General features: G+C 45.7%; 1 protein-coding gene across 2 annotated transcripts; it reads left to right on the forward strand.

Moving 5' to 3' along the window:
- Positions 1–48,730: 48,730 nt before the first annotated feature.
- SLC1A3 (solute carrier family 1 member 3) lies at positions 48,731–121,470 on the forward strand. 2 transcript variants are annotated; one of them, XM_036310104.1, is made up of 11 exons: positions 48,755–48,877; positions 49,345–49,430; positions 50,455–50,727; positions 69,839–69,976; positions 105,663–105,867; positions 109,142–109,184; positions 112,190–112,482; positions 115,038–115,271; positions 115,814–116,008; positions 117,578–117,712; positions 119,234–121,470. In XM_036310104.1, exons 3-11 carry the CDS (start codon positions 50,547–50,549, stop codon positions 119,436–119,438), a joined length of 1,629 nt encoding a protein of 542 aa, XP_036165997.1. In that variant the 5' UTR covers positions 48,755–48,877; positions 49,345–49,430; positions 50,455–50,546; the 3' UTR covers positions 119,439–121,470. The 2 variants fall into 2 exon arrangements, with proteins under 2 accessions (XP_036165996.1, XP_036165997.1); XM_036310103.1 differs by lacking the exon at positions 49,345–49,430 and having other exon boundaries at positions 48,731–48,877.
- The last annotated feature ends 22,709 nt before the right edge of the window (positions 121,471–144,179 follow it).

Here is a 144,179-nt window from a genome sequence, read left to right on the forward strand (position 1 = left end):
CTTTCATTGTTCTTTCCCCAGGTTTGTTTTTTGGTTTTTTTGGATACTCAGGGTCTTTTGTGGTTTCATACAAATTTTAGATTTAGCTGTTCTAGTTCTGAGTAGAATACCATTGATATTTTAATAGGGATCGAATTGAATCTGTCTATTGCTTTAGGCAGTAAGGACATTTTAACAGTATTAATCCTTTCAAGCCATGAGCATAGTATATCCTTCCAAAGGCCGTTTTTAATTCTCTTTGTCAACCTGTTTCCTTGGTAAAACCCCTCATTTGGGAGCTACAGGTGGAAAGACTTGCCATAGGGAAAGGTCTCCTATGCTGAACAGGACAGCAATTGCTTCTCTTAGAACAGAAGATGTTTCTGTGGAAAGAATGATGCACCAGGGTTTTTCTAAACTAGATCTACCTTGTAGGGTACAAGGTCATTTTCCCTCTATCCTGAGCTCTTAGCTGAGATCCCTGTAATCAAAGACAGATTCACAAGAAAAAAAAAACATAAGTTTATTCACATATATACCTCATGCATTCGTGGGAGATACCCAGGGAAAATAAGTAAATCAAAGAGACGGCTTTAGAATTCCAGATTAAATACCATCTTAATACAGGAATGGGAGAGGGAATGTAAGCCTCTTAGGGGAAAGTAAATGAATTTGGGGAAAGGTGAATGGGCCCTTGGAAGAAGAGCTGAGAGGTATGAGAGTCTGTGACAAAGCTTGTCGGAGTGTGCTGTGGACTCCTCGTCTCAGCTCCTGTAATAAGAGCCCATCCTTCCTGGTTGATGGGACTCCCAAGGAGAGGATTTATGAAGACAGAGTTCCTTCTGGGGGATCTGCCTCCTGGCAAATAGGGGATATCAGAGAAAGCCTCTTCCTGCATGTCCTGCTCTTCAAATGCCTACAGTTTAAAGTAATCAATATTCTAAAGCAGCATGTTTTGGAGTGGGGTGTCCTGGACTCCTGCAGTCACATTTGGGGTGGCATGGTCTGCTGCCCTTCAGCCTTGAATCAGTTGTGAAACCTCAAGCAAGTCACTCTACTTCCCTGGAGCTCTGTTTCTCCATCTGCAAAACCAGGTTGCACTCTCGTGTTCAATGGGTAAGGTTCTATAATCAAAGATTCAATAATAAAACCCACTTCTGGTTGCTCTCTGGAACCCTGAACTCTTAGAAAAGGAGCCAGAATTCAGCAGAAAAAGAAAGTCCTCTAAGGAGAGCCGTTGTGCCTTGATTTGTTTTTGAAGCATTTCACCTTTTGTGTAATGTACTTGGCACATACCGACAACTGAAACAATCAACCTGAGCTACAAGGGGCCAAAATTGTAAGAGCAGAAATGATTTAATAAGAAACGCTTTTCTTGGGCCTGTGTCCAAAGAACTCCTCCAGTGATCAATCAGGCCGCCTTTTCAGACTCTTAGTAGAAGGAAAGAAACACTTACTGTGAATGCTTCATGCAGTACTCAATTACTATTATGAGGCCCTATTCATAATCTTAAAAGTTGATTGATATTGCATTGATTTATCTGGTCTTAGTTTCTTATAATAACATAAGCCAAGTATCATATAGCAAAGCATCACTTACCCAGCGTCATGGACGTTCTATCACTCAATGTTTTCAGTCGCACACCACAGAGCCAACTCAAGCTAGTTTGAGCTACAGAGGAATGTCATCCTCGAAGGATATCACTGTGGGAAGGATTTTTTACCTGTGACCTTGTGATCAGGGACATTATCCAAATTATACCACCAGCCTTCTGCTGCTGCTACCTGGGTAACCCAGTCAGTGGCACATCAGTCAACCTTCCCTTTTTTTAATTTATTTTTTCCAATTTTATTAAGATATAACATGGACATACCACATCTAAGCTGAAGGTAGACAACAATTTGACATAAGTATATACATATAGTAAAATGAGTGTCACAATAAACTTAGTTAACATTCATCACCCTCTGCTTCTCTTCTTTCCTTTTCAGAACCACTGTAATTACATTGGGTTCATCCAGATAATCTAGGCTAATCTCCCTACCTCAACGCCATCTGCAGTCTTAATCCCTCTTTACCATTTAAGGTAACATTCACAGGTTCTGAATATTTGCACAGGGGTGCTTTGGGGGATCTTTATTCTGTCTACCACATGTCCGCAGGCTCCCAAACCACTTGATCTAATGTACATAATAGTCCTCACCACCATCCCAGTCACTCTTAATTCCCTCCATATGATTTATCATTTTCTGAGATAATTCCCACCAATTTTTGGTCTGCCTCCCCTTAGGAGGTCATGAGGATGGGAGCCTTTTCCAGCTTATCACTAATGGGCCGAATGTTAGCTTAGCACATAACAGGGACTCCATAAGTATGGACTGAATGAATTAGAAATATGAGGTTTCCTTCAGTAATATTAAAATAATAATATCTAGCAAATAAGTACTTCATACACACCTTCTTATGTAAAATTCACAACCATTGTATTGCTTAAGTTTTAGAATCAGAGCTGGTGAGAGAAACCACACTCCTTAACTCACAAGTTGTAAAACTTTCAGCAGGTTACTTAACTCCCACTAAGCCTCAATTTCTTCATCAACAAAATTAGTGTGTAACAGTACTTACCTCCAAATTTTTATAAAGATCAAATGAGATGTGTAAAGTGCATGGCACAGTGCCTTACATAGCTCGCTACATTTTTTTTTTACCATTTTTTCCTTGCAGATGAGGAAACTCAGTGGTAGAAATGGGAATTTCATCCTTCTGTTTGACAAAAAACAACAACCTAAAGGCATTTTAGCTCCTGTTTGTCCACACTGTCCTGCTGGAATAGGGCCCAGAGTTGGGTCCCTGGAAGGGGGCACAGTTTGTCCCCAGAGCTGTAGGGATGATTCAACAAAATCTAAAAGTGTCTTTGGTTTGGATCAGTTTGTGGAAAATACTAAACATGTAGGGAGCTAATATAAGATAAAGGTCAGCAAAAAAGGGTGGAGGAAATATAACATTGGCAAACTGAGCTGTTACAATCCCAAGAAAACTCTACAAAACCAATTTGAGACAAGTACAGAGAGAGGCCTAGAGACATCAATGTGCTGAGGACAAAGTCCTTCACAGAAAGCTAGGCCTGCACCCAGGGCGGGGAGGAAGCTGAGAAGGGCACTAACGCAATGTAGACTCTGTTCCGGTCCAACCACCCCACCATCTGGACCATCATGCCCTTGGAAGTCACGCCACCCCCTGCAGACGGAACTTCCTCCCGGCCTATGGGATTCGGTCTCCTGCCTCAGTGTCTGTCTCATCCTGAGGCTCAGGGCCTCTCAGCCCCCAGAATCCTGACCATAATGGATGACAATCCTTTTCCAATAATAATTTCAATGTAAGAGCTTCCTGATATTTCGCATTAACAGTGCTTGGCTTATATTTTCCTTCAGGTGTTTATTGAGTGGCACCTCTCAAGCTAGACAACCTGGTGCCGGCTTAGAATACGCACAGACGAAGAGAAACGCATGTGTGCCCTCAAATATTAAATTCTGGAATAGGTACACCTTTTTATGGCTTGAGTCATGCAATGTTTTTCTTCTTACCGAGAAATCTGAAGCAGATACTGTCCACTGTGGCAGGAACATAAAAAGGGCTTTGGAAGAACCCCGGCTTCTTTTAGTAGACACCCGCCACGCCACTGCCTGGATAAAATTCCTCAGCCCCTTCCCTGTTGCATGCCTCTAATCCTTCTTTCTTCAACTGTATCAAAAGAACTGCACTTTTCAGCATCTCCACTCTACTCTTGGCATCACTTCTTTCTTTTCCTTTTATTTTTTGGTTGAAGAAAATTTCTGATACAAATGTGCATCGACTCTTTAAGAGTTTGAATAAAGATTCTTCTTCTCTAAAAGATGGCCAAGCTATGGCCCCTGAGGAACACCTTGTCTTATGTTTTGTGAAGTAAAAACAAAATAGGATATCATCACCCATGTCAAAGAAAAGTGGCAGATTTTCTAAAGGACTCACTCATTTGTTCATTCATTCAACAATGATCATGTGCCTCCATGCTCCATTTACTATTCCAGATACTGAACATAGTAGTGAGTACAGCAGACACCCAGTCCTGGCAGATGTAAAGTTTAAAATCTAGTTGGACAAATGGATATTGTGAAGAGAGCTTCCAAAAACACCATGAGAGCATGAAACAGTGAAATTAATCAACATAGATAATTCAGAATTTCAATTTCAAAAAGAAAAAAAATGCTGCCCGGTTTGTGTGGCTCAGTAGATGGGCGTCACCCCATGAACCAGAAGGTCCCAGATCTGCCTCCCGGTCAGGGCACATGCCCGGGTTGCAGGCTCGACTCCCAGTAGGGGGTGCGCAGGAGGCAGCCAATTAAAGTGAGTCTCTCACTGATTTCTCTCTCCCTCTCCTTTCCTCTCTAAAATCAATAAAAATATATTTTTTTAAATGCTGCATTTCCGAAGGACAACTTTGCAGCCAGAAACCATAGCAGTCCTATTAGAGGCATGAGTCAGAGGCTCTTCAGGGAATGAACTGCTTCTGGCAGGAAGCCTGTTCTGGAAGCAGGTCCAGTGCCATGCACAGCCTCACTCTTTGGGGCTATAACACGAAACCTGTCCCCAATCTCTCCCAACCCTTCCTAGCCATCCCTTCAGCTGCCATTCTAACTGAATGCGCATACACCTTTCTTTGTGCGACTGGGGAAAGGTGTGGTTAGCTGAAGGGTTGGATTTGCATCCACAGCCGCTGCACAGGGCTGGAGGAAGGTGCCGTGACACAGGCTTCCCCTGCAAAGGGTTGTGGGAGTCAGCCAGGGAGCCTGCTTTCAAGAGCAAACAAGCGGGAGGGAGAGGCACAGAGCCCTCTCTGAAGGCTTTCAGATTTGAAGACACAGAAAAGAAAGACAAGTATGAACATTTGCATGAGGTGAGTATCACGGTCACTGGTAGAAACATCAAGTTTGCCATTTAGTTTAGGAAAATCTGAAGCAGTATTTCTATTCTTCTTTCCTTACAGTTCTGAATTTTGTGCCAGCAAAGTGAAGGGCCCTAGTCCCCGACCCCAGCACCTCCCCAAACCTCCCACTCTGTGTTTATTTGTGAAAAGAATAGAAGTTGGCTGTCTCTAAGGACTCTTGACAGTAAGCAGTGCAATGGTCTCTAAATTACTTAAAACTTTTTTAAAATCTGGAAAAACATTTAACAAGCTGGCTGGTGGTTTCTGATGTGTTTCAAAATGAGAGGATTTAAAAAGAAGGCTGGCCCTCTCTGCTTCCTATTCAAGAAGGAACTCAAGATATCAAATCCCAAACCAGGGCCCCCGGAGCACTAAGATGAGGTCACTGCTGACCACATGAGTGGACCGCATCCAAGAAAAGTTTTTGAAGGTATCCCTTCTGGTGACTGCTGAACAGACTGTCCCCTGAGGTTGAAGCAAACACAGACTTTTTTAAAAAGAAAGAAAAGAAAACACTCGGGAAAAGCCACTGGGCATGGCACAGGGATGATAACATGCCTGCTGATGTCAGCCGCTGACCGCAGGCTCCAGGTCATATCTCGTTAACTAATTCCTACGCTTACCCCAGACTCCAGAACCTTCCATCGTGATGAAGATGCTGATGAATGTCATCTGAGTTGGCTTATCAGAAAAATGATATGAAAGCTTCCTTCCGCGTCATAAGAACCCAGGATTTGAAAATGTATATACATAATCAAACACTCCTAGGTCTCCATCCATCAGAATATTTCCTAAGTCACTTCCACTACCGATGCTCAGAAGCCTACAGTGTCTACACACACACACACTGGATATAAGTGCTTTATAAACAGCCGTTCTGAGATGAGCTTGTGCTGAACATAAAGTTCTGTTCATCAGAGGCCAGTTTCACGCTCTCCCACCAACGCATCTTGTTGGTGTTGACACCTGTGCCTGAACATGAACGTTCTCTGCTCCTCCCTACTTATTCTCAAGGTGAACTGGGGTCCGATCTTTTTCTTGAGGTCCTCTCTCCCACAAATGACAAACACTTTATTTCTACCCAGTGTTTCCTGGATACTTTACTGCAGCAGGGAGCTGGGAACCTCTGAGGCCCACGTAACACCAAGGTCATGGTGTCTGTGACCTAGCAACCCGTAGAAAGCCAGCTGCCTGAAGCCCTGTCCAGACTCCAGGGTCAGGAGAAAAGGAGGGTATTCACTTCCAAACTCTTCACTCATATCTAATATTCTCACCCCTCCCAGAATCTGTGGGACATAAGAGATCATTTACAAGGCTAGGGCCGCACAGGTGTCAGCAATCCAGATGATTCTACCACTGAATGAGGCGGTCTGTGAGTTCCCTCCCTTGCCCAGCCTCCCTGACCTGTCTTTGACAAGTTTCCATAGAGATGGTGATAATGTCCATCTTTCCACCTGGGTCTCCTTCTATGAGGGGTTTAACCTTGGTGACATCTTTTACACCAACATATATCCATGCTGTTACCTGATGTTACCTGATATATCCAAGCTTTTGTTCTCGCTCTTCCAATACTTGGAACCTCCTTGCCTCCTTTCCTACCTGGGGAAGGTCTCCTTAGCCTTTTCAAGTTTCAGCTCAAATGTAAAGCCTTTCTTCATCTTCTCTTTACTGAACTCTTAGACAATATTAACTATTCTTTCTGCCCTATACCCAAGGCATGTTATTCTTTACTTTGTTTTTAAATTAACAGGTGTGTATACAGTAGTCACCCCTTATTGTGGGGGATATGTTCCAGGATCTATAATGGATGCCTGAAACCACAGTCAGTACCCAACCCTATATATGCTGTGCTTTTCCCCATACACACATCCCTTCTCACTTAAAGGAAGCAGTTTACAGTTTCTCTTTGGCATATCTGAATTACTCTTGCCATGATTAAGTAAAATAAAAGTTACTTGTGTGCCGAGCCAGCTCAGCCAGATTCCATGAGCCTGAGAAGGGGCAGTGAAGGATTGAGAAAAGACAGACAAGAGAAGAAAGCTGGGTCTGGGTGGGATGCTGTCCTCTCTGATGCAGAGCTAGCGACCCGTGCCACAGCCTGTAAGCCGTCTCTATTTTATAGCCAGATTCCACAAGGCAAAGTAAGGGCATGGTTACAATGTTCTCGCGGGTTCCGAATCTACTCAATTACATGCACCTGATCAAGCTTTGTTTCCTTGCTGCACCTCCCACAGCCCACATCACTCAGCCACGTGGGACCACAGGTTCGGACCATAGGTTCAAGCTCAGCCTTTGTCCAAACACTGTAGCCGCTGTCCCACATACTTGAACACAAGCACTGTGGTACTGCAATAATTGTTCTGATAACCAAGACAGCTACTAGGTAACTAATGGGCTGGGGGATGTATATGGTGTGGAGATGCTGGAAAAAGGGGTGATTCACATCCTGGGCAGGATGGAGCAGGACTGTGTGAGATTTCATCACACCACTCAGAATGGCATGCAATTTACAATTTCTGAATTGTTGCCTGGCCAGCATGGCTCAGTGGTTGAGCATTGACCTATGAACCGGGAGATCATAGATCGATTCCCACTCAGGGCACATGCCCAGGTTATGGGCTCGATCCCCAGTGTGGGGCACGCTGGAGGCAGCAGATCAATGATTATCTCCCATCATTGATGTTTCTATCTCTCTCTCCCTCCCCCTTCCTCTCTGAAATCAATTTTAAAAAAATTTGTTTATAATTCTCTGAATTGTTACGTAAATGTACCACAGCTTTTTTATCCACTCATCTACTGATGATCATGTGGGCTGCTTCCAAATCCTGGCTACTGTAAATAATGCTGCAATGAACGTAGGGGTGGAGGGAGACGCCACTTGGGGTAGTGAACACATAATACAGTGTACAGATGATGTGTTGTATAACTGTGCACTTGAAACCTATATAACACTGTTGACCAGTGTCACCCCAATACATTTAATAAAAAGGAAAATAAAATAAATTTATGAATTGTTCATTTTTGGAATTTCCCATTTAATATGTTCAGACCAAGGTTGACCATGGCTAAGTAAAACCACACAAAGTGAAACCACGGCTAAGAGGGGGCTACTGTAGTCAAGTGCTTAGACATATGTCCTTCCCAGCCCCTGGCGGGGAAGGTCTGTCTCATGTAGCCTACAGAGCCCCGGTTTCTAGCCAAACACAGAGGACACGTTCCATTCATACGTGGGAATGAATGTGAACAGCCAAGAGGTTGTCGAAATGGACCCAGTGCCACACAGTCCCACGCAGTCCCACGCAGTCCCACAGTCCCCCACAGGTAGAGTCCAGCCTGGGGCAATACTCTGATGCTTCTGACGCTTACTAGTGAGCCCATATCAATAGGCTATTCTTCCTCTTAGCTCTGATAGTCAGTCACTCTGCTATGTTTACTCTGCAGGCCTGCTGCAGGCCCACTTCCCTGGCTTTATTTTTTATTTTTTTAACTCTGCACAAGCCTAAATATTTGCCTGCTCCCTCTGAGCCTCAGTTTCTTCATCTGAGCACCGCTGTACAGAGGAAAATGAGATGTGTATGTACTAGTAAAAAGTGTTTTGTATTGAAATATCAATAATGCAAACAAGCCCTGGCCGATTTGGCTCAGTGGATGGAGCGTCAGCCTGCGGACTGAGGGGTCCCAGGTTCGATTCCGGTCAAGGGCATGTGCCTTGGTTGCGGGGTGTGCAAGAGGCAGCTGATCGATGTTTCTCTCTCATCGATGTTCCTGACTCTCTATCCCTCTCCCTTCCTCTCTGTAAAAAAATCAATAATATATATTTTTTTAAAAAATAATGCAAACAAAAGAAACTTTAAGTGTGTATTTTAAAGTAAAATATATTTCCATACAGGCAGCCAGTCTCCCCAACAGGACCTCTAGAAAAAGCAACTGACTAGATAAGCTTGCTTGATGGGTATGGATTAATTTCAAAGCACAAATGTTTCGTCAATTGCCGTGACCACATGCCAACAGGTGATTGCATTTAAAGAACCACACAGGTTTTTAAAGAGTTTCTTAAAATGCTCTCATCACTGAAATCTCCAAGGGCAGATAAACATTTCAAAATCAACACACTGACCCAAACAGAGTAAAAACAGATCACAAAAACAACAACTCCTAGTAAATGTAACTATTAAATTTAGTTCTCAGTGTTCCTCTCTACACACAAACATCCTTATCATTGGTGGCAACATCTAACCAAGTCCAAATTTATACCAGGAAAAATAAGGCATTTTAAAACTCTACCTTCTTCAAGAAGACTTATACAAATGAAATGAGAATTGCATCCACTTGGTAAGTATATTCTCAACAAAACTTTCTGCCCTGAAATCACCAAAATTGAGAGAGCACATAACATAGGCAATAGTGCCAGTGTTCCCGTTGACTCTGTTGCCTGCGGTGTGGGCAAAATCTCTTAGCTTTTCTGTGTGATTGATATGTTCTTCTTTCCCAACATGGGGTATAAAATTGGGCTGTCTTTTTTAACATTCACATTAAACAACTATGCATCCTATTCCTCTCCTGTGAGAAAGTATGCCTCCACCTTCAGAATGTCTCACCTCCCACTCCAAGAGAGAAAAAACCAACGAGTCTGACTCACCCAAGGGGTTGGTCCTGGTTATTATCCTTGCGATGGAAGAAAGCTGGGAACTATGAGGAGTCCATCCACTGACAGGTGCCAGGATCTGTGGCGGTTGCTGCTGACGGAGTATCTGTGGAAAGCGGGTGGTTTGATAGTTAAGCCATAACACTTGCTCACTGTTGTGAAAACAGTGGTTACGTGTGACACCTGTGCTGACCAGCAATCGGTCCACTGAAGAAAAGGACCTGGATAACAATCCACAGCTATGCCACTAGTCTGGCAGGAGTTCCACAAGGTAGAACATGGAAAAATAGAAATGTTAAGGTCGGCAGTACTCAACTACACAGCAAGGGCACACCTGTCGGTTACCTGGCTTGTTCTACATGACTGTACACAGCTGTTTTGTGGAGGTATGTCATGGTGCCAGGAAGGCTGCATCGGGAAGAACCTGCAGCCTTGACCACATGCTGTGCTCCAAGCCAACCCTTTTCCTGACTTTGGTTCTTGTCCCTCATGGTGGCTGTCCCTACCCACCAGCTGACCCCCTCGATTTACCAGAGAAGTGGTCTGTTAACATTAATCTGTGAAACAGAAGGCACTGGAAGTCTCCATTATAATTCTCCTAGAAGACTCCTTGGATCTTTGCAACTTGCTCACTATTGCAACCCATACACACATCCTAACTGAGAAGGGTGTCTCTGTCAGAGTCCTGACAGCAAAGAGATGGCACACAGGTCACTTGAAAATAGTCAATAACGGGACTATTTGAAGTTGTATAGGCAAGAAAATGCAATACCATAAGAGTAATAGCGGCCTAAAGGGCAAGGAAATGGAGTAGACACCAGAACCTAAAGAAAGTCTCCGAATGAGAGGGCTACCCACCAGGAGCTGTGGCCTTTGGTAGAGAGACAGAGACACAAGCAATCCTCAGTGTCCCATTAAGAAAGAGCTGCAGGAATAAATGCCCCAACCTCACTCTTCTCCTGCCCTTCCACTTCCTGCTGGTTATACCCATCAGCCAAATGCCATAAGAAGCCAGAGGCTAGAGGCCTTGTTAAATGTATCCCTAGGTATTTTATGTATTTTGATGCTACTAAGTGAGGATAGAGCGGAGTGGAAAGGATGAAGAATAGCACTGAGGTGGGGCAGGGGAGAGATCCAGCCCCAAGAGCTAGGGGGAGAATGTCACATGTATCGGTGTCTTCATGGTGCTTTTGGGGACTGGTGCCAGTCTGTGAAATGCTTGTGGCTGAACTGCCATGAGCTAAGTACAGACGTGGGAGAGCATGCATTTGGAAGCCTTGAGACCAATTTGATGTTGCCACAACATTCAAGTACATAATCGTAGACTCCGCTCATTAAGTAGCAAAGAGAGCGGTTCAGGGCTGTTGACTCAGGAGTTGCACCGCATGTGGCAGGAGCTACATTCTCATGATGCACACATAGGCTCAGGCCAACACATGAGATATTTTAGATATGTGTGTCAACTGGTACCCAAATATTTATTTAAAATACTTAAAACGTTTTTATTTTTACAACTTATTATTCTATCATTTTAATTGTTAAATATAACACATATTTCCCCTAAATTAGGTAAACTAAGAAATAGTATCTGTTAACATTTTCATATCTGATGTTGGTTAAGTAGCTTGTATATTCTGCAGACAACGCTGGGAAAGTATTTTAAAACATCCATTTGAAGACTCTGGAGAGCAATCAAAAGCAACAGAAACTGGAGTAGTCAATCTTTGAAAGAAAATTATATTGGATAAAATATTTATATATAGGGTGTCCCCAAAAATGTACATACATACTTTGAATAATTATAAAGGCAGTGTTTATTAAAATACATTTCATTTTCAAAATTGAGCTGGTAGCTGTTAAAATATGTATACATTTTTGGGGCCACTCGATATACTGTTCGTTTGTCTAAGGGTACTCCCCAGTCCACACAAGCATAAGGCAACTAGACCTTAAGCAGAAAGTCCCCATCTTACTGGTTTGAGGTTTACTCAAAGTATGGCTTTGAAGAAAGCATCAATGAGTTTATTAATACATCAATAGACATTATCCAACATAAAAGGATAAAAAGATTGAAAGAAAATGAACAATACACTTATAATTAGAGTTCCAGCAGAAGAGAAAGAATAAGAGAGAAAAACTATTTGAAAAAATAGTAGCCAAACATTTTCCAAATTTTGTGAAAAACAACATACAGATCCAAAAATCTCAGCCAATCCCCAACAAAATAAATACAAAGAAAAATCACATGCAGGTACATCATAATCAAACAACTGGAAACCATAAACAAAAAGAAACTCTTGAAAACATTAGGAGAAAAGAGACATAAAACTCAAAGGAGAACAATGACATGGATGATAGTGAACTATTCATCAAAACAATAAAGATAATAATATCAGCTCTACACACGTTCTATCAAAAACTATATAATCATCTAGCCTCTGCAATAAGGCAAATAAAAGAAATAAAAGGCAAGAGATTAAAAAATAGAAATAAAACTAAAACCATCACCAATCACAGACATCATAAATGTTAAGTTGGAAATCCTTAGGAATTAATACAATTATAGAACTAACTAGAGGTCCAGTGCACGAGATTCGTGAATGGGGGGTAGCCCTCAGCACAGCCTCCACCCTCTTCAATCCAGGACCCCTCGGGGGATGTCTCACAATCCAAGACCGCTGGTTCCTAACTGCTCACCTGCCTGCCTGTCTGATCACCCCTAACTGCCTCTGCCTGGTGGCCTGATCGCCCTTAACTGGCCCCTCTGCCGGCCTGGTCGCCCCCAGTTGCCCCCCCTGCCAGCCTGGTTGCCCCTAACTGCCCCCCCTGCCAGCCTGGTCGCTCCCTAACTGCCCCCCTGCTGGCCTGATCACCCCATGCAGCCTGCTGTTCAGTCGTTTGGTCGTTCCTCACTAACCCCCCTGCCAGCCTTGTCGCCCCAGGCAGCCTGCTGGTGGTTACTGTTACTGTGACGGCATCCCAGACAATTTGCATATTCCTCTATTATTAGTATAGACAAGTGATTTTCTCAAAACCACAGGATAAAAAGTCAATATAAAAAATTATTATATAGCATTCTGATATACTAGCAGCAAACAATTGAAAAATAACATTTAAAAATAATTTAATTTACAATGGTATCAAAAAACATAAAATACCTAGGAATACATTTAACAAAAATGTACAAGGCCTCTACAGTCAAAACTACAAAATGCTAGGACAAAAATGAAAGGCTTAAGTAAATGCAAAGATATGCCATGTTCATGGATGAGAAAACTCAATACTGTTAAAATGTCAACTTTCCACAAATTGATAATTCCTGCAGTTATTTTTACAGACACTGACGAGATGATTCTAAATGTGTATGAGGGAGAAATGACCCTCAATTTCTATCTCACCATTCACAAAAACTAATTTTATGCAGATCACAGACCTAGCAATAAAAGCTAAAACTGTGAAGCATCCAGGAGGAGCCAGGAGAATATCTTCATGACCTGCATATGAAGTTCTAAAACAGGTCAAACTAAATTAAGGTGGTTTTAAAAAAAAAAAAATCAGAAATAAAAAGAAAACGTTGAGTATGCGTACAGTAAATCCTCACTTAACATTGTTGATAGGTTCTGTGACTTTAATAAATGGCATATAATGAAACCAGTTTTACCATAGGCTACTCGATATAAACAAGAGTTAAATTCCTAGGGCAGCTCATCGACATTTGAATGAAGCAGAGAATGAAACAACATTATTGGAGGACTTGCTGTATTGTAGGAGGGACTTAGGGAGTGCAAGGAACTTGCTGCAGTGACAGAAATGCTGTCTTGAAAGGGCTGTGTCACACAGGTATACCCATTTGAAAAGTCCCATCACACTGTACACTTAAGATTCTACAATTCACTATACACTGAGTGGCCAGATTATTATGACCACCCCATCAGTACTTCATTGGGCCACCTTTTGTCTCCAATACTGCGGCGATTATTCTTGGCATTGACTCCACGAGATGTTGAAAGGTGATGCGAGGAATCTGACACCATGCCTGATGAATAGCACTGTCCAGTTCTGTGAAATTTGCTGGTTGTGGAACCAGCTGCCTGAGGGCTCTTTTAACTTCGTCCCACAAATGCTCAATTGGATTGCGATCTGGTGATTATGGGGGCCACCTAAGCAAGGTAAAGTCTCCCTCACATTCTTGAAACCACTCCTGCACGATACGAGCACCGTGGCATGGCACATTGTCTTGTTGGAAGAAGCCATCTCCATTGGGATACGCCATCAACATGATAGGATGAACCTGATCAGCAACGATACTTAGGTATGTTGTGCTATTCAGACGTTGTTCCACATGAATTAAAGGGCCCAAATCATGCCAGGAAAACATGACCCAAACCAAAACACTGCCCCCACCAGCTTGAAGGGTTGTACTCACTCTGCCATCTGCATGATGCAACTGGAAACATGATTCATCGGACCACATGACTTTTTTCCAATGCTCGACTGTCCAATCCTTGTGTTCCTGTGCAAATTGGAGACTTTTTATCTTGGTAACTGCAGACAGCAAAGGTGTTCAAACAGGCCTTCGGCTTCCATATCCCATATGATGCTGTGTACGGCTAATTTGCCTACAAACGTCAGGTGGTCATAATAACCTGGCCACTCAGTGTATGTCATTTTTAACTAATGAAACTGCAAATATATGTTAAACTCTAGTAAGTTTGTTTTTCACAGTAGTATGATTGAACAATTGTGAAGCTACTTTCTGTATGTTGTAGGCATGGGCAAATGAGTAATTATCCTATTAATAAAAGCCTATGTGGTCATCACATTCTCACACCATGAGGCCGCAATGAGTGATCACCAGCAGGCTGTGTGCACAGCGGACGCACACGGTGGGCGGGGGCTTGACGCTGTGTGCACGGTGCAGAGGCAGGGCCCGTGGTGCAGAGGCGGGACCCCCAGCTCCGGCCTACCTCTTTGGGGCAATCCATCAAGGAGCCCCAGATGGGTGGGCGGGGCCTACCCCTTTGGGGCGATGGATCGCAGGGCTCCCACACTGTGAGAGGGCACAGGCCAGGCTGGGGGACCCCCCAACCCCTAGTGCATGAATTTCATGCACCAGGCCTCTAGTGTATTATAGAGGAGGCACTAGAATGTATCCTGTGGTGTTGGATTGAACTGGATATATCTGCATAATTCTTAGAGATAGAGAGAGCTTTGTTGTTTCTTTTTAAGAGCTACACATTTTATTTTTATTTTTTAATTTTAATTTATTTTTTAATCTTTATTGTTGACAATATTACATAAGTCCCCTTTTCCCCCCATTTTCCTCCTCTCGCCCACCCCTGCCCCTCATCCCAGGCCCTCACCACCCCATCGTCTGTGTCCAGGGGTTATGCAAATATGCATACAAGTTCATTGGTTGATCTCTTCCCACCCACCCTCCCCAAGCCTTCCTCTGAGGCTGGACAGAGAGAGAGCTTCCTATATGTACATGTGTGTATGAGTGTGAGTTAGCGCTACCACTAAGAAGGCCTACAAACAATGACACGTATGTAACAGCAAGCACACTTGGATCTTAGATCTTGGTTTATAAATACCTTTATTTACTAAAAAGCCAGGGTTGCTTAGAGAAAAGGCCGATTCCAGGCTTGGAGCAATAAGATTACAAGAGGATTCTGTAATATACCTCGTGATGAAAATTAAGGAAATGCTTAAAGAATAAGAGATCATATCAAAAGAACAAAGACCAGTTTGAAGGAATTTCCATCCGTCGATATTTAAGGCAAATGATAAAAATCAACTGATGTTAAATATAATGAGTAAACATTTGATTTACATAATCTCCAAGTAATTCTCACAAAATGTGTCTCCCCCTTTCAGGGGAGAGAGCTGGTGAACACACCTGCCAGCAGATCTAAGGCAACATCACTAATAGTGGGACAAACTGTACCCTGGGCCTGCAGTGTGATGCACTGAGAGGGGCCTATCACCTCACCCCTGCCGACAGGGCACGGCCTGAAATTAATCATCCCCCACGATGATTCCACAGAACAACTGCCTGTTCTCTTAAGAAATGTCAAGGTGAAGCGACACAGGAAAAACCGAGGAGCTCTTTCAGGTCGCAGGGACCAAAGGGACCTGGCAAGCACTGCTCCCTGTGCGGGCGGGACGGCCCTGAACATCACTGCGGAGAGAGGAATCTGCATATGAGCTACGGATTAGTCCTAGTGTCACAGGAACGGTACGTTTGCTGAACTTCACAGCCGTCTTTTCAGATAACCCCCACGACATGATTTAGTAGAAAAGGGACTGTGTTGTCTTGGACTCATGCTCAAATGGTCCAGAAAAAAAGAAAAACTGTTTATACATAAGCACATCGATCTGAGCGGGAGAAGGGAAAATGCTAAAGTAAATGAACCAAGGCAGTGCCCTCGGGCCGGCTCTGTCCCTGCTTCCAGGTTCGGACGGAACCGACCAGGGGCCCCGGCCTCCAGCCCCGACCGCGCCTGCGTCTGGTCCCGTCTCCGCCTGCAGAGCCACCTGGGAGAGCGGCCAACACGCGGGTTTCCTGCCTCCACGCGCGTTTCCTGCCTCCACGCCTCCTGCCCGACAACCACGAGCTCCCACGTGGGTCAGAATCACCCCGCCGACCCGACCCTGCGCCCCACACCCACCTCTCTCCGGGCTGCCATTGCCCCCCAGGACCGGGCTCTGCAGGGCGGGCCGCTTCCTCCCCTCGGAGGAGGAGGAGCTGGAAGGTTCTGGACGAAGGTTCTGCTCCTGGAGGCGCCAAGCAGCGCGTGGCCGGTTCCCTCCAGGACGCGTGGAACCTCGCCCGTGAGTGGGCGACGCTCGGCCGCCAGGGGGCCGCCCCGGCCTGGGAGGGAGCCGACCCGGGCCTCCTGGAGCTGCCGCCCTGGTTCCCCGCCGGCTGTGACTTCCGGGAGAACCACTTCCGGGGCAGGAGGTGACCCTCACCCAGAAGACGGGCCACACCTGCCTCCCCTCCGCAGGCGCCCCGGCTGGGTGGGCGAGCGTCTCCTCCAAAGGCGCCCCCCAAGCGGACCAGGCGCCTTCGGGGCCCAGAGGCCTACGCGGGCCCTCTGCACCCCCGGTGTCTGGTTCTTACCCGGGCTTCTCCCCGAAACGCCCGCCATTCTTCTAGCCACCCGAGCCCTCTCCCATGCATCGGGCCAAATGCAACAGTAAAGCTGTTTGCAGAAAAAAAACAAAAAATAAATACATAAAATAAAGTAAGTGGACCCAAAATGAAAACTGGTGAAGGAATATGGAGGCTTCTTACAAAATTCTTGAAACGTTTCTCTAAGTTTGAAATTGTATAAAAGTAAAAACTGAACACGAATGATTAAAATTATAAAATCTGTTAAATATGTATTAAGTGACCAACAAATCAGTGTCACTTTTCTGGAGAACTTGTAAATTATTTTATCAAAAATTATTTTCAAAAATAAAATTCTTCTTAAGTTAAAATGATAAATCTGAGTATTTTATGACAAAAGTTTTAAATCTTTATATAGTTATCTGAACATTAAAATAAAAGTTAATTATTCATGGCACATATTCAATTATTGAATAATTTTTATCTTTGTTTATAACACCACTAAGGGCCTGGTGCACAAAATTTATGCACTGGGGGGGGAGGAGGGTGTCCCTCAGCCCAGCCTGCACCCGCCTGTGCCCTCTCGCAGTCCAGGAGCCCTCCAGGGACGTGCAACTGATGGCTTAGGCCCACTCAGGCCTAAGCCGGCAGTCAGACATCTTTAGTGCTGCCATGGAGGTGGGAGAGGCTCCTGCCACCACCTTTGCGCTTGTCAACCATGAGCCCGGCTTCTGGCTGAGCAGCACTTCCCCTGTGGGAGCACACTGACCACCAGGGGGGCAGCTCCTGCGTTAAGCGTCTGCCCCCTGGTGGTCAGTGTGCATCATAGTGACCCGTCATTCCACCATTCGATCTATTTTCATATTAGCCTTTTATTATATAGGATGTCACTGGTGTTTTTGTGAAGAATTTTTAAAATATGAAATTATTATTTTTAATGTTCTCATAAAATTGCCCAAAATGTCTTCATTGTTGAATTATATGATTAATAAATTTGAAATTCATGACAGCTTCAATTGACCCTTTCTTTTGACCATAAGATTTTTATTCAAGAAATCACTTTCTCTCCAGAGGTGCTGGAGGCTCTGAGCAAAGTCTGCTACACAGAGCCTACCCCAAATTTTAATTTTTAAATTGAGATCTGGAAATTTTTCAACCCAAATACTTTTACAGGCATTTTTCTTTTACCCCAGAGTACTTTTTTCAACAAATATTTTTACGAGGTAAAATTTATTTTAAAAGTTGTCCTTTATAATTCTTCTAACTGTTTCATTAAATTTAGATTATGCAATATCACAGGCCTTCTCAATTTCAATCCATTCCAAAATGGAATATAAATGTATCAAATTAAAAATAAAATCTTTAGGGGGGAAAAGGAGACATATGTAAAATTTTAGACAATAAAAAAATAAAAATCTTTATCGAAAGTTTTTTTTCACATGTTGAGCTGTTTCACCATTTGAGTGCTCATTAATTTTGTTCACTTCTTCCCTTGCTTTTATATGGATAACTATCATTTAGCCAAAAATATTTATTTTTTATTTTTTTAATTGTTGAAAGTATTACAGATGTCTCCCATTTTCTCTCCCTTTACCCTCCTCTACCAACCCCTACCCACCTCCACCCCCAGGTCTTCACCACCCTGCTGTTCATGTCCATGGGCTATGTGCCATAAACTTTAAAAGCTAAAGAATTTGGTTGTTTCCTTTGTTGAATAATTTGACTGAATATTTCCAACTAACTTTTAACAAAATGCAATAAAAATGTAGAGGATTTATTTCCCATGGTTGGTGTTTAAGTTGATTTCCATATAATTCTTCAAAAAGCTCAAACATTTATAAGATTTAATTGATGATACAGACTAAGAGAAAGTACATGCTGTCATGCTAGAGTTTTTGTTTGCTTTTTAACATCAGCTTCACACATACACACACAAAATTATAATGCAGTTATTCTGTGTACATACAAAAATGTTTGCAATATTAAACCACCATCAGTTTCTATTTCAATTGATAAAAATACAGAAATTTGTTTGGAGGCAATTTGGAGTTGTATGTGCAACAAAATTAATTCTAAGTATATATAGGGTGTCCCCAAAAATTGTACATTCACTTTTTTTCTGAAATTTCAATTGATGTTTTTTTTCTTTTCAGATTTAAACTACTGGAAATAATAATTATTCAAAGTGTGTATACATTTTTGGGGACACCCCATATAATTCTGCTCCAGTTATGATTAGAACATAGTTTTTACCATGTATCCAGGCTCTGTCAAAATTTATATTCATAATATCATAACAGCAGCAAATAATTTCATCATCAATGTTGAGTTTTAACTGAATTTATCACAGTATTACAATGATGTCAGATGTTTCACCATCAACAGATGTTCTGAAAGCTTTACTTTGACTTCATGAATTGTCAGATGGAAAAAGAATTGAATCATTAACTGGAATTAACTTGACTGATTTCTTATTTGAAGTATCTGATGACCTTGACATAAAACTGGAATTATTTAACTCTTTGCAAAATTATTCTATTGCTAATGAAGGCAACACTATATATTGCTTGGGACATGCGCAAGAAATCTTGAAATGGAAAACGACTGAAATTAATTTAGAAGAACAGACACTCAATCTAAATGAAAAGTCACACTTCAAAGAGTGAAGTGTAAATGGTACCTTTCTACGGCTGCACATGTTGTTTCCTTTGGCCACAATCCTCTTAAAATAATGTTTAACTTTGAAGTAGATGCTGTTGCTTCTTTGGCAGATGTGTGTCTCTGCTTTTTATATGTTTAGTGATATCACTAAAACCTGGGATGTGAACAAACATTTGTGCAAGTTTTGTATTTGTTATCAACTTTCTTGAGAAAGGAACATTCGGGACCTTATTTTTTAGTAAATATGCTCTTTCAAGTCTTTGGCTTTACTTTGTTGCCGTAGCTTTGCTTTTGAGCTGTTGATGCTAAAAGTACTTGTTGCACAATTTTTAAGTAGCATTACCATTACTTTTTTCTGCATATCGATCTGTTCTCAGGCCTGATCAACCTTCAAATCCAACACCTAACCTGTAATTTCCTATGTTCACTAATGAACAGCCTCATGGCTTTGTGACTCTCTCTGTCCATGGTACATGCCTGGGCACCACTGGCTGGTTGACCAAGTGGCCAGCAGAGGCAGCCGCTTGTCAAAGACCAAAAGGAGTTAGCTCAAGTGAGATGCATTTCCTTTTAACAGCTAGCCCTCGGCATGCTATTCTTAAAAACGAGGGGTTAATAATACATTGCACCTGGAAACATTTGGGAAAGAGATATCCGTTATCATTAGTCCTCTTTTAGATGTAACCACATGTTAATGTAAAAACTGTCCACTGTGCATGTCTTACAATATGACCGTGGCAGATGCTAAAAGCACAAGGTAAAGGGTTACTACACTTATTATCTATGCTGCATAACAAATGTTCCTCATCTATAAAATGGGGGAAATAACAGATCTATGCATGAAGGTGTTTGTAAGAAATAAAAGAGTTAATACGTATAAACATGCCTGGATCAAGGGAACTGTTTTACCAGAATTAGATATAATTATTACGATTATTACTGCTTTCCAGGAAAAACAAAAACAACACTATGATCTCTTCAACAATTCCTCATTGTTGAAATAGTTAGAAACTAACATATTTCCAGACCCTTCACTGTCATGAGTGCTCTCCTAGTGTTATATCAGCCAATTCCTGCCCCTTTATGGTAGGATTTCTGCAGATAATACTTCCATTGCTGCAACCGCGGGAATTAGCTTTGATGGGGAGCCATGTTACATATTTGTTGGCTCACATTAAACTTAAATCTAAAAAAAAAGAAAGAAGTAAACCTAAGTGTATTTCACATAAACCCTTACTGAGCCATAGTTTCTCCATTTCAAACACAAACAGCTGGTTTTATGAAGGTACACTCAGAATTTTCCATCTATCTCTATTTTATCTAATCTTGTTAGTTTTAGTCCATAGCTCTATTTCTGTTTAGATCTTTTTGATCATCCAATTATTAGTTTTGGGTTCTTTGTCATCAAGAACATAGGTTTCACCAGAAACACCAATCAGAAAGGATATATGCACCCCTATGTTCATAGCAGCACAATTCACCATAGCTAGGATCTGGAAACAGCCTAAGTGCCCATCAGTAGATGAATGGATTAGAAAACTGTGGTACATCTACACGATGGAATACTATGCTGCTGTAAAAAGGAAGGAACTCTTACCATTTGCTACGGCATGGATGGAACTGGAGAGCATTATGCTAAGTGAAATAAGCCAGTCAATGAAAGATAAATACCACATGATCTCACTCATTCATGGATAATAGAGACCATTATAAACTTTTGAACAATAATAGATACAGAGGCAGAGCTGCCTCAAACAGATTGTCAAACTGCAGCGGGAAGGCCGGGGAGGAGTGGGGAGCAGGAGGGAGGGGGGTAAGAGATCAACCGAAGGACTTGTGTGCATGCATATAAGCATAACCAATGGACATAAGACACTGGGGGGTAGGGGAGGCTAGGGGACTGTCAAGGACGGGGCGGGGGGGGGGGGGGAAGGGCACATATGTAATACCCTTTGTAATACTTTAAGCAATTAAACAAATAAAAATAAAATAAAATGGGAATACAAAAAAAAAAAAAAAGAACATTGGTTTCAATTCAAATCGTTGTAGACTTAAATACCAGCTCTACCTTTTTATTAACTATACTAGAGGCCCAATGCACAAAATTCGTGCAAGGGACTTGGCCCCCGCTGCCATAGCGGCCACCTCGGTCCTCGCAGCCCCAGCTTCGTCCAGAAGGTTGTCCAGGAGGACATCTGGAAGGATGTCTGGTCTAATTAGTATACAGTGGGGCCTTGACTTACGAGTTTAATTCGTTCTGAGACCGAGCTCGTTAAGGAGCTCATTAAGGGGCTCATTAACTCAAATTACTCTATCAACTCAATGCAAAAAATCAGCCGAGAGACAGCTGGTATCTCAAAAAACTCGTTAGTTGGGACACTCATAAGTCAAGGCCCCACTGTATTACGCTTTTATTATTATAGATGGACTTGAGCAATTTCAACCTATGTCTCAGTTTTCTCATCTGTCAAATGAGAATAATAATATTTTTGCATCACAGGATTCTTGGGATGACTAAGTGCCAAAAAAGCTGGTATATCTCTCAATAGCTTATTTTGGAAATACAATACTGCTATAAATATACTATTACATTATAACATTAAGTATTTTATCATTTATTACAGTAATTAATAAAATATTATTATGGAACACTGCACCAGGATAAGGATGACAGCGGTGATGTCCTAATGGAGACCTTCTCCCAGGTGGGCATATGACTGTTTAACTACTGTGAATTGACCTTTCAACCAATTTCAAAACCCAACCAATAAGAAATAAGATTATTACGAGAGTCAACACAAATTTGGGTTGGCTTCTTATGCTCAGATCTTTCACATGTGATGTGTTATTTTTCGTGCCTTACTCCCATTTTATTCTCCAACTCTGTGTGTGTGTCCAAATCAGTGTATCCACCTCAAAAAGTAAGTTCCTGGGCAGAAAACGTGTCTTCCGTCCCCACCGTAAGCGCGCATAGAATGGGTGTTGGGGAAGCATTTGATGGGATGATCTTCCCGACAACAGTTACACGTATTGAATACCATCTGAGAGCCAGACGCTTCATCACAATGACAGCGGGCACATCCTCGTTCTTGCCATGTGCCAGGCCACCTTCTCAGTGCTTCACCTGAGTCAACGCATCTGATCCTGTAACAATCCTACCACTGACACTGCTATTCCCCCATTTTACAAACAAGGAAACTAAATTCCAGGAAGGTTCGGTTTTGTCCAAGGGGCAGAGCCGGGTCACAAGCCAGAGAAGGTGGCTCCAGAGTCCATGATTTCAGCATCTAGCCATGCTGCCCCTCTGTGGGCAGGAGCCTCGCAGTGCCTCCCCCAGGGGTCTCATCAGACGCCTCCGCTGCCCTGGGGCAGAAAGAAAGCTGCTGTGTGGACAGCAGGCACGTAAACACATCCCAAAACAACACATCGCAAGGACCGCAGATACCATTCCATTCAAAAACGCCACCTATTCTCCTCCACGCAGGAGCAGGCGCTCTCTACACAGGAGATGCCAGCCACTGCCCTGCTGTGTGGCAGACCCCTGTCCCGCCCTGGGGCCCTGGGAGAGAGAGTGCCCTAGACCAGCCTGCGTGTTCCCTCTCTCTGAGCCCACTTCTCTCTTCTAGGTGGTTTTCAAAGCACCTACACCAAAGGAGTCCCCTCTCTGTGTCTGGGTGGCAGGAGGGAGGGGTGCTGGGAGGGTCACCTTGATCTTGTACATGAGGCCTGAAGGCTGCCCAAAGCCCAGCACTTCTCTGGGCACTCTCTTCCCACTCTCCTCCGGCCCAGACCCAAACGCTGCGCAGCTGTCCCCGTCACCATCGTCCTGGCAACCCCTGCCTGGTTTCTCTTTCCCTTGCCCTACTTTATTTTCCAAGCCCTTTCAACACAGCTTTTCCCTTTGGAATATAGCAAGGAGGGACAGAAGTGGAGTGGTGGCAGCTCCTGGTCACATTCTCGCCAGGACGTGGTGGCCTGCACTCCAGAAGCGGTCACCCCCATCCCTAAACCCCATGCTGCCTGAGCGCCCACCCCCCACCCCGCCAGTACTAGGGCGGGTTGGACCCAATGTGGTCAGCTGACACTGTCCCCCTTCCCCTTTGCTCCATTTCCCTTCCTCAGAGAGCTTTCGCCGCGGCCACCACAGCTCCAGGCCCTGTTCCAGCAGCTGCTGCAGGACCGTACCCTCCTGCCAACCGGCCACAGCTCCCTGGCGAGTGCCAGAACCTTCCGTAAAAAGCCTCCTGGAGAAGCCTGTTCCTTATGATCCCAGCTCATATCCTCCTCCTTCCAGAACCACAGTAATGCTCTGGCAGAGCCACACCTCCCTACTCAGGACGGCACCTGTGCTCCCTCCGGGGGCATACAATGCACACCCTCAGGGGAGCAGCCTGAGGCTGAAAGACAAGTGGCTGGAGGGAGGGAGGGAGGGAGGAGGGACCACCTCCTTCAGTGTCTGAGAGCTACTCCAGCTCTTCCTGCATGATCCCCCGGCAAGTGTGACTTGGCTGTTTACTGACGCTCACAGCTATGAACCTGGCCCCTCCGTCTCCAAACCCAGCATTCTTTCCACCCAGCCAGAAAGAACACTTTCCGAGATCTCTTGGGAATCAGGACTCCTCCTGACTCTCCCACACACATTGTGGAAACACTCCCACCTCCCACAGTCCCAGTTACTATCATAGCTGCCTTTCTTCATGACTGTCTGGGAGGGTGAGGCCAATGTCTTGCTCCTCTTTATAGACAACTCCCCCTCTCCCATCTTGGAGGTTCTCAACACTATGTGCTTTAAGGATATATATTAAGACAGACAGGAGAGCGCTCATTAGTATTCAGGACCAGGCTCATACATAAAGGGGACCCGCTGCTAATATGACCCACCCACCCAGCACCATTGAAAACATAACAGCTATCCCCTTCTGTCGTTCCATGGGGTTCAGTAACAGCCTCTATTACAGCACTTGTCACAATATGGCAATACAACTTTTTGTCCTATTTCCCTTCTAGACTGTGATTTCATCAAGGATAGGAGGCCATGAAAAATATTAACATTAGCTAATAGCTAATGAGTGCTAAGCATATGCCAGGCACAAACTAAGAAAGACATAGATTATATAGATAGATATAGATATAGCTATAGATGATATAGATATAGATATAGATATAGATATAGATATAGATATAGATATATAGAGATATAGAGATATAGACATTTATATATAATTTTATGTATGTGTATTATATACAGAAATATATCATCTTATTTAGTCCTGACAGAAATCTTACGGAGGTACTATTTTTATTATCTCCATTTTATAGATGAAGATACTGAGGTTTACAAGGGTTAACTAACTTGCCCAAGTAAAAGCAGAGTGGGAAATTCTAGAAAAAAACTGTTTTTATTATAATGTCAGGTTTTTAAAATCAGGTGCACAATTTTATGTATTATATTATTCCAACTAGCTATTTTATTAAAAGGAAATACCATCCGGGTCATTGTCCGTGGCTAGCGGAAGTATGCATAGCTTTTGTTTTCTAAGGATGCTCAATATTTTTCAAGTGCTCTACACTGAATACATATTTCTATTGTTTATTTTGTTTATTTACTTAAAGACACAATAAAAGCTTTTGTACAAGTATTGCTCCTAGGACAATGGCAGATGCATCGCCAGAATTTTTTTAAAAAGAGAAAATACCTCAGATAAACCACATAGGAAAGTGAGAGAGGCTGAGCCATTCTGGCTGCCTGCACCCCAGTCTCGCCTCCTCAAAACTTCCTTCCCAAAATCTAGTTCAGGTCCTGCCTTCACCAGTAAGAACTACCCCAACTCGGGGACCTGGGATAAAAAAATAAACAGGAAAACTACACAAATAATGAGTAGTGTCATAAGTGGTAAATATGAAGATAAACATAAAGGCATTTCCTGCCCTAACCGGTTTGGCTCAGTGGATACAGCGTCAGCCTACAGACTGAAGGGTCCCAGGTTCGATTCCAGTCAAGGGCATGTACCTTGGTTGCAGGCACATCCCCAGTGGGGAGTGTGCAGGAGGCAGCTGATCGATGTTTCTCTCTCATCAACGTTTCTAACTCTCTATCCCTCTACCTCCCTCTCTGTAAAAAATCAATAAAATATATTTTTTTAAAAAGACATTTCCTTCTTAATATTTAGAGTTTTTAAATGATAGCTGACTTTTGAAACAAACCAAAAACAAAAAAAGGACTCTGAGGTTTATACCATATGGAGTAAAATCCATCACAATAATAAAATAAAGGAAGGGGGAAAGGAAGTATATTGCTATAAAGTTTTAAAATGGGAAGGAGTATAAAATCGACTTCCTACCTAACCTTCTTACCCTTATACTTTCTTATTCCATCAAATCCTAATGAACCCAGCCTTTGTCCTCATCATGAGTCCTAGTCCCTATGCTTCAACTCTACTAGCATTGCCTTCCAGCTCAGCAGGGCTCCAGGCCACAACATAGAACCATAGATACGACAGTGCTAAGGGTTGGACATTATCCATTGCAAAGCCTCCCTCTATAGATAAAGAAAGAGTTCAGGCTTCCCCTACCTTCCCTGAAATGAAGCTCTTTCTGTGGTCCTTCGCCTCCATGGCCAACGCTCTGCTTGCCTTGCCAAGCCCTGTGCTGTGCAAACATCTCCACGCAATTTCTCCATCTCTTTATGTTCATTGCTGCAGTGATTGCTTAAGAAATTAATTAATAACATCAAGAACCTCATTGATATTTTCTGCATCTAACCTCAGCCAAGATTTCAAACACTGCTTTGCATTCCTTTTGTTCATCTCTACTTAATTTCTTACTGGAATTCATAACTTCAGTCTCAGATGCGTACCTTTAGTTTTCCTGTATCTTCACATGCCCTCTGTCCTCCTGGGGTGAGCATCTGTAAAGTATTGTGCTCTGGCATTGGAACCATCCACACGCCTTTTTCATTGGGGATTCTCCCACTGTGGAAGGCAGACTTCGAAAATAGCCTCTGAAGTTCCTGGCTGCTGCTGCGCACACACCTTCTCCCAGATATTCAGACACTCACACTTGAACTCCCAGTTATTCAAACACCAATTTCAGATAAAATTAAATTCCTAAGTCAACTGACTTTAAATAGGGAGATTACCCAGGTGAGCCTGACCTACTCATGGTAACCCTTTAAATCGAGGTCTAGAGATCAGGGACAGAGAAAGGCCGAGACATTTAAATCACTAAGAGAGGTAATCAATGAGACAGTCTCTATCGCTGGCTTTGAAGATGGAGGGGCCACATAGCGAGGTATGCAGGCAGTCTCTAGTCTGAGTGGTGACGAGCTGAGAGCCAGCAAGGAAGCGAAGCCCTCAGTATTACCACCACAAGGGACTGGATTTTTCCACAACCACGTGAGTTTGGAAGAGGACGCCAAGCTCTAGGTGAGAGATCGGACTGACCAACACCTTGATCTGAGTCTTGTAAAACGCTAAGCAGAGAACCCAAGGCTTCTGACCTGCAGAACTCTGAGTGCTGTTTTAAGCCATTAAATTTGTGGTGGTTGGTTATGCAGCAGAAAAAAGCTATCCTATGGTTTGCCTTTGGATACAAGCAGAAAACAGTCCCCTGCAGGAATATGACTTTTTCCTAAGCGTTAACAATATCGTGGCTTTAAAAACGACAGGTCAGGCCCCAGTCACTCCCAGAGTATGGTGGCTTACACATGCCCACAAATTCTTGAACATTCCGCCCTCCCTGGAATACAGGCGGACCGCGGTGACTCACTTCTAACGAACTGAATGCAGTAGAAATGCCATATGTGGCTCCACAGTAAACAGCAGTACAGCCTCTCGTTGGCTTCCCCTCGGATGCCTGTTCTTGGAACCCAGGCACCGGGCTGTGAAGACCAGGCCACAGGGAGAGGAAACGTACCGGTGTCCTGGCCAACAGTCCCAGCTGAAGTCTCAGTCGATAGTCACCGGCAAGTACCAGACACGTGAGTTTTTGAGATGATTCCGATTCTAAGCCTTTGGCCATAACTGAATGAGAGCACCTGACTGATAATCTCTTCATTTAGCTCAGACAACCCTCTGAGCCAAGAGCAATAATAATAATAATAAATGACTGTGTGGGTCTGTTTTATGCCACAAAGTTTGAGACGGTTTGTCATGCAGCAATAGATGGGTTTATAGTCTACTGGAGAAGAGCAGCCATTAAGCAATCATCCAAAAACATAAATTCAATCATAAGGGTACCATGCAAATCTCTCCGCCCCTGGGTCACAAGACACTCCCCCATCCCGGCTCTTCTCCTTCCTTTTCCCAGCTTCCCTGTCTTTTTTTAATGGTGTCCCTGTCCTGACAAAAACCAAGATTGCTGAATTTGAGTCATTCTTGACCCATTTTCTTCATATCCAAACTCAATCAATGATCACATCTTGTGGATTCTATTCCCAAAGGTGCCTCCCCTCTGGCTGTGTCTTACTGACCCCACCACCGCCGAGGCCCAGTTCAAGCCCTCAAAATCTCATCCCCGGTTTAGCAAAATGACTTCCCCGATTGGTCATTCATCTCCTTACCAATTCAGCGCTGTCTTTTCCTCCCCTGCTTCAAAACAAAACAAAAAAACTGTGCTATCTCGCCAGTGGCTGAAACATACTGTCCAGGTATCTCAGGCCCTTCCTGGCCGCTGCTGACCCAGGCTCTGGCTTCCTTCCTACACGGTTCTGCTATTGCCGCTGCACTCGGAGAATCTGGACTCTCTGATGCCTCTGAGCTCTCTATCCCTCTACTGCAAATGCCTTTTTCCTACCCTATGTGTCCAGGAGTCCATCTTCTATGAACTGCCACGGCTCCTCTGGCAGTGGTTGCACTGGGCCTATGGCTAAGAAATAATGATAGCTGCTGCCGAGTTGGTTTGTGGCTCACTATTTCATACAGCACATGTTAGGAGTTTCAGCTGAGCTCATGGCCAGCTAGACCACCCTTCTAATACATCATATGAGTAAGTTCTGGAAGAAGGAATATAACCAGAAAGGTATGTGCCCTCTGGTTATATCCTTAAAGGAACAAGCATGCCCTCCCCTGGCCTTTTGTCTTTCTTGCTGGCGGGGACATGGTAAGGGCTAGAGCACTATCTTGGTTTTAGAGATGGAGCTACATGTTGAAAATGAACGAGAGTCTGACCTTTTACCTCTGGACAGAGAAAATGAGCTTCTATTATGCTTGGGCGACTGGATGTGGGGGTCTCTTTGCTACAGCAGCTTCGTCCAGACCCTATCTAACATCATAGCTAATCTTTCTATCGAGAGTTTGTTATGTGGAAGACATTGTAGTCACATCATTTGAACCTTACAATATTATGAGGAAGAGACTATGAGAGATGAGAAAACTGAAGCTCAGAAAGGCTCTGCAATTTGCCCATGGCTACACAGCTAGTAGGTAGTGAAGTTCGAACTCAAATGTTGTCACTTGATTTTAGAAACTGTACTTTTAATCACTACTTGTCCCTTTGCTTTGATCCACAGCCATAAGGCATAGTCAGACCTCACTGAGATTTGCTAAGTGTCCACATAAACACTTAGAAAAAAATGCATTGTATGTAGTGGATACTCAATATACGTTTGTTGAATGAATGATTGATGGGGTTTAGGGAAACAGTCTTTCTGAAAGTCCCTCACTATAATAATACGATACAGTTGTCTGTGGCTAGTTAGCAGTCCTGCATCCCGGTTTTACAGAGAACACTCTCCAAAGGGCTTATTACCAGACAGTTTTCTCTCTGACCATGTATCGCAGCACCTTTAGTCCGCGTCTGTATCCATTCTATACACAACCCACGGAGAGCCTCCGGGAGTATAGCAGGCAGTTGGGCGAAGCGGCCAGCCTGCTGCAGTCACCTGCATTTATTTACACAGCTGCTCTTCCCTGTGTCCAAGCAGAAGACTCTGGCCCAGAAATTAGAGAAGGAAATAAAATTAGGGGCCTTTTTGAAGACTGCTGTGCAGCATCCTGCATCCTGGGCTCTCAGCGGGCATGTGGGGTCCAGGGGCTTTCAAAGTCTTCCTTTGTGCTGTGTTAAGGGTCTTGGTACAAAGTGAGTAGTGCTGAGAGCTCGGGGCTGTGGGAGAGGTTATTCTAAAGCGCTCATGTCCTGCTGGGAGGGCTGAATGCGTTCCCTTCTTCAGGGCTCTTATCTGGAGTCCTTCGATAGAAAAGGAATAGAACAGAACGCTTGAACTGTTCTGGGGTTGCCGTCAGCCCTCTCCTGGGAAAACTTGTAGCAATAAACACAAATCAAGAGGAAACTAAAGAATGGTTTTTTTTAAAAGGGTCTTCAAACAGCCAGGCTTTATTTTTTCAAGTGGGGGGACTAAAAGCCGAAATCAGAGCCAACTTTCTTTCTAATTAAGTTCTACAGACCTCCCAAAGTACAGCCCAGATGCTGGGATGAGCATGAACGCGCTCTTCCGTGGAGTGTGCTTGAACTCGGTCGCACTCAAGATAGAGAATGACTCTTAAAACTAAAAAGGAAAACATAAAAACCATCACACAGAGACAGACAGAGACCATAAAAACTTGTTGTAATCTCATGACTTGCATTAGTTCTTCGGGGAGGTTATGCAATAAAGCTGGATTCCTTTTCATCAGTACACTCAAAGATTAATTCACTCTTCCCTTTTGATTGCAATAATGATGTACATTGAAGATTATTCTTTCTTTTCTATGAGCACCTACTGTATTAAAAGTCAGCACCGAACGACATAAACTGATGAACAAAAATAGATCCAGAGACACAGAAGCATCGAACAGACTGTCAAACCTCAGAGGGAAGGGAGGGCGGGAGGAGGGGGGTGGGGGTCAGGGGGAGATAAGAGATCAACCAAAAGACTTGTATCCATGCATATGAGCATGACCAATAACACAGACAATAGGGGGTGGGGGCAGGTGGGGAGAGTTCAATGGGGAAAAAATGAGACATGCAAAGCTTTCAATAGTAAAGGATTTTTTAAAAGTCAGCATTACTTTGTTTCAGAACATGTTCGAGAAGAATGCCCCTGCCCTGGAGTTCCCTGGGGCCCTGTGTCTCAGGGCTGAGGTGCGAGGGCTGGAGAGGTTAGATGGACCGACAACCTCGAGGAACATGTGGATTAGGAGGAGCTAGATGATATCCAAGAGGCATGTTTGACTGACTGGCGGTTGGTTTTCTGCAGCCAGATCTCATGGGCTAGAAGTAGAATGGATGTAGAGTAGCCGATTGTCCCTGGCCTCAAGGTCAAAAACTCAGGGAGGATGCTGGGTCTTTCTCCTCACCAATTTTAGGGTCCACAGCAATAATCCCATCAATACCATCACAGACATGAAAAACACCCTGTGTAGAGGGAACCATGCACGGTGTCACTTTGAGGTTAATTCATTTGCGGTGAGAGAGTCAGGCAGAGCCGAGCTACGTAATAGCTGCCAGGAAAGATGGATGATGCTGTCTTGAAATAAGCAGCATTGGAAAGAGTTGAACTCAGTGTCAGAATTTTAACTGGGAGCAGTTGAAGTTTGGGCTGAAGATTATTTATCTGTGAGTCTGTGTTAAGGATTATTTGTAAATCATTTTAGTGTAGGGAAAACACCAATGAAAAAAATGCATCTTTATGAGCTTTTTCGTGTTTACATTGGGTGAGAGAGTATACCATCATTAATGTCGGGGATTTGTTGAAGGCAAGATAGGCTTTGCATATGGAATGAACTGAGGTAGAAGATGAACATTATAGTGTCTCTTCTTAACATCTCTGTGTATTATGCCTCTCATCTTAAAAAGTGAAATAATAATTTAATCCTACCACCATCGAATCATCAGAAGGGAAAATCTGTTTCCTTTCCTATGAAGGGAAACTTCCAAGGGGTCTTTCCACCCCTCACTCACTCCTCTTCAACAGCAAAATTCCCTAATACATCCGTTCTATAAAACAGCATGGGGGCTCAAAAACATATTAGTACTTTTTCTCCCACTTTCTGAGTTCTTCTAGCTGGGCTACTCATCAAATTCACAGAGACAGATTAACAGGAGAAAATCAAGGTTTTCATACATGATTACAGGAATCCACATGGGCATGAAAATGCCAAAGGCAGCAAGGCAGCTTTGGGTTCAGAAGGCATTTTGCACGAAGGAGGAAAGGCAAGGTGGGACAGGGTAATCGTTTTCAGAAGTGAAAATGGGTGATTCACAGGTGGTTGAGGAAGAAGGGACCATACATGGCAAGAAAATTCTTACTAGTCAACTCAGAAACCATGGGACGCAGGGGGTATCTAGCCAACAGGTGCCTGCCTGAAGCCCTCTATTTCAAATTAGGCTCAGGCAGCATCCTAAAGTCTCCTTCCTGGAGCAGAGTTCTCTGTCTGAATCTCTTGGGCAGGAATAAAGAGAGGGTCAAAGGTTCTTTTTGAATCTTGTTTCTTAATAAACAACTTAAAATCCGTATCCCAAAAAGGCAGCTTCAGGGTGGCAAAACTTTGGTTCTCTTCAATAGCAAAAGCAAGCAAACAAAACCCTTAACAATTCAATAAACAGGCAAATGATATGAAATAGAAATAGCTCTTACAGGTAGGAAAAGATGCCCCATATAATTCATCAAAACAAACATGAAAATAACTCTACAATTACTTTTTTTTTTTTTTTTTTGCCTATCGCTATGGCAAAAATAAAACACCTACATAGAACAATACGTGGAGGAACCAGTGCTATCAATATATTATTGGCAGGAGTAAAGTGGATACATTCTCCACTGAGAAGAATTTGACCATTTCAGTTATAAGTGTGTATACTCTTTGACCCAGAAATTCCTCTTCTAGAATTGTATTCTACCAATATATTTGCATATGTGCAAAATATATAAGGCATTGCGCTGTGTTATAATAACTGCAGCACTGTTTATAATAGCAGGAAATTGAAAACCATGCTATTGCGCTCAATTAATATTTGACCAAGGAGGCAAGAACCTACAATGGATTCAAGACAGTCTCTTCAATAAATGGGGAAACTGGATACACGCAAAAAATAAAAATAAATAAAAAAAAAAAAAAAAAAGAAACTAGACCACCAACTTACACAATACACACAAGAATAAACTCAAAATGGATAAAAGACTTAAATGTAAGTCATGAAAACAGAAAAATCCTAAAGGAATCCATAGGCAGCAAAATCTCAGACATCTCTCATAGCAATATGTTTACAGATACATCTCCTAGGGCAAGGGAAACTAAGGAGAAAGTAAACAAGTGGGACTACTTCAAAATAAAAAGCTTCTGCACAACAAAAGAATCCACCCACAAAACGAAAAGGGACCCCACTCTGTGGGAGAACATATCTGGCAATGATACATCTGATAAATGTTAATATCCAAAATATATAAGGAATTCATACAACTTAACAAAAGGAAGACAAACAATCCAATTTAAAAATGGGCAAAGGACCTAAATAGACACTTCTCCAGAGTGGACATACAGATGGCCAAGAGACATATGAAAAAATGCTTAAAAGGCCCAGCCGGTGTGGCTAAGTGGTTGAGGGTCAACCTATGAATCAGGAAGTCATGATTCCTGGTCAGGCTTCATCCCCAGTGAGAGGCATGCAGGAAGCAGCTGATCAATAATTCTCTCTCATCATTGATGTTTCTATCTCTCTCCCCCTCTCTGAAATCAATAAAAAAATATATATGTATATATTTTTATGGCCAAAAATACTGTATTTTTAACAAAAATATATATTTTTAAATGCTCAGAGTCATTGATCATATGAGAGACGCAAATTAAAATGACAATGAGGTATTACTCACACCAGTCAGAATGGCTACCATCAACAAATCAAATGACAAGTCTGGTGAGGCTGCGGAGAAAAGGGAACCCTAGTGCGCTGCTGGTGGGAATGCAAACTGTGCAGCCATTATGGGAAACAGTAAGAAGTTTCCTCAAAAAATCAAATATGGAACTGCCATTTGACCCAGTGATCCCACTTCTAGGAATATATCAAAATCAGAAACACCAATCAGGAAGAATGTATGCACCCTTATGTTCACAGCAGCGCAATTTACAATAGCTACAGTCTGGAAACACCCCAAGTGCTCATCAGCAGATGAGTGAATAAAAAAAGCGGTGGCTCATTTACACCATGGGTTATTATGCAGCTGTAAAAAAGAAGGATCTCTTACCTTATGAGGCAGCATGGAGGGACCTGGAGAGTATTATGCTAATAAGCAAAATAAGCCAGTCAGAGAAAGACAAGTATCACATGATCTCACTCATATGTGGAATCTAATGAACATAATAAAATGATTAACAAAATAGAACCAGAGACATAGAAGCATGGAACAGACTGCAGAATCTCAGAAGGAAATCGGGGGAGGGTGGGAGGAGATCAACCAAAGAACTTGTGTATATGCATAACCCATGGACAGACAATAGGATGGAAAAGGACTGGGGTGGGGGTGGGACAGACTAGAAGGGGTCCATGGGAGAAAAAAAGGGACATGTGTAATACTTTCAACAATAAAGATTTAATTTGAAAAAATAAAATAAAAATCAATGAAAAAATATCCTCTCGTGAGGATTAATAAAGGATATTACATTACATTTAGATATTATGTATACTAGTAAAATGTAGATGTAAGTTTTGCTGCATTACAATTGAGAAAAATGTTACCAAAACCATGAATTATTTTGTTTTACAAAAATAAATGTTTTATTGCATTAAAATTGAGAAAAAATACTACTATAAAAAATAAAACTAAATATTCATTATTAGGGAAGTAATTAAATAAAATATGATAAATCTTATAAAAATATATGCTCTAGCCCTAACCGGTTTGACTCAGTGGATAGAGCGTTGGCCTGCGGACTCAAGGGTCCCAGGTTCGATTCCGGTCAAGGGCATGTACCTTGGTTGTGGGCACATACCCAGTAGGGAGTGTGCAGGAGGCAGCTGATCAATGTTTCTCTCTCATCGATGTTTCTAACTCTCTATCCTTCTCCCTTCCTCTCTGTAAAAAGTCAATAAAATATATAAAATATATATATACATATATAAGCTCTATGAGGAAAGGTATTTTTATTTGTTTTGTTCTCTGCTATATCAGAGCTTAGAAAAGTGCTTCACACATGGCATTTCAATAAGTATTTGTGGGCTATATCCATACAATAGAATTCCAAGTAGAAATAAAAGAGAATAAAGAACCTTTTAAATACAGATGTGAAATGATGTCCAAAATATATTAGGGAAAAATAGGCCGGTGAAAAACAATGTGTATTATATACTATTGTGTGTGTGAACAGTACATATATTTGCTTATATATATAAATATTTCTATTTTTGAATAGTCAACCTTTTGTTTACCATATTTCAGGAGGTTTGCGTCTTTAAATTTTGACCCATGTGAATGTATTCACTATTCAAAAGATAAGTATATAAAATTTAAACTATTAAAAAATAAAATATAGTTCACTATCTTGATTGTGGACATATATCAAAGCATCAAATTGTACTCTTTAAATATGAAGAATTTATTGTATATCAACTATACTTCAGTAAAGCTGCTTTAAAAATACGGTAAGCAAGGAAAACACTGACTATTCAATAAACGGTGTTGGAATATTTGGCTACCATTTTAGGAGGACAAATTAAAATTAGATCCTTACGTCACAGCAGACATGAAAACAATTCCAATTGGATTAAAGTGCTAAGTGAAAAATAAAACAAAACAAAACCCTATAAAAATGTTGGAAACCTCCAAACCTGTAAGAATTTTTATGAGTTTAATTGAGCCAAACTGATGACAATTGCCTGGAAGCAAAATCTCAAGGGGTGGAGAACATGCTCCAGAGAATGGCAGTTTGGCACCTTATTTTATACATTACATTCAAGGGAGGAGGCTGAAGGGGGTTATAGGAAATTCACTGGGGATAGAATATGGAGGCAGAAGAAAGCAAAGAGGGGAAATCTCTGGAATTGCATTAAAAAAACACACACACAAATAGACACTTCTTTTACATAGGTGGGGTTAGGATAGTTAACCGTCAACAATTAACCTGATAACAATAACAATGAGGGGCTCTGTGGGCTCCTGCTCTGTTGGGAGATTGTGCCCTGAGGGGTCTGGGAAAGGAAATTACCCTGACCTTTCAAAAAGGTATGTAGTCACAGATGCAAAATGACAGTAGACAGGCTCAAGTTACGGTAAAGAGTGACCTTTGTCAAGAAAGAGGCCTGCCCAGGAGGTGACCACCTGCCGTGACCTCCTCTTAGTTATGTTGCCAGTGGAAATGGGGTCTTTCCTTGGAGCCCCAAGAAAAGCACTCCTGGGGACCCACGCAGGGGAGGATGAGGTGTGGGGGTAAGGTTTCTTGAAGCTGGAGCAAACACAAGGGACTGTCCCCAGGTGCCTGGCGTCTGGGTCCCATCCACGGCCAGGTGGTTCAGTTCCAGCTGCTGTGGAAGAACTCCAGCCCTGTCTTCAGCAAGCTCCGGAAGGGCCAGGGCCCAGAACTTCTGTGCCATCGGTTCAGTCCACGCCAAAGCTGAGTCCGGTTCAGTCTCCGTTCCCTTCGGGCCAGTTTACCAGTCCCCCAGACTCTCGCTTGGAGCCTGCACTTGGGCCTGTGCTGCTGCTGGGGCCCGCGTGGCTGCTATGGGGAGAGAACAAGTGAAAAAAAACAGGGGAATGAGCACAGTTACCAAGAGAGAAGCCTCTGTTAAGCTTTGACTATATTACCCCAGGCTTTCAAATTGGCCGATCTCTTTTCCAATCCTTCTGCGGGTTTATGCTGGGCCCTCCCCCTAATTAATCCGGTCTCTTTCCCAGATTAGACTCCTCCCCTTATTGGTCTCCTACTTGGTTCCCACTGAGCATGCCTCAAAGCCAGCGGTTCTCAACCCTCTGGCCCTTTAAATACAGTTCCTCATGTTGTGACCCAACCATAACATTATTTTCGTTGCTACTTCATAACTGTCATGTTGCTACTGTTATGAATCATCATGTAAATATCTGATATACAGGATGGTCTTAGGCGACCCCGTGAAAGGGTCGTTCAACCGCCAAAGGGGTTGCGACCCACAGGTTGAGAACCGCTGCTCAAAGCAGAAAGTAAGCAAACCTCCGCCCCCCGCCCCCCCCCCCCCCAGTCCTTCCTCCCTACACGTGGGGGTGGGCAATGCTGCTATCCCCTGGAGTTTGTGAAGCTGTAGCTTCCGACCTAATTAGGCTTGGCCAGCTGTGCCCCCCTCTCTTTTATTAATGCCTACACGAACAGAAAGCTTCCATTGCAGACCATCCTATGTGGTTACTTTAGGACCTAAACTTGTAAGGCTGCCCTGCAGGCCTCCCCTAAATTGGTCAGGTCTAGTATGTGGCCCTTGTGTTGGAGAATGTAGTACTTTTATACCTTTAAACAGGGAAAGGTCTTTCCAATAAAGGGGATTAACACCCCTATGTCACCCTGTGTACGGAGGACGGACTGGCGTTCCAATCTCCCCCGGGGAACAACCAGTTCAGTTCACAGAGGCCATGGAGAAAAAAGTAACAGTATCAGGTTTCACCGTCTAAAATTTAAAACCTCAGATGAGAAAAGACACCATGAACAAAGGTAATGTCTTTGACCAAAGCCTCAAGATATTCAGCAGACTGTCATCCCATCTTAATGGTGCTGAGAAGGGAAGCGTGTGGAAACCATCGGAGACAGCAAGGGTCCTCCACCTTTCTGCGCCATTGTGCCTTTAGACCAGCGGTTCTCAACCTGGGGGTCGAATGACCCTTTCACAGGGGTCGCCTAAGACCATCGGAAAACACATATATAATTACATATTGTTTTTGTGATTCATCACTATGCTTTAATTATGTTCGATTTGTAACAATGAAATTGGGGGTCACCACAACATGAGGAACTGTATTAAAGGGTCACGGCATTAGGAAGGTTGAGAAACACTGCTTTAGACAATTTAATGAGGTCTTTTCTCAGAATAGAATAAAACATATAAGTACATAAAATCAAACACACAGACATGTGAAGGACTTGTCATGTTTAAGATAATTTGACATATTAGGCAACACTTCTGCTTTTTCCTCCCTTACCTCACTGTCTCTCTTCCAATCCCTCCTTTTCTTCTCCATGTATAGGCATTGGAGAGCTCCCTGGGCCAGTCCTTGATGATCTATTCTTGATTATCTATTCTCTGGCTACACTCACTGTGGTTAAGATGACATCCACCTCATTAACATTAAACTACCATCGTTTTAAACACTATCTAGATGCTGATTAAGGAAGGAACCTCTCCCTGAGTTCCTTCCTTACATCTGACAGCCTATTCCACAGCTTTACTTGATTATCTCAAGTTTTGATTTCCTGCCCTGACCACACCCCACACATATCTGTCCCAGGCCTTCCCCAAATCAGTAAATTACAACTACAGTCTTACAGTTTATCAGGCAAAAAAAACCTTACTGTTCTTTTTGAGCCTCCCCCCCCCAAAAAAAGCCTAAAAAAATTTGGCTAATTTAGCAATTCCATTCGATATAATTCCAGTCTTTGTAATGATGTCATAGTACCCTTTGCAATAGTGTACTAGCATCTGCTAGTATATATATAAAAGCCTAAACAACCGTTAAGACCGAACAACTGGATTGACCAGTAGACCAGTTGTTATGGCGTGCACTGACCACCATGGTCAGTGCACTCCCATAGCCAACCTCCCACAGCCAGCCAACCTTCCCCAGTCCCTCCCTCTGGCCAGCAAACCTCTCTCGGTCCCTCCTCCGGTTCACCAGCCAGGCCTAAGGATCCCACCTGTGCACGACTTTCATGCACCTGGCCTCTAGTGCAGTGGTCGGCAAACTGCAGCTCTCGAGCCACATGCGGCTCTTTGGCCCCTTGAGTGTGGCTCTTCCACAAAATACCACGTGCGGGTGCGCACGTACTGTGCGATTGAAACTTCGTGGCCCATGTGAAGAAGTCGGTGTTTTGTGGAAGAGCCACACTCAAGGGGCCAAAGAGCCGCAGTTTGCCGACCACTGCTCTAGTGTATAATGTTAAACAAAATAACCATGACTCTTTAAGTTTTAGTTATTCCATTCCATTTCCATTATGCATCTTCTGCCTTCATGCCCTCTCAAGCGTGTACTCTCTCAGTGCTCTCGTGCAGAGCTGTGGCTTTTAATTCCATGTGTGGGAAAAGTCCCACATGTGGGATTCCAGCTTCCTCTCTATCTAGAAGGCCATTGCCACCTGGGCATCTCCGCTTGGAGATCTGAGAGGATCCAAAACAGAACTCTTCATTCACCAACCTCTTCCCTGGGCCTTTGGCTCTCCATCTCATTTCAGTTTAACTCTATTTACCCAGTTGCTCAAGTCCAAAATCTTAATTTTATCTTCACCATTCTCTTTCTTTTATACCCTTTGCTCAACTTATTACCAATTCCTCACAAATGTCTTTCAAAATACTTCCCCAAATGGGGCCACTTCTCACATCTCTCTGGTTAGTCACCGTAAGCCCAACCACCATCATCTTTCACGGATGCTTTTTCGAGAGCCTCCTAACGCATCTCTCACCCCCCTAAGCACTAAACAGCCCAGAATAGGCCTCACCTGCTAACTCCAATTTCCTGGAAGAATTTGAAAACAGAACCAGCAGTAAAAGTTCTGAGTCCTAGTGGATTTGGTAGAGAAAAGATGCAAGTATAAGCAGCCCGTAAGAAAGGGGAAACTCCATCCACGTGTCCAGGACAAGAGAAGTGAGCTCTGTCTTAAATATTGCATTTTAAAAACATGGAAGACATCTAAAAAGGGATCCCAGCAGATTATCTAATAAAAGTCTTCACCTCTTCTGTGTCTGGTGAAAACTGCTTTTTCTCATCTTTTCCACCTGCCTTGTACGCGTTAGCAATTGTTATCCCTCGGTGAATCTATTGCCCTGAAACAGGTTTTCCTCTGATGGAATAGAAGGGTGCCAGGATTTTGACCCGAGGGTGGATTGGGGTGGGGGTGAAGGAGGGGGGTAAGAAGGCTTCTGTTCCAGCCGATGGAGATGCAGGAATGTGGAAGAATGGCCACCAGGAACTTGCTCCCCTAATGTCTTTGTGACATTTGGGTATATTCCTTTTGGTTCATGAAGAGTGGGGTAGTTCTTGGAAGATTCTAGGGGCTGAATTGTTTGTGGTTGGTGTTATTGCTTGTTAGGACAGATTCTAGAAAAAAAGAATTTAACATTCTACAAAAACGCATTAAAATATGGCTACCTTTGGTTTTGAAAGTCCCACCTCAAGATTTTTTTTTTCCAACTGAAGAAATGCTGTTTCCAGCTTCTCTACTTGTCCAAAACATGGCATGCTCTGTCTCCCCCGTCCTTCCTCTCACCTTTGCCACGTGTTACTAGCCAACCTGGAGTCCTCGCTGGCCCCTCACACAGCTCTGCGTCTCTGCTCAGGCTGGTTCCTCCACCTGCAATGACTCTCCCTCGCTATTTTCAACTGTGGAAAAGCTCCCTCGTTTTCAGAGTTCTTTTTGAAATGCTGCCTCTTCCATGAAACCCTGCCTTTTCCCTACAACTGAAATTAATCTTTCTCCTATCCGCCTAGAGAATTTTAGTTTTTAATCTCTCATCAGGTCTTGTTTTGTCACATATTTCACTTATGTTTTCCCTACGATGCTTAAAGATTGCAACTATTTGTCTCCCCTCTGTGTATTCCACCTCCCCCTAGGCCTTCAAACACAGCGGGGATTTGTAGAATCCTGAGGGCAGTATCTTCACTGGGAGTGGGACTTGCAGCAAAGCAGATTTGTGTGGCACTCAATTGCCTGAGCTTTCAATGCAAGGGGCCCGGGGTGGTGTCCCAGTCCAACCACTTAACCAGCTTGTGACCTTGGCTGGTTGCTCAGAACCCCAATTCCTTCATTGGTAAACTGGGAATAATAAAATGTAGTAACAATAGGGTTGTTGTGACAAGTAAATGAAGCAAATGTAAAGCACTTGGCATAGTGCCTGGCACATAAAAAAGACAATAAATGGTAGCCGTTTTTATTGTTATTGTTGCTATTACCATTAGCATTGAATCTCCGTGCAGAAACAAAAATATTCTCACCACATATGACTCTATTTAAACAAATTAGGAGAGGATTTACTGGAGAGGGATTGTGCTAGCTCTGTTAATTCCAAGGATTCCCCTATAACAGTGATGGCGAACCTATGACATGTGTGTCAGAGGTGACACGCGAACTCATTTTTTTGGTTGATTTTTCTTTGTTAAATGGCATTTACATATGTAAAATAAATATCAAAAATATAAGTCTTTGTTTTATATCTTTGGTTGCAAATATCAAAAAATTTCTATATGTGACACGGCCCCAGAGTTAAGTTAGGGTTTTTCAAAATGCTGACACGCCGAGCTCAAAAGGTTCATCATCACTGCCCATAAAGAGCAAAGACCTCTACACTAGTAAAGAGTAGTCGCTATAGAACAATGCTATTCCATAGAAATATGAGTTCTATGTAATTTAAAATGTTCTATTAGTCCCATTAAAAGAGGCAAAAGAGCCTTAGCGGTTTGGCTCAGTGGATATAGCATCAGCCTATGAACAGAAGAGTCCCGGGTTCAATTCCGGTCAAGGGCACATGCCCAGGTTGTGGGCTGGATCCCCAGTAGACAGAGTGCAGGAAGCAGCCATTCAATGCTTCTCATCATTGATGTTTCTCTTTCTCTCTTCCTCTCCCTTCCTCTCTGATCTCAATAAAAAACATATTTTAAAACTAAATTTAAAAAAGGGAGCAAGAAGAACAGACAAAATTGATTTTATTATATTTTAATAATATATTTTATTTAAACAATATCTAAAATATTGTCACTATAGCATGTAATCAATATAAATAATTATTAATGAGATGCTTTACTTTTTTTTATTAACCCTTCAAAATCCTTTGTGTACTTTACACTTACAGCACATCTCAGTCTGCACTGGCCACATGCAGGAGCTCACTAGCGACACATAGCTAGTGACTACCATGTTGGACAGCACGGCTTTCTGGTACTTGATTTAAAAACATCTGTCTCATAACTGACTCAAAGCATTCCGGGCTTTCACTGAATATAATTGGTGTTATCGGACAATATGTGTCTCTGAAAGTGATTGGGGCTGCAAGTGAACACTGGGCTCTGGTCTTGACTTGGACATTCACTTGTTTGACTTTGGGCAAACCATTAATTTGTCCTATGGCTTAGCTAGGTCACAAGGTCATTAAAAATGTGGCTGGTCCCTCAGTCCAGTCTGTCTTATCACCACCACCATCCCCACACTCCCAGGCCTACTCGTGAGGCCTGCACATACACCCACACAGGTTACCTGTGGTTGAATATTCTAAAACAACTCATACCTCTATAAGATTTATTAATTGAGGCATCACCAATACTGTGGGGTCTTGAGAGTATACTTTACACCTTTTGTCTTTTCCTCAGAGGTTCTTCCAGCTTATGAGAGTGTTATTCTTAGAATTTGAAGACTTTGAGTTACCTGATCTAGTGGTTTCCATCTTGCTCTGGGCACCCACTCTAGAGGGAGGCCCAGATGCTGGCAGGGAAGGTAAGGGTAAGAGAAGAGGGACAGGGAAGGGAAGGTAGAGGAAGGGACAATCTGGAGGCTCTGGGCTCACTGGCCTAGGCTTATCTGTGATATGCCACATTGCTGTTCATTTCATCATGAGATTTTATTTGAACAGACTAGAGGCCCGGTGCACGAAATGCATGGGGATTGGGGGTGGTGGTGTTCCTCAGCCTGGTCTGCACACTCTCCAATCTGGCACCCCTGGCTCCTAACCATTCGCCTGCCTGCCTGATCATCCCTAACTGCCTCTTCCTGCCTGCCTAATTGCCCCTAACTGCCTCTGCCTGCCAGCTTGATCACCCCCAACTACCCTCCCCTGCTGGCCTGATTGCCCCCAACTGCCCTCCCCTGCTGGCCTGATCGCCCCTAACTCCTTGCTCCCCTAATGGCCTCTGCCTTGGCCCCCGCCATTGTGGCTTTGTCTGGAAGGAAGTCGGACATCCGGAAGATGCCCAGTCGACCCTGTCTAATTAGCATATTACCCTTTTATTAGTATAGATGGTTTAAAAAAAAAGTTTGAAACCCAGGTCTTATTTCACCTTTATTTAGATGGGAGGACCACAACATTTGCCCAAATTTACACAACTCAATCTCAGTGTATTTTTCTTCAAAATCCCATTACCTCCTACATTCACCTATTAAGAGATTTAGAAAAACTTACTGGACTTACTAATAGAAATACCCTTTGACAACTGAGGCCTGTTGACAGGAATGAACTGGTCACCTTGAGTTCATTTCAAGTGAGCAGGTGTGAACTTGTGTGGGGAGGCAGGTGGGTGAGGAAGAGGCCTGCCTTTGCCTCCTCTGTGACCCAGAGGTGACCTGCCTCTGCCCCACCAGGGAAGATGGCATCTATATAGAGGCTGGAGGCTGTCTTCCCTGGTCTTTCTCCTGCAAATCAGTCCATCAACACATTAGCAGAAGGAGGACTTAACTCAGGAGCACAACACAAATCTCAAATGTATGTTTTAAAGCATACACTAACTTTATTCTGACCTTACCCCAGATTATTATAATAACATCCCATGACCAAAAGTTCTTTCAACCACTAAGGTTGATTTGTGTTCAAGGCCCAGTCTCTACCATTCACCCTGTTTTCTCAACTCAAAGCTGCATTTTCTCTTGCTTAAAAAATTTGCATATTTTCTCAGTGCCTGTTTCCGACTCACAATAAACAATGCCCAGACCTCCTGCCAAAAAAATGTCCAAATGCGAAATAGTTGCTATAATGGTCGTTTTTGTGATGGCAACTTTGCGCTGTGTGCTTTTAAATTGTAATTACTTTTTCCCCTTACAAAAGCTGTGTATCTGTCGTGATTGCTGTAATTATGATTCTATATGAGCAAACGCTTATGAAAGATTCATGTCATCGCTGTGCTTCAGAAAACCCGGGCCCTTCAGTAAGCTTCCTCTGGTGACTGTTTATGTGTTTGTGTTTAATTTGTGGCAGGGGGATCTAATGAGAAGCCATTAATCATTGAGTGCATAGAAAAATCCGTGTCTTTAACTAAATAGACCAAAGTGAATAGGGCAAGCCCGTTATTAGCATGACTTGATTTAGAATCATAGGATGCTAATAGGGAAAGCGACTTGAGAAAAATAATCTATCCCACCTCATTTTACAGATGATGTTCAAAATTAGGAGGGAGGAACGTGTGGTTTAGTGATTGAAAACCCAAGCTCGAAGCCTGAACCTGGCACTAAGGAATCATGGCACGAAACAGCTTGACTCCTCATTCATGCTCGTTTTCAAGGCAGATGGGTTGAATCCACAAATGGATGAAATGCCCAGCAGTGGTTCTCAACCTTCCTAATGCCGCGACCCTTTAATATAGTTCCTCATGTTGTGGTGACCCCCAACCATAAAATTATTTTCGTTGCTACGTCATAACTGTAATTTTGCTACTGTTAGGAATCGTAATGTAAATATCTGACATGCAGGATGTATTTTCAGAGGTCGCGACCCACAGGTTGAGAACCGCTGCTTAGAGGCTTACCTGAGGGAAGAAGGAAGGGAACCCTGAGACAGGCTCTGATCCCACCTCCCACCCATTCAATTAGATCAGCCCCACTTGGGCCTATTTTAACTTGTAATAATTGAAAAGGGAATTCCTCGGTTTTCTTCACTATCCCCCTTTTTAAAAAATATGTTTCTATTGAGTTTAGTGAGAGAGGTAAAGAGAGGGAGAGAGAGAAACATCGATTGGGATTGAGCCATAACCCGGGCGTAGGACCTGACTGGGAATAGAACCGGTGACCTCTCAGTGCATGGGACCATATTCAACCAACTGAGCCACACCGGCCAGGGCTTTCTTCCCCCTTTTTAAAGTTGATGTTCACTGAGGTCATTTCTCCAAGTCTTAGGATTGGAGATGGATTGATGAACTCTCGTATTTGTGGCTCATACAGCAACTCTTTACTGAGCACCTTTTGTACTGGTAACTGAGTTTACAGTGTTTATAAGCACAGGCTCTGCTCTCGAAGATCCCACCGTCCAGAGATGGAGAGTCACAGATCAGGGTGGTAGCCACTCTGGGAACTTAAGCCCCAGAGCGAGCCTTGGGTGCACATAGGAGGGGCAGTCAACCTGTCAGGGAGAAGAAGTTTAGCATTGACTTCCCAGAAGAAATATCTGATGCTAGACCTTCCTTTTAATGTTCTTTACTTTCTTTTCTATCCGTCTTTAACAAAAGCTACCAGGACTTCTTTTGGGAAAAGATGAGAAACCAAAGATCCAAAAACTGTTAACGTTTGTCGCTCACTGACTGGAATCCTGGGCAAATTCCTTAATCCCTGTAAAGCTCCATGTCAACGTTTGGATTTACTGGCCTAGGAAATAATAGAGTGTACCTCAAAGCATTGTCACACAGATTAAATTAGATAACTCGAGTACAAGTGCTTATCCTATATAATAAAAGGGTAATATGCAAATTAGCCTTGACCAGGAGTTGGACCAGAAGTTCAAGCAGGGGGCGGGCCAGTCCGCCAACCGCCCATGGCCCCTGCCCCGGGCCAGCTCCGACCCTGATTGTCCCCCAACCCTCTGATTGGGGCGGGCCAGCCGGACCCCAGCTGTGCCCAAATTTGTCCACCAGGCCTCTAGTAAAACTATAAATTCTTATAAAAGTGTTGACTATTATTGTTGCTAGCACTCTGCTGAAGGCTTTAATTCCAATTAACTTACACAATCTTTTCCACTTAAACCAAAAGTCTAGTCCTTCTAAGGCAGTGGTTCTCAACCTTGGCTGCACATTAGAATCACCTGGGAATCTTTTTAAAATCCTGATTTCTGGGCCTCATCCTCCAGAAATTCTGTTTCTTTGTTACTAATGTTGTGGTCCCACCCCATAACAAAAAAAACCAGAATTTTTGTCTTGTAGGGAGACCTGGTAAATAGGCCTCCACGCAGAGGGCTGTAACTCCCTGTGGGCCCTCCCCTTGCACACTGCACAATAAGGTGTGTTTGTGGGCTCCTTGAGGAGAGGGACTGGTGTTTGGAGCTTAAAGTTTGTTGAATGAATGAATGAATGAATGAATGAAATAAAAGTTCATTATAGTTCACCTCTATTGGGGTTTTCCAGGCTTCACACAGGCTAAAATAAACCCAGTCAGTTAAAAATCCAACTAACCACAGTTCACTACAGATTTTTCTGTTGTTTGTTTGTTTGTTTTTACATTCAAACCCAGAAAGGAAAACATTTTTAAGACAAAAAACTAAAGACCAATTATCACAAGTGCCACTTTGAGTCCTACTACTTTTAGTACTTCCATGAGGTTAAACCCAGTCCCATCCACTGTCATCACATTCTGTAATTTCCAACTTCTGGAAGGAGAATTGACACACTTGGTGATGATCCTAAACACAAGCTATTTGAACAAGGAATGACAAAATCTCTTACGAAATGAAAAGTAAAAGTGAAAAATATTCGATAAACTTTAAAAGGTTTGCCAACTCATTTTCTTTCTCAACTTCCAGAATTCCCTTATCTTGTATGTCGAAATTGGACTGTTCTGTACTATATTACAGCACTTACTTGTTAATTATGATCCCTCACACTTAAAACGAATGAGTGGGAGGGTCCATCTAAGGTTAGGTTGGATTTGGTTGTATCTTGTTATAATGACATTTTTTCTCAAAAAAGAATTTACCTATAACATGCTTAATAATAGTATATTCAAAGGAAATCCTTGAGAGGTTTTTAAAAAGGAGCAGCATTGCCAACATGAGTTTTTCTCCACTCTGAAATACCAAAATTAATATGACTTCCTGGCTGTCTCCTACCCAGAGGAGCTTTAAATGGCATGCAGCCTATAGAGGCTTGTTATCATTTCTTGATCTTTCGCTCCTTCAGTATTTCTGTGAAGGGAAAGAAAATGTTTTACACCCAGGGGTTTTAGTTATAAAGTAGGGGAAAGGTAGAAATGTGTGCTGAGTAAGCCCAGGCCACCCTGAGGGCACTATCGTTATAGCTTTTCAAAAGGGCAGGCGGTGCTTAAAAGAAGTCATTCCCAATATTTCCCCTAGACCAGTGGTCGGCAAACTGCGGCTCTTTGGCCCCTTGAGTGTGGCTCTTCCACAAAATACCACGTGCGGTTGCGCACGTACTGTGCGATTGAAACTTCGTGGCCCATGCGCAGAAGTCGGTATTTTGTGGAAGAGCTACACTCAAGGGGCCAAAGAGCCGCATGTGGCTCGGGAGCTGCAGTCTGCCGACCACTGCCCTAGGCCCTTGTAATTCAGATGAACTCTGAACTGAGACTCTTTGCATCTCATTTTCTCATTAGGTTTTATTACAGCCAACAAAACTTTCAGGAGTGAATTACTTCCCCTTCTCAAGGGTACACCAGACTCCCATAATGTCTGTGCAGACCAAAATAATGAAATGGTTTTTAATCAAGCTTTAGGGATTAGAAAGAAAAGTGAGAAACTTGGGGGGCGGGGGGGAACTTGGACCTTCTCATCTCTATGCTAACCAAAGTGTGTTTTTTCTGGTCCCTTTTCTTCCTTAGGGTTTTAGTGGGATGGGGGTGGGGTGCAGGGAGGGGGAAACCAGGATTAAAAATCGGAAATGTCCCTTGGCTTGAAATTCCATTTAAAATCATTTAAAGGTTTCTCTTTAAATTCCCTGGAAATACAGGTCACTTCCGCAAGAAATGTGGATAGATTAGCCTTAAACCCATGGCCCAGGAAGGATTTAGTATAGTAAATACATGCTTTAAAACGAAGTCACTGTATTGAGAAATGGCATCTGCTCCCCACACTTAGACCAGAAGTGCCAACATCAAATCCAGTAGCCGTGTTTTAACACGGAAGGTTGAAAAGCATTTCGTTTCCGACCCTTACAATCTGCCATCCATTTGTGAGTTATTTAATGTTTACTATGCATCAAGCATAAGACTGGCTTTTGTCCTCCAAGAACTTATACTTTAGTTGAGGAGCCGAAATTTAACGGGATTTTTAAAAGAAAGGAGCAGAAGACAGTATAATTAAGTGTTAAGCAACGTGGCACAGATGCTAAGCGACCTGGGCTTTAGTGGAAGAGAAAGATGCTGAGGGCCGAGACTCTCGAGAGTATGTTTTTTCAATAAACTCTTCAAATGATGCCAAATTTAAAAGTTGTTATACTCCCTGCTAATTTGTCCTTTGAAAGCATGTACGCGATTCACCATTGCTCTACAGCCAGCAGCTGTGCAGAAGGGACATGGGAGCAGGCAGAGGACAGATCTTCAGAATCTCCCCCTGAATTTACTAACGAAGGAAAAAGACATCCTTTCTTCTTGGGTAACAGACACAAAATTTAAGCAGAGTTTGCATGGTGAATATGAGATTTAATGAGCAGGAATACATACAGACCTCTGGCTGTAAGTTTTGGTGTGGGTTTTTACTCCTATTAAACTTTTCATGTTAAACAACGTCTAAGCTTTGGAGATGAGTCAGTCTTAAAATCTATGTCCACAATCTATTTTCCTTCTTAAGAAAAGTGCACTAAAAGTGCCAGATATATTCTCAAGGCAATGAGAAATTTCTCGTTCCTAAAAATGATGGGGGGGGTGTGGAAGGGGGACATTTAGCATCCTTTAAAGTTGAGGCACCTATCTGCACAGCAACTTATCTTTTGAAGTCACAAAACCTCGTGTGTACTTTTTACTCTGTAGTTTAGCAAATATCCTGGACTCCTTGTGTCACCATTTTAATCTCTGCGAGGCAGGCACTTTGAGCTAAATTAGGTTTGTTATAATAGAGTGTAACCTGCTTAAATAGAGGCATGTCTCAGCTTGTGTTTTGAGTAACTTTAGGCAAGTTTGGAGAACTGTAGCAAGCATCCCTCCCACCCCACCCCCACCCCCACGAGGCTGCGTCCAGGATCTTCCCAAGAAATGCCAGTTATGTCCCCAATTCTAAAGAGAGGGATTCTTTCCTAACACGGTACAAGCAGGCCAAAGAGCACGCTCTCGCGTTTCTCCAAGGACAGGGAGCCTGCGAGAATAAAGCCAGATCTTTCAATGCAGCCTCGGAAAGGCTCCCTGGAAACGCTCGGACCAGACCTCCAGCCCGCGGCGCGCGGCGCGCTGCCTCCTCCCGGCCTTCCTGCCCCCGTTGGCATTTCCAAGGAAAGCGGACCGGCCGCGCCAGAAAGGGGTCTCGGGAGCAAAACAAAGCCGGCCCGCCGGCTGCCGGGGCGCCCAGAGCCATCGGTATTCCAGAACCCCGGGCTTCCCGCCCCGGCCGGGTGTCCCCCGCCCCGCCCCGCCCCGCGCCGGCTCCGCCCCTTTCCTTAAGTTGCAGGCGCGGCGCTCGGTCCCGGAGCACATGCCCGCCGGCTCCCCGCGCGCCCCTCCGCTCCGACCTGCTGGGCTCCCCGGGCACAGCCGGGCTCCCCCCCACCCGGCAGAGTCGGGAAAGGTAAGTCGGGCGCCGGGATTCCTCCTGCGGGCGGGATGCCTCCGTTCCCCGGCGGAGGGGTGGCGAGGGAAACGCTAGCCATTTGGGGCGATCAAGTCCACGCTGGTCACTGAATGTCACGAGCGCGGGGTGTGTCTCTGTGCCGGGGCTTGCGTGGATTTGGCGTTTAGTCCCTCGCGGGGACGAGGGGCAGGTTGTGGCTGGGGATCTGGGAAGGGATCAGGCTGGGCGGCTCTGCTGAGCAGTGACTGGCTGGTGGAGGCAATCAGATCAGGAGGAAAAAAATCTGGTCTTGGCGTCTCCTCTTCATCACTCCTCCCTACACGGTTCGTCTGCTGGGAGGTGTTTAGACAACGTGTAGGTCTTACTATCGCTGACGCCACCCTGTAGTTGTATTTAAAAGTCAACACTGTGAAGCAAGTCTTTTTTTTTTTTTTTTTTTTTTTTTCCACACTGGGATTTGCCAGAAGCGCCCGAGGGTTTGCCAGTGACCTCCCCCGCGGTCGCACACGCAGGCTGCTGGTGCTGCCAGACACACACGTCCACGGGCACGGTTGGTTGGTTGGTTTTTTGTTTTGTTTTGTTTTGTCTTGGCTTGATACGTGGTAAAGATTAGGGATTAGAAATCTTGTAAAGCAGCAGGAGGTATCCCTTGATTTTTCAAAAACGATTTCCACCTCTGCAAAGATTTACTTCGATTTTAATAACCTGGGAGCCCTTTAGAGAAACTAGAAACCACACGCTGTAACGTTTGGAATGAAAATTGGATTCATCTCCTCTGTTCTAGAAATCCTAACATTTAAAATACTTAGAAGTTGGGAGAGCTTCCTCAGAAGACCTCGGTGTGTTTGCCACAAAGACAAATGCTGCTTTGCACTCCTCTTTGTAAGAAAAGTGGAAGTTAATTATGACTTCAGGTGGTGTATAGAGGTGCCCGGAGGACTCTTCTTATTTTACAGAAAAAAAAAAATTCACTTGCCTTGTGAAATAGGCAAATGTAGTTGCCAAGTCCTGTGGCTACTTGTGTTCTCTTCATGGCCATATGTCCTAGTTGATATTCTGATGATTCTTTTTTTAATGAAGAAAATACTCGCTTCATTGTTTATAGCAGGAAGCTCCAACTGTGAAATATCAATACCTCAGTTCACTTGATTGACCTGGTTATGCCTTCACCACGCTTACAACATAAGCCAGCAAGTAATTATTGAGTGTTTCCTGTGCATTCAATTCAATTGGACATTTATTGAGGGCAGACATTGTGCAAAGCTCTCAGCTAGGTTCTGGGAAATAGGGTGGGGGTAAGAGTGTTCAGTCATCCCAGCTCTGATCAACCCTTTTGTAGCCTCCATGGAGGGGGAAAGACAGATTCCTAAAAGTAGAACACAGGTTTCTGTTCACGTATTCTGAATGCACGCACATTTCCCACACGTGGCCCGGCAGATATGCCCAGTCGAGGCGTTCATTGTACCTCCATGGTGATTCCTACTGAGAGCATGCAGTTTGCCCCCAGTTCCTCCTGGTGTGGAGCTCACCGACTTCTCCCCGCTGGAGATGTAACTCCTGTCTCTTCGCTCTAGGTGTGTTCTCAAACACCGAAGGGGCCTGGCTCTCTGGGGGTGATTCCGAGACATTGAGGGGCAGAGAAGAGACCCTCCTAGAGAAGTAAAGGATGACCAAAAGCAACGGAGAAGAGCCCAGGGCGGGCGGCAGGATGCAGAGGTTCCAGCAAGGCGTCCGGAAGCGCACGCTCTTGGCCAAGAAGAAAGTGCAGAACATCACCAAGGAGGATGTTAAAAATTACCTGTTTCGGAATGCTTTTGTGCTGCTCACCGTCACCGCAGTCATTGTGGGTAAGTCATTTGATAACAACCGAGAAGACTCGCTCTTGTTTCTCAGGGGCCTCCGGCTGCCTGGGAATATTATCAGATGGACTGATTGTAGGTATTCAGAATGATCGCCCAGGCTTTCTTCTGGCTTTGAAGATCCCCCCCCCCCCCACCCCCGCAGTTCCCCAGTAAATGACAGTCCCTTGGCATGTTTGGAGCAATAAACGCATGGGAATCTGAGAGAAGCAGCATTAGGCATTCTGCAAATCGATTGATTGTGTGGAAAGGGAAGTAAATCAAATGTTTTCCCAACTCATAGAAGGACAAACGAGTAATCATTTAATCATCAGGCCTGAGCATTTGATTAACAAACAAAAGAAAGGCAAGCCTGTTAGATTTGGCGAAAATGTAATCATTATACAATGTCACTTTCACTTAAAACTAATTTATACAATTAGTACACCCAAAATGAGATACACGTCTCTTAAGAGTAATTATATTCTAACTGGTGCTGATTTGAGTAGCCAACTTTTAGATGTAAAGGCCAAATCTTTAAATGTGTTTGCACTCTCTCATAAAGTGACTGGGAAGGGTAAATGGGGGAAGTGTTAACACAGATCTCTTTCATTCATTGCCCTGAAGCGTGGGCCGCAAATAGCTATACCTTTTTTCTTTTTCTTTTTTAAATTTTTTAAAAATATATATTTTATTGATTTTCTACAGAGAGGAAGGGAGAGGGATAGAGAGTCAGAAACATCGATGAGAGAGAAACATCAATCAGCTGCCTCCAGCACACCCCCCTACTGGGGATGTGCCCGCAACCAAGGTACATGCCCTTCACTGGAATCGAACCTGGGACCCTTGAGTCTGCAGGCTGACGCTCTATCCACGGAGCCAAACCAGTTAGAGCAGCTATACCTTTTTGAAACATTTCAGCCTCTTATAAATTTAGGATGGTTGATAGCAATCTGTAGTAATAAAACATTATTGTCTTGTTTGATGTATTGGCATCTGAAATAGTAGTTTCTTACTTATGGGTAGCATTGATCCTACTTTAAAATATAGCTGAGAAAACTACTTGCCTAGTTGTAGCTTTTGACTGACCCCAAATAGAAATCCTTTGGCTAATAAACACGTTAGTCAGTGCCATGCTGTAAAAAAATTGTTTTTAATGCTTTAACTTAAATTTCTAATAATGTGTCAACATAAAAAGGGCAATTTTTACAATTTCAATCTCTACCTTGGTGTTTGCCAAGATCTCCCATCAAATATAAAGAGATAATGACAATAAAAACTAAGAAAATTTTGTAGCATGTAAATATAATTATAGCTTCCCCCTCCCCTCCCAATATTGGATTCTTAAATTGCAGATAAGTAGAAATACAGCGGAAGAGTAGTTTGTCATAAGACCTTAGACATATTCCATTTCAGCATCGTTGGCTCCTGTGAGTAATAGTTGGTGATTAATGACTTTAGTTCATTGTAGAGATGTTCAAAGACAGTGTCCAGATTGAGGCAGGGAAGTAATGGCTTTCTTCAGTAGGCTCCCAGCTTCGAATGTGTTCCTGGAAGAAGTATTCCAGCACTGTGTCACTGCCTTGGAAGTTGATGTAAAATGCTGTATGCTCACCTCGTTTTTTGCTTTGAGTTACGGTTGTTGTCAAGACAAGCAATAGCTGCGGACTAATAGAGACCAGCTATATATAGTACCGTTGCACCTACTTTCTAGGCGCTTTGTATATATTAGCTTACTTATTCCTTAAACAAGCCTCTGAAGTGAGTGGGTAGGGATGAGGACTGTGATCCTTATTTTATAGATGAGGAGACTGAACAAGGAGACATCAAGTCACTTGACCCAAAACATGCAGCTAGTAAATGCTAGAGCTGGAAGTCAGACTCAGGCTGTCTCCTACAGAGGCCGTTCTCCTCGCCACTCTGCCAGCCCACCTTCTCCTCTGTGGACTTTCTGACATCTTGTTAGGGATGCCAGGCGGGGAAATGTAGCTGACGTGGTGGGGGCCAAGCAAGCAGTGCCAATGCATTCATATAGCACTGTCAGTTAGATTCGGCAGAAAACTTCTAAACCTCCTACAAATCATTAAACCACATCCCTCTCAGTCATTTAACAAACGCCCATTTATTTTGCAATCCTATATGTATAATAATAGAGCTCAGTGATGCAGGAGTATGTTTGGGAAAGATGCAGAAACGCTTATTCCAAATGGTATGCGCTAAACACCAGAAGAGTTCAGTTTCTAGGACAGAAGTGTTTCAGTTAAAGAACGTAAAGTAATAAAACCTGAGCATAGAAAGCAGACTGATGGAGAAGTAAGTTCACGATTACAAACAAATAACGTATCTAATAGGAAGAAGATAATGCCAGAATTAGGGAATCCATTTTCTCTGTGAGCCCTGGGATCGTTTCCGAGCCCAAGGAGGACTCTCCTCAGATGGGTGAGAACTGCAGTGAGTTGGCTGAGCCGGCGGAGATAGCTTGGCAGGGTGCCCTGGTGGTTGGCTTTTCGAATGGAAACTGAGGAGGCAGACGTAACAAGAAGAAGGCACTAACAAAGAAGCACATAAAAGAGCTCATTGACAGTCAGAGCAACCACTGAGTCTACACCAAAGACTTGGAATCACAAATAGACAACTTGGTAGCAAGCAGAGTTCGGAGAGAAGGAAGAGCCCTTCCGTTATCTCTGGGTGCATCTCCCGTGGACGGCCCCGTGCAAACAAAGGCTCCGTTTAGCTTGTCACTGGGCACCACGTCTACATCAGCCCTAAAAGAAATAATAGGGAAAGAACACGTCTAAACATCAACCCTTAAAGTCATATTGAAACAACAAAAATAAATTTTAAAATAAAAAATAAGTAAGCATCAGCTCTCTAATTTATTTGCTGTTGTATAGAAACAAACTGGGAAGAGACTAGCGAGGAAGAAGAAAATAGCTGCTTTCCCCAAAGATGAGATGAGAAGAACTATAGCCGTTACTTAGTTTTCAAATTCTTATGTTTTAATCACTTAAACATAAAGAAGACAGAAAACCTGTATATTAAGGTAGTTTTTTGTTTGTTCAGTCTGTTTTGTTTTGTCTTTTAGAAATAAAATGAATGTACCTTTAGTATGTAGAAATGGAAACTAGAAAATATTATGGAGGAGTAGAGACATGCGGCTTTTTTATTCAGAATAAAGCAGAGAGTTGAGAATATTTCCCACCAATTCCTCTGCAAGCACAGGCATAGGCCCACTGGTGTGATGTCATTTCTAAGCAATGACATTTCTGATGTCATTTCTAAGTGATGTCCAAGTCTGAGTGTGCCATGCCATGGGGCACAGCCCATGTAAAAGGAGCAGGCTAGCAACCCGAGAGAAGGCAACGCCAAGTGCTCAGTCCCTTTCAGAGTTCATTGCTAAAGTGTTAGGTAGGTGCCTGCCAGTGCCATTGCAGACCTCTGTCTGGCAAAAACCACGCTGGGAACAGTGATTCCTGTCTTCCTCCCACCAGGAAGCACTTTTCTTGCTTCAAATTGTAGTAAGTTAGAGTAACCTCAGACATCTCGCTGAAAGACATGGAAAGTCCTGTGTCGTGTTCATGTCACAGAGTGCCTACTCTTTCCATGTCCACGGAACGAACGGCACAATAAAAATGAAATCTCGGGCCAAAGAAATGGATCATAAGCTCAGCTCAGAGGGGCCGGGAATCTGTAAATAGAATTGCATAGAATTGGATGGTGGTTTTACAACTAGCACCTTCCTTTGCTCTTGGCGCGCACATGTGTGCGCACGCACGTGCATACACACACACACACACACACAGAGTTTATGTTTGGGTTGTCCTTTTGTGGGTTTGAGAGAAATTGGTGTCTTTTTAGAAAAGAAAACGTACTGCTTACATGTGCATAAAGCATCTTTGGCAAGAAATTTAAATTGCACTAAAATTCAATGCAATTCCCTAATATCGCTGAAGAATCCCATATAATAAAAGGCTAATGTGCAAATCAACTGAGCAGCAGAATGACCGGTCGCTATGACACACACACCACCAGGGGGCAGACGCTCAATGCAGGAGCTGTCCCCTGGTGGTCAGTGCGCTCCCACAGAGGGAGCGCCGCTCAGCCAGAGGCCAGGCTCATGGCTGGCAAGTGCAGCGATGGTGGTCGGAGCCTCTCCCGCCTCCACAGCAGCACAAGACATCCCATGGGGGATGTCTGCCTGCCCGCAGGAAGTGGGCCTAAGCTGGCGGGCGGACATCCCCCAAGCGGTCCTGGATTGGGAGAGGGCACAGGCTGGGCTGAGGGGCCCCCCCCCCCCCCCCGTGCACAAATGTCATGCACCGGGCCTCTAGTATATGTATAATAAACTAGTCACCATGGATGCCTCTTGAGATAGAAGCTGGGTGTCTGGGGAATGGGATGGAAGAAATAGTACTTTCCTCTAAGTAACTTTTTGAAAGTTTGACTATGTTAACCACATTCATATATTATCTCCTAGTACTATTATCTGCTAAATAATAAGTTTCTTTTTTATAAGAAGACTCTATGCTAGTCAGCAATTTAACAAATATTAAGTGCCGCATAGCTGGCCCTGTGCTGCTATGCAATGGGGAGTCTGCCGTCAGGTAGTTTAGCAGGAGCGATGGATGAAATGAGATGACAAAGGAATAGACAAGGTTCATAGGTAATATTAGGGAAGTTTGTCATTAACTCTAAATGTTTTCAATGAGATCATAGTTTGCATGCCGTTCTAGAGCACTCTAGAGGCTCCACTTTCTTATTAACAACCCAGATGTGCCATGCGGAAGAGAATAAGAATGTTGCTTTCGACCTGGATTCATGGGCCGGCAGTGCTATTTAGTAGGTGTGTGATCCTGAAGGAGGAGTTTTACTGCTCCGACCTCGGTTTCCTCACCTGCCATTGCTCGGATAATATGCACTGCACGCTGCCACTGTGTGCCAGCCACTGCTGTGAGTGTTGTTAGTATGTTAGCTTTATTTCGTCCTCACAGCATACCAGGGAGGGAGGTATTCGTAATCTCCGTTTACAGATGAGAAAACTGAAGCTCAGATTCTTATCCCACAGTTGAAGCATATTGACTGGGATTCCAATCCACCATTCTGGCTCCACGTTCACACTCAGTCACCACGGTGTCCTGGGCGCTGGTGGCTGTCCTCAGGGAATGTCCACGATTGTTTTATTGCAGCAATTAGCTAAGGGTGTGCATGGACATAAGAGCAGGAGGGAGAGGAGAGGATGAATGGAGCCCTCTGGACGAGGGTCGTCCTGAGTCCTGGTGATTGGTTGTCAGGGAGTGTTGACAGGAAAGGTGGACCGTAAGCCGATGGTCCAACTCCTGGCTGGGGTGACTGAGGTGTGATGGTGCCGTCAGTAGAGATAGAATAGAGGAAGACATGGGAGGGGGTGATGATACGATCAGGTAGGGGCGTGTTGACTTTGAGATGTGGGATGCCACAGCAGTGGAGACACAGTGCAAGAGGCTCCCCATAAAGATTTGGAAGGTATTCTTACCATCTCTCTCCAGCCGGAGCAAGGACTGGAGCTGTCTTTGAATGTTAAATAAATAAGGATCCATGAATCGGGTTCTCCTACTGCAAACACTACCGTAAGTGAGTCTATTCACAGAACAGTGTGAACTCCATGCCCTTCTTTATGACTAAAAGCAATCATCTCCCCGCAGTGCCACTGTGGAATTGTGTCTCTCCGACACATGAACTATCTAGGGAGGCAGGCAGTTCAGCCACACGGGCCCAGGGATTGGCTAGCCATCAGCGACTGCACCGAAGCGACTGGTGGTGGGACCAACAGGCCAACTCCTTGAGTCAGTGGTGTGAGCACAGCCTGGTACCCACGCCGACATCCCCTCTCCTAACGGGGAAAAGGCATCACCACACAGTTCGAACAACAGGAATCCAGTGAACGGATTCCGGGTTCGGATTTCTGGTTTCTTCAACACTCTCTGGGAATGGGAAGGGAGAGAGGGAGATTGAGGGGCTGGGAGGGAAGGGTTAGGCCCTCAGAGCCGAGAAGCGGGGATTGCAATGCCCTGTTCTGCAGAAGTGACACAGGAATAGGGTGTAAGGCCTAGAGCCTGATGTTCCTCTGCTGCTTCTGCAGGGGCAGAACCCCGAAAAGCTGTCGGGGGAGCAGTCCCTGCCATGTGCTCATGGCACATGTGGATCCCAGCCTCTCTCCCACCTTCTCATAAAGCGTTGGCGGGGGGCGGGGGGGGGGGGTGATGGTAGGGGGGTGCCTCCTATGGGGGGTGCAGTCTGTGCAGCCTGGCGGAGAGGATCAGAGCTACGGGCTCCGGACACTTAGGTTCATGTCCCACTTCTGGAACCGCGCCTGTTGCTTCGTGGGAAACAGAGTAATTCTAACACCTCTGCCAAGATGTGTATCTCAGCGCCGCCACTTACAGCCACGGGACCTTACACACTGTCTTCAGCGCCGGGCAGGCAAAGTGTCCATAGAAACTGGAGAGCCCTGGTCCTGGGCTTCCGTCTTTGCTCTGGCGTCGAGTGAGAACACTGATTTGATGAGGCTGGTCTGCAGGGAACGGAGACCCAGGGACGGGGTGGCGGGGGGCGGGGGGGTTGAAGTGGGAGCAGGAAGGGGACAGGAAGGTCTCCTGGTTTAGGTCTAGAAGTGGCTTCTGTTTCCTTGGCTAAGAAGAGAGCCAAGAGGGTTGTAGGAAGAGACTTAATAGTTGTAAAGGGCTCTGAGAGGCAGAGATGAAAGGCTCTTAGTAAGTGATACCGTCATTTTCAATCCCTCACCTACCCGCCTCCTGAGCCAAGGCAGAAAGTGATTGCAGGCCTCACCTCCGACAGCTCAGGGGAGGGGGCGACAGCTCAGGGGAGGGGGGGTGCTGGACAGCAGGCGCCTCTCAGGACAACGGGGAGTTGCTGAGAAAATGTTTCCTGCTCCACAGCGCATGTTCTTGCCACCTGGGCCAGGGGAGAGGGCACCTCCCTGGCCTCCTTTCCTCCAGTTTTGGTGTCTCCTGCTCATTCACTGCCCCGCCCCCTCCCGCAGGGCGGGAGAAGGGATGCGGGAACTTTAGGAGAAACGTTGCTGGTTTCTGGCAGGGTTGGTAAAGGTTATGTTGAAGGCGTGGCGTCCGAGAGTCCCTCTGGATTTTATTTTGCTGTTTTCTTCCTGTTCATACAGATAATGAGCAAACTGAGCGGGCGATTTCAAATGTGTTTCTCCTTCGAGCAGGTAGTCAAATAGGCAGGTGTGCCCAGAGCAGCTGCCTGCAGCACTAACAGCCCCCTGCGGCGGCGTGGCCGGCACAGCCCTGTCCCACCGCGCACAGCCCCGTGCGCCCGGGCCAGCCCTCCCCCTGCTGATCGGTACCTGTGCCTGCGCGTGTCCGGATGCGGCTGAGAAAGCACCGAGAGCCTTCAGTCCTGGTGACAGACCCGGCTCTGCCACCAACTAACTCACCTTACGATTTAAGGCAAATCTCTGGGCCTCTTTATCTTTTCAACAGCGAAGGCATTTACACCAATGTCGGCTTCCAACTGCAGAACTCTGTCGTCAAAAGTCCGATTTGCCGTCCTCTTCAGCAGAACGTGTGGGATGGATCGACAAGTGTTTTCTAGTCCAGGACACTGTGCAGTTGGAAGGACCTTCTTCCGACACTGACCACCCCCAATCCGTCCTGTCCAATCTAACCAGCAGCCTCTTTGTCTGGCCTTGACTTCCGAGGACCTCTGGGTGTGATGCCAAGGCCAGAGGACACAAGTGAGGCACACCTCCGCGCGGCCACGGCTGCCTCCCGCCCTCGGCCCGGCCCCCATAAATCAGAGGGAAGCCGTGGCCCCTGTTTGCGCTCCAGAGTAAACAGGCCGGGGAAGAGCCTAGCTGTTTGGAAGCGGCGACTGGAATGTAAGCACCGTCTCCAAACCGTACATTCCAGGTGCCGGGCACTCGGTATTTATGCAACACGGACATGCTGTCATTCATCAAGCATTTGGCCTGGCAGCTCGGTGAGCAGTATCATTGCCGTGAGATGAGGAAACACACCAAGAACTCCAGGACACAAAGTTCCATCATTGCGCTCACCCAGGAAAGAAATTATGAGTTTATGTCAAGCGCTGGTGCTGTCAAAATTGCCCAGAGTTTATTCCCTAGGGCAGGGGTCGGCAAACTCATTAGTCAACAGAGCCAAATATCAACGGTACAACGATTGAAATTTCTTTTGAGAGCCAAATTCTTTAAACTTAAACTATATAGGTAGGTACATTGTTATTAACTTAATTAGGGGACTCCTAAGCGGGCCTTGGCTAAAAACGTCCTCAATCTGATTGAGGTACGTTCGCTGAGGTCGACCCCTTCCAACTCTCCCATCCACACTCGTCTTGTATACTTGTGTCGCCTATCTCCTTTCGCTCATCCTCTCTATATGTCCAAACCATCTCAACATACCTTTCTCAATCCTCGACACTGCATCTTCTTTCACTCCACAGCGTTCCCTAAAATTAACTTAATAAACTTTACTCAAAGTTTTAAGTCAACTTCGCACTGTACGTGCGCGCCTGCACGTGGTATTTTGTGGAAGAGCCACACTCAGGGGGCCAAAGAGCCGCATGTGGCTCGAGAGCCGCGGTTTGCCGACCACTGCCCTAGGGAGACCAAGACTCTTCCCCACCACGATGTCCCATCAAGAGGTGCACTCCAGTGGCTTTGAAACCAAACGGAGAAGAAGAACAAAGCGCCAGAACTAGATAAAGGAAGGTGCACCCTGGATGGATTAAGATAAGGTGGGGACGGGCACTCCTTTTTCTCACTGGGCATCATATCAAAGATTCGTAGGTAAATTGAGGAGCTGCGAGCTGAAAGGCACACTTGAGTTTTGAATTTCAAGGCTGAGTTTCTGTCTCCAGAGAGGGCAACTCCATTCTTCCTGTCCCCGAAGAGACTTCTCCGGTTCTCCAGCAATGATGCCAGGCCGCAGCCTGCTGCCTCCCAGGGGAAGGCAGTGGGCTGTTAGTGAGCGACTTTGTGTTCGGAATCTTGTAAGATGAAGCTCATTTATCCCTAATGAGAGTAGCAATGGACAGTTGCTGCCCTTCTCACCCCAAAAAGATGGCCCCTGCTTTTAGCATCACTCGAAATTCCATCTTTAAAGTGAGGAAGGCAAAACCCCAGGGATATATATATGCTTGCTGGTGTCTTTAGCTTGTTGCTGAAAGTGAAGGTGAAGGCATCAAGAAGGAAATGACGAGTCCTTTAAGATTCTGCTTCTGGCCCAAGCTGTCTGTATCGATTTATTTATTTTTGTGCTCTGAGATTTGCTTTTTTAAGGCAAATGAAGTAGTCGTGTAAACAAAGCTGAGAGTCAATAAACTTCCCAGGGCTTTGTAAGTTCCGGCGTTGCGGTGCTTTGCACAACATGATGGATGATGAGCCAGCGTGTCACCTCTGCCGCGTGGCTTGCCATGTGAGTTTCAGCCCTGGTACCCTTGCAACTCCAACGGCTAACCGCCCATGAGCCTATCTATAACGATTGAGTTCAAAGTTTTTTTTACAGTCACTTCCTGGTCTCCAGAAAAAGAAGCTGTTTGGTCAGAAAGTGATCCACACACCACAGATCTGAGCACCGGCGGCTTTCCTCGGCGTGGCCCCAATTAAGTAAACTCCCTGTGGAAGCAAATTCAAGCAGCGTCGAGGAGCAGCCAACCCAGACCCAAAGCGACGCTTTAGGACGATCAGAGCATCTAAGAGAAAAAATGTAGAAGACACTTCAGATTTTTAAAAAAATTGTGGGCCATTTCTTTTTGCTTATTTCTTTCGTTATGTTACCTGTGAAATGCATAAATGTATACTGCCCCAAATCAAAAGGTACAAAACAGTATAGAATGAAAGAGTGGGAGTATTCCACCACCCATGTCCCCAGGTGTTCAGTGTACCCTCTTATCAGTTTCTGTGCCTTTAGCATTCTTTTATGAGCATAAAAATGCACACTTTTTTTTTTGCCTTTTGTATACAAATGGTAGCGTGGTGTACACAGCCCACTTCACACCTGCTTTTTTCACTTTGCACTGTTTCTTGGCTCTTATTCCTTGTTAACACAGAAAACACCTCCTGTTCTGCCCTGGGGCTGCATTGTAGGGGTGCACCATGTTGTTTAAACAGTTCCCAGTGGATGGACTCTTAGGTTGGTTCCAGATTCTAGACACGATCTTTTTAATGGTGTAGTGAATAATTTTGTATCATAGTAATCTCACCCAGGTGACTATGAGCCACATCCCTAGAAATGAAATTGCTGAGACTGAGGGCATACACATTGGGGGTTTTGATAAATATTACTAATTTATACCCCATAGAGGTTGCAATTTACTCCCCCAGATGGTGGGATTTAGAAAGCAGTTTGGCCCACGGTTGCTGCTGCAGGGGTAAGGATGAGTGTGCTTTGCCGTGTGCGGGCTGGCAAGCCCATGGCACACTAGCCAAAAGTACAGGGCAACTTGGAAACTTTACATATCTCCCATTTCCAGTTTCTACCCCTTGGAACAATATTTTTGACCGGAAAGGAAGATAATGGGTTCCAAGGATTTTCTTTCTGCCACTGAGCCACGCTGGCCAGGCTAGAAGATATTTTTAAATGACAATGGCTTGGGCCTTTAAAGACAAGCAGGGTTATTAGTAAATTAAATTTCCATTCTGCATAGCCTATGTAGGGCCATGTTAGGAAGACAGCACCAGGCCTTTCCGACTCCAGGGACCCTCGAGTGCACTTGTCTCTCAGGTCGCCCGTGTGGACTTGAGCCTGCACCTGCGCCCCCTTGGCCATCAGTCTTGGGGCCGGTTCCTCAGGGGACCACGGATGGGACAGGCTGTCATAGGTATTTCCCACCACCAGCCACAGGAAACACCCGAGGACAAAAGAATGAGTCACGCCAGGGCCAAATCTCTGAAGGGTGTGGGAACTGCATGTTGGTGGGGGCTTGGTTGAAATGTTACCTCAAACGGTGGCTTCTCAGGAAATGCCTGGAAGTTTGGGCTGAAACAAAAAACCAGGGGCCAGCAGACTCCTTTTGCAGGTAAATTCGTTAAGATGCCCTTGGCCTCTTTGTGAAAAAAATCCAATGGAGCTTCATGTCCACCGGGTTCATCAGGCTGATAGGAGACAGGCTTATGCCGTCTCCAAAGTGGGCTACAGTCTAGCAGAGTTCTGAAACAGACACTTTTATTCGATCCCTCAAATAATGATTTATTGCATACCTGTCATAATTACTGTAATGACAAAATTGACATAGCATTCATTAGAAGAAACAAGATGAACTCATATAATGCAGCTAAGCTTTATAATGCTTTTTTGGTATACATGGTTCTTTGGTTCCTTTAAACTCAGAATATTTAGCTGAGAATATAAATTTCAAGAAGATCTTAGATACTGCCTATTCCTATCGATCCTTCCCATTTTTCAGATAAAAAAACAAAAGAGGCTCCAGAAGATTATGTGATTTGAATATATTGGGCTGTGGAAACAGGCAGATCAAGGTTTGAGCCCTCATTCTGCCAGCATCACTCAGTAGCCACGTATCCTTGGACAAATGGCTTATTCTTCCTAGGCCCCAGTCTCCTCATCTGCAAGATGATGATATTAAATCCTGTAGGTTAGATATGAAGGTTAAATCACTTAAGTAAAGTATTTACTGGCATAATTTACTGGCAGTATCAGGTCCAGAAACCTCCTCTGTGACTCTCAGTCCATGATCTTTCACACCTGCTGGCCTTCATTTTCAAAAACAAACAAACAAACAAACAAACAAAAACTGCCTGTGAGAGATTGAGGGACCAGGACCTATCACTCCTCGTTTGTGAATCTAGAAATATAAGCATGAGTCGTCATAGTTCAGTCAAGAACCAGTGTCACAGATCATGAGAGAGGAATGACAGTTTGGAAGAGGGTTGTTCCTGCGAGTAGGCTGCTATGCTCACGAGGGCAGTGGGGAATAAGACTTACTGTGTAACACAATGATTCCTCCATCCGGGACACTGTTCAGCACCAGCTGGGGGCCAGGCGCTCATGAATACTGGTCATCTGAACAGCAACAGTCATCCTGAGTGTTCATTCATTCAACAAAAAATTGAGCACCTACCGTGCCAGGAACTGTTGTGAGGGCTTAATATACAGTGAACAAAACTGAAAAATAATAAACAAAGAAAATCTCTGTTCTCATGGAGTTTATATTTCAGCAGACAGATAATAACAAACAATAAGCATAATAAATTAGAAAATTATATTGTGTTTTGGAAGGTGATAACGACTGAAAGAAATAAAGCGAGATAAGGGAAAAGAAAGTTCAGGGCAGACCTTTTGAAGAAAGATGACATTGGAACTAAATCTTAAATGAGTAAAGCCTGTGACTATCTGGGAAGAGTTCTAGGCTTAGAGAAGAGCTAGTACAAAGGCCATAAAGTGGGATCGTGTGAACAAGGAGGCAGACGTTGAAACAGAGGTGAAGGGAGAAGGAGATGAGATCTGAGCGTAGTGGGGCTAGGGAGGCAGGCCAGGCACAGACATTGCATGGCCTAGGCTTTCACTCCCAGGGGATGGGGAGCCAGTGGAGGGAGCAGAGAGGAGGTCTTAAAGGGTCCCCCTGGGTGTTATGCTGGGAATAGACTGTGGGGATCCAAAGTGGAAGCAGGAAAACCAGTTAGAAGGTACCACAGTAGTCCAGGCTAAAAAGAGGGTGATGTTTAAACCCTTCTTTGTTTATAAATTGGGGAGGAGGGGATCTGAGGCATACAGAAGATCACATGAGAGGTAAAGGCAGGGCTGGAGCTAAAATCCCAACATCACTCATTCACAGAACATCTTGAAAGCATCTTCTCTATGAGTTTGTCTACATCACAGGAGGAGTAGCTTGGTGAATAGGCGTAGAGATTTTGCAGGTTACACAGACCCCTAACCACTCCGTGCAGCTCACCTGTCAGAGTAAGTGGGACCTGTGACCTTGCTTCTAACCAAGAGAATATGGCAAAGGTGATGGGTGTCACTCTGGTGATTTTGCTACATCAGACAGCGTGTCTAATACATTGCATTTTATGATAGTTGTAATCTTGAGACAGAGTAGTGCTAGGTTTGTTTTGTTGTTACAAAAATGGAAAAAAAAAAAATTCCTACCTGAGAAATAGTAGTATTTTGTTATGTGAACCAGTGATCCACTATCCACAAAAATGTTTGATACTTTAATTTCCTTGAGCTGTCTTGCATACTAGTGGACAGCATGGCCCCTTTTCTGGCTAAAGATCAATAGGCCAAGTTTTGCTGAGTCAGAGTTTGGATGCCCGTTGACTGGTGGGCGGTGTAAGGCTGGCAGAGAGAGTGGGCCCATCTCAGGTGGGCGTTTGGTGGTTTTCTTATGGCCAGCCTCGGAACGTGAGGCCTCTCAAGGTCAATGTCATGTTACTTTTAGATTCTCTGCTGGCATCTGAGCAGTCTGGGGGCACCCTCTCGTTTTCTGGAGAATTTTGCATTCTGAATAATTACTCTAGAAGGCACTGGTCTGCCAATCTGTTCATGACCCAGTTTGGAGATGAGGTAGAAACTTTACTAATATTTCACTATTTCAAACTCCAGCGTTTACCAAAAGATAAACTGGGTGATTTGCTCCAAATTTTACTTCAAACTGCCCTCATTTTTTAACTCTTAAATATTTTCTGGCTTTCTAATATTTTCAGTGTATTTTTTGTTTGTTTGTTTTTGTTTTTCAGATTAAATATGGACCAAATTCTTAAAATAGGTCTTTGGCTTTTAACTTGTGTGTGTGGCTTTCAGACCCACAATGTCCTCTCTCTGGGGCTCCAGTGTGCACATTGTGTCTTATTTAGAAAGCAGAGTGACATTTAATCTCCCAAAGAAGTGTTTGTTGTGTAGACTCCCCAGGGGAAACAGGAGACCCCTGATGGACTCTCTTCTTGAGCTTTCCACAGTAGGAGAGAGAAAGTACTTAAAAAAAAGGCATCTTTTTTCGCAGCATTCAACCAGCAGAGTTTGTTTTGGTCACCTGAAGCGGCCCAGTTATTTCCTAGATTCTAGAAATCTTGTTAAAATGTGCAAACAGGCATGAGAGGAGACTGTTGACGGAGAGTGAGCAGCCTGGACATTGCTTGTGACATCTGTGTGTTGCGTAATGACACCAAGGTGGGAACTTAGCAGAGTTTGCTTCAGCTCTCACCAATCCTGTTGGGAAGGCGTTCTGATTATTACTGTTATTTCTGCAGAGTAGTCAATAATAAGCATCCGTTCTTTTGCACTAAAGGTCGGATGGCCGCAAAGGGCTTTATTGGCTCTGGGAACTTCAATCAATGTGCTGCGCCTAAGTGCCCACTAATGGGGCTCCGCCCTGCAGGGGCCATGAGCTGCTTTCCCCCGGAAGCAGGCCTCCCGCCCTGCCCCTTGAATTGATAAGAAGGTGGAGGGGGGACGCTGAGAAGCCTGAGCATCAGGCTGTGAGAACGTGTTTCAGGGAGAGCTTTTTGTTCCTGGGATAGAATGTGATCAGAAACCTGAAGTGCTCACCCAAAAAAGCAGATTCGCATTCAGAGCATTTTCTCTTGATTGGATGCTGCTAGCCAGCCAACCTCATCACACCGACTTCACCCTAATGCTGCGGTGGGAGCAGAAAGCCGAAGAAAAAGGTTTTTTTTAAAAAATGTGTATTTTTATTGATTTCAGACAGGTAGGGAGAGGGAGAGAGAGATAGAAACATCAATGATGAGAGAGAATCATTGATCGGCTGCCTCTTCCGTGCCCCACACTGGGGAACAAGCCCACAACATGGGCATGTGCCCTAACCAGGAATTAAACCGTGACCTCCTGATTCATAGGTCAATGCTCAACCACTGAGCCACGCCAGCCAGGCAAGGAAAAGGTATCTTGTTTGAGATTGGTATTTTGTTTGAATTGAAAAATGCTAGGTGTTGACTTCATTAAGTAAGATCAACAAAACCTTTTCCCAGCTTAAGCTCTACAATGAGTTAACCTAATTCAAAATAGAACAAAAACCCAATCATTATATCGTGTACTCACTTGGGCCCTTCAAGTTAGTAGCATGACCATAGTGAGTAGGAGTCTGGGGCCTGGAGTGGGATAAGTGGGTGTGAAGACTCCCTGGGCACTCACCTGGCCTTGGGGAAGCCGGCTGACCCCTCTCTACATGGACCACCCCCCCAACCTGTACCCTCTGGGAGGTTCCAGCAGTTTATCTGGCCTCTCAGTGACTCTGGTCCTTCCTCTACTAGTTGTCCTGGCCTCCACTGATCTGTGAGGCAGTGTCCTTGTGAGGACCTGGCGTCTTGCACGTGCTGAGGACTGTTAGCTGTTGTCATTACCCACGGGAACCTGAAGCAGGTAACATCCTTTCCACCTTTGCTGCTGATGCTTTCCAAGAATTTAAATGTGTGCTGTGGAGGGAAAAGGTGGGCTATTTTCATTAATAAATTTCATACAAGTTAAATCATGCCACAGAAGGGGATTTAGTGTAGCCCTTTTAAACAGTGACATGGCACAAATAGCCATATGTTGAGGTCCTCATGTGTAGGACCTGTAATGGGTTTCAAGATGTGCTGGGTGCCCCCAGGACACCTCCAGCAGATCCAAGATTATCACTCCAATGTTCCCACAGTGTAGAGGCTAGAGATGCTGAACACCCAAGAGCTAGACTCAGGCTTCCAGGCTGTGTTTGTGTTGAAGAGGCGTTATAGGTAGTAGAAGGCTTTGTTTAGAATCCCTCACTTCCTAGCTCTGTAACCTTTAGTAAGATGAATTAGTGTATTCATCTTGAAAATAGACATGATAATATCTACTTCATACAGCTGCGATGAGGATCATGCTACCATTAACACACAGTAAGGGCTCAGTAAATCTTCCCCTTCCGCAACATGTTCTCTCCCCTAAGAGTAGACCTGGCTCGCTTGGGAAACCCAGAGATAGTAAACAGATCAAAGCGTGGTAAGGAACAAAACGGATTTAAAGTATTAACAATCTTTATTAGTCTAAACAACTCCTGTTTTCAAAGCATTTCATTTAAAACTAGCCCTTATAAATAAGTGATATCTCCTCTGGTGTCCCTACTATAAACAGGAGCTTTTAGAAAATGCGGTTCTTGCATTGGAGAATGTAAAGAAACTGAGACAGACTAGAGTTGTTGATGTCAGGACTGTACTTCTAAGCAAACCCGCTTGCTGACTGGAAGAAGACAGAAGGAAAAAATCTCACCACCTCTTGAGATGTTGGCTCCTTGACTGTCTTGCTGTTGTCTGTTAGATATTTATTTGGCAGACTGGGGAGTTAAGAGACTTTATCATTCATGCGGTGCCCAGAATCCATTCACTGAGCTGGCTGGCTTTGCCTCCTAACACCTAGACGAAAACCAGTTGCACTGAGTAAATGTGGGGTTTGATGGAGGAAGAGGAGAGAAGGTACTTGAAGCACCCAGGAGAGAAAGGGGCGGGAAGCGTGCCCCTGGTGTGGTTGTAGAGAGGGGAGTAGCATCCGTGTTGGCAAAGATTGGACCTTGGGGGTTGGGATCAAGTGCCCCTAGTGTTTAGAAAGAATAATCTCTTCCTCCACCTACACTGACTTGTCCCTTGCTCCTAGAATCTGTGTCATTTGTAAAGCAGCTATTCTACCCATTTTTTCTAACTTATAACTTAAATAGATTTTCTGGACTAGCATGGGTCCTACTGACCCTTGAAAATATTGTTGTATATGATAGAGACATTTCTAGTAACAGCCAGCTTAGAGATGTCCTTGTAAACCCAAACCTGGTCTTAAATAGTTACTTGGAGGATATAGAAAAATTCTATTAGCTTGATATGTTCAAATTCCAAATGACCAAAACAAGTTTCCTGTGTTTACTGTGTATATATTTTTTGTTATAATTGAATGACAAAAGTTTTAATGCATTTAAATAAAGGCCAGAAAACAGAATTCCAGTGAAATTACATTTGACTTAGAAATAAAGTAAAAAGAATAAATTTTTATTGATTTACTTTCTTATTAGGAGATAAAGTCTTGGTATGAATAAGCAGGAAAGACCCAGGTTTAACCAGAGTCTTGTACTGAAACTCCAAAGTCAATGCCTTACCCCAAACCAAATTCAGGAAGATGAAAAGTTCAATATCTTAAAACAAAGCAAACAAAGAAGCAAAACTGAATTAAAGATGTATTAAAATTAGGAGAGGAAGGGAAGTGAAAGTTTATAACTCTTGAAGAAATCACTTAATAAAAAATGTACACAGGCCGAAACCGGTTTGGCTCAGTGGATAGAGCGTCACCGGGTTCGATTCCAGTCAAGGGCATGTACCTGGGTTGCGGGCACATCCCCGGTGGGAGATGTGCAAGAGGCAGCTGATCGATGTTTCTCTCTCATCGATGTTTCTCTCTCTATCCCTTTCCCTTCCTCTCTCTCTCTCTCAAGTCAATTAAACACACACACACACACACGCACACGCACACGCACACACACGCACACACACACACACGCACACGCACACACACACACACACACACAGAAAAGTCAAAAGGATGTGAGATCTGAGCCCAAACTGCCTGGACTTCACTCCCAGCTCTGCCACTTGAGTGGCTACTTGACTTTGCGATTGAGTAGCTGTTGGAACTGGACGAGTTTTAAGTTCCCTGTGATTAGATTTCTCCATCAGTGAATTAGTGGTTAAGCGGCACCTACCTCCTGGGGGTTTTGTGAGAACTACACTTTCTAACACAGGTAAAGCACAGCCCACAATGCCGGCGTATACTGAGAGCTCAGTAAAGCACGAGCTATGTGCTATTTCAGTGGTGGAACCAATATGGCCAGACTTTTGCTGACACTTTTCTACATTTTCCAAATCAATGTTTCTCTCTCGAATATATTACTGTTACACTAGAAAAAAAGCAATAAATGTTTTCCCGAGGACCCAGAAAACTGAGTGAAACAGATGATTTTTTTTAGTCACATAGATACAGACTCCTAATTGGAGTATCAGAGTATGTCATCAAAGAATAGATGCTTCGTGGCTGCTGAGACCCAAGAGTTGAAATTGAAGTTGCAGCGACACTTGAAATGAACTTTGTGCCCCATATCATAAGAAGTTAGGATGGTGCAGCTTCCTGGAAAGACTGCTTGCATCCTTTGGAAAAGCTTGTGTCTACCCCGTATTCTCTCCCAACCCCCTAACCAGTAGCTTACATGAATAGCTACATCTCTATAAGACACATTTTAGTTATAGCTGGGCAAAAGAAAAAAATTTACAATGATGGAGTAATTAAAATTTTGGGGCAAAGAACGTGAATTAGGGGAAGGGAGAAATAGTAAAATTTATTCAATACCTTTGTTAATTTCCAAATATTTCAAAAGGTAGCATGGGCAATTGGATTTACACATAAAGTTATTATTTTAAACATATGTTTTAAAGTTTCAGGAGCGGAACGAAAATTAAGGAGAAAATTGCCGTCTCCTTCCCTTAATTTCCTCTAAGTTTAAGGGGAAAACGGTTGAGAAAAAAGTCTCCGCTCACTTTGCCGTCTTCTCTTGCCAGGAGCTAACAAGTCTGTACAATACGGTTGCCCAGGCGATGCCAAGACCGTGTAGAAAGAGTGGTGTGAGGGGACAGGAATGATGCAAATGGGTTAGCAGCGTGAGCGGGAGGAGGTGTTTGGTTTCTTTTGGAAAAAATAAAATTATGCCACCCGCTATAGGCCATTATGCTAGCCGTTCTAAACATCTGCTGTACGAAGGGACTTCGTTATATTGCCTTGTTCGGGGATACATCATTTGTCTCCTAGCTATGCCCCCATCTTTGTACCTCTGTACTGAGCCATGTCCAAATGGATTCCACCGCATTTAAGTCAGACAAAGAACTTTTCCAGAACTTCTACCTGAAGCCCTGGGTTCTGCCATCCCCTCCCAGACCGACTGAAAAGCTGGGCACAGCCCTTGCTCTCAAAAGAGCACAAATATTTGTTGCTTAAATAAAGCTACTCTTGTCCCGACAGGCGTGATCACCAGCCAAATCCTTATTCCGTTTTCTAGGACTGTTACTTCAGTTTCAAAAAGACTCCCTTTTTTTTCTTCTTCTCTTCTCCCCCCGCCTTAGGGACAATCCTTGGATTCACACTCCGGCCGTACAGAATGACCTACCGGGAGGTCAAGTACTTCTCCTTCCCCGGGGAGCTGCTCATGCGGATGCTGCAGATGCTGGTGCTGCCGCTGATCATCTCCAGTCTCGTCACAGGTACAGAGGCGGGGCCGTGAAAGCGCGCCCCAGGGTTGCTTAGGAAAACACGCTCTTTGGGGTTCTGCTGGATGCAGGCTCTGTTCTAGGGGAGAAAAAAAAAACAAAACAAAAAAAGTTCCTTCAACATGATGGAAAGGTGCTTTGGGAATGCATGAGTGATAGCACCCGGTATGCTACCAATCACAAGAGGAAACACGGAAACAGGCACGCAGTCTGGTCTGCCTCCCACAGAGGAGGGGCCCTGCTAAACAAACGGCACCGGCAGCCCCTCTGACCACGGCAACAGGTTGACAAGAGCGTACAACGGGTCTGTTTTCTCATCCTCTCATCCTACCAGAGAGCATCTGGTTGGACAGCCTGTTAGCTATTGATGCAGGATGCTTGTTCTCAGAGCCACCGGGACGTGAGTGGGGGCCTTCTGGGGAGTCCCGTCAAGAGGTAATGCTCACCACGTGCTCACCATCGTGGCCGCCAGCCTGGTGAACCCGCACAGTTCCGCTGCCTTCTCCTTCTCCGGTGGTCCCCTCACTGTCACCCTTTAGCTTGTGGGAGAAGTGGGGGGGCGGGGTGAGAGAGTGGTCCCCATCCTGGTATTTTGTCAGCTGACACTTGGATTTCCAGCGAGTGCCACTCTACAGGGTAGCATCCTCTTCCCATGACAGCGAGGCAGCCATGCACTCCTGCGTGGGAATGGTTAGCCTCGCGTGTGTCTGTGGTTGCTGAGCGCAAATGGAGCCAAGACGCCACAGGGAAGCGTCGCTGTTCCTTTCTGCCCACTCTTCTCTTTCCCCACCGCCCATCTCTGACTTCGAGGCGGAGTGTCCATAGACCCTGCCCAGCAGGATGGTTTCTGGGCGAGGAGCTAAAGCCCAGAGCTCGGGTATCACTCACCCTGTTCTCGCTTCCACCCTTGGCTCACGGTCCCCTCTTAGGCAAGTCACTCCACCTAGGTGAGCTGGCCCTGCGCATCTCTCCCCTCCCAGAGCGTTCTCAAGGGCATTTACACTCTCCTTGCAAGCTATCTGTGTCATGGGAACTTCACAGGACAGCTCAAAGGTCCTGGAGCACAAGTCAAACCACGTCATGCCTGGGGGGGTTTGGCCATTACATGGACAGAAACTATGTCAGATTCTTCCTCAACGCCTGGCAGATCGATGCTGGCGCCCACTTGCCCAGGTATTTCAACAAGTGGTTGCACGCACAGGGAGCTCCCATTGGCGGGAGAATGGCCCATAAAACGATCATAGGATAGGATGACTTGGGAGGCTTGTTTTTGAAACTGGCCTGGCCCACTGCTGACCAGGGGTAATCATTGCAGCCTTATCGCAGAGGCTAGATGGGTGCTGACAGGCGGGCACAGCCTCACTTTGTTATCCACGTGCCGCTGTTATCTGGGAAACAAGCTCTTTGCAGCAATGAGTGGACAGAACCCACCTCCACCATCGTATTTTCCGGACGGGGAGTCCCTCCTCCCCATCCCACTGGCTGGCACCTGAATTGAGTACCTGCCGTTTTCCTGGACACAAACGGAGGCGTCCTGATTCCTTTATCCTCTCTCTTCAAGGGTGGGATCAGTGTTTCGAGGTTTCTGCTTTCTGGTAATTGTGCTAAACACCCCATGTTACCCTCTATAAGGGGAAAGCCCTCACTAGGAAGCATTTGAGGAAATGCTAGTTCCCCTCGGTAGCAATCCTAGCTGATGGTTAACTTGAAGTGGCATTTCCTAATATTTTCTAATACTTACCACGTCAAATCTATGGAAGGAATAAGAGACTTCATTGAGTAATTGTGCTGGGAAAAAAATATGATGATGCAATCCCTTTTGCATGGTTAAAGGGACATTTGTGGGTAAACCTCAGTGAATTCATCAATCTGTATAATGCTGTTGTTAAAGAGACAGGCATGCTAAGCTGCAAACAACCCATATGAAATGAACTTTTAAAATGTAATAAATAGATCCCAGTCAAGAGGCTGTTACGTTCCTTTATGAATTCAGTAAGGGGGCTTGTCCTAAAAGCTTTAATGCAGCAAGGCTTGCTCATTTCCCAGAGGAGGTTATTCAAAAGGGACATAGAAAAGCAAGAGAATTTGAGAAGACGACTCATTCACTAAGATTATTTCAGGAAGTTTGCCTGGCTAGTGAAAGGTCGACTATAGATGCTGAAGCTGTCCATAAATTGCTGACTTTGATTGAGGAATTATAGACTACATTGGAAGCCATTGAGTTGGCTTTTTTGACAAAGGTGGTAAATTCAGACAACATTATGATCTAATAAATTTTATTTTTTTAAAAAATAAGTTAATGGCACTTTGGGGATGCTGTCACTTGGGCCATTAAGAAAGAAGTGGCAGCTCTCTTTCCAGGCCTGTGTGAAGACAAGGGCCATAATTATTTCGTTTGCCAAAGATCCTCTTAAGGTGTCAGTCTCAAATAAGTCATTTCCAAGCAACACAGTAACTTAGATACTTAGGATTCATTGGAATGCCTGATTGATTCGATGAGAGTTTCCTTCAGTTGTAAGCGCAATGATTCCACCCCAAAGTGGGGTATGACCTGGCGAGAAGGAGAGGGAGGAGGTATTTCTGCAATTTACACACCCCTGGAGAGTCCCCGGGTGTGTTGGGCGATGTCACTAGGGAACGTGTTGCTGAGGAGGGAAGAGAGTCAGGGTCCACTCTTTTAAATGGGAAAAGCAGGCTCCAATGCCTCCAGCGGCCACGCCAGTGACCTCCACTTAGGAAACTGCCATTTCCGGCCACCGTTCGGTTTCCTACTCCGCTGGGGTCATGGATTCAGAGGAATGTTTCTGTTCGACAGGAGAAGCGGCATGGACCAGTGCGATGATCAGTAGCAAGGGGCCCGGCCTGCAGAGCAGTGTAGGCAGAGGGAGGCCAGGAGACTTGGGACCTGAAAATTACCAGCTCCAGCCGATCGTTTCCAGGTGCCAACAGGGCCCGACCTTCTAGGTTTTCAAAAGGATCCCAAATCCTGAATGTTCTAAGAACCTCTAGAGCAGTGGTTCTCGACCTTCTGGCCCTTTAAATGCAGTTCCTCATGTTCTGACCCAACCATAACATTATTTTCATTGCTACTTCATAACTGTCATGTTGCTCCTGTGATGAATCGTCATGTAAATATCTGATATGCAGGATGGTCTTAGGAGACCCCTGCGGAAGGGTCGTTCGACCGCCAAAGGGGTCGCGACCCACAGTTTGAGAACCGCTGCTCTAGAGTTGTCTGTGTTCATACAACTAACAGAACAAAACACTGCCAGGCAACGGTTCGCCTGCAGACCCAGTGTAACCCTTGGGGCTTGAGTGTCTGAGATAAAGCAGAGATGCACTGATTAGCTTGTGCATCCATGGGGTCACTCTAAGTCTCATATGTCACCTTATTCCACTGTTGACAGTTCCATGTCAAAGCTTAACTAACATGAAATCAGCTACTCAACACCACGTTCACTGGCCACAGAACAAACGGCCGTTGGGAAATCCCTCCGCGCCATCCTCTGGGGTTCGCCTCCTTGTGTCCTCGCTGGTCTTTTCGGCTCCTGACAGGAGCCCAAGAATAAGGACTCAGAGGTCACCCTTTCATGGAAAGTACTTCCCAATAGGAAAGGGCTTGACAGGCTTAGTGCTCGTAAGGTCCAACGTGCCAGGGTCTGTGCAGGCAGAGATGGCAATGCGGGAGGCCCTTGCATCTCTGGGATCAGCATCTTGGAGAAGATGCTGCACATGTGATTGTACTTACGTCGCATTTCGACTCTGGGGAATCTGGGTGGGTTTTTGTCCTTGGAACCTCATGTTTGAGTTGTGGCCCTAGAGCCCCTGCCAGTCGTGTTCTCTTCCTCCTGAATTGAGAGTCCAGTCCTTCCCAACATCGTTGGTGTGTGTTAGCGTTCCAGAAGCTGCTGGATTTGTACTCAAGTACCTTTTCTATTCAATTTATTATTTTTTTTTTAACAAGAAGAGTATGTCTGTGCCAATACACCACAATAAAACAGGAGTTTGGCACCGGTTTCTGTTGATTTGGTTGGGATGGACAGCCAAACTAGATATTTCATGCCAGAAATATGAGTTGGTTTGGCTGGCTTTGTCTGATTGAATTCACTAGATAATAATTCAATTCCTTTTCAGGTTGTGCTATGTAGACGGAACTGTCGCCTCCTCTTTACTCCTGAATCTTTTCGGAAAACTAGTGCTCTCTTCCGTTCTCGTTCTAAGTGTCCGTTCCTCCTCAGTCACTTACCTAAAAGGAAATCTTCCGTGTCACCGATTTCCTGGGCGGGGGGATCATCCCTTTTGACAAGCAATCACTGTGGAGTTGGTAAAATTGTCAGTAAAAGGTTGCTGGGGGGCTGTCAACAGCGCCAGTAAAAGCAGCAGCGATGTCTGGGGCCTGTGGAAGGCACGCCGGAAGTAGGGTTATGAAATGCAGGAAGTTGTCCTTTGAACATTCACTCATTCATTAACAGCTACTTTGTGAGCTCTTACTACATCGGGCACTGAGCTAGGCACAGAGGGTACATGAGTACAAAGGGCTAGGACCCAGCATGATGTGTGCTGGGCGGGGAGGGAGAGTTCCCCTGCCCCGCTTAAATCACACAAGTTATGTAAATTCCAATTTCAACTGTCAGGGAGGGAGGGAGGGAGGCTGGGCCTCTACTCCCATCAAGAAAGAGACAATTTGATTGATTTTAAGAAATTGATCTCAAATCTGATTTTTCGAGTCATGGCAATCTCCATCATTTACTGAAAATGTTCTTTAAATCAGCATACTTCTCTTATAATGCCTCAAATCATTGTGGAAGAAGGACACCTCCTGTTGCTCGTCTGATGAAGGAGATAGTAGATTACAGTGTAACGGGAGTGTAGATGATGCTGTTGGCTGCCAAAGACTCTCAGGGCCCGAGACCTGGGGCAAAATTGCGAATGTGAGTGAGGCATGAAATACATATGAGCACCAAATTAAGACGCTGTTTTACCTGTAACCCAAAGGAGCGAATGAGAATTAAGAGTGACTTTCTCACTGTGTGGTTTTCAATTAAGGAGGGGTTTCTGCACCAACCAGAATCAATAAATGCCGTTGTATTCACTCCATTTTGGGAAACTGATGCAGCCCAGTCATCCCTTCCAAGTCACTGTCCGGCTTCTGCCTAAGCATTTCCAAGGACAAGAGCTCTTTAGAACCCATCTGTCCTTGGGAAACTCCAACAGTTCTTTTTCGCATCCAAAATGAAGCAAGCAAATTTTTTAAAAAAATCGAACAAAACGGAATACCTGCCTGCCTGTAATCCCTCCTCCAGTGACAGGCTCTGGGATGGGCCACATACCCCTTAGCAGCTTCCTTCCGAGTCTGTAACGTGGGGCTTCACCGTGATGGAAGCCAGCGAGCCGCAGTCGCCGGCCCAGGGCTCTCTTCCCTGAGAAAATAAAACTAGAGGCAATAAAGGCACCTCAAAGGATGGCCCTTGGCTTCACACAAACACCATTTGCAATAAGAGAGTCATTTCGTTTAACACGAGAGGGCAAAACATGAGCTGGACAGTTCTTAATTGGTGCACATGTGGAGGGTTTGTTAAGGACTTGCCAAAACTGAAGAAACATTTAATAAACTACTCATCGCCATGACTCTGCTGATGGCGGAGGCCTGTTTGAAATACTCCAGCACTTATGTACAAGGAAAGGAATTGTCGGTTTATTCCCTCTCCCCACACATACATGGGGGGGAGGGGGGTTATCTCTCTTGCACAGGGAGGAGGTTCTTTGAGCCTCCCTTTCATTCTCTGTAAAATGAAGGCGGAAACTGCCTATGTCGTGGGGTTGTGAGGATGTGAGGACTTACACGGGGCACATAGCATCTGCTCCGGTGGCGGTGGCTATTGGCAGTCAGTCCTGCAGTAGGAGCCACCCTGTGGCCTGCATCGTCTAAATGAAAATACTAGAGCAAGAAGAGAGAGCTCACTTCAGGGGCGTGTGACTGAGCCTCCAGATTCCACACATGTCATTGGCCTGTGATCCCTGCAGCGATCACTTTCCTATGAAAGGGAAATTGAAGACACCATGAAGCTCAGCCAGTAACAACCCGGGAGCCAGAGAATTCCTTCCTCCCCACTGGAGGGGATTGGTTTCTGCCCTGCAGCCGGGGGTGTGATTCCCTCGTCACAGCTGCCTCGCCCTAAATACTATCACTGGTTACACAGCGCCCCAGTCTCTCCTGAGAAACTCCAGCCCCGTGTGTGGCCCCCGGAATCCACGCGGCAGGCGGCGAATTCCACGCGCTGCCCCCAGGCTGGGCGCAGAGCCCTCCAGCTCACCAACGCTTTCGACAAGCCCAGTCTCTCAGCGTGTCGGCGCTTGTCATGGCGCCTGGACACAGCCAGGAAGCAGCTCGGCCCCAAGCTGGTCCGCTTTCTGTTCTCTCTCGGGCTGATCAGGAACACGGGGGAGGGAGCCCAGTAATGGCCATCGGAGAGGGAGGTTGTGAGGTAAAATGGGAAGACCCATCTGAGGGGTAAAGAGGTCGCCTGGCCTTTTTATATCATATAGAAAGGAAATCTGGGTGATTCAATGCCTTTTTTTTTTTTTAAGTGGATTTGGGCTTTGGTGAGGTGTAGACAAAGCCATTGAAGTCTAGCTGTCCCAGAAAATGTCTACCTTTCCATTGCAGACGGTCTCATTTAACAAGCATTTGCTGAGTTGTTTTATGAACCAGCTACTTCTGTACGACTCAGGGTACCAAAATGAAGAAGGCGAGGTCCCTGACCTCCAGAAGTTGAACGCGTCGTTGGGAGATAGACTTGTGATTCTATAGCACAGGCTCATGTGACCGAGGCAGGGCAGGCCCAGTGGGGGAACCAAGTAGGAAAGAGGCAATGCCACCATCCCTCTTCCTGACCCTCCAGTGTTCCGGCTCCCTAGTCAGGAAACAACGCTGTTAGCAGACAAAAAGCTTTGGTGTGTTTGGTTGGTTTTGGTTTTTTGGGTGCTGCCTTGTTTTTGTCACACCTGACTCTTTCACCATCAAACGCAGTAAGAGCTGGGGTTCCCTGTGAGGTTCCCACAAAGTCACCTCAGGAGATGTGGCCTCAGAGATGAGGAGTCAGAGAGAAGAGGCGCCTGACAGGGTTTCAACCACAGAAACTTTCCCTTTCAGATGGGAGCCACTCAGCTTCCAGGGGGCGAGCCGGGCCCTGAGGCTGTGTGAGTGGGAGGGCAGGTGGAGGGAACCTGGCGCCTAGCGTGGGAATCCCCTCTCCAGCCTGGAAGGTGGCCGTCAGCCGCCTCCTGAACATTCCATCCTCAGGTGGCCCAGGTTCCTGAGCTGGAGTCTGCGTCCTATAAGGCCCACCATTGGTCCTAATTGCCCCTCGGGAGCGATAGACAATGAGGTTCTTTGGATGGTTTCGGGGGCACACACCTGAGCACAGCCGAGGTGTCACAGTTCTTCTCATGTGCCCAGGTCTTCCAGGCCCTTCACCACCCTGGTTGCCCTCCCCTGCTCCCTTTCGTTCCCAGAATTGAACCCAGTGCCCAGAGGTCACATGACTGAGTAGGGACAGTGACCTGGACCCAACCCTCTGGGAATACCAGCTGGGGTTGGGTCGGCTGTTGCATTAGCTGCCACAAACCACTGGCTCAGAGGATTCAGCCTGTGGTCAACTAATCCCTCAGAAATGAATGTTGATGGAAAAAATAATTGTGGTAAAAATGGAATTGGTCTTGATTTGAAAGATCAGAAGCCCCGGGCTTAAGGCTCTGTGTGAGATGAGACTTTCCAGAGAGCGTGGGCCTGTGTGAGCCGGGATTTCTTATCTGTGATGTTCAGCGGCTTCAAGTTTGCCTGTGGTTTTGATTGGTTCTGGTTTGAAAGAAATTTCTCAAAGTTTCTTTTTAAAAAATTAAAAAGAAAAATTGAAGGTTTTCTTTAAAAAGGAATTATTCTCTAAGACAGATAAGATTTTAGCAATTTGATCATTCAAACCACTGTTGGAACCGCAGGTCTGCGGGAAGTGATGGGAAGGGATGCTTTCCTTCTGTGGACATAGAATGGTTTCCAGGAGAGCGTGTTGCCTGAGGAACTCACTGGAGATCTGGGCTTAGGGCTAGAAGAGGTGGGGGGGAGAGGGGCGGTGGAGGGAGGCGGATGCTTCTGCATGAGCCACCCGCTGGTGCGCCTCTCACTTCTGGCATCCACATGAGAATTTGTACCGTCTGATTCCGTTTAGTTACTCTACATGGGATATAGCCCCCAGACTCCACCTCCCACCCCACCCAACCCCAGAATTCTTCAATTAATTGGTCTGAAATGAGGCTTGGGAATCGATGTTTCTTTACAGTTCTCCAGGTGACTGTACTGTGCACCCAGGGTTGAGAATCAGCATTTTCCAGTTTTTCTAGAATTGTTCTTTGGAAGGTTCAGGTCCTTATTCATTCAGATACCCCCTCTCTTCCAGGAAGGCTTCCCTGGCTTTCCCCTGGCCCCTGCTAACACATGCTCCCAAAGGAGTAGCTTCATTATGTATTCCATACGGTTTTATTTAAAATCACTTAAATAAAGTGAATGCTTACCACTTGTATAAATGAAATAATATAGAAAAACACAGAGCAAACCACAGGATTGCACACACATGCCAGCCTGTTGACTCAGAGTTTAATGGATTTCTGCTAGGTGAACTGCTTATCCTGGAAATTATTGGGAACTTGCATTCCATTATAAAAGGCTTCTCTGTGTCTCATAAAGTCAGGTAAAAAGATACTGGTGTTTCTACCAGCAGAAAGACAGAGAGATAGACCCGGGGGGGGGGGGGGGCGGGATGGGAGAGGAGGTCTTCTTCTAAGCCAGACAGGCTTTCTGGGACAAGGTCATGCATTATATGTTTCCGGGACACAGTGCCTGCCCTGTCTTCCCTGTGTTCCATATGTAGTGGGCATTTCATGATAAGCAGCAAGAAGGTTTTGGTGGTAGAATTCTCTGCTGCAGGATTGATCTGCCGAAATGACCCAGCCATTGTTGAGTCTGGATAGACTCTAGGTTCCCAAGTCTTACGTAAGTTTCTGCAAATTCATTTCTCCAGGCAGGATAAACTTCTTGTTAGCTTCTTCCTGGAGAAGATCTTTGCAATAATCTCAGTTCCCCAGGCTGAGAGCCAGTATGACCTGCTTTCAGGTGTTCCTGTCCTGGACTTCGTTATGAAGGAAAGAGGTGTGGCCACCATTGTATTTATTTAATTTTTTAAACAAGTGCTTGAATTTCCATCCGAGTTTTCTTCAGAGGGAAGAAACTTCCCCTAAATTACTAAGGAGGGTTCCTCTCCCAGGCCATTGGATTCAGATTGGCTAGTTAGTACCTGAGCTCTGATTCTGGGGCAAGTGAAACAGTCAGAAGGAGCTGCTGGCTCATCTTTTTGGAGGATTCTGTAAGAAGAGCAGGATGATTCACGGCCTCCAGCCTGTTAAAATGACATCCATATTAGCAGGACTTGTCAGTACTGGTGGGGGAAAAAAACTGTATATATAGATGTATACACACACACACACACACACACACACACACACACACACACACACACGGTCCCAACAGCTGTCAGTCACTTGAGGAAAGTGTTGCCAACCAAGTTATTTACTTTCCTTCCACTCAGGGCACAAGCTTCTGTACCAGCACTTTATATTAAGTGCCCAAGCTCCCTGCAGCCAGAGCATGCTAGGCCTTTTTAGGAAATAATGCGATAAAATGCTTAGACTATGAAGCTTTGGGGCAGTTTTTCATTATGGCACAACATGAGTGTGTGTGTACACACATAGCTTTGCATGTTTGTTCTTTTCTCCAGTCCCCCCAAACCTAAGAAGTAGTCTGATTGTACCTCTAATGTTGGTAATTCTGTTTTAATTTACAACTTTTCCAGGATTTGTTTCTGTGTTTTATAAAGTTTCTCAACTAGATTATTTCTATTTAAGTGGTAATTTGAATGCATTGTCCTCAGAGGTGTTTGTGCTAAGAGCTCAAGTTTTATTATTTTTAAAGCCATCTTCCTGGATGTATATTGGAAAATTTCCCCAAATTGTAATATAGTGATATGTACAAAAAATTCTTAATATCAGCATACCTAACCTACACACACTAAGTACTTAAGAAAAAATGGAAACATTGGTAGCTTCTGTACTGGAATCTTGGGATCCATGCTTCATGACGTATCTGAAAGCATTCCTTTGGTAAGATTCCAAGGGTAATCTTAGAGCCGGACATTCATGTAGTAGTTCTTAAACATGTTTAGGAATAAAACTAAAAATTCATAACACTCTTATAGGTACATAAAAATGTTTGCGTATTGGATTCTGTGTGACATAGGAACACATTTACTGTGAGAGGATATGGCTCTTATGCAGAATAAGAGCAGGACTATAAGCACATTTCATGAACAGTATCTGCTGCTACATCTAAGCATGAGTGACAATTTTAATTTTTCTACTATCACTTAGGTATAATATTTCATAGTTTTCAACCCCTTATTCTGCTGTCACTCAAGTGAAGAGAAAGCCAGAATCGTTTAAAATGTTTTTATAGTGGAAAATCTTTAAATTGAGAGAATTCATTCTATTGACTTTAATCTATTCATAATTTCCCTCTGAATTGGACACCTAGTGTCAATGTTTGTTTTAGCAGAAAACATCGGGGTTGAGCTTCCAGAGCACAGATGTTCCTTGGGAACATGGCTTGAAGTCACTGTGTAATTTCCCATTAAATAAACATCTGAGCACCACCAAGCGAGGCCAAGTGCCTGGAAAGTGCTGTTCACATCACATAAGCACAGTGTTCCTTCTGTGAGAGGCGAAGGCACAGCCACGCGCATTGGACTTCCCACTTCTGTGGACGTACTCATGCTACTAACGTTTGCCATTCACTACTAAGCTCCTTTGTTCCTTAGAATGATAGAGATCTATTTCACAACAGAGAGACTCGTTTTATTTATACAAATTCCCTTGTTATTTCTCGGAATTGGTTAAGAAGACAGATTTATCTTATTTCAAGATTGCACTTATTTTTTAATAGCTTTATTGAGAAATAATTTGCATGCATACAATTTACACATATTAAGTGTATAATTCAGTGGCTTTTAGTGTATTCAAAGTTGTGCATCTATCACCACAATTTTAGAACATTTTTATTACCCTAAAAGAAACCCAAACATCTTAGTTATCAGACCCTAAGAATCTCATTCCCCCAGCACTAGGCAAACACCAATCTATTTTCTTTCTCTTTAGATCTGTCTGTTTAAGACACTTCATATAAAGAGAATCATACAATACCAGTATACGGTTCTTTGTGATGGCTTCTTTCACTTAGCATAATGTTTTCAAGGATCTTCCATGCGGTTGCATGTATGGGTATTTCATTCCTTTTTATGGTCGGTTGTATTCCACTGTATGGACATACCATATTTTATTCATCCATTAGTTAGTGGGCATTTGGGTTGTTCACTTTTTTCCTTTTGGCTATTATGAGTAATGCTGCTATGAACATTCATGCACATGTGTTTTTATTGCTCTTGGGTATATACTTTGGAGTGGAATTGCTGCATCCTAAAGTAACTCTGCTTAATCTTTGAAGAACTGCCAGACTATTTTCCAAAGTGGCTGCAATATTTGCATTCCCACCAGCGGTCTATGGGGTTCTAATTTCTCCACATTCCCACCAACACTTGTTTTTAATCTGTCTTTTTTGGTTATAGCCACCTCATTGTGGTTCTAATTTGCATTTCCCTGATAGCTAAAGGCGTTGAGGGTCTTTTCATGTGCTTATTGACTATTTTTATGTGTTCTTTGGAGAAACATCTGTTCAGATCCTTTGCCTGTTTTTCAATTGGGTTGTCTTTTTATTATTGAGTATTATCTATGAAAATTGAACTTCTTAAAAGCTCTGGACACTAGACTATATACAGAGATGACTATAAGCTTATCATAAATCATAGTTATGGTCATTCTTGAGGAAGATTCTTTACTGTGATTAATTCCAGTATAAATAAGCAGTTTTAAGTTTTTGTTACAAAGTATAAAGCAAATGATAAAACAATGGTAAAAATGACTAGTTCTATAATAATATGTTCTTTTGAAATAAAACTTCCTCCAGAAAAGGAAATAGTTGAATGGCATTGTCTAAAAGAGTGGCATTTTGTTAGTCTTAGGTGTAGAAGGACTCTTGCTTTTCCCTATAAAAATCTGTGTTTTTTTCCTAAAACTTTTGAAGTCGTAAGTCTTGGTATTACAATTGCCTTTTATGTTTCAAAATGGTAAAATTCAAATATTCAGTCCTTGGCTGTCCGAAAATAGTTGTTGTAATCCTTTAAAATGTAGACATAGATGCATAAATTAGAACTTTTTGGTACATTAAAATACAATGTGTTAATTTTTGTAGTTATAGTGAATAAAAGTTAAAAATAAGGCAGTGACAAAACAATGTGAATACACTTAACACTTCTAAACTGTACATTTACAAACGATTAATATGGTAAATTTTATGTTTTTTACCACGATTAAAATTTTTTTCAATAAGTTGGGTGTAAATTTTTAATGTCACTTCTTTTGAAATGGGCATTCTAAATGACTGCTTATCAATCTAACCTCCCTCAGAGTTCCTACACTAAGCCTTGGAAGGACACCAGTTGCTTTCTCCCTATTTTCTCTCTAATTTTACTTTTGGAAATGTATATACAGATATTTGGGGTTATCCAGAATGTTCGTTCTTGAAGGCAGTGATCAGATTATCTCTAGAAATTGAGACAGTTCTCAGCTGCCCCCCCGTGGTTGCCCCAGGAGGTAGGTGGGGGTGGCAGTGGGGGAGAGACACTGGGAAGCAAGAGGACCTCTGGATTTCATGCTCAAATTCCCTCCAAAGAATGTGGATGCTGAGGCCGGAGTGCGGATACAAATCTCACTGGAATGAAGTGGATTTTATGAGCTGTTCAGGGGTCTGGTACAGCTCAACTTACAGAAAGGCCCCGGGGCTGAAAGTTGTGTTCAGGTCTTTTGCAATGCTGTTGGATTATATGTATTTCTTATGCCATTGTATTTTGAGCTATAATTCCAGGTCGGTTATTTCCAATTCAGACAGAGGGTAAATGTTCGCTTTCCTTAGCTGTCTGCACCTGGGTGACGGCAAGAAGAGCCCCGCCAGTTGCTCGTTAGGTCACCCCCTTTGAAAGTGCTAGCGAGGCCTCGAATTCTACCCTTGAACTCCGCATCTTTAAAGAATGACTTCTACTTCCTTTGTCACTAGCCAAAATGTACCTATTTGGATAAAAGATGGATCCCATATGACACCACATTATAAAATACCCACTTGTAAGAGCTGCAATGGAATTGGCCTCTGCCCGCCTCATACTCCCACACTGACCATGAGTTAGAGCCACAGTGAAGCTTGCCCCTGACCATTCTCAGTGATGTAGGTTTTGTTTGTTTGTTTCATTCTGCTTCTATCTCATGTCTGGGATTCCCAGCAGTGAGTTTTGCTTTTACTTGATGGGCTATTTTATCATGGTACTAATTATTGCTAATTTTTATACCTAAATATGGCTACCGCCAAGCAACTTCGTGCATTGATGTTGACGTCCTCTTACAGATATAGAAGTAATGCACCAGCTACTTACAAGTCATTTCTTTGTGTTCATTAAAGAAAACCCCTAAAGACTCTTTGGTGTAAGCTAAACTTAAGCCACTGAATAGTATTTAAATTAACAAAACTATACTGGTAAGGAAAACTAAAGATGGTTGCGTCTTCTGAATTTGATGCCAAGGTGGGCAATGGTGGTGCTGGTGCCGGAGACAGGATGGGTTATTGGTCTGGCCAAGAGAACTCTGGAATTTTAAAGAACACCAATAAAGTAGAACAGATGACCTTCGATAACAAGGGCTGGCTTTTTTTCACTAACAATTGGTTTCCACTGTTTATTTTGCTGTTTCAGATTATCCTTTCTGTGTGGAAATCCACACAAGGATCCTAACATTAAAACCCTCAAAAAATAAACAAAATAGCCCACGCTTTTTTGGAAAACTAAATGTTACTAGTAAACATTATTCAGTAATGTCCACCCTCCCACTGGACAGAGGCCCATCTGGTATGTGCGTTGGCTGTGCTTCCGCCTGTGACTTGCTGGGGTGGCTCGGGGCCAGAGTCCACTCCAAGTGCAAGCTGCGTGAGGGCAGACGGCACGTCTCCCTCTGATTGGGTTTTGCGGTCAGCTCCTCAGTAGGTGGCGCACTGGCCCGGAGCTGGTGCAGAGCAATGCAGCTGTGTGTACGTCGACAGCGTCCATTTAGCCTCCCTCCAGGGAGATGGGGTTTGGGTGTTAGACGGAAAACAATTTTCAGCATCATATTTGTGGTCTCTTTAAGGAGAAAATTACAAGTGGCTTCCAAGTCTTTGAAAACTTTCTGTTTCAATATTTCTGTTTCATGAGTACTCACAAATAATGCTCAATGGGGTGTTTTTCGAGAAAAGAAAAGATCCCTTGAAACTTTGCGAGTGTAAGTAATTCCTGCCTCAGCGGGGTACAGTGACACTGGGTGAGGAGGGCAGAGGCATGTGCAGGAGTTTAAAAGTGCGCTGTACCCACCCTTCTACCCGCTGGATGTGAGGTCAGAGATAGAACTGGTCCCATGGGATGTTTCTCGTTGAAATCATCTCTGTCCACAGCCTGATGTCACTCGCCAAAATGTATCTACTCTGAAAATATGGATGCCATCTGACACCACATTATAAACTACCCACTTGTAAGGATTGTAATGGAATTGGCCTCCGCCCACCTCGTCTCCCACCCCAGCGGTGCAGAGAATGCTTTGTGATTCTGAGGAAGTACGTTTTAGGTTTTCATTTGTTTTTCTCTGATTACCCTATTGGGAATGTGTAGTTCTTCTTTTGTAGCTTCAAGTAAGAGTCTAATTTAAAAATGTTCCTCTTAAAATACTCTAGGAGCCCTACACAGCAAACACTCATACTTGACCAGTTTCTGTTTTCAGCTACATGCCAGTCATAATGCAACTGATTAAGACAACTGAATGAGAGAATTTAATTATTTTCAATGTACAAAAGGCAAAATTAGCTGCCATGAATTTCTCTGGAGCAAAATATAACTAATCTTTCCAAATATTTTCATTTTTGACACTCAGTCAAGATACACTCAAATTGTTAATAGATATTTCCTTTGGCATTCAGAATGATTCCAAACTGCTCAGAAAAGAAAGGAGGGAGATCAAATGTATTAAAGCAAACTGAATCAATTTTACTTTGGTACATTATTCCTCTCTATCTACCATAGGTCTACTCACACCAAAGAATTAAGATAGAATCAGTAAGTCTTACATGGAAATAGATTTTAGCACCAGAAAAAGGCAGATTTGGGTCAAATTTTGACTGAAAGACTATTATTTTCTTAACAAACATCCAGACTCCAGTCATTTCTTTTATTTTATTTTTACAACTGAAATCAGTTTTAGAGAAAAGGCAGCAGTCTCACTTATGATACTTTAAAAGAGAGCAGTTTCTTTTATTGCAATTTATCACGTTAACTTCATGTCTTTTCTTGTTTCTTGTTTTTAATTTATCCCAAACTTTATGTGGAGGAGGCTAAAATAGGCTCTGATTACTGTAGTGAGTATTTTGGGATTCTGTTATTTGGATCATCCATTATTTCCTGTAGCATTATAAATATATTTTTTATTGATTTCAGAGAGGAAGGGAGAGGGGAAAGAGAAATAGAAACATCAATGATGAGGGAGAGAAAAAAAATGATGAGGGAGAATCATTGATTGGCTGCCTCCTGCAGGCCCCACAATGGGGATCAAGCCCACAACCCAGGCATATTCCCTAAATGGGACTCCAACCTCCTGGTTCTTAGGTCGATGCTCAACCACTGAGCCACATGGGCCAGGCTCTGTAGCATTATAGTAGAGAAGGGGTTAATAAGCTATCCTGCATTTCTATGTGATCACTTAGAAGTTTTGTGTTTGTTTGTTTTTTTAATTAAGTCATTACTTAGCATTAAGCTTACCATTGGTTAATATTTATCCTTTTTTTCTTTATAGGGCCAAGCACATAGGTGTGCAAGAAATAGTATTTTATTTTTCTAAATACTTTTCTGTTATTGTTTTTGAAAATGACTTTAACTTAGGAACTTTTCAAGGAAATTTGAGGTTCATTTCAATATACCTTCCTTACTGATGAGTAGCATAATTTGCAACAAAAACTAATATTATGATGACTAGTATATTTGGAACACAAATTAATTTGAGCCTGCAGAAATCTACCATTTTCACTCCCATAATTAGTCAGATCTTGGACTAGCTCCACATGCTTTCTGCACCGCACCTCATCCTGTCGGCGCGGCATCGTGTGAAAGTTTGGCTTTTGCACCCTTTTGCTGCCCTCGGGAGGTATTCAGGACTTTGATAGGCTTCGTTTACAACCAGAGTGGTCTTGTAGGATAAACCCTCTGGCCTCCTGGGACACTGAGCTGCTGATACAAACTTCCTGCATGTGCAGACAGTCCAAATCCACATTCAAACAGTGCCGCCTCGTTGGAGAGTCCTGAAAAGGACTTGTTTAGGCATGAACAGGCCCAGTGTGTGACTGGCCCTTAGAGGTAGCGATTCTCTCTGTTTTTCCCTTCGGCCATATACATTATGAAGAGTCAAGGCAGGAATGTATGGGATTTAATGTCTTATGACTGTGTTAAAAACCTGTGGTTCAAGGGTTACTAAGATTTCGATAGAAAAAGAAAATACACACATACAAAAAACCCACACAGCATAAATATAAACTTTAATACTGTATAAAATGAACAGTCCCAATTGTACAGTTCAGCTCTTATGTTCTTTACCAGAGGCCCGATGCACAAAATTTGTGCAAGGGGCTCGGCACTTGCAGCCCTGGCCGGCCCTCACAGCCCCTCCCAGCCTCGGCCAGCCCTCGAAGCCCCAGCTTCATCTAGAAGGGTTGTCCGGCTGTTTGGTCTAATTAGCATATAAGCTCTTTATTATGTAGGATGTGTGTCTAAGTACGAAAGTCACAAGTCTGCCCTAGCTGAATGAGTTTATCTGATTGGCTTGTGGGTAAAAGATTATCTGAAAAGTTAATTATGTCTATCACAAAAATGGACAATTGGCTTAAATTCCTATTTTTAGCCTTCCCAAAGAAAAACACAATCTTACCCTCTGTTGGTTGACAAGATCAAGTTTGAAAAGTGGGCAGGGTTCTAGCCTTTTCTAGTCTATTAAAAAGAAAGATATTTCTACCTCTTTCAGGAACTCTTTTTACCCAACAAATTTGTTCTAAAACAGTCCTTGCCTGTGTTGAAAGACAAGGTATAGTTCACTTAGAGCAAATGCCCCAAAGAAAAGTCTAGATCAACGGTTCTCACCATGTTTCTAGTCCCAGCATTCTTGCGTGATAAAATCACTCTGCCTACTAATTAATGGTAGCTAATAGAATCTCTCAATTTTGTCTTTACCGATGTGGGGAGGACAGAATCTATATGGTTTCAAAGAACTCTGAAGATCTTTCTGATACCCTGATACTCATGCCCCCCACTCTGCAATCCTTGAGGGAGAAGTACCTTTCCAATTGAGGATAATTGTGTGAGTTTTCCAAAAATAAAGACTTATAAGATGTTCCACATGGATTACTTCAGTGCATTTAAAGTTTGGCTCAAACTTTGACTGACTTTCTGTTCACTTTCAGGAATAAACAGCGAGGCAGACTTGAGAGTGGAGTTTGGGAATGTCCGCCTACCTTACTGTTACCTGGGGCACCCAGCTCTCAGTGTAGAGGCAGATGAAATGGGGAAGCCAGATTAAATGTTGGGTGAACTTGTCTGCTGCTTCTACCTTGACCTCTAGCTCCGGATGAGAGTGAGTGGAAGCCTTCTCTCCTAGATTCAGGATAGGGATTTTCTGTAGTCGCTGGGAAAGACTGGTTCCTGTTACAGTCATTTATGTCTAAAAGATAGGGATTCTTTTCCCTAAACATAACCGTAATCCCCATTATCAGTTGTTTGAAAATGAGCAATAATCACTTCATAATACCCAGTCAGTTTTCAAAAATCCCCGTTTCTTTTTCTCTCTCTCTCTTTAGTTTGTTGGTTTGAATTAAGCCACATTTGTACATTGGGCTTGATTTACTTATCCTTTAAGTCTCCTAATCTATGGGCCTTTTCTCTTCCTCTCTCTCTCTCTCTCTCTCTCTCTCTCTCTCTCTCTCTCTCTCTCTCTCTTTTCTTTTGCAATTTGTTCTCCACAATCTGGATTTTGCTAATTCCATTTCGCTAGTGTTGCTTAACATTGTTCTCTATCCTGGGACCAACTTCTCTGGACTCACAAAAATCCATTCTTTTGTTTCCAAATGGGCAGAGCTACATGATGAGTCCCAGGTGAATGCATAACCAGAATTGTCTGCAAAACAGGCATAAAGATACACTTAAGGCTTCATAATTCTAGACCCGTCTCCCTTCCTAGAAAGGACCCACTGGTGTCTGTAAAGGTGCGGGTTTTACCAAGCTGTGTCATTATTATGAAGACAATGAGTGCATGTAAACAGATTCCTGGTGAAGGAGCACAAATATGGAGGAGAATTCGGCGTTTTTAGGTTTACAGGGAGAGTAGAAAAATATTAAAAGTTGATTTTACAAAATCAAAGGAAATGTAGAAACTAGGGACTCAGCTCGAACGTAGCCCCCTGCTCGGCCTCCTCCCCCACCCCCAGGCTTGTTGACTGGACCTCCTAACTCTGACTTCTGACTATGGCACCACCTCCACCTGGTCCAGACAGCATCTCAGTCCAAGTCTACAGCAGCAACGCCCCGTGTCAGTCTCCCTGCCTTCCCCCATTCCCCCTAGGAACTTGCCCCTTTCCGAACTGCGTTTTCACATGAAAACAGTATGATCTTCCTAAGACTCAACTCTGAGCTTATCCCCACATTGCTTTTGGAATACAGGTCACCTCTTGTATAACTCCTGCTTTTCTCTTTCATCTATTTTTTCACCCCCTCTCCTCATGTATTCCTCTTCCCTGGAACCCCCCTTACCTCCTGTCTTACCTTGGACATCACTTCCTCCAGGAAGCCTTCCAGCCAAGTAATTAGGTGGCCCCATTGGCATTCTCCACCTCCTCTGGCTAACTGTAAGTTTCATGAAAGCAAAGAACCATTTTGTTGGGCACTTCACCCAATCATTTTCTGAGACCCCAGAGAGTCTTAGGTTATTATATCTTATTTTTTAAAATATATTTTTATTAATTTTAGAGAGGGAGGGAGAGAATCATCGATGAGCGAGAACCACGAATCGGCTGCCTCCTGCCCCCCCCCCCCCCCCCCCCCCCACTGAGGATCAAGCCCACAATCCGGGCATGTGCTCTGACCAGGAATCGAACCAGCAACCTCTTGGTGCATGGGGTGATGCTCAACCAACTGAGCCACACTGGCCAAGGCCATCCTCAGTTATTTTAAAATCATGAAAGCCTCCACTCTCGTGTAAAAACATATGATACGCTGCGTAACACTTTTCAGAGAGGTTAGCATAGCAGAGAAGACTTCAAGTTCCAGGTGACCCAGCTTCTCCTGGAACTGTGACCCGCTTCCTTGAGCAGAATCAGACCAGAAGAGCCAACATTTGGACTCTTGAGGTAGAGAACGATTGCGCCCTGCTGCCGATGGATGCGGTTGGCTTATTATTTTTTCTTTTTGAACAGCCAGAGAGAGCTTTGCCATGCTTTTTCTGGAAAGATTCCCTGATTCAGTCTTTCCGTTCCTATTTGGTGGAGTGCCTACTAATGCCCGAGGGCATGTGAGCGGTTGAAAGCGGAGCCTTGCACAGGAGGGTCTGGGTGCCAGCTTTTCGCTTCCCTGGTGGGCATTTCCGGATGTGAGGGAAGGTGAGCTTCGGCACCCCAGCTCCGACGGGTATGCGCGCGCACACTCACACTCACACTCACACACACTCACTCCACACTCACACACACTCACTCCACACTTTCTCCCTCCGGCCGCAGATCAGCTGTTGGAAGTTGGGCCGCTGCGCTTACCCTGCAGCCGAACAGCTGGCTCTCGGTCGCTTTCAAGGAGAGAAAGGGCATCGCTGCCTGCCCTGGGCCTGAGCGCCCTCCTTAAAAATAGAACAACGCGTGTTGCCGGTTTCTTCTCGTCCCGGGCATCAGCAGCAGGTGTGCGGTTACACACACAGAGCGAGATTCACTCCGGCACCGCCCCCCCCCCCCCCCCCCCAAATCCCGGAGCTGCCCAGGGAGCTGCACGGCCTCCCGCGCTGAGTTACAAGAAAGAAACCCGATCCCGAGCTGTGTGGCTGACACGCTGAGTCACATGCTCCCCTGTTCTCCCCGGAGGGACCAGGGACCGGGGCGTCCACGCGAGGGGAAGAAAATGTCACCGAGAATGCTGCTGGGCACCGGGCGACACTACAGCCCCCACCCCGGGAAGCTGAACTCGCCGCAGGCTTCGGGCTTCAGGCTTCGGAATGGCGAGGGCGGGGCCTGGGGATGGAAATGCGTCCTGGGAGCTGCTTCCCAGGGCCCCTCCCGGAGGGACATGCGGAGGGACATGCCGTTACCGCCTACAAACCCTGGCCTCCCTGCGCTGGGGAGTCCTGGGGAGTCCGTTCCGCCCCGGCCGGGCAGGGGCTGCGAGGTGCGGGCGTCGGCACGCTTCTCGCTTCTCGGCAGCCGCTTGCAATAATAAATGTGACCAGATGCGAGGTGTTGGGCGGCCTGGCGAGGGTCACTCGTCTTCGAATTTGGGGCTATTTCGTGATTCATCATGGAAGCTTCACCAGCCTTCATGCCCTCGACATGTCCCGGGGTTCGCGTACATGCCCAACCTCTGATCCACGCTTCCCCCCACAGTTCTCCCAGCCTGTTTACTGTTCTGACGCCACCGCCGCTCAATCCTTGGCTCGCAGAGTCCCGTCTGGTAGCCATGCTCGGGCAGGTCCAACCTGGCACTGCTGTGGGCTCCTTCCTTCTCTGCCCTCGCTTTTCCATCGCCCCTGACCGCCAAGCCCAGGGTTTCCGGAACTTGTGTTTATAGGTAATTCCCTTTCCCCACGCTCCCTCTCTTCTCCTGCCCGCACGACCCCCGAGTGTGGCTCACCCCACACTGCGGTGCCTGCCCAACACTGTGCTCCCCACGAGCCCAGCATGGAAAGCAAGCACCGGGTTGTAGTTCCAGCCACAGCCCTGGGCCTGGCATATAGTAAGTGCTCAATAAATCTGTCTCAAATGAGCCAAGTGTGATGACCGAAGAAAAATGCAAAATGATCCTATTTTCTTATTCATCAAATCAGCTCCACCGTCAGAAGACAGTCACTTCTGAGGGGGCCTTACACCCCTGCAGGGCTGCTGGGAACGTGTAGAACCCTGTGCAAACAGCAAGCCCAGTGAGTGGTTATGAGAAGCCGGGGGAAATGCTCTCAGGCCTCACTCACAGCACGAGGAGGGGCGTGTGTGTGCAGCTTGCGTACTTCTCCCATTCATCTCACTCTTACCCAGTTTATCTCCCTACTTGAAATACTTGACATTTCTGCTCATGTGAGAGTTAGTCCACCGCATTCCTGGGGCAGTCACGTGGGCTCTGGCTTCCTAAGACTGTGGATACACTTCTCAGGGGCACTTCCTTTATTTTCCCGGTCAGACCTTGCACAGCTCTGCTTTCCCTGACGGCATCTGCCATGTGTTTTCATGCTTCGTTCCCTTCCGTGTCCTCACTGCACGGGGCTCTGGGTCATGCCCGGTCACTGTTGCCTGTTGTCATTCATTCATTCATTCATTCATGCATTCAGTATTGCGCCCCTCCAGGCAGGGTGCTGGGTGCTGAGGAAAGGGGTCTCAAATCTCTTAAACATGGACTCCGGCCCCGGATCTCCCATTTCTGCGGGGAGACGAGATGTTTCCCTCTGAAATAGGAGAGGGCCAGCCTAGTAGTGCAGAGCGTGTGACTAAAGAAGCAGAGGCTCGCTCCGGCTGCATTTGCCTGTGCTAATCCCTGTTTGGGTCAAGAACACACTTTCCAGATCCGTTTCTGTACAGTTGCAGCACTGACTAGCTCTGGGGGAAGGCGCTCCGGCATTCAAGGTTCATTTATGAGGTGGAAATAACAGTCCTTGTCTCAATAGAGACTTGCCATCCATGCCAAATGGGGGACCCCAGAGGGAGCTCATGGCAATCACGGCAGTGGGTGGTAGGTGGACGGTAGGCGCTGCCCCAATGTGAGCGATGGCTGCCACTCTCACTCCACTTCAGTGCTGTCAACATCAAGTTCCAAGGCCTTTGGCTTCCCTGCGGGAGAGTATCAGGTGTGAGGCCTTTCTTGCTTGGGCATCTGGGGTCCATCTAGGGAGGATCATTTCCTCACCTTGGCCAGGTCAGCTGATGGCATTCTCCTTGACCAAGCCTTGGCTCTGTACTAATTGGTAGCCTGTTTCGGAGATCGTATTGCTTGCCCGTCCGCCTCCTTTTAGCCGACTTGCTCCTTCCTAAGGCATGCTCGCTGCAGTTTGTCAGTGATTCTAGACAAGAAAACTGCTTGGAGATGACCCTGAGTAAACAATCGAAGTCACTATATTTTTCTGTGTAAAGTATTAAAAAAACCCATTTGCCAAGAAAGCCCGTGACCGTCCAAGATTGGGAGAACTTCATTTGTCATAAACGGAACCAGTTTCGAGTTAGTGTGTTAGAGCAGCGCTTGAAACTGCTTTGCAAAAGACCATGGGTAAGCTTTCATTCTGCCAAGCCTCACCACAAGCTACTGGTGTCATTCTGTACATCATTGAACTTCTTGGTTTCGTGGCCTTCCTCTCCAAACCTGGAGCTCCTCAGCCATGGCTAAGCCCCAGTTTTAGGCATTTAATTTTGGCTTTTTGATGACAGACTTGGTTTCCAAGGGTGTTTGCAGGTCCCCTGTGGGATCATGGTCTCTACAGTCAAGATTCCCTAGCAGTCAGATGTGTGCAAGTTAGAAACAACGCCACATGGTTCACTGAGCCTGGGACAGAGCCTGGCACACGATCACTGTCAATAATTCGCTGTCAGCACATGAGAACATTGGTGTTGCCATTCAGATTGTGTTACTCTCTTCCACCTTAAAGTAGCAAAATGATCGTCTTGATTGCAGATTTATTCTTTGGTCAGTGACATTTTTTCTTTCACCTGCATGATAATTGCTAGCAGTTATTAATTATAAAAGACAGGCCGGTCATTGAACAGACATTCAGACATACTTGTTATCCCTTCTGCTACATCATTATTATCTGTGTTTTACAGATGAAGAAACTTCCCAAGGCCCCCCCCCCCCCCCCAGCAAGTGCTGAGACAGCATTCACACTCAGATCTGTTTGTCACTAAAGCCCCCTCTCTCTGTAAGGCCATGCAACTCCTAATGTGGTGTGGCCTCTGCACCATTTGTATAGAATCAGTTTATAATGCGCAAGTGCATCTGTTGCCTTAATTTCCGCCTGTGATAAAAAGCCTATTCTCCACATGAGCAGAGTATGATCCACAATTTTCTCATACTTGTGCACTTAACTTACGCCGCGTGTGGTTGAACATTTGGTTATTTGGTGAGAATATGACTTCTTTACTCAACAAAAGAACTTTCTGAGGTTATCCCAGCACTAGTGGCGGTGATGAGCTCTTGTTGTAGTACATGTTACATAAAAGCCATGGATGTGTGGGTTGGGTACAGTTGCTTAATTAGTCTCACCCACTGAATCTGCAGACTTTGTCATTCATGCTCTATTCTCCAAATATCTATGGAGTCTCTACTGTGATAGCCACTGGGCATATAGAAATAGAGACCATCACGTGTATTTGTAGTTGAAGAACTAGACCCTGGAAAGTCATAAGCTGATAGGGTATTGTGGAAGGAGTAAAGATGAATGAAAGGCATTACTTTTTTTCCGAGTTCAGCTTTTTGTTGAACGTGTTACAAAAGAGGTTTGGTCAAAAAGACCAAAACCCTATGTCATCATCAGATTCCTCAGATTCTTCTTTCTTTGCTTCCACTTTGTCCTCCTCAGCTGGGACGGCCGGGGTGGAGGGGACAGAACCTCCTGCTGGGGCAGCCCCAGCTGCTGGGCAGGTCCACCAGCCCCTACATCGCAGAGGAGGCTCCTGATGTTGACATTGGCCAGAGCCTTTGCAGACAAGCTTGGCCAGAAAGGCTCCACATTTACCCTGGCTGCTTTAATGAGGGCATGGACCTCATTCTCCCCGGCCCTCACCTCATCATCCTGAAGGATGAGGGCTGAGTAGAAGCAGGTGAGCTCCCAGACCATGGGCTACAAGGAATCTCTTTGTGTTTTTAAAATACTTCCTATAATGACATTTTGCTGTAGAATCCCTGATACAGTTTGTTTTCATTATTCTGAAAATATTCGAGTCTTCGGTAATGCCTTTGACAATAAAATAGAACCTAATAAAACAGTGAAGGAGATTTTTCAACTGGCTGAACATTTGGACCTATTGAGGGCTTAAGGCTCCATGTCAGCTTGGGAAGATGCCTGGTAAAGTACCTGGTGGATTATTAAAAATCCTGTTCTGTCCCTTTTTTTTCTTTTTTTTTTAAGCAACAACTTTAAGATCTAGCTCCTTCTAACCCTTATACGTGGTGCTTTTAGATGACCTAAGTCCCCCCAAGGTAGTTTCTACCACGTGTCTATGGTCATGATTGAAAATTGCTTCAATAGGCTGCGATGCTGGATGGAAACCAACAAGATGAAATCGAGCAGGGAATAAACGTTCATTCCTGCTTTTAGACGCAAAAGGCAATTTCGCAATTGCAGGATGGGGAGCAACTGAGCTTGGCAGCAGTTCCTGGGACCAAGAGCTCAATATGAACCAACAGTGGGATGTGGTGGCTAACAAGAACACAGACAGTCGTGTGCTTCCTACGTAGAATTAATAGCTCACTGTACCCGTCACACTGCATCGGGAGTCATTTGTTCAGTTCCGAGAACGTTCAGGAGCAACTTTGACAAAGCAGAGGAGCTGCTAGGCGGGTGTTGAATCCAATCCAAGACACATTTATTGGACTCCTGTGTGGGGCAGGCCATTTGCTAACCAGTGTGGAGAAGAATGATGGGAAGAGACTGCCAGTCTCTAGCCTCAAGGAGTTGAACATTTAAATAGAGAGGCCGGCAGGTACATGCATGACTGTAAAACGAAGCAGACTTTGAAGCCAAGAAGCACAAAAGAAGTGCTGTGGGAATTCAGGACCAGCGGTAGAATTTCCACAGTACAGAGGAAGCCCTGAAAGCAACGATGCAGAGACAGGGAAACCCGAGGCAGGTCTAGACTGCCTGGAAGGGTAGGGTAGGACTCCGTAGGAAATGGAGCTGAGGAGGAAGGTGTGGACCGGAGCACAAGGCACTGACTGGCAGGCAGCGGGAGGGATTATAAATGGGTGAGCATCTGGAAATAACGATAGGTGAGGACCAGGTGAAGAAACGAGGTGTGCTCAGTCTGAAGAAAAGAACACCAAGGCCCCCCTGGGAATGGGGACCAGACTTACTCTGTGTTCCTCCAGAAGCAAACATTTTTTATCTCAGGGCAAGAGGGTTATAAGGAACCAGATTTCCGTTCTTTTTAAGAAATCAAAGCTGCCCAACAATGACTAGCTAGTCTCGGCAAAGGTGAGTGCCATTGTGGGTAGGCTGAGCGAGAGTTTGAAGCCATCGCTCTGGAGGGAATGTGGGGAGGGGTGCTGTGGCTTCCGAAAGAGGCCCGGGGGTTCTAGGAATGACCCACGGACTCCCCCAACATGTGGTGACCCATTGTTGAGTTTTCTTTCTTCTTCGTTAGGTTACCCATGAGTATATCAGCCCCTGAATAAAGCTGGCAGGTCTTGACTCTCAGTTCAGTGAGATGTCAGACTACCTTAACCCAGGCAGCCCAGTGCTTTGACGTAGCCACTCCTCATCATCGCTTTGCTTTCTAGCACATGCGCTATCCTTTCCTAGTGTGATATGTGGCGGCCCTTCAAATAGGAACTTAACAGGTTTTTGTGAGACTTCCCCATTAGGTGAATGAAATGCAAATCAACAACTGATACAGGTCCCGTGCAAAGAAGACTTAATTTATAAAGAATCTCCGGCCCTAACCGGTTTGGCTCAGTGGATAGAGCATCGGCCTGTGGACTGGAGGGTCCCAGGTTCGATTCTGGTCAAGGGCATGTACCTTGGTTGCGGGCACATCCCCAGTAGGGGGTGTGCAGAAGGCAGCTGATTGGTGGTTCTCTGTCATCGATGTTTCTAACTCTCTATCCCTCTTCCTTCCTCTCTGTAAAAAATCAATAAAATATATTTTAAAAAAAAAGAATCTCCGGGGCAGTAGGTGTAGAGTTTACACAGTGGGTTCTGGAGGCGGAAAGACTTGAGTTCAAATGCCAGCCATGCCAGTTATAGCTGTGTGGTCCTGGGCAAGTGGTGGAATCTCCCTGCTTCCTGGTCTATCAATGGGATTGACCACTGTTGGGCCCGACCTGCAGGTTGTTTGGGAGGATGAAGTGAGATGAAGCACTTAGCTCAGCGGTTCTCAACCTGTGGGTCGCGACCCCTTTGGCGGTCGAACAACCCTTTCACAGGGGTCGCCTAAGACCATCCTGCATATCAGATATTTACATTACGATTCATAACAGCAGCAACATTACAGTTACGAAGTACAGTGGGGCCTTGACTTACGAGTTTAATTCGTTCCGTGACAGAACTCGTAACTCAAATTACTCGTATGTCAAATCAAAAAGTGAACGAGTGAGACACGTGATGCTGGGCTGATGTTGTGGCGTTCACTATGACGTTCGCTGCGCCAACTAGCGGTGGGGTATCTGAAGCTGGCTCGTAACCCGAATTTTAGCTCGCAACTCAAAGCAAAAAATCAGCCGAGAGACGGCTCATATCTCGAAAAACTCATTAGTCGGGACACTCGTAAGTCAAGGCCCCTCTGTAGCAATGAAAATAATGTTATGGTTGGGTCACAACATGAGGAACTGTATTTAAAGGGCCAGAGGGTCGAGAACCACTGACTTAGCCGGTGCCTGGCAGTATTGGGTCCAGTTACACGTACCAAGTTCTCACATTTTACAGTGGTGTTCCAAGGAGCCCTTCAGAGCTAAAAGAATTCTTCACAAAGCGGAAACATCACCATCGTCATGGCTAACGTATATGTGCCAGGTATTGTTCTGAGGCATCACACGTTGAACTCATTAATCCTCAGAACAACCCTCTAAAGTAAATACTGTTATGATCCCTCATTTACTGGGACACTGAGAAGTTACCTATCTTGACCAGTCCACGCTAATACATGAGGGAGCCAGGGTTCACACCAAGCAAACTATTGCGTTATTTCAACCACTGCCTAACAGTTTCAAATTTGGGAAACAAGCAAATATTCCTACTTTCTTCCTAGTTTCATTCCAAATACTCTGCTGTATAAATTTCAAGCAGTTTTATTTGTTCAGGGCTGTTTCACATTAATATCTTTTTAAGTCTTACTTATTACACTAAAACACGAGGGCCCTAATGACCATGTCTTTGGCCAGAGCATTGAGAAGTTCCTTAATAAAAGTAGAGTGATGCATAAATAAGTGAAAAAAATTAATTAGAGAAACAGTTAATATAGCCACTTTTAAACAATATATTTTTATTGATTTCAGAGAGGAAGGGAGAAATAGAAACATCAATGATGAGAGAGAATCATTGATTGGCTGCCTCCTGCATACCCCCTACTGGGGATCGACCCAAAACCCAGGTGTGTGCCCTGACTGGGACTCGAACCGTGACCTCCTGGTTCATAGGTCAACACTCAACCACTGAGACACACCAGCTGACCTCTCTTTCTCTGTCTTATCATTTAGAGTTTCCAGATATTCCTCAAATGTACCCACCCACTAGTTGTTGTCAAACACTGGTGGCTGCATCCTTACCCACCCTACCCATAAATTCCAAGTTAAAGAATAATCTTACCAATCCAATCCATGCTACCTCAGTCTCACATTAACCAAACGCCATTCCCACATCCTTGCTCTGGCACCCTCCTAGATCCCTGAAGGATATTCAGGATAAGTGAAGTTTGATGTAAGGGACTGCCTCTATAATTTTTTTTTGGAGAATTTTTGGGAATTCCTAAATACTGCTGGGGGAAAAAATCAAGATATGAAGCTGAGACTCACATAGAAACTATGTACATAAATGTTACAAAACTAAAGGAGAATATGTGAAAACACTCCTGTCTATAGAAGGGAAAGTCCTCTGGGTGTGGTGCTACTGCTGGTGGAATATACCAGAAATAGTCCATTCCATTGTTGGGGCCAAAAATGCAGTTTTTCCTGTTCTGGCGGGAGAGTGTTCTCTCACCTTCAGTGAGGCCGAGGTGAGGGGGGAGGGGGGACAACCGAGTTTACCATAGTCCTTTCCACTCTGTGAAGCAATACTGTGTTCATTGTTTGGGTCAGGTGGCTGGGAATGTAACCTCTCGCTTTGTGGGTGCAACTATTCCTTTATAGATTAGATAAGAACAACTGATGAACTTTTAAATATTGAGAAAACTAATCAGAACTGAAAGGGGGAGGGCTCTTGGCCACAGCCCAATAAATATGCCGACTGAGATAAAAGCACCTACTGAACTTTTTCTCCATCCCATACCTCTTGCTCTTTAGTCTCCCCCTCTTCTCTTTCTCCTTCCTCTCTCCTCCTGCCTGTCAATGTATCGCCACAATCTTCTCTTCCTTCTCGTATCAACTCCAACTCTATCCTCAAAGACTTAATTTTGCACACTCCCTTAACTGGCCAAAATGTGGACTTAAATTTTGTAAATTTTATTCTTTTATACTACTACTTTCTGGATTTAATTTGGAAAATAGCTGTGGGGAGCACATTTTATTCTCACTTGTCTCTTTTTATATAAGAAACGAGAGGCCCGGTGCACGACATTCATGCACTTGGGGGTGGGGGGGTCCCTCAGCCCGGCCTGCACCCTCTGGCAGTCCAGAACCCCTCAGGGGATGTCTGCCTGCCAGCTTAGGCCCACTCCAGAAGCCTGGCTCACTGTTCCTTAGCTCTGCCTTGGAGGCAGGAGAGGCTCCCGCCACCATCACTATGCTCTCCAGCGGTAAGCCCAGCTTCTGGCTGAGTGGTGCTCCCCCTGTGGGAGCACACTGACCACCAGGGGTCAGCCCCTGCGTTGAGTGTCTGCCCCCTCCTAGTGGTCAGTGCACATCATAGCGACCGGTCGTTCCACCATTCGGTCTATTTGCATATAGAGTTTATTATATAGGATAGGATATGTCTTTTAAAAATATCTCCATTTCAGTTTCAGGCAACAATCTTAGCCTCAATCCATTCAGTGTTGTCAGGTTGGTTCTGCTTCCAGAATCTTTTGGTGGCAAAGAATTGGAGGTGGAGGTGGACATAGGGTCACACAGTTTGTGCACCTCCTTTGGCCCCAGGAATCTCTGCTTCAGCTCTTCTGGGAATCAGGGCCAGGCTGCATTGGGGTGTGTGTGTGTGTGTGTGTGTGTATGTCATTTTTTTATTTTTATTGATTTCAGGGAGCAAGGGTGAGGGAGAGAGAGATAGAAACATCAATGAGAGAATCATGGATCGGCTGCCTCCTGCACACCCCTTACCAGGGATCGAACCTACAACCTGGGCATGTGCCCTCACTGGGAATCGAACTGTGACCTCCTGGTTCATAGATCGACACTCAACCACTGAGCCACACCAGCCGGGCCTCATGGGTTTTTAATGTCCATCTGTTGCTTTGAGTTGCTAGGAGGCTTTTCTTCTGTGACAGACAGACCTTCCGCAGGAAGAACAGGCACCCCCAGAGGCTGCCACGCTCTGCAGTCCACTTGCGGCGCCTTTTGCTGAGCTCCGAGCAGGTCGGCCCAGTGGGGGAGATTCCGGTCCCTTCAGCATTCTGCGGCTGGGCCGTGCTGTCTCCGTCAGCATCTTCCTCAGGCCCCTCAGGACCCAGAGCATCCAGGCCTTTTCCCCAGCAAGGAGCGCGTTGCAGAGCCAAGGGGCTCTCCAGGAGATGGCACACTCCTCCCGCCAGGGCTGGTTGTAAATCATGATTCTTTGGGGGCGAAAGGAGGAGGGGGTTCGGTCCCTGGCCCTCCAAGAACCTCCTCTCATTAGATCAAAGCAATTTGCTGCTCTCCCCGCGCTCTTGCTCCTGTGGAGGAAGTCAGCTCACGGTCCCTGGCCGCCCTGCCCCGCGGGTGCTGGTGGCTGGCCCGCCGCAGGTTGGCATGTCTTCCCATAGATTTCTCCTTCCAGAGCCGGGCTTCCCAGGTACAACCAGGAGTTGGTCTGCTGGGCCCCTTGTCCCCGCCGCCCAAGCCGCACTCCTAGCTGCTGGTTTCCGTGGCCCCGGGCTTCTCCGTGTTGGCAGGAGGACAGTGATCCTTTGTGCGGGGCTGCTACCATGAGGTAGCCGAAGAAAGGGCCTTGGTCCGCGCTGGCAGCTGTTGCGAGCCGGGACTGCCAGCTCCTCCTGGCCCGCCGCCTCTCCCTCTTGCTCCGCTGAGCGCACATAAAGGAGACGGACTGCCCCCGGCTCCTCTGCAGAAAAGCATCTTGTGCAGCGCATTCCGATGCCCTGAGCGAAGGACGGGCTCCTGTGCGGGCCCGCGGGCATCTAAGCCCCCCGCTCAGCGGGCCCGCGGGCATCTAAGCCCCCCGCTCAGCGGGCTTGCGGGCATCTAAGCCCCCGCTCAGTGGGCCCGCGGGCATCTAAGCCCCCGCTCAGCGGGCTTGCGGGCATCTAAGCCCCCGCTCAGTGGGCCCGCGGGCATCTAAGCCCCCCGCTCAGCGGGCTTGCGGGCATCTAAGCCCCCGCTCAGTGGGCCCGCGGGCATCTAAGCCCCCGCTCAGCGGGCCCGCGGGCATCTAAGCCCCCGCTCAGCGGGCTTGCGGGCAGCTGTGGCCGGCGAGAGGGCATTTCAGAGCTGGCCTCCTGCGCGGGCCGGGAGCTGGCTGCGAGGAAGAGGAGGGAGCAGGAAGGCCTGTGGCGGGCTGTCTGGCAGGCCCACTGCCGGGCCGGTTGCAAGGCTCCGGTGGGCTGTGATGAGGGCTGCCGGATGAAGGCTGGTGCAGATAAGAGCAAAGCCGGGCGCTCAGAGGGCCTCAGCGGCCGGTCACCCCGAGAAGCAGTCCCACCCCAGAGGTTAGGGCGAAGCTCCTTGTTTGGAGGTACCAGCAGTTGACTTGGGGCCGCAGCCTCCCCTCGCTGCCTCCCTGTAGGAGAGTTCATGTTCAGGGGACGCCTGTAACCAGGGAAAAGGGATCGTCTGCCTGGTCCTACCAGAGTGAGAGTCAAAGGTGATCGATGGGACTTGTTCTGCCACGAATACGACTGTCCGCTCCACTGCTGTTTTCATCGAACCGTCTTCCAAAAGAGAACGTTTCCCTTCGCCTTCCCCACCCCTTCCTTTCCCTAGCGAACACTAGCGCTGGAGGGAAGACTTTTGTTGACAAGTTTGAAGGGTCAGATTTAAAAATCAATTTGCCTGACAAACTCAGGCAGTGAGTCTGTAAGGAGGCCTCCCGGTCACTGCAGTATAACCTCATAAAACGAGAGGCGTTGGAGGCCGATGAAATGTCAAGGTCTGTGATGCCAGAAGCAGCCACAGCGGAAGGAAGCCTGGGACAGTGTGAAAGGGTTTGTGTTTAATTGGCTGTGAATGCCACAGCACCGAGCTCAACTCCTTGTGGAGATGGTTTCAACTCTCTTCCCTAAGCATCACCCATTACCCACATTCCAGGAAGCAAACCTTTTCTAAAACTTTTCCCCTCATTACAGCGTTCATAGAATTTCTGCTCAGATGAATTGACCAGGTGCCAGAGGTCAGCACGCTCATCCTTGGTCTGCATGAGTGAGACACAGGAAGGCGGCTTCTTGGGGGCGGTGGGCACCCGAGGTCATAGGAAGAGAAGATGCGAGAAGACCAGAGCTCAGGGTTCCTTTTGAAAGTCTCTACCATTACCTGATGGGGTATATGTCAGTGTTTGCAAGCTTTTCATTTTGTTTGCCAGAACCGATAAATAAAATATAAATGTATTTACACTGTGACCTGGCCACACTCCTACACACACACACACACACACACACACACACACACACACACAGCTTAAATAATGTTTCACAGAACTGAGGCTTACGGAGGTCATACAGTACCAGGGCCAAAAGCGGGAACCAAGTGGTCTAACCTCAGAGCCTGAACTCTTTATCACTGTGGCATAATTTTTTTTTTTTTTTTTTAAAAAGAATGTGCTTCTAAAATAGCCAGCGATTGGCTGTAAGTAATTTGAAATATTGCCTTTTAGATTAAGCCCAGGGGCTATAACCTGCTTATAAATTGTGATTCAATATTCCCAACAATTTCTAACCTAACTTTTAAAGATTTGCCTTGTGTACCAGACACATAGAATCATAGAACTTTACTTTTTTATTTTTTTACAATCTAGTCTAGAAGGAGTCCAGAAGGAGATACTTTAGTGAAAAGAATACACTTTAGCTGTAGGCAGAGATTCCAAGGGGTTTGTTTCATGCCCACCCCCAGCCCCTCACTGCCTTTCCTCTGAGCTCTTGGGCCCTCTGCCTCATTCACCTTCCAGAAAGGTCCCGTGTGCACTTGCTCCAGCATTGGGCTGCTGCTTTAGGACACAAGACCCCAGTTTTCGATCTGTAGCTATAAAGTGTACTGTATTTTTAGAGTTCACCTTTCTTACTTAAAAGGGAAAAAAAGACATCACCTTATATTCAAATGAATATGGTACATGCTAGAGCTCAGCCTTGAGTCCCCTTGCTGTGAGTTTGCCTATCTTGAAATTCTAGGAGGGTTGAGAGCAGGCGGCTTTCATCAGATGAGTGTTTGAGAAGCCCACCGTGGAGAAAGGGTACATCTAAAATAAAATAAAAATGGAAACAACAATGGGGGATGGAACCAGCAGCTGCCATCCCCCCTCTTCCGTTGTTTCTGGGCCCGATCCAATGGCCCTGCACGAGTGCTGGAACGCAGTGAGGATGAGAAAGACAGTTCATAACAGAGGGCGCCTTCATTAGAGTTCATGTTTCAAAGCCAGGGACAGGAAGCATCAGACAACACGCTGTGAGACACATTGATGTGTGGGACATAGGTTTTTAGCAGAGGGAGAATAAAGTCCATACAAATCATAGAGCCTGGGGAACTTGACATTATTTATATATTATTCTGTAATTCTTGGCTGAATACATATTTTATTTATCCAAGAAACTATACTAAATATTATGTCAGAAGAAATCTGACTTAAAATATAGACTTGCAGACTTCCATGTATATATTTATGAAACACTTTCCCCATCTCCGCCCAAAAAAACCCATGAATTTGGTGTACATATGTTGTGCCGAACTGATTGCCAAAAGACAGTCTTCATACATAAAAAGGCAAATGCATATGAACCCATTTGCATCAAGAAACTCTCTTCCATTCCTGTCTTTTCAAAGTGACTGCGGCCTACAATACCCAGCTCTCTGAATAGCTCTAGGTCAGGAACAGTGAGCAGGAGCATCAGAGAAGAGATGGTGTGAGGACGGACCGGCTCTCAGAGGAGAAGGTGGGAGGGAAAGAAGCATCTCGGAGAAAGAAAGTACTGCTGCCTGGTACTCCTAGCAGAGATGTGCAGCTTATTGTGTCCATGCCGCTCACTGGCCGAAGAAGCGCAGGCTTCAGTGGTGACAAGCTCAGCCAATGATGGGAAGGAGAGAGGCCCCTCCTGAAGAAAAGTATTTGAAGCAGGGGGAAGTCAAGATGTTTTTGAGATGTGGTTCAGACGAGGATGAAATGGGGCATGGGATACTCAGAAAACAGATTAGCTCATTTTTAATGCTGAAGTGTTGAAGTAGCGTCATCCCAATAAATGGATACTTACCCCTAGGGCAAAGACTCAAGAAGCCAAGTTCATACACTAAAGCCAGAGTTGGCCTACTGGTCTGTGGGAGCTGTAATTAGTTTTTTCAGGGGCAGAGGGTACAGTAAACTCAGTCACATAAGATCTGGGTTCACATTCCCACTCCATTTTACTTGGTGTGAACTAAGGCCTCAGAGAGTTACTTAATTGTCTTTTAATCTGCCTTACAGGTTGTGGTTAGAAATAAGAATATATCACGTACTAAGCAAGTGCTTACTATGAAAAGGATAAGTGATATGATTCAAATACAAATGAAATTATAAATGGAAGTTCATGGCTTCGATTCCCACATAAGCTCATTACCATTGTATTAAGATTTGAGGGCAAATCCAGCCAGTTATCTGGCAGTCATGGACATGATTTTTTCATACTTTACCTTACTCTAAATATTTTGATATGAACAGGTCACTACCTAAATGTTAAACCACTATTAGAATCTGATACTGATCATTTAATTATAATATAACCTTTTCATGTACTATTTCTAGAAACACCATTTTAAATAGTACAATAAACTATAATTGGATTATCCTGTGATTTTTACTGTTTTCATGGGAGGAAAAAGAAGGAAGGCAGAAAATAGCTAATGAAACAGAAGAGCCCATAATCTTATATTTTGAGATTTTTGTGTCCTTTGCATGGTTTTTTCCATCCAGAGAGGCATCAAGATCTGATCCATTTGACAGAAAACCTTAAAAATCATGCCTCCTAAGATAACACCTTGCCTGAGGTAATCTGTGAGCCTGTCCTGAAAGTGAGGAGAAGAATGTTTAACATGACATGAGGTACTCCAGGCCTGTGGAACAAGGCGATGGAAAGCAGGGTCCAAAAATGAGGATCCCACCCAAATACTTCTTTATAAAAGGTTTTGAATAGATGAGATTAAATGAAACAGCAGAGAAGCAATTGGAGAACTTAGGCCTTATAATTCAATTGTACTTTAAATACAAATTGAAGAACTCTAGCTGGTTTGGCTCAGTGGGTAGAGTGTCGGCCTGTGGTCCCAGGTTCGATTCCAGTCAAGGGCACATGCCTGGGTTGTGGGCTCAATCCCCAGTAGGGGACATGCAGGGGGCAGACAATCCATGATTCTCTCTCATCATTGATGTTTCTATTTCTCTCTCCCTCTCCCTTCCTCTCTGAAAGCAATAAAAATATATTTTAAAAATAATAATAATAATTTAATGCAGTTAATCTGTGTGAGTCACCACAGTGCTTAGATTTGAGATATGCTTAGATTATCTTGCCTGAAAATGTTTGTAAGTCTCTCTCTCTTCATCCACCAACACATACACGTACACACACACACACACACACACACACACACACAAACAACATACTACTTACTATTCACACTCATAGCTTCCCCAACTACTGGTAGTGGTAACCGAGGAAAGAATTTTATAGCTTTTTCAAATCATTCGAGAGACACGTGAAATCAACTCTTGAGGCAGAAAACGGGTGATTGTGTTTGAGGGGCAGTTGGTGCTTAGCCATTCTGTGGCTTTTCCTCTTCATCTGAGATGCCCTGATTAAATTTGGCACCAAGTTCTCATACATGTATGAAATCCTATTGTCAGGTGGGATGAGCGTAGGGAAGTGTAGAAGGAGATACTGTTCCCACTCCCTTTTGGAGAATTCCCTGGACTGACTTCCTGAAAATCTGTTTGCCTTCTCCAGGAATGGCGGCTCTGGATAGAAAGGCATCGGGGAAGATGGGAATGCGAGCTGTAGTCTATTACATGACTACGACCATCATTGCCGTGGTGATTGGCATAATCATTGTCATCATCATCCATCCTGGGAAGGGCACAAAGGAGCACATGCACAGAGAAGGCAAGGTTATACAAGTGACAGCTGCAGATGCCTTCCTGGACTTGATCAGGTACGTCCTCGCAAGCCCGTCCCGTCGGGTGCATTTTGACCACCCAACCCCTCTTATTTGGGGGAGCTAATCAAGCCCTGAAAGTGGGATCCAACTGAACCCGTCTTGCTGGGCTTAAAATGGCCACATCTTTACTTCGTTCTAACAGAAATTAAAGTTAGGATCCATTTCAGTCTTACGTAGAAGAGGTCAGAAGAACAAGGGGTGGACATAGATGGATTTTGAGAGCCCTGCTTTTAGGATTGAAATCTGATCCCCTCTCAACCCTGCAGCTCACCTTGGAATATTAATAATTCTTTACTTACTTTTCTCAAGTCTTGCTTTTTAAAGCTAGTTTTTACTCAAGTGTAGCCTGTTTATTGGACTCTTCTAATTCAGAACCTGTGATCTGTATTATCATTCATTCTACATAACAATTTCTTTCCAAAAGGGACTTTAGAGATCATCTAGTCATTTCTATTTCAAAGTTTTTGTTGTTGTTGTTGTTGTTGTTTGTACTGTTTATGAGAAAGGAGTAGGCCGATCAGTAATAAAAGGTTAAAGGATGACTTCTTTAGCATTAGTTTCTGTACAAACACACACTGATTACAATTGAGTCTTGTTTAATATTGAAACAGACTTGGTGATAGAGTTGTTCTTACATGGAACTATGACATATGTCAAAGTTTGATCCTGGAACCCCCTGCTTGCTCTCTCTACCCTTGCATCAGTCAGGTCCTGGCAGGAAGCATATTGCATTTTCAAAAGGATCATTGAAAGGGGCTTGCACCGGTGCAGGCAGAGTTAAGGGAACTTATAAGGGATGGTGGGGCACCAGGGGACTAACAGCAATAGGAAACTGTTCTGTTACTACCTCTAGTCTGGGGGATAAAGCCAGGAGCTGTTACTGGAACTCAGGAAGAGCTGTGGCCTTGGAAAGGCCCTGGGGAGAGGAGCTATAGCTCTAGTGTAGAGGGAGGGAGCTGCTGCCCAACCTGTTAGAGAGAGAGCTGGAAGAATATGAACATCCACTTATCTCTCTCCTATTCTGTGACCTTTCAGAGCGTCCCCCTAGACCAGTGATGGTGAACCTATGACACGTGTGTCAGAGGTGACACGCGAACTCATTTTTTTGGTTGATTTTTCTTTGTTAAATGGCATTTAAATATATAAAATAAATATCAAAAATATAAGTCTTTGTCTGACTATGGTTGCAAATATCAAAAAATTTCTATATGTGACACGGCACCAGAGTTAAGTTAGGGTTTTTCAAAATGCTGACACACCAAGCTCAAAAGGTTCGCCATCACTGATCTAGACAAACCCAACAGGAAGCCATAGGCAAGAGAACCCACGTGCTGTAGTCCTGTGTCAGCCTCCCAGGGCACAGAGCAGCATGGAGGGTGGATCTAGAAGGGCAAATGGAAGATATCCCAGCACAGGCCTCTAAATTCCCACCTGCTTGGCATCCCCCGCCCACCATGTAGCCCCACCCAGACTGTCAACCCCAAATATAGCCCTTTCCTCCCTTCCTTACAAACTTATTGGCAACGTGACTGGTGTACCAATCCTAGATACCAACCCTATGGGGATCCCCATTGATCATCTGAAAAAAACTCCTCCTAGAGATTGTATTTCATATGCCAACTCAGCAACCGGGTCTGTGACAGGTGGATTCAACAGGGAGTTGGGGAGCAAAGGGCCTCTTTGGCCACACTTCTCAATTCCTACTGTGGGTGACTTTGTACCGTCTGTATGTAAGCATGACCCAGCCCCACAGGGCCTCTTCTTGAAAGTCTTGTTCAGGGAGTTAATTACAAAGATCTGAAGATAACAAGCTACCCTATAAAATTTCATATCAAGTTGTCACTCAATAGCTATCTCTTATTCTGTTCATACAGTTAATTAAGGCTTTTCACCATTTTTTTCGTAACTATTTATCCTCAGGTAGTTTGAATTAGAAGTATTTTATATAATCTTTTTCAGTACAATTTCTATTCCTTGTTTGAAGAGTTGGGATCTTGTCATTCCCAATCCGGTTGACCCATCAGAGTACCATATGTTCTGCCCTTCCTTGCTATAGTGATAACTATGTGACTAACCTACCTCCACCCAATCACGTGGCTTAAACATTCATCCTAGAATCTCCTGAACTCACATTTGTCTTGAGGTTTATAGAAGCAGAGCCGTAGTGTGTAGATGGGAAGGAATAGGAAACAGGATGGTCTAGGCCAGGGGTTCTCAACCTGTGGGTCGCGACCCCTTTGGCGGTCAAACGACCCTTTCACAGGGGTCGCCTAAGACCATCCTGCATATCAGGTATTTACATTACAATTCATAACAGTAGCAACATTCCAGTTATGAAGTAGCAACGAAAATAATTTTATGGTTGGGTCACAATATGAGGAACTGTATTTAAAGGGCCAGAAGGTTGAGAACCACTGGTCTAGGCAGTAGGAAGAAAGGGATAAGAATTTATAAACTTCAAATATGACTTTGACAGCGTACCACTGCTACAATGTCAGACTCTACAACTGCCTGGGCCATGTCTCCTTTCCCCACAGTCTTCACTCTTGGAGCTCTTATCAGAGTGTAAGCCCATTTCCTCATGAAATAGATGAGTCACTGAGACCTAAATGGGTGCCATGACTTGACCAAGGTCACGCATCTGGTTAGAGACTCCGCAGCTAGAGTGTGGCTCCTTATCTTCTCCCTGCCATAAATTCAAACACTGCTCGGAGGAAGTGACAAATCTTACCACAGAGGCCTCAAGGTCAAATGTTGTGGTCCTTCCTCCCATTAGTCAACAGAAGAGCCTCAGAAGCTCCAGCAATTCAGTGTCAACGTCCCATCCCCCAGCGGACCTCCAGGAGGAACTCTTGGAGAACAAAATCCCACAGTCTGACCATGACATGGCACCATAACACAGTGGCCTTTACTGAATAATAACTGCAATTAACCAGAATGCTTTTGACAAAAGGCATTTCTATTCTCACTTTGATTCTTCCAAGGAACAGGGTTTTGATAATATAATGTCTGAACGAAGAACCCCATTGTCTGACAAGAGGACAGGTGAGTTAAATTTGGGACTTCCCTGAAAAATATGAACTACATGGGCCACACTTAGGGATGATCATATGCCGCATTTTAAGTCATAAAAGCCGCCAAAATCTTTCTCTGTTTCCATTTGCTGCTTAGCTGAATGCAGTTTTCCCTTAGGCAGAATGAAAAAGTATTTAAGGTGTTAACTTATTATTTGGGAAAAATTTCCAAGTGACTGTTATCTTCTTTGCAGGAATATGTTCCCTCCAAATCTGGTGGAAGCCTGCTTTAAACAGGTAAACACTCTACAGCTACTAACGACCTTAGCAATTCCTCTATGGCACACCAACACAGCGGGGCCCTCTTTTATATTTTATTTTTGTCCATATCTCTGCAATAAGAAACAACGTCTCAACCAGATGGGAAAGTACCAGAGTTTCCTGATGAGTTTAGGAAGCAGGGGTGGGTCTTACCTTACACCGGATGCTTATTATTGCCAAATGCTGCATGTCTTACCCACAAAGAGCTTATTGAATCTCTGTTATTTTTTTAAAAATATATTTTATTGATTTTTTACAGAGAGGAAGGGAGAGGGATAGAGAGTTAGAAACATCAATGAGAGTGAAACATAGACCAGCTGCCTCCTGCACACCCCCTACTGGGGATGTGCCCGCAACCAAGGTACATGCCCTTTTTTTTAATAATATTTTATTGATTTTTTACAGAGAGGAAGGGAGAGAGATAGAGAGTTAGAAACATCGATGAGAGAGAAACATCGATCAGCTGCCTCCTGCACATCTCCTACTGGGGATGTGCCCGCAACCCAGGTACATGCCCTTGACCGGAATCGAACCTGGGACCTTTCAGTCCGCAGGCCGACGCTCTATCCACTGAGCCAAACCGGTTTCGGCAAGGTACATGCCCTTGACCAGAATTGAACCTGGGACCTTTCAGTCCACAGGCCGACGCTCTATCCACTGAGCCAAACTGGTTTGGCTGAATCTCTGTTATTTATAAGAAGGCTAATCAGGACACTCCCTCTCTCTTCCCACCCTCACCTCCCACACACACAAGCCCACCAAGCAGGCAAACTCCAACATGAAATGCATTTACAAGCTGTTTTAAAGGTTAGGGAGATTATTCAAGTTTCTGGATTTGATTTTTTAAAAATCAGTGGGCCATTTTTTAAAAAGTCTGCTAGAGGCTTATGGATTCTAAAGGAGCAACCATATCAGAAGGAAATGGAATCTTTATGAACTGGACGCCACATAAGTATGACGGATGTCATTGTCTTCATTTCATTGATGAGGCAGCTCATCTAGGATAACTCGGGGGTTATATGTATAACAGGCACAAGCTCTCACAAGTAGTAAGTGACAGACCCAGATTCACATCCATTGTATTAACTCCAAATTCTGTCATCTTTCTGCTCCCACAACCTGCTTCCTAGGAAGGGATACCCCACCTGGAGGCTATAGTGAGCTCCAGTTCCCGTTAGCCTCGGATATCCAAGCAACCCTTGGCCCTCTGTGTTTTGAATACAAATATATTTTACTGTTAGGGGAGAAACTCCGTAAAGTTCATTCTAACCTCACTTGAATAAAAAAAGCTTTGTTGCCCAGATATTAAAAGGGAAATAATTAGACTTTCTGGGCTCAATAATAGTTCCCAAACAGTTTTCCAGATGGCGTCAGTTTGCCCTCGTTATAAGACCCTAACCCCTCTGCTTAGGATCGGTAAAGCAAACAAAACAAACTCCCAACTTCATGAAGGACCAAGTTTTAGACTTATAAGCCACCCTTTGTTTTTCTCCCCCTTTTTAAAAATTCTATTGACTATTTTTAATAGGTAATGCATGCACACACTGCAAAATTCTAAAGAACCCTTTCTTTAAAAAAAAAAGAAGAAGAAGAAGAGAAGACCATGAGGCCAAAATCTAATTCCTTTTATTCAAAAACAACTGTAACCATAAATAAAAAACCCTTTTCAATCTGACCAGCCAAACCCAGTACTCTGGATCTGGCTCTTCTAGTTAGTCAGCTGGCACTGGACGACATCAAAAATGCTGGTTTCTGGCAGCACTGGGGAAAGTGCTGATGACTCGTAGAGATTTCTTGCACTTGGTTTTGGATTCCCTTTACAGGATTTTGAAGGGGAAGCAAGTATATTTTCCCAGAAATCGCCTGTGGCTGCAATTTCTTCATCAACATGAAGGCCAGGAATTCTGCTCACATTAAAATCATAGAAGGATAGGGGCTTTATTTGGCAATGCATTTTATTTAGTAATATACTTTATATCTCCTGTCTGGAACGTTTATGTAGAATTTATGGGGAAAGACCACCTTCTGAATAAAAGCAGAAATATCACTACGGACTTGAGAAGTGGGTTCAACTATTAATCAAGCACCTGTTCTTAAGAATTGATATTCTCAGGGATGCTTTAAAGACTGTTGTTTGGAGATTTAAGAATTTTAATACGCACTGAAATCTCCAACTGAGTCTAGTCAGTGAAGGGCTCTGTTATTGAGCACCATTAGCCACCATTAATTTAGTACTTTAAAATTTACGAGGTGTTCTCATATATTCTATGTAATTTGATCATCATAACAACCCTGTGAGCTAGAACCAGCACAGTTATCCCTGTTCCACAGCTGAGGAACATGAGCAAAAAGACGTTAGGTGATTTGTCCATAATCCCATAGCATGAACCCATTGAGGGTAAAGGGATATTGTGAATATTTGGGTTTATAGTTTTTTTTAAGCTGTTATACTCATTTTATTAGGGCTTCAGAATAAAGCAAAAGCACATCTGTATATTTAGTTAAACATCTTCAACCAGATATGTCTTTCCTATGATGGTTTGTTATGTGTATGAGTGTGTATATGTGTGTGTGTGTGTGCTGAGGAAATAGTAGGGGTTTGTCAGAGATTAGATAGATAGATCATAGATACTTTCTTTTAAAAAATATTTTTATTGATTTCAGAGAGGAGGGAAGAGGGAGAGAGAAATAGAAACATTAATGATGAGAGAAAAATCATTGATCGGCTGCCTCCTGCATGCCCCACACTGGGGATCAAGCTCACAACCCTGGCATGTGCCCTAACCAGGGATTGAGCCGTGACCTCCTGGTTCATAGGCCCACAGTCAACCACTGAGCCACACCAGCCAGGCACTAGATACTGTCTATAACACTATTATTTGACTGCAGAGTAATGTGTATAATATAAAATTTGGACAATAGGAAAGTATAAAGCAGAAAAAATATCACCTTTAATCCCTGTTGTGCCTTTTCCTTTCAAGTTTAAAACCAACTATGAGAAGAGAAGCATTAAAGTGCCCGTTCCGTCTAACGAAACGCTCCTGGGCGCCGTGATCAACAACGTGTCGGAGGCCATGGAGACGCTTTCCAAGATCACGGAGGAGATGATCCCAGTCCCCGGCTCCGTGAACGGGGTCAATGCGCTGGGCCTGGTCGTCTTCTCCATGTGCTTTGGCTTCGTGATTGGAAACATGAAGGAGCAGGGCCAAGCCCTGAGGGACTTCTTCGACTCTCTCAACGAGGCCATCATGAGGCTGGTGGCAGTGATCATGTGGTGCGTATTTCCACTTGCTGAATATGCCATGCTCAAGATGCGTGTGGCGGTCAGCATGGGTTCTGTTCTGAAGACGACGCCATCAGGCAGGGTGGCCATTGCAATGATCTCATCCTGATAAGCACAAGAAAAGCAATAACTCCCCCCCCCCCCACTCCCCCTGGAAAGGAAGATAGAAATATCAATGATAAGAGAGAATCATTGATCAGCTGCCTCCTGCACACCTCCCTCCCACTGGGTATCAAGCCCACAACCTGGGCGTGGGCCCTGACCAGGAGTCAAACCATGATCTCCTGGTCTACACTCAACCACTAAGCCACACCAGCCGGGCAAATCAGTGATTTTCTGGGCGTGCAGTGGTCTTGAACCCATCTGTAAGCCTCTCTTAATAACTTCGCTTCCCTGTTTTTGAAAGGCGTCAACTCCTTTATCCCGTGCTGATGGGATCCCCTCTCTCATTCCCCAATTTTAAATCTCCTTAGTTATTCATGTAAGGCATATTTATCGAGTGTCTACTATATACCAAGCATATCCTGCCAGGCACTATGGATATAGCCATGAAGAAAACATATAAGAATATCCTGGATCTTACATTCTTTTAAGGGAGACAGAAGATAAACAAACAAATCAACCATATGCTTCGGTCACAGGTGCTGTGAATAAAAAATAAAGCGGCAGCTTTTGTTTTATGTGATGTGATGTCATTAAAAAGTGACTGGGGAGGAGGCATCAAACTTGCCTTGAAAAGGCCTCTGAGGAGGTGACCTTTTTTGCTAAGACCTGAGGGACCAGGCGAAGACAACCATGCCAGGTACCAGGGGAAGAGCATTCCCAGTAGCAGGAGAAACAGACGTAGAGGCCCCTGGGCCCCCAGAAAAACTCTGATCCCCGCTCTGTTTGAGCCCTAAGACAGAAACCCAGTGCCTGCTGGTGCCCGAGGCGCCCCTGGGCAGCAGTATAGAGGGCCCAGCCACAACTTATCACAAACGCCCTTCAAATGAAGTGGGGAGCAAGGGACAAAGGAAAAGACTAAATCCAAAGAGGAACATTGACCTTGAAAAGTAAATTCTCTCCAGTGGGGAGAAAGCCCTTTGATTGCTTTAACCTTTATTTTTAATCCAGACGCCTGCTTGGCACCTGAGGCAGGAAGCCATCCATTTCTAAGACAAATACTCACCAACAGGATTAGAAATATTCTTTGTCTTTATTGCCACCAAAGCCCAGAGACGTTCATTTTTCAGGGGTTTCCACAAGATGGAAATGAAACCTCGGGCACAAAGACCGGTCAGAATGTGGTCTCCACAGGAGCCCCCAGATGAAATCCTGGGGGCCCGCCTCTGAAATCCTGGCAGGGCATTTGTCTTCCTATTATTAAAATGCCTGCACCTTTCACCTCTTTTATGAAAGAAGCCCATTCAGGGCTGCTGAATGAACCCCACATGGTGCGTTTCTCGCTGTGCATTTTGCCTGCACATTCAACGTCGAGTTATTCAACATTTCTGCAATCAGGTTATCTTGTAGTTCCCTGGCCTGTGTTTTCAAAGGACTTCTAAAGGCAGCATTGTATTTTTCTATCTGAAATCCGTTGCCCCCAGTTCCCAGCAGCCCCCTCTCCTTCAGAGCACTGGCCTCTCAGGTGCGGGTCATGTGAGTTTGGTTGTCCTTGACTGCCCACGTCGGAGGAGGTCGAGTGCCGGGCAGCGGGTCCTTTAAGCAGCCGGGCTGTTTGAACGTGTACAAGCCATTCTTTGTCTCCGTCGTTCATTCTTGCTGAGTCTACGGGGGAAGGATCGCAAGTGGCAGTAGCCGCCTGTGGTTAATCATTACTGAATGAGAACACCTGTAACCTGGTTGCGGCGGATACATGCATGTTATTCATTTCAATAGCTCTGAATGTAGTTTATGGTTGCCTTCTACACGTGGCAAGTGGTACTGGTTTTCCATTGGCACTGTAACAAAATCTCCCCTTAGGAGAACTTTGAGTAAAAGAGTTGAAGACGAATATGAAGTATTATTGTGAGTCGTGTGTAAGGCGGGAAGAACTAAGAACGGCGCCCCGGAATGCGAGAGCTGCCTGCCAGTCCAAGACACGGACGGGCACCGCGCGCCTCTTGCTGTCGCTTGGGGCTTGGGCTCTGCGGGGGGAAATGTGTCCTAAAGTCTGGGTTTGGGTGGGTTCTGGCGGTTCAGGGCACCTAGCGGGGAGCAGGAGGCAGCGGAGTGGGTGGCATCTGAGGACCCAAAAAGGGACCCAGGTGTAGAGAGAATTATCTAGGCGAAAAGAGGTGGGTAACCAAACCTCTGTCCTTGTCCTTTCTTACCAATGAACCTAGAGAAATTCTGGGTGAGAGGAAGGCCTAATTCTGCAGTGTTTATATTTAAATTTATATTTAAAAAAGAAAAGAGAGAAGCTCACAGTTTCTCCGAGCGCCAACAGCGGTCCTGGTGGGAAGGTTTGGCTAGAACTCCGTGCCACTTTCTCTCCTCCCCGGGTCCCTTCTGCAGCAGGGCCTGTCGGCAATCAGACTCCCGACTGTCCCGTGTCCTCCGCACAGGTACGCCCCCCTGGGCATCCTCTTCCTGATTGCAGGCAAAATAGTCGAGATGGAGGACATGGGCGTGATCGGGGGCCAGCTGGCCATGTACACCATGACGGTCATCATCGGCCTGCTCATCCACGCCGTCATCGTCCTGCCCCTCCTCTACTTCTTGGTGACTCGGAAAAACCCTTGGGTTTTCATCGGAGGGCTGCTGCAGGCGCTCATCACGGCGCTGGGAACCTCCTCCAGGTGTGTGTGTGGCTTACTCCCGTCGGAACATGGACCTCAGACTTGACTGTGAGCCAGAATCCTGGGGTTCAGGTGGAGGACCTGAATCCTGGGGACCCTGGTGGGGAGGGCGGGTTTAAACCTCCAGGCGTAGGAATTGGCTTTTTCACTCCGGATGCTAATCTGACTCCCTTTGGGATTCAAGGGATGGCTGGCTGTATACCTTGTGGGGGCACAAAATGGAATCGGCTCTCCTTCCTGGTCCACTATCACCTCCCTCTTCCCGTTGAGCTGGCCTGAGGGAGAGATGGCAGTCACCTGGCACAGGCTGTGGTGATGGGAAATGATGACAAGTGAGGCCTCAAGAGGATCCAGAGGCGGGAGAGTTGCCAGGGGACCCAATAAGAGGACCCCCACTGTTCCTGACCAGGCTCCCCTAATTCTATGGGCGCTGACTCGCTTCCTTGAACAGGAAGGAACTCTGTGTCCAAAACACCAAACACTCAGGCCCGGTCCGCACAATCAGGATGGTCAGCTGACATGCCCTGTGTTACTGTCCTCAGCTCGGCCACCCTGCCCATCACCTTCAAGTGCCTGGAAGAGAACAACGGCGTGGACAAACGCGTCACCAGATTCGTGCTCCCGGTGGGGGCCACCATTAACATGGATGGGACCGCCCTCTACGAGGCTCTGGCTGCCATTTTCATCGCTCAAGTTAACAACTTTGACCTGAACTTTGGACAGATTATTACGATCAGGTACAAGGAAAGTTCTACACATTTTCTTAAGAATCACTTTCAATGATGAGACAGTGATCAGGGATCAGGTGAAGAAACTGGTGGGAAGGGACTCACATGTAAATGGGAGGTCAAAGTTTGTGGAATAGGTTTATTTTTGATATTTAGTTATTTTTACTTACTGTTTTTTTTAATTACAGATGTGCATATTCATTAATAATGAAAGTCTAATAATATAGAAATGTGTAAGGTCAAACATGAAGCTTGCCTGCCACCATCACTCTCCATCGTGCTGTAGGTGGCGCTCTTCATGTTTGGTGTATGAAGAATTTTGCTTATGCGGAGACATACACACCCTTTTATTTGTGGTTAATGGAATCACACCACACATAGCACTTGCCACTTGATTGATTTACTTATTAGTATATCATCTATAAATATACCTAGCTCTTTCTCTTTGAAGAAATACACAGAAATATGTAATACATAGAAACAGAAAAATACATCTTTCTGCAGAATAGATCGTATGGATATTTCTCACTCCAGCTTTAAAAGGCATTAAAAAATGAAGTAACAGTGACTTCAGTAAGACAGAACTGCGTTTCTCTCTTTGGGCTCTGCTCCACAAGCCCTCGTGGCTGGGAGGTGTTCCATGTGTACCAGGCCCAGGCCTGTGGTTCCATCGTCCCTGGGGCGTCACCCTCACCCAGATGGTCCAAGGTGGCTCATCGTCACCTCCAAATGTTAGCCATAGGGAAGAAGAGGCGGTGCACAGTCGGCTTGATCACTTTCATGCATGTCTCATTGGCCAGAGCTGTGTCTAAAGGAGTCCAAGGGAGGCTGGGAAATGTAGTCTTCACTCTGAGCAGCCATACACCAGCTACAAATCCCAATACCATGGAAGGGGACCAATGTGGGGGATCCATGAACAGTCTCATTACTTTATCAATACTTTACACCTAGGTAAGACTTAACTACTTTTAAAACATGTTCACATTCTCACACCCGCCTATCAAGTAGGCATTTAACAAACCGAGCCCCAGACAAGGGTATGTGCCTTACAAACTGGGTCCATGCTGTCTCCATACAAAATATTTATAATTCTACAGAACTTAGTTCATAATCATTTTGCTTTTTCATTGATAAATCTGATTTTTTTTTTCTGACCTCATTAACCATGCAAGTTCAGTATGTTTACAGTCCTCCACTTGGACAGAGAAATTCTTAGAAACAATTTGTAATTGAGCCATGCAGTATTTTAGGCCTTACAAAATATTTTCAGGTACGTGAGAAATCTATAGCCGCCAGTTTCTTCATTTAGAAATGGCAATCATAATAGGACCGACTTCCTGAGGGTGGTTGAGGATCAAATGAGCTAAGCCATGTCTAGCGTATCAGATGGCACACAGTAAGCCATTCATAAAGGTTAGTGAACGTGATGGTTAGTTCAATGGGTTTTCTACAGGCTCACGTTTTTCTAAAGCATATCCTCATCTGTTCGCTTGGCAAGTCAGACATTGCGCTGGGTGTTTGCAGGGCACTGGGGGAGATTCGTACAAATGGTTTCTGTTTGGGAACTTCTTTTAACAGCATCACAGCCACGGCGGCCAGCATCGGGGCAGCTGGGATCCCTCAGGCAGGCCTGGTCACCATGGTCATCGTGCTGACCTCTGTGGGCCTGCCCACTGATGACATCACGCTCATCATCGCGGTGGACTGGTTCCTGTGAGTAAGCTCGGACTATGTCGGCTGTTGCCGTAGGGCGCCCCTCTGTCAGCTTAGGGCATAGGGCACCTGGCACGCCTGCCAGAGGGCTCCCCAGGGAGGGGCAGCCAGGCCAGCTATTAAATTGTCTTTATTGCTTGAGCCCGAGCCCCAGACGCCATGTGGGTTCAGTCCCTCACCAGCCTGTGGGCACATGTGGCTGCTACACTTCTCACTCCATAAAGCCACTCGGGGATTGAGAAACCCGCCGTCCGCAGAGCCAGCACAAGCCAGCAAGGCCCTTTCTGAATTGCACAACCTTCCCGCGGCGGACAGAGCGGCAGGCCTCCACGCTGGCCGGCCCGTCCTCCTGTGTTTCCCATTCCAATGGCGTGATGCGGCACAGAGGGTCCCCTCTGAGCCCAGCAGGGAGCGGGCAGCCCAGCAGGCACTGGGGAGAGAGCCAGCATCCTTACGTGGAATTGACTTTGGCTCTGGGGAAGGGTCCAGCAAGTACCCTCCAGGCCCCACCCCTCACCCTTCCAGCGGGCTCCTCCGCCTGTTTTCTCTCCTAAGTTCCCGTCCACTTGCAGCAATATCTCCCCAGGGCTCCCAAAGGGAATGCCTGCAAGGACACAGTCCATGCGGAGTCAACACAGGTTGACGTCACCAGGTCTAAGGACCCCAGAGCCCCACCGTGTGCCCACGGCAGGACGGGTGCAGGGGTGGGGGGAGATCAGTGCGAGCATGAGTTCCACGTCACTTGGATCTGTGTTCACATCCTGGCTCCGTGACACGGGGCAAGTTACCCAGCCACCCTGGCTTCTCCTCTCATCTACGTGGGTCATCTGTATCAACACGTAGCAGATTAGAAAAACAGAAAGTCTTAAAATGTGGACTTCATCTAAAGGTTACAATAATAAATCTGCTACATGTGAACATACATCACATTTTTATGAGAAAAATCATTTTCCAAACCAAAAATTTAGTGGAAAGAATGATATCATTTTACATTTCTGCAAATCACCTTCATGTCTGGCTTTAATGCAAGACGGCTGGGGTCTCCCGGCTGCTTCTGTATTCAGTCGGTTGCATCTTTTGTTGTAGTCTTTGCAAAACTCTGCTAGACATGCTTGAGGAGATGAGAGTAAAAAGGACAAATGACCTCCTAGCATTATTATGAAAATAGTTTTGGCCTCAGGGACACCCAGGGGGTCTCTGGACTATACTTTGAGAACCGCTGGGTGTAAAGGAAGGTGAGTTGTAGGAAAGAGAATCAAAGAGAAATTTTAAATAAAAGGAGAAAGGGAAGGATCATTCCCTACTGTTGGTACTCTAGTAACTGAAAATTAATCATCTAAAGGTCCGTATAACTTGTAATAACTGCTATTATAAAGGTGATGTATAGATTATGTAATGAGGCGATTGGGGGATACACCAAGCAGAATTTTAAGAGATGCTTCCAAACTTCCTGGGGGGTTCAAAACACGAGCTGGAGTCACCTGATGGAGCCTCATTGTTCCTTCTCCCCGCCTTCCCCAGGGACCGCCTCCGCACCACCACCAACGTGCTGGGAGACTCCCTGGGGGCCGGCATTGTGGAGCACTTATCTCGACATGAACTGAAGAACCCAGATGTGGAGATGGGTAACTCAGTGATCGAAGAAAACGAAATGAAGAAACCCTATCAGCTGATTGCCCAGGAGAGCGACACTGAGAAACCCATCGACAGTGAAACCAAGATGTAGACTAACAGAAAGAAATGCTCTCTTGAGCACCAGCGTTTGAAAACCATGACAAAATGTTTCCATCTCGTTACAGCTTATCCTCTCCAGGAAGCCCCTTACTCCCTTGTCCTCCCAACTCTGGTAGGATTTGCAAGTGTGCATCCAAACACGAGGGAGGGTTTGGCAGCGGCCGACATGTGTAGTGTTCATCCCGCATTCGAAGGTTTCAAGTCATTTCATGTTAGTCTTCTCTAAGAAGGTACCGAGATTTAAAAAAAAAAAAAAAGTCTTGATCAGATTTTGCAAGTTTATGTGACACACAATCCTGTAAATGTGATTTTTTTATAAGTTAGAGTCAAACAAATAGTAGGCTAAACATGTGCTTAAACCAACTTTCAAACTTTGAAAGTCCTTCAGAACACACTTCAACTTTAGGATCAAAACAGAACAACTTGATAAACTGCAGTTGGTTTTCAGTTGGACAGAAGGCTTTTCTCCCCTTTCTGTCCTGATTTGTGTGTTTGTTTTATTAGTAGCAGGACCATATGAGTCCACACCTAGCACAGCTGTGAGGAGGTGCATAAAGTGAAAGTTCCATGTGGCCATGGGCAAGTTACGTGTTATCTCTAGGCCTCAGTGTCCTCATCTGTAAAATGGGTGAGTTCCCTAAACGCCTTCGTGGTCATTTGTAACCCAAATATCCTGTCCTCTATTTCCCCTGGGAACATCCAGTAGCAAGCATCATCCCGTGGATGTTGATGGGGAATGAACGCTTCTGAGTAGGGGCAGGATGTGGTGTGGGTTGCCAGGTCCTGTATACAAAATGTCAGCTGTACACGTCACCAGGCCAGAGGAGGCGTGGAATTATTCACAATCTCTTCACTCAGTTCTTCCCGACGGGGAGTTTTCCCTTCTTCCTACCCTTCCCTGGACTGGTCTGGGAAGGATATTTCCCACCACTCCTCAACTGACGGTAGACTTTTAGAAACTAAAATGTAAGACTAGCAACTAGCAAGGGTGCTCATGGTCTTACTGTGGAACATGAAAGAGCCAGCTAGGGAAGAACGAAGCACAGCTGACATTCGAAAGAGAGGATTTTTAAATATCAAGGTTATATAGAGGTCATCTTTAAGGAAATATTTTTTAATGAAAGAGGTTCTTTTTTTTTTTTAACCAGAAACACTTTTTCTCTTCAGTTCAGAAACATTCCTCAAGGAAGTCTGCATATCAGAATATGAGATTCCTTGTTATATATTTTAAACAAGTCAAACGAATGAGCGCTCTCTCTAATAGAGGTCTGTGAGCTGGGTGGGTGGTCTCCCATTTGAAAAGGTTTTGGACTATAATCAAAAGTTCTTGGAATGAGGGAAACAAGATATGTCTTTGTGTTGGAATTCCACCTAACCATTCAAAACCTTCAGCTGGAGTGGGGTTTTGCTTGGTTTTATTTGTGTCCCTGAGAGAAATGGTAGGCGAGGAATCAGTATAAAGACATGGTCAATGTGGTTCCAAGAAAAAAACGGCCGGGGCATTGGTTCAGGCAAGGCAGCTCCCAGCTTAGAGATTAATTTTCCCCCCCCTGAGGAACATCCGGCCACACACATGCAGTGGGAGCTGTCGGACGGTGCCAGCCAGCGGAGCTTGAGTTTCTGACTGAACATGGTGGAGGGTGGACTTAATGATGCTAACAGACTGAGGATCTAGACATGCGTCCTCCGGTTTGCAATTAGAGAGATTTTTATATAGACTCCGAGCATTATGTATGCGTAAAAGTTAACATTAGGCTGTGGTGGAGTAACCCTTTAATGTCGAGGCTCTATTTGGGGAACACGCTTCAGAAGTTCCTGTACGCGGATGTCATCTTACACCGGTAGAGCAAAAATTAATCGTGTCAAGTGACTTGTTACGCAATGTGATCACTTTTATACACTAACCATTTCTTACGGAGCCTCTCGCCCGCCCATCACAGGCTCTGCGGGGTCACGCACCCAGGTGGGCGGGGAGCCTTACCTTGTAGATGTATTTTCAATAAAGAAAAACTAGTTTTACATGACACCTTTGCACGTTGTTGTTGTTATTCTCCCTGAAGGAAAACAAGCTTTCCTTTCAGGAAAGTCTCGCAGAGAGCTCTGAGCAATGTTTTATTTCTCTTACGAGGTAAAATCTATGCAGGACCAGGTCGGGGAGCCGGGCACAAGGAAATAAGTTAAAAAAAAAAAAAAAAAAAAACCCTCTCCCTGCCCACCTCTGAGACCTGGACTGGGAACAGGAGGGCGGGGAGGGAAGCATTTCTCAGACAAACCAAACCATTTCCACGTTGGCATGAGAAAAGCTGAATGCCACCGTCGGTTCTTCTGGAAAAAGTGATTTCCTGTCTGATCTTGAGATCAGGGAGGTTTATCTATGTGATTACGGCTGCCACTTGTGAAAGCTGCATGTGGTCCTCAAGGAACAGGTCAGACACAGCCATAGTGCTGGTGAGTTGTTCTCTTCATGAGGACGGACTTGGGATGCCTGGTGCTTTCCCATCATGCCTTTTAATAGATAACTGGCAGGCGGTGTCCTGAAGGCCCAGGCCGGGCTTGCATCTGGAGACCGTTTAATCCGACCCGCTGCCTTCAGGACAGACCCCTAGGAGGGGCCGCTAACCCCTAGTCAGTGATGGCGAACCTTTTGAGCTCGGCGTGTCAGCATTTTGAAAAACCCTAACTTAACTCTGGTGCCGTGTCACATATAAAAATTTTTTGATCTTTGCAACCATAGTAAAACAAAGACTTCTATTTTTTATATTTATTTTATATATTTAAATGCCATTTAACAAAGAAAAATCAACCAAAAAAATGAGTTCGCGTGTCACCTCTGACACGCGTGTCATAGGTTCGCCATCACTGCCCTAGGTCATCCGCGTTAAGACTTCCGTGAGTTCCCCGAGCCCTTGAAATCATGGGAGAGTTTTGCCTTTGTCTGGGGTAGAAATGTTTCATTTTCACCCATTTCTCTAAAGGAACTTTTGATCCACAATGAACAAACCACTGTTTGATGGGTACACCCTGACTTTCCCCGGGCATCTGTGCTGTTGGGGGTCCTGGGAGGAAGCTGCTCCGCTCAGGCCCCCCGAGGGAGCCACACCGGCACAGCTGCGCACACCTGGGTCGCCCTGGACACCGGCGTCAGGGGCGCAGGAAGAGACGGACCGGCCGCTAGGAGGCTTCCCACTGAGGCCACGGCTTCCTTCTCTGCCCGCAGCTGGTTGCCGCCTGCACCGCCTCTGACGCTGATCGGAGGGGAAGATGGTGGAGGCCTTGCTGCCCTGAAGGGACAGGGCAGCCGTCAGTGTGACTTAGATGCTGGGGGAGCAGCACCGAGCTCTCTCTGCGGGTGGTAGGACAGGTCTGTTCCCAGGTGGAGCCATGGACACCTCTTAGGTTAACGTGTTTCACGTGTTTCTGATAAGAAAATGCATTCCTGCCGAAACCGGTTTGCTCAGTGGATAGAGCGTCGGACTGCCGACTGAAGGGTCCAGGGTTCGGTTCCGGTCAGGGGCATGTACCTGAGTTGCGGGCACATCCCCAGTGGGAGACGTACAGGAGGCAGCTGATCGATGTTTCGAACTCTCTCTCTCCCTCTCTGTAAAAAATCAATAAAATATATTTTAAAAAATAAAAAGAAAATGCATTCCTACCAGATGTTTTAAGTCCTGCACTTTGAGGCGTTGGGGTCCTGCCCATGTTTTCCATTTCAGCACCACTGTCCCCCCACCCCCAGCAGGATCTATTCCCAGGCTGACAAGTCTCACTTTCCCAGGAAAATCCTTTCTGTAAGTTTTCATTCACACACCACGCAGTGAATGGGGTGAGTCCGAGGAGCGCTTGGAGGAAGCTGGCTTCCTCGGGATGGGAGCGGATTGAGGAGGGTCCTGCAGTCCTGCGGGGAAGGGGGGGGGGGGGGGGCGGGCCGGGCCCTCCCTCCGGGCGCCCGCGGGTCGCCGTGACCCGACGCTGCTGTCAGTCATCCGGCCTCGGCGCAGCGCTGCCCCTTCTCCCAGCCGGGTGGTCCCAGCACTGGGGCAACAATGACCCGCTCTGTGTGGCCTCTTCCGGGGCCAGAGCAGCTGGGGGATGTCACCCGGGAGGCAGGCTCCGAGGAACGAGCCCACGGAGAGTGAGGAAGGAAGAGCGGAAGAAGCCGATGGGCAGTCAGGCTTCGGAATGGGAAGGGAGGTGAGAAATCTGGGGGGTGATCGAGGGCGGTTGGGGGCGATTCCTATAATGGCCACCAGGGGGCGCCCCAGCCCTTCGAGCGGAAGGACTATTTCCTCCGAAAAGGAACTGGCTTTAAGTGCCTATGGCAGTGGTTCTCAACCTTCCTAATGCCCCGACCGTTTAATACAGGTCCTCATACTGTGGTGACCCCCAACCATAAAATTATTTTTGTTGCTACTTCATAACTGTCATGTTGCTACTGTTATGAATCGTCATGTAAATATCTGATATGCAGGATGTATTTAGGCGACCCCTGTGAAAGGGTCCTTCGACCCCCAAAGGGATCACGACCCACAGGTTGAGAACCGCTGGCCTATGGACTTCCAAGGTCTGCAGAGCCCAGGGCGGGTCGATATGTGAAAGCCATCAGGATTTTAAACTTCTCCACTGTCCCCTTCTGTTTCCCGTTCCTTCTGGTCACCCTGCTTCTCCAATGGTCTCTGTCAGGAGCCCCTTCCTTTCTGTTTCCCAGACACAGGTTCTCAGGCAGCAGCTTGGTAACACCTTCAGCTGGTCTCCCCGTCAGCCCCAGAGAACTGCTGGCTCAGCCTTCGATTTGGAAACAGTGGCCTTTAGCGACCTTACGCATAGGAGTAGGGGTGTCGGTAAAATACGAGACACCCGGTTAAATTTGGATTTCAGATAAGCGACAAGCAGTGTTTTAGCATAAGGATTCAATGGCATAATGTTTTCGTGTCTTTCCCCACATATTGCATGGGGCAACCTGGCATGTTATCTGTTAATCTGGCCACCCCTCATAAAGTGAAGTGAAGGTTCAAGACACTAGCCAATGACGTGGGCATTATAGATGGAAGAGTTTGTGTGGCATTATTTAAAATAATCATCCTAACTTTTAATTTCTCTCTGCAGGTAAAAAAAAAAAAAAAAAAGAAAGAAAGAAAGAAAAGAAAGAAAGAGAAAAGGTAGGCTTTAAAAGGCAGTCCAGACCTGGGACATGCCCTACCATTTACTTGTTCTGGAGCCGTTATCGCTCATTATGTGCTTATAAATGTTGTGGCTGCATTTTAAATGCCTGATTACTCACCCTTAAGACTTTGCAGAACGGCCTTCAATACACTGAACAGTGCCCGTTGCCCGCGCTGGAAATACTTTAAGACTCACATCTGTTTTCTTCTCTTTTCTTGTTTCCTCCTTTCCTTCTCTCACTCCTTCCTCCTGCCCCCTTTCCCACTTCAAGCGTAAAATACCTTCTGTGACCCATTACAAGGCTGGAAACTCTGGCATTCCTATTGTTTCCCATAGTGAACACATTTTTTATTCCATTTGGGGTTCTCCCTGTAGAAGAGTGCCCGTGTTTTCTCACATTGTGCTATTCAAATACCATCCTTTTCCAGTCATTGTAAAGTTGGGAATGAGACGTTCTTCAGAGTTTCTTCGGGGAACCCCATCCTCCATGGGTGGGCGTCACTCCCTCCAAAGCCCCTTCATTAAGCCAGAGCTCAAGGATATGAAAAGCAGAGCCCAACTGGTACTGCAGAGGGATACCAGATGCCCCTTCAATCACAAACGCTTGCCCTGGCCCGGCAAGCGTTGGCTGGGCCTCATCTGTACACTAAAAGGTTTCAGGTTCAATTCCCGCTCAGGGTACATACCTAGGTTGTGGGTTCAAATCCCTGTCGGGGCACATACGGCACTCAAACAATCAGTGTTTCTCTCTCTCCCTTGTTCTCACTCTAAAAAGTCAATTTAAAAAAAACAAAAAACCCACACATATCCTCGGGTGAGGATAAAAAAATGAAAGTATAAACTTCCAATAACGGTGACCCTGCAGCCATATTAAGGAGAGTGGTGAGTCTCGTAGAAGATTTCTTTTCCAGCTCAGTAGGGTGAGGGCATCCTGCAGTGCCCTGAGGGAGCTCGCAGACAGACGGACAGGAGAAAACAGAACCTTCCAGGCCCCCGACAGCCCCCGAAGGCACTGAGCATGGGTGTCTGACCAGGAGCGCTTCGCACGCAGAGGCCCCATCAGCAGCACATGTCTGAAAACCGTCACTACGTCCCCCCGCCTGGGCACACAGTGTCTCTGTGAGGTGCTGTTAGAAAGCAGTGGGAACCTCGAGAAAGTCTGCATGTCTGTTAGAAAACTGACACAGCCAGAGAACAGCTCCCTGCGTCCTCAAACCCAGGGGCCCTCGCTAGGGGGGAGGGGGAGGAATGCAGACTTGTGCACAGCGCTGGGCTGCAGCCACACCTGCTCCCACCTGAGTCCTCCAGAAGTTCCATCAGGCTCCTAGACCGTCTTGGCTCAGTTTGAACACAGTCTTTTGACCTCGTGGGAAAGGTCGTTTCACTGGGCAGAGTGGGAAGCAGACCTGGTGAGCAAGTGCGAGCTCTGGTCCCTGACTTTGCTTTGAATCAATGGTGGTACCTTGACCGGCTCATTCAGTTTCCCCGGACCTCAGCGTCCTCACCTGCACATGTGGGGTTGGCTGAACCCCAGTCTCTAAGCTAATTTCATGTCGGGGCCCCGTACACAATAGGAGGTGGCGTCGAAGTGGGTTCTGGGGTCGACCACGTGTGGCCGATGGGAGCTGAAATCCACTTCCTCAGCGAAGGGAGTTAATGACACCTTCGCACGGGGGTGCGATGTGAGCTAAACAGATGAAGCATAGGCTTCTCGGCTCGGTTCCTGCCCCTTGGGAAGATGTTTAGCACAAAGGGGCCCCATGAGGGAGGAGAGGCGTGGAGGTGGCGCTGGGGCGGGAGGGGTTCCGGCTCCATCGGGGTCCAGTGAGCAAACAGGACGGAACTCCCGAGGAGGTCCCAGATGAGCAGGAGGCTTTGCAGACTGTCCCCCTGGAAACCGGCCTCGTGGGGCCCTGCCAGGCCGGGCCGAGGCCTTTGTCAGGCCGGCTCCCGCATGGAGGCTTTGTGAGGGCACAGTTCCACGCTCACAGACCACCCAGCTTCCCCACGCCTCCCAGAGAACAAACCGGCCCCTCTGTGTGCCAGCACCTCCCCTGCCAGGCCCTCCCGCGCCCTCCCTGCCAAGAGGAGGGGAGGGGCAGGGAGGCCTGAGGCCTGAGGCCTGTGGGAACCCTGCGGGGGTGGGGGGGGTGGGGGTGGGGGGACCTGATGAGCTGCCCGCTCCAGGCCCCTCCACCTGGCACTGCTGCCACCGTGTGGCCAGGGCCTTCCCTAGGCTCCTGGGGCCGTGCCGCCCAGACTCCAAGAGGACAGGGCATCTACAGGACGCTCACTGCTAGGAACTCAAGCAAAGGCCAGAGAGACGGGACGTAGCTCAGAAGTCAGGAGAAAAGGTAGCTTGAAGCATCCTGTGTCCACAGCAGTGATTCTCAGGGTGTCTGCCTTCGAAATGCGCACTCTCAGCTCCCACCCTCTGCCTCTCCAGCCAGCATGTGGGAGGGCAGCCCTGGCGTGGCTCAGGGGTTGCGTGTGGACCTAGGGACCAGAAGGTCAAGGTTCGATTCCCGGTCAGAGCACAGGCCCAGGTTGTGGGCACCATCCCCAGGAAAGGGTGTGCAGGAGGCAGCTGATCGGTGATTCTCATCATTGTTTCTGTCTCTCTCTTCCTCTTCCTTTCTCTCTGACATCAATAAAAACATTTAAAAAAGAGAGAGGAGAAGAAAGTGGGAGGGGAGCCCAGCCATGGTTCCAGCAGCCCTCGGGGTGGCTCTGAAAGCCGCTGGTCCCCAGTGCCTTGCAGACCAGGGTGCGGACTTGGCATTCCCTCCAGGTGTGGTGGGATGTCGCTGGGAGGGAGACAGGAGGCCCGTTGATTTCTCTGACTCACCTGTTCCTCCTCCGCGTGGCAACCCCAGTCTTTGCCCTCCTCATCCCCTTTGGATAACTTTCTATTGAGCTTTGGGTAGCTTTCTGTTTAAATGCTCAGCATCTTCCGGTGCAATCCCCGACTTCTTGCTCCGCCCTCTTCTCCACACGCTTCCTCCAGCCCTGGAACATGCTCCCGCCAAGGCAGGGTCCCAGGGAGACCTGCTGGCTCTGCACCTGACGTCCACAGGGCACAGGGCACGAGGGTCTCAGACACGCTCACCCTCGCCTGGCGCAGGGGCCCAGCGCAACGAGGGCGACGACAGGCCCCCTGCCCCCAGGGCTCGCCTCCTCAGCGGGGTGACACCTGCCCTCCTGGGCACGATACTTCTCTCCGCCCTGCCTGCCTTTTATAGCCACCCCCTCGGCGCGAATGGGTGTGTTTCTGTTTCCCCGCTCCTCTTCCTACAGTGAATTTCCCAGGGAACACCCCGTGGCCAGGCCTGGGCCTTGGAAGCTAAGGAAGAAAGAGGAGGAATTCAGAAGAGTCTCTCTTCACAATGCCTGCTCTCAAGTCCACGGCCTTGAAATAAGGCCCTGTTTTGAGAATCAGAGCCTGAATACTATCGGATTCCCTTCTGCTGCCATTACCCTCGTTCTGTGAGGCAGATGAGTGCACCCTTGGCTGGCTGGGCAGGAAGTCCAGGGTGGGCAGCAGTAGGCTTACGGCTGCGAGTACACGAAACATAGAGTTTATTCTTATGTTATGGTTCATTAATTATTGTATTATTTCCCATATGAACAACGATAAACCTACTTTTGCTCCACCCTGTATACTCAGAAAAGCAAACGAGAAAATCATGTCAATTTTTCCCACCAAACGATTTTATCATGTTTATAGTAACTTTTATTATAGAACAATGAGGCCTAGTGGGAGAGAAACTTCACTGGGATTCTTTTTCATTCAATGGATTTCCCCAGTGTCTTTTCATAGACTGATTTTTTTACTTTTGCTTAAGAAGTCCTTATTTCTCCCTTTGAGATTTATTCACTTAGGAAATGCAAACTACTCTGGGCTTCTATGTCTGGCCTAGGTCCCGCCCCCCCCCCCCCCCCCCCCCGCCCTTAATTCCCTCCATCTATGGCCCCAGAGGTGGCGACTTGCCCCAGGGCGCACTGCCAGGTCTCATGGGCCGCCTGGCTGCATGTAGAGGGCCCAGGAGTGGAGAGGCCGAGGACCCACGTTGCAGAAGGAGCTGAGAAGTTGTCGAGCTTGGACCCCGAGAGGGAGCCCACACTGGGCCTTTGGACCTGCAGGGTCCTGCCTGATCCAAGCCTGGCTGTTTCCTTCAGGTCAAAGCCCTCTTGAAGGGGACAGGAGGCTTGAAGTAAAAATAGTGGAAATGTTTTTCAGATCCACCCCCAAGAAGATCAAGGAAAACTTTGATGTGGGAACAAAGTCACCATTTACTATTCGTTTCCTGCCCAAACGGACACCAAAGGCCAGGATGGCACTAACGTCTTTCAGGGCCCTGGTCGGAAGAAATCAAGGCATCTTTCTAAGCAGAACAGAAAAGATTCCCTCACTCATGGGCTCACGCTCCCAGACTTCACACCGATGCTTCCTGTGGCTGCCTGTTCCAGCTCTGAGCGTATGAGGCAGTGAGTCACCCCGAGTGGGTGAGCCTGAGCAGGAGCTTTGCAGCAAGGAGCTCCTAGTCCAAGTCTCACACACAGACACACACACACACACACACACACACACACACACGCACACACACACCCCCTGCACTCTGAGTAAGTTCATGGCTATAAACCTGTGTCCCCTCTGGCGAAGTATCACCGGGAGCATGACATTTTCTGGGGATTTAATTAGGTAACACTTAACTCACGCCAGCACGTACATGTGCTCAGTACATTGCAGCTATTCCCCGGGCTGAAATGCAGCCGCAGATCAGTGCACGGGTTCAGCTACGTGGGTATTTACCGCCGTGGCCTTCCGACAGCTCAGCATGCATGCTTTAGCAATTGCATTTTTACTACCACCTCGGGCTACTGTTAGCACCAATGTTGTTATTGCTTTTGTTTTCACGCTATGGGTCCAGGGTGGCTTTTTTTTGGGGGGGGGGGGGGGGGGGGGGGGAGAGAGATCTCACTACAGGATGGCAGCAAATAATCTCCCAAGTCTTTCCCAGCTCTAAAGTGTCATGAGCCCATGAAAAGGATCGAGTCAGGCGAGGGGACTGAGCAGTAAAAGCAGCCAATGTGGGAGCCAGAGGAGCCTCCTTCCCAGGAGTCTGTGGGCTCCCGAGAGTCTGGGGCTTCCTGAGGCTGCGAGGATTCTCCACCTCCCGCCTTCCTCCTCTTTACTCCCCGCTCTCCCTTGATTACATGCGATCACTCGTTCTCTCCCTTTCTCTATCACTCTTTCTCCCCAGCCCTCAGGCCGAGGACTCAGAGCCCAGCGGCTTTCCCGTTCTCTCCCCGCTGTGGCATCCTCGCTGGCATCTCCAGCGCCCTGGCTCGGTGCTCTGAAGCAATGCCCCAGGGCCAGGCCAGGATCCTGGAACACCCAGTTCCAACCTGGGCACAGCGGTCAGGCTCCCACCTGTCTGCAGGGAGTCAGACTGCACCCTGGGATTCATGTTCAGGACCTTGACCACCGACAAGCCAGTCTTCCAGCTCCTCCCTCGGCCCCGCACGGGGCCTCTCGGCTAGAACTCTGCAGAGGGGACGTCCGCCCCACGGCCCCACTCATTCCTGATTGTGCACTCATTCAGCAGTATTTCGAGTGTTTCCCAGCCAAGCACAGATCCTGCAGGGAAGATACTCAGTGAGTGATGCTGTTGGTGACGTAAGTCCCTGGGGAGGGACAGACAGGGGATTCCCATGACAGCATCGCTGGAAACTGGACAGACCTTCCGCCCCCAGCTCGCGGCCTCAGTGCGATCGGGCCTGGACTGCACACGCAGGGGGACTCTGTCCTGAGGATTGACCCCCTTCCATGTCCGAATGCCCTCGTTTAGTTAAGTGTAAAGCTCTCCGACCACAGAGCAGAGGAAACCCTTCAAGTGCGGGCGGGAAGGCCTGGGTTGAAAGCTGCTACGTACCAGACCCCTCACCACGGTCCCGTCCGGAGGACGATGTACCCAAGTTATACGAGAAGCTGCCGCTTCAGAGAACGAATAACTTACTCCAGGAAAAGGTGCAGTTGGAGCCAGGTCCATGTCCAAGGCCAGGGTGTCCCCTGAGGAGACTCTGATCCAGAATTAACCGCGATGAGGCATCGCAAGCCCAGGACTTCTGAGCCAAACTGCCAGATTCTCTTCGAGGCCACGCTCTTCGACCTGTGCGTCATCAGTTGGGTGGGTCCCAACCAGCCTTTTTTTTTTTTTTTAATGAAAGAATAGAATAGACTTAGAATAGGGAATATCACAGTGCCTACATGTTGGCAAGTATTATTTCAGGGAATTTTTATTTTAATTGTGCATAGTTTTTTGCATTGTGAGTACATTACATTTCATGACTTAAAGAATTTAAAGCTACAGTCCCATACCTTTGCTGTTCAATCACCAATAACCAATCAATAACTTTTTCACTTCATGAATCCATGGGTTTGGGTACCTTTCAGTTTCCACAACTGACCTCCCTCAAGGAACTGCCATCCTCCCAATACAAACTGTTCCTTAGGAAGCGATGATTTGGACTTTAAAGAGCCAACTGTCCTAGCACCACATTTTCCAAGTTCATTTGTGGCCCCCGCTAGCATAGGTTCCTCGGCCCGGCCTCCAAAATGCCTCCGCATTCGGGGAATTTGCAGATGGGCTCCACGACCAGGTAGAGCTTCCCTCGCACGGGGAACCTGCCGGCCCTGCTTGCCCAAGGAAGACGTCTGTGCTCCCTGGCAGTTGGCTCTGCAAACAGAAGCCAATTCGTTGTTCGCACTGACATCTGGTGGCCACCACGAGGCCAGCACCCCAGGATCTTGAACTTCGAGGAAAGCATTGCTGGTTCCCAGATCCCAACCCTAACTGCACATGAATTGATTCCTCATGTCCCCACACCCCTCCTGGGTCACATCCCTTCTCCTTGTAACTGGACACAGCAGGGGGAGGGAAAGGGCTGGGGCTTAGAGCCCACCACAGCCAGGGTCCATCACCTGTCACGTGATCCTGGATAAACTACTGAAACTCCTAGGGCCCGGCTGCAAAATCGGGATGAGAAAGCAATGACCTACAGTGGGCAAAGGGGTGTCTTATTTTAGTTGACCCTCAAAACAGCTCCTTTGATATTAAGCTCCAGATACTTATTAAGCATTCGAAAAACATCGGTTCTCAATTGGTGGTTGCCAGCGGGGAGGGGGTCTGGGGAACTGGGTGACAAGGTAAAGGGATTAAGAAGCACAAATTGGTTGGTTCACTGAATGGTTTCAGTGAAATTGTAGAAGGTACAAGAAAGCTGAACTAGATAATTTAGGCTGTCAGCACTGAAATTTGGCTGTATTATTATGATGATACTAGAGGCCTGGTACTCAAATTCATGCACAGGTGGGGTCCCGAGGGGGGCGGGGGTGGCGAGCAGTGAGATGCCCTTGCCGGCCCAGGATCCGGATCCACCCGGCTGACATTCGCCCTGGTTGTCAGAGCCACCTGGTGGCAGAGCCACTAGGGAGGGGAAGCAGCTGCAGTGCCCGAGGTCAACTTCCAGGAGGCGGGTGGCTTGTGCCTGGCCTGTTCTCAGGAGATTGGATCTGCAGGACTACTGAGGGAGGGAGTGGCTGCTGGCAGACTGGTGGGCCACCTGGACAGATCTCAGCTGAGCGGCGCTCCCCCTGTGGGAGCGCACTGACCACCAGGGGCCAGCTCCTGCGTTGAGCGTCTGCCCCCTGGTAGTCAGTGCGCGTCATAGCGACCGTTCATATCATTCCAGTCGCTTAGGCATATATATATACACACACACATATATATATAGTCACAGGAGAAAAAAAAGAAGTTGGCAGTTATAAAATAGCCATGGAATGTAAAGTACAGCATAGGGAATACAGTCAATAATTATATGATAACTATTATGATATCAGATGGGTACTAGGCTTATGGAGGGGAGCACTTTGTAGGTTATATAAATGTCTAATCAGTACATTGCACATCTGAAATTAATATAATATTGTATGCCCATTGTAATTGAGAAATCATACAAATTATTAAAAATGTATTGGTTTTCTTCCCCTCCCATCATTTTATGTCTGACACTCACTAGTTGTCCTTCAAAGTTTGGAGCCCTACTTCCTCCCATCTCTGCCTGCCTGACTTGCTCCATTAGAACAATAATGAAGATTCATCGAGGCCTTACTATGTGCCAGGAGATTTTTCAGAGAAATCTAAGTGTGTTCTGAGAGGCTTACATAGTTAAAATCAAGTCGTGTCAGCCCTCTGGAAAAGGGACTATTATTGTTACCCATTTTCCAGAATTTAAGCAGTGAGTTTAATTCTGGGACTACATTTTAAACTGGACAATGTTGTTATCATTTAGGTGAACCAGTTCTGGAGCTGGGACTGCCCTGGGAACCATAGGCACTGGACACCAAATGCTAGTCATTCCCCACCCCTCTACCTTCCCACCACCCCTCCCATTTCCCACCATCTCATTCCTGTTGCTATAGCAACCAACCCCCCCTCATATATTTCTATATGTTCCCTGGGAATACAGTCAATAATACTGTAGTAACTATGTACCTTTCCCAGGTGGAGAACCCGTGTAGCTGAAAGGTGTTCTTGCTCTAGATGGAGTAAACATTTTCTAAATCAGGTATTTGTGATGGCGGCCGAATTGTGATGTTCTGACACCCTGCTTGTCAGGTACCTGCCAGTGAAGACTCCTCCCAGACAGGCACTGTGTTCTGTCTGTTTCACGAGATACATGGGATTATGCAAGATCCCATTTTCATTTATGAAATCACAGAAACCCAACTCACTTAATTTTTCCTTTCATCTGGGTCTTTCACACAGTTCATACCATGTGTATATATTTGTATACACACACACACACACACATACACACACATATATAAAATATATATAACATATACATTTATGTGTATATATACACAAATACATGTATATATAATATCAACAAACATATTTAACACAAGAACAATCAACAACTCTTTTAAAATTGAGGCCTTCATGACCCTTTGGATATAAGTGGCCTTCCTGGCCCTGGCCGGTGTGGCTCAGTTGGTAGAACACTATCCCGTACACCGAAAGGTCATGGGTTCAATTCCTGTCAGGGCACATGCCCAGGTTGCAGTTTAGATCCCTGGTTGGGGTGCGTAGGTCAGGATGCTTACAGGAGGCAACAATTGATGTTTCCCTCTCACATTGGTGGGTGTTTTTTCTCTCTCTCTCTCTCTCCCTTCCTCTTTCTCTAAAATCAATTTTTAAAAACCATATCTTCAGGTAAGGGTTAAAGAAAACAAAAGAGGTCTCCCTGGAGTGTTGTGAAGAAAGAAAGAAAGAAAGAAAGAAAGAAAGAAAGAAAGAAAGAAAGAAAGAAAGAAAGAGAAAGAAAGAAAAGATAGAAAAAGAGCAGGAATCATTGGCTCCAATGAGGACAGCAATTGTCCCACCTAATCCGTGGGTGACTGTCTGTCTCCTTTTGGTTAATAAGCTGTATCCTTTCCCTATGGCTGCTGCAACAAATAACCGCTGAGTGATGTAAGACAGCACACGTTTATTCTCTTACCATTTTTATTCTCTTACAGGCCTATAGGTCAAAAGTCCAAAATCAAGGTAGGCGTTGGCCAGCCTGCATTCCTTCTGGGGCTTCCAGAGAAACCCTATTTCCCTGCCTTTGCAGTTTCTAGATGCTGCCCCCGTTCCTTGCCTGATGGCCCTTCCATGCTTCTCTCCAACCTCGTGCTTCCACTGTCACATCTGCTACTCACGTTAAGCCTCCTGCCTCCCTGGTATAAGCATCCTTGTGGTCCACCAGGTAACCTAGCATAAGTTCCCCAGCTCAAGATCATGAAAGCATCCCTTTCACATGTCAGGGAACACATGCACAGGTTCCAGAGGTCGGGCACGGACATCGTTGGGTGACTACCCACCTCATAAGCCTCGGCCAGGTCTCCTAACCTGAAGGAGTTTTCCCGGGTAGGGCTCTGCTTCTCCATGAGGCCCGGGCTCCACGTCCATGACGTGAACCTTCCTTCACTCTCCACAGCAGAGCAGCGGGCTGTGGTGCTTTAAAATCAAGGTTCCGTTCCCAGTTCAGCTCTTGTCACCTCTGATCAGCCAGACACAGGGAAGTCACTGTACCTCACTTAGCCTCGGTGTCCTTGTCTGTGAAATGGAAACGCTACCTACTCTCAGGGTGGACATGAAGACTGAAGGTCAGCTCCGGAAAGGGCCTGATCCAGAGTAGGATCTGCAGGAGACCCTCTGGATGACAATGAACCTGAGCTGCCCTGAGTAGCATTGTCATGATGACAGGGGTGAAGGGTCAAAAAAGGAGGAATCCAGAGAAAAGAAACTGTTGGTCCCGTTGCCAGGGGAAGAATGAGTAGCATTTTCCTTTTTCCACCTGACCTGCTTTGTGAGGACAAGGAAAACCTCTTTCTGCTTTCTCATTGACCACTGTTAACATCACTTGCACAAGCGGTAGCCATCAGATCTGTGTCAGAGAAAATGGCTAAGCCTGAAGAGATGCCTTGTGTTCTTCAAAGATGGTGCTGGGATTTAGGAGGCTTAAAAGTCATGTTGACTATTCAATATTGCAGATACCCAGTTTGATTGGGAAAGCAAAAAGCCTTAATTCAGTGGTTCTCAACCTTCCTAATGCCGTGATCCTTTAATACAGTTCCTCATGTTGTGGTGACCCCCAACCATAAAATTAGTTTCGTTGCTACTTCATAACTGTAATTTTGCTACTGTTATGAATCGTAATGTAAATATCTGACATGCAGGATGTATTTTCATTGTTCGCGACCCACAGGTTGAGAACCGCTGCATTAATTGATTGGTAGTCTGAGTTTCCTTCTTTGCAAATGAGGTGGGGTTTTTTAAATACCGTTCTTTCTAACTGGGTAGAATATAGAGGAACCTCAAAAAGTTTTATTAATGAATGTGCCATTCATCTTTCTATTTTGAAGGGCAATCATTGCTTAAGTCAGGACTTGTGTCTTAGTCATCAGTGTCAGCATGTGAAAGGGCTAAGCATGAGGCTCTGCTATGAATAAGACTGTGAAACTCTTCTGTGGTTCCTCCTCTACTCATAGGCACTGCTCACTTTCACCAAAGCTGAGACACCTGCTTAAAACAACGAGCTTTGACAACACGTGTATAAGTATTCCACGACATTGTAAACGTGTTCATTTTCTTCTTCCCGGCCACACATATTAGATAAGAGACAAGAAACGTAGGTGGAAGAAGATTCTGAGTAATTTCGGGGCATTATTACAAAGGGAGGCGGGTGAGGCTTCTGTCTATTTGACAAATGGAAGGAAGCTGGCAGAACAAATCTTGTTTCGGGGGCGCCTTTTCACCTGGCTGCCCCTGGAACCGAAAAGCAAAGTGCTTCACCTGCCAAAGGTAAGATGACACAGTGGGCTCCCAGCAATACATTCTGACAGCTACTGGTGCCCTGGGAAAAGAAAACAAGGAAATTGAATTTGACAGAAATGAAGGGGGGCCGGGGGGGAGAGAAGGGAATGAATTCTTTCCAGTTAGCATCTCAATGCCTCTGAAGGGTTCCTGGGCAATTCGATAACTGACCATGTAGGGTCTCCCCCGTCGTATGCCATAGGCACGAATGTCACCTCAGTGGGGCTGCCACCCTCTCGACAACAGCAGTGCCCACATGGTTAGCCCAAAGATTGATTGCATGGCCATCTGCGCAAGACAACTTGAGAAGGGAGGTAAGCCATGACCTGCCTGGAAATGAACCGCGCAGCCTCCCGTCAGCGCTTGTTTCTGTTCTCAAGAAGACACTTCTGCAGAAATCTTACACAAGCCTGGTCCCCAGCTGAGCTTCAGGTGCAGGAGCTTGTGTGTTCCGTGTTAGGAGCTGTGCTGCCTGATACGGTAGTGCTGACTGACATCTACAATTCAGGGGCACTGGCCACATTTGGAGGGCTCAATAGGCGCATGTGGCCAGTGGCTCCCGCGTGGACAGCACACATGTAGGACATGGTCATCGTGGTAGAGTCTTATTCGTTGAGCTATTCCTGAGCTTTTGATCGTGAAGGTGGGAGCTGGGAGAGGGCACAAAAGGAATACAGTTGTCCGGCCAGCATGGCTCAGTGGTTGAGCGTCAATTTATGAACCAGGAGGTCACGGTTCGATTCCCGGTCAGGGCACATGCCTGGGTTGCGGGCTCGATCCCCAGTGTGGGGCGCGCAGGAGTCAGGCAATTGATGATCCCTTCTCCTCATGGATGTTTCTATCTCTCTTTCCCTCTTCCTTCCTCTCTGCAATCAATAAAAATATATTTTTTTTAAAAAGGAATACAGTTGCCCTAACTGGTTTGGCTCAGTGGCCTGCAGACTGAAGGGTCCCAGATTCTATTCCGGTCAAGGGCATGTACCTTGGTTGCGGGCACGTCCCCAGTAGGGAGCGTGCAAGAGGCCGCTGATCGATGTTTCTCTCTCATCAGTGTTTCTAACTCTCTATCCCTGTCCCCTCCTCTCTGTAAAAAAATCAATAAAATACATTTTAAAAATAAATAAATAAAAAGGAATACAGTTGGAGAGGAGGGTTGCAGTGGACTTTCATGAGCAACCAGAGAGGAATTCAAGTCAAAAAAAGGATTGCTACGTACTCCATGAGCACCAAACCAGAGAGAAATACAGATAAATAAATGAGATGTGGTTCCTGTCCTCAGGCAGTTCAGCGCAGGACAAAATAAGCAAATCTGCATTACAAAACCACTTTAATACAAGCTACAGCACCAAAAGAGACATATCATAAGCGAGTTATAGGGGCACTCAGGGGGTATTGATGGAAATTAAAGATGAGAATATTTAAGTGGCTGAAGGGTCGGGGGGAAGGGGGACCAGAGGGAAGGAGAGGTTCCCAGAAGGGAGACAACAAGGACGGGAGAGAAATGTCAGAGTGACATTGCTGACAAACACAAGCCCAATATGAGCCAGGCCAGTAGGGATACAGATTCCCAACATCATCATCCACCTATTTTTGCTCTCACCACTGTTTTGAAAGATGATTGCCATAATTACCTGAAATCATAGTGCTCTGGAGTCAGAAGGACTTGGATTCACACAACTGGTAAGCTCTACTACTTACCAGCTGTGTGACCTTAGGCAACTTACTGAGTCTCTGAGTCCCCGTTTCCTTCCTCAGCTACAGAGCTGGGGATTGTAGGAGGTATTTCTAAGTATTGCAATGAGGATTAAGTGGAATAGTGTATGTGTAAGTTGCTTACAGAGTGCCAGGCACATAGTAGATACTCTGATTTTGAGCTCAGTAAGTTCAAGTTAGCTAAGTGTATTAGAGGCCTATGACTTCTGTAACAGATTACTACCAACTTGCTAGCTCACCACAACAACAGTTATTCTCTCACTTGGAGGCCAGAAGTCTCAAATCAGCATCACTGGGCCAAGGTCAGGGTGTCAGCAGAGCCGTGCTTCCTCCACAGGCCTTTCCTTGCCTCCTCCCCCTTCTGGTGGCTGCCAGCATTCCTTGGCTTGTGGCCACATCCTTTCAGTCTCCACCTCTGTGGTCACATTGCCTCCTCCTCTTCTGTGCATGTGAAGTCTTCTTCTGCTTCCCTCTTAAAAGGATTAGACCGTAATGATGTAGTGCCTACTGGATAATCCAGAATGATCTCTCCATCTCAAGGTGCTTAGCTCAATCACATACCTGCAAAAACGATTTTGCAAAATAAGGAAACAGTCACAGGCTGCAGGGACTAGGACCTGCTACCTTTGGGGACTATTCTTCAGTCCACTCCTGTAAGTCATGTTTCCTGTTGTTGCCATTTTTAACATGAAAGTTTTCACACACAAGTGAACGACAGTAACAAGAACAAAACCGTTGTCCAGACCTCATTCGTGTTACTAAAACTAAGAAAGGCTAATATTCTGATGAGTCTCTAACATCCCTCATCACTTGTTTCCTGAGTGACTTCATTGTATTCCCTTTCAGATCATCTTAAAAGATCAGGGATGATCTCAGGGAATATGCAGTTGGCAATTCACCTTCAGTGCCTCAAGATACGGTGTTTAATTTTCCTTTCTGTCTTCCCTTTCTCGAGGGGAACAACTCTCGGGCCACCAGCCAGCCCCTCCCGCCTGTTGCATCAGTTTCAGCTGTGGTTGTTCCAGCCTCATCCTCAGAGCTCCGTGATGCAAGATCTCCCACATCTGATGCAAGGCCGAGCTCCCTCGGTGCCCTGGGCCCAACAAGCGGGCCCTCTGCCCTGTGAGAACCGGGCTGCCTGACTGGGGAGCACGTGCCAGTCCCCGGAGCCCCAGGTTCTGACTCTGAAAGCCACCGGTAGGGCTTTGCCTGTGAAGCAGGAGGACTCTGGCGCAGGTGGCTTCCCCAGGACACTGAGGAGGGAGGAAGGGCTGCACACTCCAGGAGGAGGTGGAAACAAAGACAACCCCAGCCTCCGCCGCCCTGCCATCTGCTCGCGAAGCTTGTGCTCCAACCCCAAGGGTCAGACCTTCCAGAAGCAGCCGGACCGCCTTGCCTGCAGGTGTACAGGGCTGTGTACTTCAGTTTTCTCAGACGATTCAGCATTACAGAGGGTGCTTGGTATTCAGCCTGTCAGAAACCAAGGTCAGAAGCCAGCACTTCCCTATATCTTAGGCTCCTCTGGGCTCAGTCTCGCCAGTGTTTGTTTGACTGCAGGGGAGGAAGCAGTTAAATTTCAGTATGAACAGTGGCTCCCAGAACTTTCATTTACCACCAGTAATTACCGTTTGGGGGAAAGGATTAAAAATTCATAGAAAATATTAACTCCAATTCCCCGTAGTCTGCCCGCTACTTCTGTTCTGTAGGCAGCATCCTATTTGCCATTACATTTTAAAGCCCAGGATGAAAAAGACAAGAATACCAACAACTTGGTTGTTTGGGCTGCCGACCAAGAGCAGAGTGAAGCTGTGAACCCTCGTGTCTGACCGGGCTCATTACAACGTGCCCATCCTCCCGGCGGGCCCGCGGGGGGAAGGAGGGAGGTTGTGCGTGCAGGGTGCTTCGCACAGCCTGGCAAGTGGTCCAGGCTCCACAGAGAGCAGCCATCGCTGTTGTTGGCACAACTGGGGCCCACATGGAAACTCCAGCCAGCGTCAGGAGAATGCACAGCAGGAGGCGGGGAGGGCGAGAAAGAGCAGAGAAAAAGAGGCCAAGAATCAGGTTTTACAACTTTCCCTCAGGCTCATGTGTACCCTGGATGCACAATCCAAACTGACCTTTTTTATCTGAGTGTGAGATGCTGCCAATTGAGATAAGACTGGATCCACTTTTTATTTCTGTCAGGAAAAAAAAAAATGGCAAGAGTGGGAATTCAGTTAGCTACAGGATCTTTTTTTTTTCTTTTCATTTTTCACAAAAATGAAGGTGCCAGGTAATAATTCTTTCCACCGACTCAGGTCTGAGATTAACTCCTGGATTCGTGGGCATGTGCCTACCTGGAGCATTTGAAAACCTGCCTGGTTGGGTAAAGGCCCCCTCTTCTAAGCCCGGCAGTGAGACCTCCCTTGATCAACAAAGTGAAATAGTTGAAATTTGCTCCAATCCCCCTGCCCTTTCCACGTGGTGGAGTAAAACACACAGCTGACAGTCATCACCAATCTCTCAATGCGGGGAGGGACGTTGAAGTTACTATTCTCTATATTTGTGTCTTGTATCCATTCGTCCATGGAGGATTTGAAGAGCTCTGCAACAAGAACACGTACAATAATATGATGACACTGATTCTGCGTGCTCAATAATATGAGCACGCAGAATCAGCAGCAGGGACCATACACATAAAAATAGGAAGTCAAGAGCGGGGAGAGCTCATGACAAAGCTTGTATAGAGCCTATAATTGTACATCAGATTCAGCCAGGGACAGAAGTTTCCAGGCAGCCAGAGCAGCCACCTAGAAGACAGGGCCCATGAGGCCAGCCTCACGCCTGAAGAGGAGGAAACAAACAGCAGGAGCCACCGGAATCGCAGGAAGGATTGTAGGGCGAGAGCACCCCGAGGGCGAAGCTGAAGGACCTGGGAGTCTGGACTGGGGCAGCCAGTGAGCCAGCTCCCCAACCTTGTTCCCATGATTGCAACCTAACTCCGCTCCACCCCACTAAGTGTGGCCCCAGGAAACCCAGACCACTAGCTTCCACTCAGGCCCCCAGCGTGCAGTCTGAGATGCTGGTTAAGGATGGGTCCGGGTGCCTTTGAGATCAGAGGAGCAAGTGGTTATGAGGGTGCCTGAGGACAAAGCCAGACACTTCCTCAAGATACAGGGTCTGCTCTTGCATGGCAACAAATCAATACCCAAGGGGCATGCTATACCACGGATCATGGCTCTGGTACTCCAGGCATGGAATATGCTCAAAGCATGTGCTACCAATCATTCAGCAAGGTCAAAAAAAAAAGTCTCACAAATGCCCTCATGAGCCACAGCTTCCCAATGAACCTGGTTAAATTAGCTGTACAACCTGCCCCTGCAGGAACTAGATGAATTAGTCTACAGCAGTGGTACAGCAATGTATTACAAAGCAATACATTTGGAGGACAACTGCCAGAAGAATAATGTGAGTTTTGGAATAGTTACTATTGAATTGCTCTTAAAAAGAGAAAAACAATTAGCTAGCAGGACCACCTGCTCCTAATAGGCCCCTCCTGGTTGCTAACAAGAGGCCGCAGGTCAGCAACTGGAAGGTTCAATGTGTATGTCCTCCCATCATCTATAGCCCGACATCCAGGGGATTGCAAAGAACTTTCAAATAATAGAAATATAATTTTGCAAATAGGTGAAAAGTGGCAAGACGAAACAATCTCAAATTGTTCTCTAATGTCTTAGCAACTCATTCTGGCTAACCCTGCTTCTTACAGAAGTATGAATGTACAGTGTACAAGCTTCCCATCACCTCTGAATTAATGGTATAGCCGTGTCTGAGTGCCTTGGCCCTTCCAGTCGCTTCTTCTGATACAAAAAGCGTGGGGAAGGAATCCCTAGGGTGTCTGTACTCCAGTGCCCTTGTCCCTATTTCCTTATAAATAGACTAAAGCCCCCACAGATATCCACATCCAACCCACAGAACCTGTGACTATGTTAGGTTACATGGCAAGGAAGAATTAAGGTTGGAGGTGGAATTAAGTTGCCAATTAACTGACCAGGAGATGGGAAGATTAACCTGGATTATCCCAGCGTAGTTAAGGGCCCAGCGTAATCATAGGGTTCTTAAAGTGGAAGGGGTGGGGCAGAAGAGTCAAAACCAGGGAGATGGCATCACGAGAAAAACTCAACCAGCATTTGCTGACTTTGAAGATGGAAGGGGGCCAAGAACCAAGGAAAGCAGGTAGCCTCTAGAATCTGGAAAAGACAAGGAAACAGATTCTCCCCTAGGGTTTCCAGAAAGAACTCCTGCCCTGCCGATGCCTTGACTTTAGCCCAGTGAGACCCATGTATTTCTGACTGTGAGGTAGTAAATTTGCTACTTTACTAGGATGTTATTTCTCCACAACTGCAACTCATACATAACCTGAGAATTCACCTCTCTCTCTCTTCCCAGACTGCAGTGGTTCTCCAACCCTGGATACCCATTGGAATCACCTAGAAGATTCTGATTGAGTTGGTCTGGGCACAGCCCAGGAATCAGGAATTTTTTTTAACTCCCCATTACTCTAATGTGTAGGTGAGTTTGAGAACGACTGTCACAGAGGGTGTGACATATGTCCTCATGAACCCCTCAATGTCTCAATAGTTTTCAGTCTCATATTCCTCAAACCATAACGGTTTCCCATCAGAATCAAAGGCTGATGAAAGAGAAATAAAAGACATGAATTGCCCTGGCCAGTGTGACTCAGCTGGTTGAGCGTCATCCCATGCAGAGAAAGGTCATTGGTTTGATTCCCAATCACAGCACATGCCCAGGTTTCAGGTCCGTGGTCAGGTGCATACAGGAGGCAACTGATCAAAGTTTCTCTTACATTGATGTTTCTCTCTCTCTCTCTCTCTCTCTCTCTCTCTCTATCTCTCTCAAATCAATAAAAACTTATTTTAAAAATAAATAAAAGACATGAACTGACATGTAATTTTTGATAGATTTCTCTCCACAGCAATAGACAGCATGACGAGTGGCAATGGAGAAGCCACACCTGAACCCTGCTTGTTCCTCATGTGAAATACTGGCACGGGACAGTGAGCTCCTGAATCCCTATATTGATCAGGGTTTGCTTGCAAAGAACAGAATCCATTATAGCCGGCTTAAGCGGGAGACATACTGACTACAGGCTTACTGTAAAGGCTTACTGAATCACTGGGAAAGCTGAAGAAATAGCCTCCGAGTCAAGCTTTGGGGAACAAAAAGCCACAATGCAGAAATGGGTCGCCAAAGGGGTTCTGCCTCTTCTGTGATCAGGAAGCAGCTGGCTCCAGAATCACACCACACAGCCGTGATCAGGAAGTGCTGCAACCAGGAAGCTGCCACACCGGGAAGTTGCACGATGCCAGCTCTGCCTGACACACCAGCAGAGGGGAGGCCCATGCTCTGCCTCAGCACTCAAGCCAACGGAGTTACTAGACACTGGTGTGGAGGTTAATGCTGCTGCAGGAGGGGGAGGGAGGAAGGACAGATCCCTCTGTGATTGTGCTTTCTGAAAAGAAAAACAAAATACAGCAGAAGTACAGCCTCCATTCCTCTTCTGCCTTCCAAACCTTGCTCAACTGTGTTTGACTGTCTCAGCCTAAACAGCATTCAAAATTAGCTGCAAGAGAGTCAGGGTAAAATAATTTTTTGCTTTCTAACTTCTGCAAAGCAGGAAAATGCACAACAGAACGCATGAACGAATATAGAGCACCAATCTACCATAAATGCCATTGACTGTTCCTCTGGCTTTTCAACTTCTATACTTACCTTCTCTCCATGTTTAAACATCCAAACAATAATATCATAACCACCCTTTGTAAAAAAAAAAAAAAAAAAAAAAAAGTACTCACTTTCCCCAAGGTTTCACAAGTCTGTGCATCTATCTTTAAATGACATTCATTCCTTCTCTAGTCTGGTCACAACCCCACCATGATATTCTATAATATATAAATTAACTTTAAAAAGTAACCATCACCAGTAGACCATTTATAACATTGTGATGAAAGAGAAAGGAGGAAGGAAAAGGATATATATATATATATATATATATATATATATATATATATATATATACATAACAGAACAAAGAAGAAACCATGGTGGTTGTGAGAGTTCCAGTTTTAGTCACAAGACTACCTACAGTTGGTATTTACAACTTTTTGCCTCCAGCGCTCATTATAGATCACTTTTGACCTCAGTCAGCACCAGGGCTGAGCCAGGTTATTTAGCTGGTCTATCGCCCAGACCATCACTCCTAGCAGATATGAACCTTGGTGATCCTGATTAGACCAGATTTCTATACTCTTTCATTCAAAGTTAATCTTAAATATACAATTCAAATAAATAGATTAAATACATTATTTTGATATAAGATAACCTTTACCACTGGGGATGGCATACTATGAAATACCCCAGGGGTTCCCCTAGTT

The sequence above is a fragment of the Myotis myotis genome, unplaced genomic scaffold (genome assembly GCF_014108235.1).
Source record: "Myotis myotis isolate mMyoMyo1 unplaced genomic scaffold, mMyoMyo1.p scaffold_m19_p_5, whole genome shotgun sequence".
Classification (NCBI taxonomy): Eukaryota; Metazoa; Chordata; class Mammalia; order Chiroptera; family Vespertilionidae; genus Myotis; species Myotis myotis.

What these genes read in the sequence shown, in the direction of transcription:
- SLC1A3 (XM_036310103.1), top strand. Translation starts at nt 50,547, where the DNA reads ATGACCAAAAGCAACGGAGAAGAGCCCAGGGCGGGCGGCAGGATGCAG. An exon ending in CATCTCCAGTCTCGTCACAG is followed by an intron (nt 69,977 to 105,662) that starts GTACAGAGGCGG and finishes TGCCTTCTCCAG; the next exon opens with GAATGGCGGCTCTGGATAGA. An exon ending in GCCTTCCTGGACTTGATCAG is followed by an intron (nt 105,868 to 109,141) that starts GTACGTCCTCGC and finishes TCTTCTTTGCAG; the next exon opens with GAATATGTTCCCTCCAAATC.